The sequence below is a fragment of the Oreochromis niloticus genome, linkage group LG7, assembly GCF_001858045.2.
Source record: "Oreochromis niloticus isolate F11D_XX linkage group LG7, O_niloticus_UMD_NMBU, whole genome shotgun sequence".
Classification (NCBI taxonomy): Eukaryota; Metazoa; Chordata; class Actinopteri; order Cichliformes; family Cichlidae; genus Oreochromis; species Oreochromis niloticus.
In genome coordinates this window covers 4,478,038-4,600,847 of record NC_031972.2, presented here as the reverse complement: position 1 = coordinate 4,600,847, position 122,810 = coordinate 4,478,038, and the positions used below count along the sequence as shown (strand labels likewise).

Genomic DNA, 122,810 nt, shown 5'->3' with positions numbered 1-122,810 from the left:
TCCCTGTTAAATCCAGAATTCAAAATCCTGCTCCTCACATACAAGGTCTTAAATAATCAGGCCCCATCTTAACTTAATGACCTTGTAGTACCATATCACCCTATTAGAGCACTTCGCTCTCACACTGCAGGCCTACTTGTTGTTCCTAGAGTATTTAAAAGTAGAATGGGAGGCAGAGCCTTCAGTTTTCAGGCCCCTCTTCTGTGGAACCAGCTTCCAGTTTGGATTCGGGAGACAGACACTATCTCTACTTTCAAGATTAGGCTTCAAACTTTCCTTTTTGCTAAAGCATATAGTTAGGGCTGGACCAGGTGACCTTAAGCCTGCCTTAGTTATGCTGCAGTAGGTGTAGGCTGCTGGGAGATTCCCATGATGCATTGAGTATTTCTTCTTCAGTCACTTTGCTCAGTCGTTATGTGTTAACAGACCTCTCTACATTGAATCATACTTGTTATTAATCTCTGTCTCTCTTCCACAGCATGTTTTTTATCCTGTTTTCCTTCTCTCACCCCAACCGGTCATAGCAGATGGCCCCGCCCCTCCCTGAGCCTGGTTCTGCCGGAGGTTTCTTCCTGTTAAAACTGAGTTTTTCCTTCCCACTGTCGCCAAAGTGCTTGCTCATAGGGGGTCATATGATTGTTAAATTTTTCTCTGCATGTATTATTGTAGAGTCTACCTTACAATATAAAGCGCCTTGAGGGGACTGTTGTTGTGATTTGGCGCTATATAAATAAATGAAATTGAAACTGATAAGTGTTTCTACTAATCACCACAGACCTGGGTGCTGGTCAGTTTTCAGAGGTCCACCACAGTATCTGTCATCATACTGCATCACAGCATGGCACACTAGTTGTACCTCTTTGAACAGGAGAGCTCTCCAGCATAGAAACACCTGGCGACCAAACTGGGTGAAATCTATCTCAGGTGGAGCCTTAAAAGCCAAGAACACCATCAGAGATCCAGCCTAGCCTGGACTCATTCGCTGTCCCTATGCCATCCAGAAAGGCCTGTAGGACCTTTAACCTTAAACTTGCCTTTGTAATGTGGAGGAAGGGAATCATATTATTAACATGATTCTGCTGTGCTCTAAAACATCATCTGATTAGATGTCATTTTGATGGATTGGTGATAACTGTTCCAAGCAGGTCCTTGGACGACTCAAGCAGGTGGTTTTAGCCACAAAAAGCTTTTACACTGTTGACAATAGCAAAATGGTTAATGCTGCATTTCTTCATCATGAATAATCCTGTTAAGAATCTATTTTTCAACATCCTTTTAAAACTTTTGGGACATTTCTTCTGATTCTGTGAAATGAAAGGAAAATAAAATCTTGGTCTGTAATTAGGTGGACTGGGAGCAGACACAGTCTTTATGGGGATGGGTTGTTGGGGGATGACAGAAGGAGAGAAGCTGCAGAGGCATCTTGCATCATGCCTCTTGTCAAAACTCTGGATACTCATGTGGAATTCAATCGATTGAGCTCACAAAGTCTCTAACTTAAGGTTTCTAATAACAGAATCACCAGTATGTGATGAGGCAGGGACATGAAGAAAGCAGACAGTAGTACAGGAGAAGAGAAGGACAGAGAAGGAGTTGCACCGTGTCTTTGTGAATCTAGACAAACCATATGATCGGATGCTAAGAGATGAGTTGTGGTGCTGTGTGAGGAAGTCCGTAGTGGCAGAGAAGTATGTGAGGGTGGCGCAGGACACGTATGACGAAAGCGAGAGAGTGGTGAGGTGTGCGGTAGGAGGGACGGACCGGTTCAGGGCGGGGGCGGGATTACATCACGGATCAACTCTGAGCCTCTTCTTGTTTTCAGTGGTGACGGTGAAAAGAAGAGAGAGAGGTGATGGATAGAGTTAATAGCCTGCGTGCAGATGTGCATGACAAATGTCACCTGTTACACAACATTGTGAGGGTGATGCACATTGTCCCTGCTGCTTTTCTACACATGTTAAAAATTCAGCACAGACAGTTTTTAGTACTAGTTTATCCACAGACTGTATATTAAACAAATGTAACAGGTGGGCACAGGCACCCAGACACCACCCAGTGATAGTTCTGTATGTGTGAAGCATGAAGCTGAGACTTTTGTCAGTTTTCAGCATTTTTAAACCAGACAAGGTAAGCCCACCATAAAACACACCTGGCTTTATGATCCTTGTTACACTAGTGGGAACCACAACGTACAAAATGAACTTCATGTGATATTTAGGGGGACTTGAAAATATCAGCTGAGACCATCAAACCACCTGGAAACTTTTTACCGAGGTCACACAACAAAGAAACTACAGTGACGTTTATAGCAGACGTCTTTCTGAAACCACAGGAGTGGCTCCACCTGTCGGTTATTAGAAAAAAATGCAGTTTTAAGGCCGTTAAATTCAACTTTATTTATATAGTGTTAAATCACAACAACAGTTGTTTCGAGGCGCTTTATTTTATAAGGTAAAGACCTTACAATAATACAAAGTAAACAGAGAAATTCCCCACAGTCACATGACCTCCTATGAGCAAGCGCTTTGGTGATTTCAGGACTTTTCACTCCTGAAATCTCCTGAAGTCCATCTTCAACCTATTTCATCTTCTTCTATTAACTGATGATCTGGATGTTCACCAGACTGTGTTTCAGCCACATCACAAGAAAAAAGTTGAAATCTGAGGAACATTTGTTTCTGTTCTTCTTCATATACAGTTGCCCTATGAGAGCACTCCATACTGTAAAACAAGTATCACCTTATGTTGCTGTAGCTGTTACAGTTTCTGCAGTGTCAGTGTGAGAGAGAGGCGTAGTGAAAAGGGAAATTGAACAGTTCCCTTTTTTAGTGAAACTCGACACGTCACAAATTTTTCCAAGATGCACAACAGGATCTCCCCCGCTTCTTCTTCTAACTGTATAAATGTGAAGCAGGTGGACAGCAGTGACACAGCACAGAGAACAAGCCGACAGAGCTCAGCTGAGACTTTAATCCACTGCTGCAACACGAAGCCGACAAACAAACTTCAGGATGGCCGCTCCTCGTCTCGCTCTGTCTGTGGTTGTGCTCATGCTGGCTGTCATCGCTGTGACTGAGGGTAAGGCTCGTTTTAATGATCTGACCTTTACACTGTGTGATGAATGGCAATTTCTTTCTGCTTGAAATTTAATATTAATTCATATTCAAAGTGTATATAACAAAACAAAAAACAAAAGTCAGACCCACACAAGTCTCAGGACATTCAAATGTGCAATGTGAAAATAATAACTCAAATTGATGATTATATATCTAAATGTTGCCAATGAATAAATGATACTTTGTAATGAAAACAACAAAGGTGAACAAATCTGAAAGTAAAATAATTAATGTTAATGCAGCATTAAACTTAATATTAACACATACAAATACAGTAAACAGAGGACAGGTCACATGACAAATCTGACCAGTTCATAACTCAGCGGAACAAATGAGCAGTTGCACAGTGTCGTCAACTAAAAATACAGTATCAGATGTGGCCTCACACCAGCCAACAGGAAACTGAATAGGAACAAAAACCCAGAAGCAGATGATGTGGTGCTGTGTCAGTGGCTCAGTTGTTAACTTGTTCCTGTTTGTTTGCAGGTATGCGCGGTGCTGGCCCAAAAAAGTGCTGCTTCCGCTTCAATGACCAGGAAGTGCCCAAAGGAAGAGTGGTCGGCTACATCAAGACCAGCCAGCGCTGCTCCAAGCCCGCCATCCTGTAAGTACACAACCTCACAAACATACATCACCACCATCACCGAACCTGCCCCTCAATCCTCTGACTCTCCTCTTTCTGTGAACCTTCAGGCTGAACACAGTGGCAGGCCGACAGCTGTGTGTCAGACCTTCGGCCCCCTGGGTGAAGCAGCTCATCAGCTACCTGGATGCCAAAGCCGTCCCAGGACAGGCATCAAACCTGTAACCATGGAAACTACTGAGGAAGAGCCTTCATGGACAAAACCTGACAGTTTATATGTTTAAATGCTGGAAGTTTGTATAAGCAAACAGCAGCTCTTCTCTCTACATGCTGAATCTGTATCAGATATTCTTAAAGACATAATTATGAGATTCATTTGCAAATAGGAATAATTTCCTGCAATCCAAACATTTCTTTGTTTGTTTACTCTGTCGTTCTTTTAATACTGATATTTAATATTTTTACATTTCTGACTTTGAATATTTATCTCATTATACTGAATAACGAGTGTTTTTGCTTAATGCAACACTTAATACAAGTCTGACCGTAAGCACTGTGAGACTTTGAAGTGTGATCTGAAATGACTTGAGAAGCTGTTCTTTGTGAAAGAGCAGTGCCTCCCACCTCCACATGGTGTCATCAGTAAACAGCAGAGTATAAGCTATGGGCTGCAGCACTGTTCCTGCACTGTGGGCAGTTTGCTTGGTTTTTATGTAAAACTTAAGTATTTGTGTTTTTTATCATTGTGCTGATAACTTCACTTTAAAATAAAGGATAAAGGATCAGTGAAACTTTGTCATTGTGTGTCTTCTTACTGTGTGATGGCATGCCACACCACCAGTTGATTCACTTTAGTTTACTTTGCAGTCACTATTTTAATTATATTCTACTTATTGTCCAATATTGTTTATTAATTAAATTTATTTATGTTTTTTACAAATATACAAATTTCTTTGTTTGAGTTACCTGGGGTTTGTCTTCTCCTTCCTGTCTGGCAAAAGGTGCGGCAAAGGGCCTGGAGCTGACAGCCTTATTGGATGATACCACATGCCTCATTGCCTGGGGGGTGTTTCAAGTTTGTTTAATTGTTTTGTATTAGTTGGTTATATGGCAGCCATTTTGTTTTCCCCCTTGTGTGTCATTTGGTTTAGCTAAACCAAGTCCAGACCGGGAGTACGGACTTGTGATTTGTACATCTGAACACCAGCGTACTTGATAATGTCACAGGTTCGGAGTTTTTACTGGCGTCCCCTCTTAATTTACCTGTGATTAATATCTTATGAAGCTTAACTTTAATCCCAGCAAAACCGATTTACTCAGGAACAAATAAAACACTGAAATAAACCAAACATTAAGATTTAGAAGTTTTCTGAGTGACTTATATATCATGTAAAACCTGAGGAGCGAAATCTCTCTATTAATAAAAATAGTGTACATGCATGCCTGAATAAAAACAAACAGGTGAGATGTTAGAACGCTTTTATTTTAGTAGACACTCAAAAATGACAACAGACAACTGCTGGGGTTTGGAAGAGAATTGAACAAATATTTGAAATATAATCTGATCATTTTTGGAGCAGCCTTCAGAATCTCCTTGTTTTAACATGCTGTTTTTGTTCCCGGTGAAAATGTTAGATTTAAATCTGAGTCAGCTAATCTCAGCGAAACCGATTTACTCAGGAACAAATAAAACGCTGAAATAAACCAAACATTAACATTTAGAAGTTATCTAAGAGACTTATATATCATGTTTAACCTGAGTAGTGAAAGACCGCGGGGGGTTTGAAAACGATGTGCTGGGAGTCCGCTGTTTTCGCCAGCTCTACTGAGCCTTGACCTCCCGGTCTGCTATCGAGCTGGTGGGTGACAGACGTCTCTGAAAACATCGGAGCACTTTTGCGAATATGTCTTGATGATCGAGCAGATATTTGAAGCTTACACAGCTACATTCCTGCCTGAAAATAACCTAAAAGTTTATTTTGTGACCCAGAAAGAGTAATATTTCAAAGTTTTTAGTCGCGCTTCTCCACCGATGTGGCGTTTGAGTTTTGGATGAAATGCATTCTGGGATATTTAGCTGTACCAAGTCCAAACACAACACGTGCTCATTCCCAAAGTGTAACATTTTACCCTACGTGACAAATCGTCTGTATATTACGCTTCCCTGCACCCAACACGCCGCTATATTACGAGATCGGAAAAATGAGGAAACATGAGAACTGCTTGGAATGAATCTTCGCCTGTACGTTCGTTTTACTTAAATTGTTTTGGAAAACACTATCTAACATCATTAAAGTCCTGGTTAAGGTGAGATAGGTTAGATAAGATTATGGTTAAGGTTAGGGATAAGGTTAGGCTTAGGGCTGGAATACATGGCTGGGACGTGGATTACCGCAGGAGCGTCATTCTACTGGATTGCATCCATAACCCGGCATGTGGCATAACAACGCGGAAGGTCACCTTTCACGTGCCTCAGGAACGCCTTGGGACTTGACAAACTGTCACTATGTTACCCCTCGGGAGTGTGAAAGGGCTGCAGCACAAGTCACCACCAATGCATGCCTGATAAAACAGGCGAAGCGAGAACACATCAGGGAATTTTTTGTGTTCTCGGCTTGATGCGTACTTTGGGGGTGTCCAAATTCATAGGCTGCATCCTCCTGAGGATTGTAGGCCAATTATGTCACAGCGATGCGATGAAGGCTGTCCAAATTTGTAGACTCCTCCAAATGCAGGTCACAAATGCATCCTTCTTTTCCTCAGATTTGAAGGGTGGGTCGGGTGTATCCTTCGTGGCCCACCATATCCCAGAATTCATAGCGCGGCCCAGCCGATTTCAGTTTCCAACAATGGTGGCAGCTACTTAGTTTTTGTATTTCTCTTTTTACTCTTTCTGGGTCACAAAATAAACTTTTAAGATATTTTCAGGCGAGAATGTAGCTGTGTGAACTTCAAATATCTGCTCGGTTTATCAAGACATCACATATTTGCAAAAGTGCTCCGACATTTTCAGAGACCCACCAGCTCGATAGCTAGCCGGGACAAGAACAGCGAACTCCCGGCACATCATTTTCAACCCCCCGCGGTCTTTTGCTACTCAGGTTAAACATGATATATGAGTCACTTAGATAACTTTAAAATGTTATTGTTTGGCTTTTTCAGTGTTTTATTTGTTTGTGAGTAAATCGGTTTGGCTGAGATTAAAGTTATAGTTTTCACACAGCTGAATAAACAGAAAAGTGATTAAACAGAAGTGTGAGATAATTGAGAATTTACACCAGTGTCCTGTTATATTTTAGATAGCAAGGAGCAGACGGCTGAGTTTATTAAACTCCACCGAGACAGCTGTTGACGCAAATCTGAAGGCTGGACCGTCCCATTTCACAGCCTCTCACTTCCGGCCTACCCGGCCTTCAGAGGACCTGGCCCACGTAGACTGCGATGGTCGGGTCCTCAGGAGGATGCAGCCTGTGAATTTGGGCACCTCCTTTGAATTGGAACAGTACTTGGTCTCCGACTGATGACGTATCACCAGTCCACGAGACCGCAAGTATGCGCAAGTATGCACAAGTACGCATATTGAGGCAGGCCCTTACAGTACTAATCAGGTGGAACCAGATAATCTGCCACAGCACACCTGATCATTTCTCACAGCACACCTACCCACATAGCAAGTAGGTCTGGCCCGGCTCTGGTATCAAGCCGGCACTGCTGGCTGACTTCTGGCATGATAAGATGTATGTCATCCAGATATGGGCCAGGCCTGGCATAGATGGCACTGTCTATGTGATGGCATGCCACATCTGGCTTGATTGTGGTTTGGTTTATGTGTCCCAGCCTAATAGAAAACAGGTCTGGCCCAGATCTGGCATCAAGCTGGCACTTCTGACTGACTGGTGTCATGGCAGAGTGTATGTCAACCAGATGTGTGCCAGGTCTGGCAATGAGGCAATATTCATGTTCCTATTTTCCTATTGTAGTTAGAAGACCCAAATGCCATGTTGCAATACTATACTGCTATGGTAGCCAACGTTTCAAATACAGGTTTGACAGGTTTGTGCGTGTACACTTTATCCAAACCCTAGTGAGGGTTTACTCATCTGTGCCAGTGGGTGGCTGTAGCTCAAGCGGTAGAGCAGGTCACCTATTGATCAGAAGGTTAGTGGTTCGATCCCTGGCTTCTCCAGTCTGCATGTCGTCAGTGTGAATGTGTATGAATGTAGTTAAGAGAAAGTGTGTGTTTGGGTGAATGTGGCATGTTCTATAGAGCACTTTGAATAAGTTGAAAAATACAATATAAGAATCAGTCCATTCACTGTCTGAGCAGAGTTTTGTCATGTTACTTTTGCACTATTATGCACATGTTGTTATTACATGGCTTAATTAAGGTACACATTAGGTTGACATCTGGGGCCAGAGCTGAAACTGTTCTGGGGCGGAGCTGAAACTGTTCTGGGCCAGCAGTGTGTCTGCAACTGGCCCGTGGCTGCACACAACTTACACATGGCCCATATACCGCAAAGAATGACGGCCCTTTGGTGGCCCAGACCAGGTTTGCCAGAGGTAATCCACACATGGGCAACCAAACGACCACCAGTGTGTCTGCAACTGGCCTTGTGCTGGCCCATGTGTGGGCCACCTTTGGCAAACCAGATTTGGGCCACCAAAGGGCCGTCATTCTTTGCAGTATGTGGGCCATGTGTAAGCACATTGTGTGGGCCAGATCCCGACCATACCAATTTTGCTATGTGGGTATGTGCCGCGGCACAGTGGTTGGGAAACACTGCACTATAGGACCCACTGGAGGGCTGCAACAACACTTAACACAAATCCATCAACGTGATCTCCAACCAGAGGATATCATATTATCAGTACTATCATAAGTTGCTCTGGTGTCTATTTAAGTGACATGAGTTGTTGTAGTATGCAACAAAACACAGGATGACAAAGAAAACTTTAGTTGATCCTTTAACTTTAATTTAAAGAGTACACTTAGTAGCATAAGCATGCGAAACAAAAATGTTTACTCAGACTTTACATAAAAACCACAGTGCAGGAACAGTGCTGCAGCCCATAGCTTATACTCTGCTGTTTACTGATGACACCATGTGGAGGTGGGAGGCACTGCTCTTTCACAAAGAACAGCTTCTCAAGTCATTTCAGATCACACTTCAAAGTATCACAGTGCTTACGGTCAGACTTTCAGTGTTGTATTAAGCAAAAACACACTTTTTCTGTAAAACATCATAAAACATTCATAGTCAGAAATGTTAAATATCAGTATTAAAAGAATGGCAGTGTAAACAAGCACACACACAAAATCTTTGGACGGCAGAAAGATCATTCCTACATTTTTTGACCCAGTGGAAACCTGTATTCAGGATGTAACTATAACATTATGAGGTAAAGATTTAGCATTTAGATAGAAGAGCTGCTGTTTGGTTATAGCTTAAAAACTTCCAGCATTTAAACATATAAACTGTCAGGTTTTGTCCATGAAGGCTCTTCCTCAGTAGTTTCCATGGTTACAGGTTTGATGTCTCTCCTGGGACGGCTTTGGCATCCAGGTAGCTGATGAGCTGCTTCACCCAGGGGGCCGAAGGTCTGACACACAGCTGTCGGCCTGCCACTGTGTTCAGCCTGAAGGTTCACAGAAAGAGGAGAGTCAGAGGATTGAGGGGCAGGTTCGGTGATGGTGGTGATGTATGTTTGTGAGGTTGTGTACTTACAGGATGGCGGGCTTGGAGCAGCGCTGGCTGGTCTTGATGTAGCTGACCACTTTTCCTTTGGGCACTTCCTGGTCATTGAAGCGGAAGCAGCACTTTTTTGGGCCAGCACCGCGCATACCTGCAAACAAACAGGAACAAGTTAACAACTGAGCCACTGACACAGCACCACATCATCTGCTTCTGGGTTTTTGTTCCTATTCAGTTTCCTGTTGGCTGGTGTGAGGCCACATCTGATACTGTATTTTTAGTTGACGACACTGTGCAACTGCTCATTTGTTCCACTGAGTTATGAACTGGTCAGATTTGTCATGTGACCTGTCCTCTGTTTACTGTATCTATGAAGTAATGTGTTAATATTATTTGCTGCATTAATTCTGTGTGTATGTGTGTGTTTTAATATTTATGGAAAAATAGGGACTACTTATCTCCACTAATACAGGAAATCAAACTGATGAGTTACTATGCGTATGTCTTTGCATTTTTAATGCATTTATATGCAGGACTAGATCTCAATATTTAATATTTGTTTTGGCTTCCATACCCACAATGCAAAACTCTCATAATTAAAACGAGCCTTACCCTCAGTCACAGCGATGACAGCCAGCATGAGCACAACCACAGACAGAGCGAGACGAGGAGCGGCCATCCTGAAGTTTGTTTGTCGGCTTCGTGTTGCAGCAGTGGATTAAAGTCTCAGCTGAGCTCTGTTGGCTTGTTCTCTGTGCTGTGTCACTGCTGTCCACCTGCTTCACATTTATACAGTTGGAAGGACTGGGGAGACCCCACTTTGTATCTTGGGAATATCCATGACGTGGCTGTGACATTTGCCATTTTACTACAAAGGGTATTTTTTTTGTGGGCTTTTTTTTCTCTGTGCTTTCGGTTCTCTATATAAACTGTTTCACTGTTAAACTAAAATGAGGAACCGGTTTTTCACATCGAGTTTCCTTATTAATTACGTCTCACTTGAGCGAGGATGTGACCAAAACTACACAAATCTGATCTCTCTCTCATCTGCATAATCTACTCTTTATGATTACACTTTTTATTGTTGGGGCAGTGTGAAACACAGGACAGCAACCACAGTTTAATGATGATACAGGGCATATGAGTAATCAGACAATATAACGAGTCCAATGGGTAGCTTAATAAATAGACTGAGCACAGATAGAACAGGAATCTCCAACTGAGCAACAAACTTCCAGCCGGTAATTATGTAAATAAACAAGGACACAGCAAAAGGTAGCGGGAGAATGACTTGAATGAGTGGAATGTAGTAAAACACGTTTGGATTTTTTGACTCCTATGACTGCTGGGATGAAAGTTTAATTGTGGGTTTGGAATATATCAAAGGTTCCCATGAGAATCATGACCTGTGGTGAGTGCCATAGTGCTGGCTGTCTGACAGACAAGCTGTGGAATCACATGGGAGACGTCTCTCAGTAATAACCGTTGAAAGTACAAGAGACACCACATGGATGTTATGCGTCCATGTGGTGTCACGGTGATTGAGCATTTCGCCAGCAACAGTCACATGAACTTGGAAAGTTTGAGCAAAATTTAGCACTCATGTCTCACTGACTCGTGTGTTTCTTAAACAATAAAATGTAAATCCGACGAGGACAACAAATTCACGAGAAGCATCAGGAATCAGGTCACATGACTGGGGGAAAAAGCGACAAAGCTGCAGGTGTGGTCCCAAAATCCACCTGAAGGTCAGAAGAAGTCAGATTTGTGACAAATTAGTAATAAATGTTGTAATTTCTGTTTATTTCAAAATAGCCCTATGGTTTTTACAATAATTAAAGTCATTATTATATTATAGTACAGTAACGTTTTTCTCCTCTCACCCCCAACCAGTTGCAGCAGGCCCCTCCCTGAGCCTGGTTCTGCTTCAGGTTTCTTCCTATTAAAAGGGAGTTTTTCCTTCCCACTGTCACCAAGTGCTTGCTCATAGTTTTGATTGCTGGGGTTTTCTTCATTATTATAAGTTCTTTACTGTACAATGCAAAGTGACTTGAGCCGACTGTATGTGCTATATAAATCAAACTGATATGAACTGAATGGAAATGTCAGCACTAAGTATTATACAGTTTTTAGGATGTATTTCATTCAACATACAATGAGCTGGAATCTGAGCCAACCCTGTAAATACAGGTTTACACGTTGGTTATGTTTAGAGTCAACATATCAAGCAGTTTGTAATATTCTTCCAGCTGCAGACACGGTGGTATTTTGAAATAAGTTGCACTCAGACTTAAAAAGAGAATTTAAACCAGTAAGCTAGCTTAATCTAATGTAATCTAATGTAATATACCTTTATTATGAGTCACAGCCTGTGTCTGAGTCTGAGTAAACTCCTACACAAACAGAAGATGGTATTTTTAGAGTATTGGAGTACTGTAGTAGGGCCAGAACAAAACACATTTTCCTCAAATTCTAGCTTTTTTCTTGTGATGTGGCTCAAACACAGTCCTGTGAACATGTGAAGGTTAAATGGGTTGAAGATGGATGTAGCTTTCAGGGCTGAAAAGTGCCTTAAACCTGCATTTCTCCTAATGACCAGCGGGGGGTTGACTGCTGTGGTTTCAGAACAAAGTCAGGCTGTGTAGAAATCTATGGGGAAACAGCACTGTAGCTTCTTTGTTCTGTGACCTCAATGAAAGCTTTCCTGCTGGTGTTATGGTCTTGGCTGTTTCAGTTTCACATCCACCTGAACGCCACATAATGTTCATATTGTAACTTTTGTTTCCCACTAGTGTAACAAGGATCATAAAGCTGCGCGTGTTTTAGGGTGGGCCTACCTTGTGATTATCATGTGTCCCTCAGTTTCTGATGTCCTTGGTCTTGATGTCCAGTTAAAATGGCGACAATTGACAAAATGCTCAGCTTCATCCTTTGTACTGATGTTTGGGTTGCTACTTTTTGTATACAGTCTATGGATAAAATGCTCAAACATTGTGCAATAACTTGGCATGCAGATTCATTTGAAGTCAAAATTACTGTCTGGATTGAATTTATAGCATGTAGAAAACTAGCAGGGACAATATGTAACACCTTTGCAATGTTCTGTAACCAGTGACATTTCATGCACATCTGTTCGCATGCTTACTGTATGTTTCATATCATGTTTGTTTTCTACATAATATACTCATAGCAGGGCCAGGTATGAGTCAGGTATGTGAAGTGACCTTGCATAATGTCATAAAATCATTCTAGATAGATAAGATGATAAGACATCACCAGGATCACTTCCTTTTACTTCAATATTTTACAAGTTTAGACTTCCTGTATTCAGTTAAAGTATTATTATAAAATAGGTTTTTTCAAATGTAACAGAAAAAAAAGAGAAACAATGCGACATGAGACAGCGGGCAGATACGAGCAGACCAAGCAGAGCATGGCTCTGGCAGTGGCAAAGACTCAGGTGTGGGAGTTCAAAGAGGTGAGTTTAGCAAACCATCAATTATATGGTTTTGCCCTGAGTTCTTTAAAGCTCTGCTCACTCTGGGTCAGGAACGTGTTGCCTCACGTGAAGACATTTAGGTATCACTGGGATTTGTTCGTGAGTGAGGAAAAAATAGTGCTGATTGACAGATTGATATGAAGTTTGCGGTGATGCTGATTCTGTTCCGATGTGTTGTGGTGAAAAAAGAACTGTGTGGAAGCAAAGCAGTTGGTTATGGTCCTAACCTCAGTTGTGGTCCAGTTATTGCCACTGAAGCAATGAGGCTGTGGATACAAGCAGCGGAACTGCAAGGATTCATTCACTCAATAAATTTCTGCAATAATCAAAATGAATTAGCACACAGGACAATTTAGAAATGAAAAACAATGTTTAAAACTTAATTTTGATATAATATTCGGCATGCTAAATAACATAATATGATATGGTGTGATAGATTGAGCCACACATGTTTTATATTTGATTAAATGTAACAATAAAGTCAATCATTGTCTCTACTTTAAAGTCTAAATAATGTAAACTGTTCTCTGTTATAGAAATGAAATTGATTACCTCACAACCTTTTGCTAAATGTGTAATGTACAAATAATAATGGATTGCATTTATATAGAACTGGGGATCAAACCGGCAACCTTCCGGTTACAAGATGAGCTTCCCACGGTCGCCCTGTGGTTCAAATGATGCACATAGTTAAATAAAAAATAAAATGGTTTTTGGAATGAACTTTATTACTGAAGCACAACAGATGCACTAGCACACATCTACTTTCACAGTGATGATTTCGTGAGTTGTATGATAGTGTCTCATTTTGTCATGTTTGTAGATGCTAGCATCCACACACCATGAGGTCTCTCTGATATCCTCGTGTTGGTGTTGTTCCTGGGTCAAAATAATAAAGTTTGTACTGGATCAGCATTGAATTTAACCAATTACATTGCTATGATGTCATAGCTTTGTGACTTGGAAAACAAACCTGCTGATGTCCACCCAGGAAAAAATCTATAAACAGGGTAATTTACGGTAAGTGTTCGGGTTGGGGGTTAGGATGTGTTCATGGTTAGGGTTACAGGGCTATAGTTAGAGTTAGGGTTACGGTTTGCTGTGTGGTGTGACCATGTTTCCACATTATAAATGTATGTTGAACATGGACCAACATTAGTTTTGTTGGTCCAGGAACAACACCAACACAACGCTAACACATCAACTCACACCATGAGGTGCTGCAGAAAGTCACATTTCTGTCCATTTGATGAAGTACGGAACTCTTCCTCATCATTCTCCAGGTGTTTTTGTCTCATGTAGTCCCTTCTGAATGCTTCTGTTTGTGCAAAACATTCAGGGAATTTGTCAGAGTTTTTTTTTCACTGTGTGAATCAGAGACTGAAACTAATGACAAAAAACAAAAAACAAGCTTCACTGATTAAAGTTGATAAGAGATAACCTGCGGAGTTTTAATACTCTGTTGGTTAATCACAAAATATTAATGTTTCATGTATATTATATGATTGATAAAAACACTGCAAACACTTCTTTGAGGAGCTTTTATTATTCGCAAAAAAATTTAAAATGGGAATGTCCCATCGTGTTCACGTTCAAGCATGTCTGAAGGGTCTGTAATGTTACACCCTGTCATAGCCTGCCCACCACAAGAAAATCTATTCAGTTCTGTTTAAAAAAAAAAAACTATTTTAGTTATATAACATCAAATCACAACAGCAGTCATCTGAAGGCAAATCTTAGCTGATTCTTCAGTTCTTTAAATCTCATCTTTGACCTTTTGTTTAATCTTTAGGAAGTTAATTTTTTGTTATCTTTGTTCATTTTGAATTTACTTTAAGAAGTTTGCAGTGCAGTAAAAATAGGACTGATTCATATATAGCGCTTTTCTACTCTCTGGGAGTATACGTTGTATACAACATGCCTCATTCACCCATTCATACAAGCACTTCTAAACTCAAATGGAAACTAACCAACATTCACACATTCACACTCTGATGAACACATTGGAGGGCAAATTGGGGTTAGTATCTTGCCCAAGGATATTCGGCATGCAGACTGGGGAAGCCAAGGATCGAACCACCAACCTTCCAATCAGTAGCTGATCTGCCCTGACAGCCACAGCCACCCTGAGAGCCACAGCCACCCTGAGAGCCACAGCCACCCTGAGAGCCACAGCCACCCTGAGAGCCACAGCCACCCTGACAGCCACAGCCACCCTGAGAGCCACAGCCACCCTGACAGCCACAGCCACCCTGAGAGCCACAGCCACCCTGAGAGCCGTGGCTCAGATGGTAGAGCAGCAATGAAATAAGTGCAGGCTTTTGTTATTTTCCCTGTGGAGACATTTGTACATTGACATAACTGGCATAACTGAAATGTAGGCCGAAGGTCAATGTGACATGACATTTAAATACAAAACTACAATGTGATCTGTAATGTTTAAAATCCACCCAAAATCCATCCATTTAAAAAAAAGTTTTTTGCCAACACACAAAGGCAGCAGAATTTTAAGCACAGATTTAAATATAGAAGACATTTTATGAACATTTAATCTTATTTGACCTTCAAGAAGGTCTGAAGTTCTTTGATATTTAGAAGTCATATCATTCCTATATGCCAATATCTTGTCAGTACAAACATTGGCAATAAGAAACATAGTTTTACGTAGCATTATGTATCATTATTACTTTGACCTTCAAGCAAATCTATTGACCTTGAAGGGGAGGTCAGAGATCAAATGTGACATGATCTTTTAAATAGTTTGGTATCTTTCTATATGTTGACAACACAAACCAAACCTGTCCAAATCGTAGTTTTGTAATCATAGTTTCTATGCTTTTTGTCAATTTTTGACCAATAAATCATTAAGTTGACTTTGAAGGTGTATGTAAGGCAAATTTTAATGGACTGTTAACCCCACTTTACACCCCTTCTGTCATGAACCGAAGGAATGGATTCAAATGCAGACACCAATACAGTGTAGTATAACTATTTTCAGAAGTGTTTATTTAAAAACAGAAAATGTATAGAAGAGTGTGATTCAAGTTAATAATGGCAACGAGGAAATGGGGACGGAAGCAGGGAAGGAAGTCACGGCAGGAGACGGAGAAACGAGAGAAGGAGTTATTACATGGGTAAGGAGCAGGAGCTAAGAGATGTTAGCTGGTGAGTTCATTTTTTTTCACTTTGCTGGTTTCGGGCTTTGCGAGCTCTGAGGAGGGAGGTCTGTGGGAATTTCCACTGTCCGAGTAGTAATGGGAGGCTAGAGGGCAAGCAGGCAGGCAGACAAAGCAGATGTGCAGGTGAGAAAAAAGGTTGCTCAGGTTTAAGAAACTCTCCCGCTGATTGCTTGCAGATGGATTGCAGGTGAGGTGCTGGAGGCCCCACCCTAAAGGGGAGGGCCAACTGCCACAGGTGGAGGAACTCCCAGACACTCCCACGGACCTTGACACCTACAAAGCTTTATTAACATTAATTCAAAACGTTTCCAATTATCATGTTTACATAAAGAATGACACACATGCAAACACTACCAAAAGCTCCTTGGTGGAGGTTATGTCTGTTATTGTTAATACGTATGTGTGGAGGACTGCATTGACAGCATAGGTCGGATAGGTCAGCTGGTCATAGTTGGATATTCTTAAAGGTTACTGGCAGGTTTCCTTGACTCCAAGAGGCTCTGGCATTTCTGCATTTGTCACTCCTGATCATTTTATGCAGTACGATGTCGTGGCATTTGGACTGAAAAACACTCCTGCTACATTTCAGCATTTGATGCATGCGCTGTTGGGGATGTGCCCCAATGTAATGTGTATCTGGACAATGTGGTACTATGCACACATGGTCGTTCACAGCGCTCCAGTTCATAGACGGCTTCCTTCTGATTCTCCCTAGTTTGTGTCTGATCTCTTTTACTGTGATGAAAGCCTAGTTGGGATAACCACATGTTTTAAAAGTGTTCTTCACATGTGTGTGTTCCTTCTTTTTCCCTTCTGGCTTAGAGGGAACGTTTTCTGCGCGGTGTTGCAGGATCCTGATTACTCCAAGTTTTTGTTCCAGAGGGTCGTGGGCGTCAAAGAGTAGGCACTGGTCTGTGTTTGTGGGCTTCCAATAAACTTCAATATTGAGGTTTTTATTCTCCTAAATGAGCACAGCACAGTCCAGACTGGCAAACTATTACCCTTTATATCTTCCCTGGTGAACTTTATTTTTCTAGCCACTGAACCATGCTACAATTTGTGACACGGGGGCCCATGGCACATTTATATTTTTGTCTGTAGAAACCCTGATTGTATTTAAAATATGTGGTGGTAAGGCAGAGGTCTAGTGTGCAAATCTAACCTGGGGTTAAGCTGGGTCTGTTTTCTAAGGAGCTGTCTTGCCGTAGTCGTTTTCTGACATTCTCTACTGCCTCAGTTGCAGGTATGGAAGTGAAGACTGAGACAACATCAATGGTTTCATCTTGATCCTGGACCTTGTTGGTGAAGTCAGTGGAGTTTTTGACATGACTGGGTGTGTTCCCCACAATGGGAGCTAGGATGGGGGCTGAGTTTATACTGCAAGCAATGGGTCTGAGTGGGATTCCTTCTTTGTGGATCTTTGGAAGTCCATAAATACAGGGTATAGCATCCCCTGGGTACATACGGTGGTATGTAGTATGGTCAATTACTTTATCCTTTTCAAGTTCTTGTAGGCAACTTATGCAGTTGCTTGTGGGGTCTGGTTTTAAGGTTTCATAGGTACTGATGTAATTGAGGAGTGTAGTAATTTTTGTGTGATAATCTGTTATGTTTGGAACAATATGGAGATGTTTTGGTCTTTTCTCAGCCAGTTGGTCTTAGAACTAAAGACGTTTCTTGGATGAGAGGTGAAACGAGTTCAAGAAACTCAAGAAGTCCAGTTGCTTTTCTTTTCAAGGTCCTTAGATTACCATGACCTGGATGACTGAGAACCTACACAGACATAAAGCGACAGTTACATACTCAGGTAAGCAGGTTGGTTTTGGACAGGATCGTCTTGTGAAGGCCAAAGTCGCTGTAATACTAAACTATCTGGTTCCAACAACTTGGCAGGAACTAAAACGGTTTCTAGGGATGAATGGATGTTGCAGGTGTTTCTGTAGAAACTTTTCTGTAGCTCCTTTGACCAAGTTGTGTAGTTCATCCATTTGAGCTGGCAAAGTCCCTCCTCTGTAGTGCCCCTGTTCTGTACAGACTGTAGAAAAGGAGACACTGGCCTTGCTTCTATTCCTACAGTATTTTGTAGTCTGTTGGCTCTAAGTGTTCCTCAGTAACAGCGTTCACAGACCACAACGGTCTTGTTTTTATCACTGGATGTTCAATCTGAACCAGCGACTAATGCGCAGGGCATTGTTGGTTCAGAATTACAACCTTGTGATCAAACATAATAAAGGTGTGACAATGTTGTAGCAGATGGACTTTTATGCGTCTAACAGGGTGCCGATGACTACCCGATAGTGCTCCCTCATTACCCGTACCTCCTGGGCCATGAATGTATGTATATGTATATATGTATGTATATTCTTCCTTCCAAAACATAGTTTGGGTATAAGAGGGCTAGCTGGGTATGTCTACATGCTACGTGTGTGGTGCTCCCTTTGAGATTGCCGCTCGTTATCGGCACGTGGGTTCACTCAACAGTTAACTCTGACACTGTAAAGGCTAGTGCAGGGTGAGGACATGGGAGTGGTGTGGATTTTGTTTTGACAGTGAGTAGTGTGAGCCTGTAGGTTGTTCTTGTGGTTTCCATTCCTTTAGATAGGTGAATTTGTGTTGTAGGCTCTCTTTTTGTTTATTGACATAGCGGTGTTGCCGTGTCTTTGTAATTTGATAAGAATAAAGTTAAAAATGTAACTATTTCTGCATTGTTTTGCTTTGACTCACAGTATTGTAATATCTATATAAAGCCCCTTTAAAGAGGCTGCTTTAAATATGTGATGTTTGTCTCTATAAATAAAGATACTTGACTTCTGTCAGGTCACTTTAAGATGGCTTAAGTTTTTTTCTGGCAACATGACGTGTTAACACATCAAAAAAAGAAAAATGTCAAAGCATTTAGAAAGAACACTTATCTTAGTGTCTCTGACTACTACCACAAAAAGTTCAGCGGTTAGTGAATATTTTTTGAACTTCTGCTTTTTGGTGAACTTAGAGTCTCCCTAAAGGAAGCGGCTAACTGCTACTGCAAAAAATGGGAATCATGAAAGGTCATATGGAGGCAGTAAACACGAGTGACAAATTAACACACCGTATGGGGCTATGTTAAAATGCCACATTAGCACTCACTGGAGTCATGCTTCCAACCAGCTACTGTGAAATTCTGGCACAAAAAGCACCCAGTAAACCAGCGCTAAGTTCCTTTTTTTTCCTTTTTTTTGCAGTGCAGCAAGTGTAAAGTCGATAAAAAAAGGCGGAGAAATACTATTGTTTAAAAATAGCTCTGTAGAACTCAGCAACGAAAGACTTCTTTGTTCGTTCACATTTTTCATCCAATCATCAGTTTAAACACAGCGACTCGTGCGAAGCTAAAAGATGGATAGAAGAATTAACATGGAGGCTAGAAAATCTCAGAAAGCATGAATAATCAGAATTAATAGGAAGATAAGCAGCTTTTTGACATGTTTACAGTCCAGTGCTCTTCTGTTGTATGACTAATCTGACTTTTTAGTGCAAGGGGTTTTTTCCACACTTGACAGAGCATTGTATGTAAATTTAAGAGTTAGACTTCTTCCCCCGTTCATCAAAAGCAGAAGGACTCTTTAAGGGCTTCTTTCACTTCTTTAAACTTTGTCCTTTAAGAGCCACAGGGCAGTCTCTATCAAACTTAACCTTAGTGCTAAGCAGTCGTATTGTGATACACTGAAAAGATGAAATAAGCAGAAGCACAAACAACCAATAGCACCTTTTCACTTACATGAACTTTGAGGGTAGTTAGCGTTACTGCTTGCCACAAGCTTGTCATGGCACTTTTGGTTGTTATATCGACCGGTTATTTCCATGAACGTTACGACTGCAGTTCATTGAATGACCTGAAATGAATAATGACACAAAGACACGTGTAGAGAGGAAAGTTCATTTGATTGTTTTTCTTTAGAAAAGCAGAGGAAAATAAGCAGTTTTGTTGAAGAAGCTTAGAAAGAGAAAAGCAATTGATCCCCCGAGCCAAATTACAGAGACCAAGCCAGACAAACCCATCGATAAGCCCCTCCCCCAAAAGACAAGAATCAATTAAAAAACATGGAGACACATGATAGAAAAAAACAAACAAACGAGAAAAGGATTGCAAAGTGAAGCATCACTCCTATGAAGACTACACGCCTAAAGCAATATTACACTACATGCAGCTACAAAAGGTTAGAGCTCAAATCCCCAACTAACTGCTGAACAACTGTCCTGAACTCGACGTGGACACAAGGCAGGCAGTGATTTGTGATCAGAAATGTAGCAAAATTATATCAGACATACAGACATCAACTGGCCTACTGGTTAGCTCCTCTAAGAATACAGACACCAAAAGATGCAGGATGAGTAAATTATTTTTCATGTGTTCAACAAAGTGCGGCGCACATTTTCATCTTCAGTCTTTATAATGGATAACTTTGGTCATCTCCCTGCAGCAGAATAATGGACGCTAAAGTGTCGGGAGCACTACGTTATCTTGGTGTCTACATTCCTGTCACTTAAAAGCCAATCAGCTGACCGTTGTGAAAATCTAATTTTGTCCTAATGTTTGTTTTTAAAGGGCTGAAGTGAGGCAAGTGGCCCTGGATGTCATTACAGTTAAGGTTTGTGTGGCTGTGGTTGAAGCTCCTAACGAGCCTTTGACCATCAGTCAGAAGCTAATTCCAGTTGTTTGATTGTCAGGAGCAGCAGTGCAGTGAGGCAGATTTAAAACAATGTGTTGTGCTCCTATTTACAACAAAAGGTGCTAGACTGCATAACTATAATTACTGAAGGGAAATAATTTCAGCTATATAAATGTTCATAGTCTAGACTGTACTGTTTTTAGGTTGTGAGTAGCAGCACTCGCAGTCAGCTGGGGGGTGATGGCATCATTAATGGCAGAGTGTTTTCCTTAATATAGTGCTGACATGGTCTGTACATAGGAATTAATCAGCCTGGAAAAGCTACAGACCTATTATTTGTTAAAATGGTTACAATCATCAAAAGGATTCAACTCAGCACCAATGTGATGTGTAAGTCAACAACAGCAGTGTCCTTTTTGCTTTTCTCCAAACTTAGGTTTAGGGTTTAGAGCTGATAATGACTTAGACTTCAGAAGGCTAAAGCTATAGGTGATCAATGATAATGAGCAGTCACCGGCCCAGATGTTTAGCTTTTCTTTTACTTTTTAAAAATTTAAAGTGTTTGGTTTTTATAAACTAGATAATTAGTATAGTCTGTTACTACACGGAAGGCATAGAGGTTTTAAGACCTCAGAGCACTAAATATTGCACAAATACAATATTTATCAGGACTAAAATTCCCCAAATTTGCAATAATAATTTTTCTCCTCTACAAACATGTAAATATGAGTGTTATGGTGAATAAGACTCTAGACTTTAGACTTTGAATTGATTCTGAATTTTCTTTTAGACTCACATAATTGTATCTATATGTCAGTCTCAGAATACTGTACCATTTATCCCAGCGGTCCCCAACCTTTTTTGCGCCACGGACCGGTTTATGTCCGACAATATTTTCACGGACCGGCCTTTAAGGTGTCGCGGATAAATACAACAAAATAAAACCAGTACCGGTACCAAAAAAGAAGATTTATTCATAACACATGGGAAAAGACCCAGGGAAACAGAGTTAATGATAAAAAAACGTAACGCTAAAAACCAATAAAAACTCTGAAAACCATAAATTTCACATCTGAGCCTCAACTCTCGCGGCCCGGTACCAAACAACTCACAGACCGCTACCAGTCCATGGCCTCGGGGTTGGAGACCGCAAATTATCCTTTTCATCCTGAGGTAATGAAAAGTAAATGGTCTCCATTTTAATTTCCTATGAAAGTCTGTTAGTGAGATGTACCAAAACAAAAACCATATTTTTAGTTTAGAATATCTGTAGATTTATTTTCTGCACATCACTGTTTCATATTAGCACTTAATCTGGGAAGCATTAACATTGTACAATCTATCCTAATATCAAATGAAATAGGCGCATGAAGTGACTTTAGAAAGTGCTATACTTGTTCAATTTGCTTTTATTAAGGACTTGATCTTTGGTTGTTTCAATTCCCTATTGTAATTATTACTACTCATTTATGTATTTGATGTCTGCTAATTTCCCCATTTTTGGAGTTTCGAGATCATGGGTTTTATCTTCCAGTTAAATTTGTGTTTTTAATGTTCAGGATATTTGATTTGGAAGTAGGACATGGAGTTGGGGGAGAGCAGTTTATTGACTTGTAATAATAATTTTGTGTGATGTTAGAAGGACCGCTCATACTGATGACCCACAAAAAAGGATTTGACTGCCATCGGCTCTACTTGTAGTCACTACAACAGAAATCTTGTCACCAGCACATTTATCTATTTTGGAAGATAAAGTGGACATGTGCTATTTGTCCATCTTTATATACAGTCAACGGTTGCAAGCTATAGTCAGTGTGCCTGCCCAGCACCAAACAGCAGACCAGTTTAAGAGCATTAAAGTGGCCCAGAAACTGAATTTAATGCCACTTAAATGGAACCACACTTGAGCATTTTTCTCTTCACCAGCCTAACACGCTGCTTAGAAAGAGTTCACAGGAATACACAACAGGATGAGTTCATATTTGCCTCCAACTGCTAAGTTTACGCATGAGTGACTGAAAAGTCACCCAACTGCAGACCTGAGGTTTGGTGTAAACCCTCAACACCCACACAAACCCACACTCTCTTTACACCATCTCCTTCGAATTTTAAATCAGAAATATTAAAAATAACACAGAAGAATTAGCAAAACAAACTCCAAATATAAAATCAAAAACCTTCACAGTCCAGCTTTAAAATACGAGGTGTTACACTGTTTGTCTGTCCATTCTTACAAATGAACTGTTCGGCAGTATTCAGATTTTATGCAATAAATACAACAGTTGAAAAATAAAGGTTTATAAATAAATGTTTACATTGGCTAACACAGTACTTCTCCAAAGCCTTGATTTATTTATACCTCATAGCAGGTGCTCACGGTGGCACCTTTCTTTTACTCATATAGTGTATTTACATGACTATTTACCGAGTGCTCTTGGGTGTGTGATGTTACCCTAAGCAAAGCAGTGATTATTCTCAAATTCACCTGACTTTGTCTCAGAAAAATCAAATAAAAAGGAACACGGTGAAGCACAGACTTGGTAAAAAGAAGAACGTGTCAGTCATAATAATACCATGAGTAATATAGAGAGTCAGATGACAGATGGACTCATACTGTATGCAAAACTGTAAGCTGAACATACATAACAGGATGACTGAGACGTCCTGTGCACACACACACACACACACTCACAACAGCAGGATGTAGACTGCTGATACCATGCCTGTAAACATACTATAGCGCACTGGCCACCCTGGGTTATCATTCAGCACAGTTTTTATTCACAGAAATGCCAGCTAGCACTTTTTAACTGGGGGGAAATACCACATGAAGTTGCCCCAACATATTCATATTTGCACTGATGCTGAAAGTGATGCTTGAAGTGAAACGTTTTCTCTGAAGTGATTACGAGACAGGCAGAAAGGTCAAAAAACTGTTGTAAACACTGTTTACCGTGCAGATCATGGTATACAGACAGTATCTGCAAACTTAACTATCACCGTAAAGCATGTTTTGTTCAGAGAGAGAGGTGTTACGGCCCATATTGAGCGATGGCAGTATGGGTGTAGTTCCTGGATTAACAGAACGGTAGAGGATTAATCTGGAGTTTACTGCATTTACAGTTTGCAGGTTAGCATGTGTGGTGCTAAACAACAGGCACTGTGGAGAAAATACGAATCTAGCATTTGGATGCAAACTTGACTTGGCTTGATATGACCATTAGCTTGTGATGGCTAATGTTTGCCCACTTTATATTCAAGGTATTTGCTGTATGAGTGACAGTTGTAGTTTTTCCAAGCATAACTGTTTAATTTGGCAGCATCTCACTTAAGAATACTGATAGTTTAAAAACTGCTTCCTCATTTCTTAAACTTTAGGATAACAAGGTCACTCGCCCACAGCACACTGAGTTCACAGCACCACAGCTGCATGTCTGGGGGTATTTAAGGACAGTTTGAGTAAGCACACATCTCTAAACAAGTTCCAGCTCCTGTTTGATACCATGGTCTGTTTGGCTCTGTTACAGACAGAGAGTTGGTGTAATGGCTTTATAATGATTTAGTATTTCAAAAATTGTCCAGCCAGTTTCTCCACATTGTAACACAGTACAGCAGAAATCTGAAGGTGCATTTAGGCTGAAGGCAAAGCAGTTGGTGGGAATTCGAATGAATTTGCACAAACGGCTAAAGTACTTGGGATTTTTTTTTTTCGTTAAAGAGAAAAAGTCTCAAATGGAGTTACTGGGCTTTCAGTCTGAACACACCTTCAGTCATGTTTTGTTTTTTTCACTTCTACACTTCTCCATTTTAAAAGAAAAATGAAATCCAGGAAATTATAGAACATTTACTGGCAAATCATTCCCAGGAATTTGTGCTGCAATAAAAACAAACAACAACAACAACAACAAAAAACCAGAACATGTCCTGCTTTCTTTCTTTTTTTAAAATATCGGATACATTGTAAAAAACCAGGATAGTTTTTGTTATTTAAAGATATTTGTGAAAAAAGTGAAAAAAGAAGTGTTTGATGCAATAAAATCTGAATTCTGTGTCTTCTTGGGCGGTCTGTGCTAATCTTTGGGACTCTTTGAACTTTATATTGAGTTTACGTGGCATATTGCACAGCCTGTAGGTGTTTAAAATGTTACAGAACAATGAGGTTTTGCAGTTGCGTCGCAATATGGCTGTCAACGTAATAATCCACTGGACAACTTGCTGCGCTAATAACTGGGCTTCATGCTGGACTTTACTGAGTGAACCAAACAGACGTGCTCACAATACAGTGATGGTTTGTCAACCAGATAGCTACTGCGGTTTGTTTGCTAACAAGTTGACAATATCTAGTCTCTCAAAAAGATCGCCATGTCCCGTGTCGGACACGTGAAGAGGTCCAATTTGGCTGCCAGAGGGTTTATTACATCCACTGAAAGCCCTCCTTATGTCATGTGTGTAGCTGTGTGCCTGCATTAGGTAAATCCTCTGTATGTGTGTTATTAGCAGTAGCATGCACAAATGCCACACAGACGCGCAGGTGTGTGTTTGAGAGCCGAAATGCCCCTCGAGGCATCCAGACTCGTATAAGTATGTGTCAAGCCTTTATATGAATGTTGTAAACTAACACCATTTCCCATCATGCATCAGCAAAGCCTCACCAATTGTTTCACCAAACATGGCTGAGAAAACATGCTGTAGGGTCGCATCGCATTCAACCGACAACGCTTTCCCTCCAATTTCATGTCCCTTTATACAATACCTTTTTATAGAAACATACCATATAATATTAAACAGGCATTTCAACTCCTTATAAAAATTGGTGCGGCCACAATAGAAATTGTACATTGATTTCATCCTTTTAGAAAGACTTGTTTTTTTTAGAAAAGAAAAGACACTTGTTGAGGTTCCTGGGACTGACTGTGAGAGCAGTAAGGTGAATAACTGACCAAAAGCCTTTCAGCAAGGAACACGACACAAAGACACAGACGGTCAGTATAAAGGCCAGTCTGTAGCTCCAATAATGTGTTTTCCTTTAATACACAGTCACTAAACAAATGAGGATCCAACTGTCCCTGAAGGTAGAATAATAATAACAATAATTATAATTAAAAAAAGAAATCATACTAACACTACGGCTAAAACAGATCTGATAAAAGGAGTGTGTGTATTGGCTACATGAAACCATTCACTGAAAATAAAACCCTTTGGACTCAGTTCCAGAGGGAGCGTTGGAGGAGAGGCCAGGCGATACTCAACAGTCAAGAAGTCGATCTCTTGTGGGTGGTGCTGTATTTAATGTGTGTGACTGAGTGGGTGATTTACCCAGGAAGATGAAAATCTTTCTGGTTTCCTAAACTGAATTCCCCTGCTTATCTCTCCCGCTCAGAGTCTCTCACTCTCTTCATATCTCCCCTCAGGTGGTCCTCTTCTCTACCTTCATTAATCCTCCTTCGTTCATTCATCCATCTATTTGCTGCCCCATCAATCTTTCCTTGAGCACCTCCTTATCTGTAACATCTTCTTCTCATCCTGGCTGACGGCTGTTCCTCCATGGCAGTATTTAAATAAAAAGCTCAGGTGATGAGTCTAAGGCTCCTCTTCCCCAGTGGAAACAGCCAATCGCATGGCCACAGACAGGTGGTCGGTAAGGCCGGCCAGCTGGGTGACGAAGCTGAACTCCTCGATTTCCTGCAGGATGAAGAGTAGAAGAGAGCATCATCAGATCACGAAGGGCTCACAAAGCTCACAGTTAATTCTGCAGCAACTTTCGACCAAACCTGCCCTAACCTGTCGAGGGTTAGGGCAGGTTCGGCTTTTGTCGTCAGAAAGTAAAAGACGTTTCAAATAAAGTCACATGCATTAATTTGGGCATTGCTGGTCTTCTGTTAAAAGCTTTTCAGTTTAGGAGTGTTGGGAATCAGTGTCTTACAGCCTTGTTTTGACATCAGATGTTATACACAAGAGGATTCACCGCTGCACATGACATCTTCGGGCAGCCCACAATATTACCAAAACTAACATCCTGCACTATAAAGCAAGCATTGGTGTAATCACTGAAATGCTGAAATCTTTAGTTAGATGTTAAATGAGAAATTATTTTACCACAAGCTAATGAGGCAGCTCTCTGCTGCTGCTTTTCAATTTGCTATCGGAGCATTTGTTCCCCTCTGAAGGGGTTTATTCATTAGCTATAATCTCAATAATTCAGAGTCCAAAATATCCCACATTTTTATGTATACATTTTACAGAAATAGGCTGTCTAGAATTATCATTGCTGCTTGGTGCTTTTTGAATATGAGGTGCTCCCTCTCTTACCTGAAACAAATGATTCAGCTCTATGAATGGTGACATTGTCATGTTGGAGCCTTCCTGCTAGCTGCTGTCACTAAATGTCACTGAAACTCTGGGGACTTGTCCAAAACCATGATAAACAACCCTGACCAAAAGTATGTGGACTGTACTGTCAATAGAAGGTACTTTCCACAGACAATGACTGCTAATGTAGCTGCAAGTACTACTAAAACTTTTCTCATGATAATCAGTAAGAGTTCATTTAATAATGTTGATATGTTTTATCAATAGTGCAGTTTTAAGATGAGATGTGACAATTTAGGAACATTTTTTTTTTTCTAATAGTACTTTGTACAATCTAATTTACAGGAAACTTACATTTCAAAATAAAACATTCTTTTTTTATGGTAAATTCTTTTTTATCAAAAAATTAATACATTTTACAAACTATATAAAATTCTATTTTCTTGTTTTTGGTGTAAATATCCTAATATTACTTTTGGTATCTTCCCCAATTAAATAGAAATGCTTGGACTTTTAGAACACATTCCTCTGAAGGCTACTTCTCCAAAATGACTTTTTGATCATACTCTGTGGGGATATTACTCATATACAATGGAGAAGCTGATTTCAAGAAGATTTTATTAATAAAAACACATGAAAGGGGAAAAAAGTATTTTTCTTGGCTGTTGACTATATTTCCTGATTTATAAAGTGGTTAAAAAAAGATATCAACATCTCTACAAATAAAACTTCCCTCTGTACAAAACCCACTCACTGAAACTAGTTATAAGCAATATTTAGTATGTAAATTAGGACATACTTTGATATATCGACTCATTTAAAACTTAATTGTCTTCATTTAGGTAATCCACTAATCTCCTTCCGCTCGTTGTGTCTCCACTAAATAATTATTGCAGGACAATTTAAACCTAAGAGCAGAAACATTTTTATCCAAGTATGTTCTTCAAAAAATAATTTAAAGTAACACGAAGAGATAAACAGAAACAACACAAGATTAAGGTAAACGTGCAAACAAATGAGAACCTTCAAGTGACTGGAGGTTAGCGACATGCTTGATCAGCTCCGCTTAAGGGAAATGATGTTACAGTAACTGTACTATGACAGAAGGTGGCGTCAGGCGGCTGCCTTCAGAGAGCTAATAGAAAGAGTCAGACAGAGAGATGGAAAGAAAGGAGTGAGATGTAAATAGTATGATTTGGTTTTCCAATCCTCTCCAGTCCCTCACACAGACAGCCCTGCCCTTTTCTTCCCTACTTTTTTTGTTGTTGCTGTGTTTCATTGTTCACCTCTCCAGATTTTAGTCAAACATTCTCCCGTGGTGTGACATAATTTCGCTGGCAGCCAGCCCTGCTTCACATGGCTCGGGAAAATGAGCTTTTTAGCTTTGTTGCTAGGAAATTAATCAGAGGAGAATTAAACATATCACCTCCCTGCTGACAAGAAAATGCCACAATTCTGTGCCCCCTGTTAGCAAACTCTTTTGTGTTGGTGTTTTAAGCATGTAATATTTGGAGATGCTTTCACACATCCAACGCAGTAGGAACACTGATTTAAAACATGTGTTGCCTTTTTTTAGTGAGCGACAAACCTTTTGACATGCTAGTGTATCTGAACGAACACTTACCTAAGGAAGGTTTTGCTTTTGTCCACTTAATGGAAGGGTTGCTCTTAGTGTTGTTAATCACACCTGTCCTTTTCGTGCTGTGATAAATCGGAATGTCTGCTGTGATAAACGTGCACTGTGTACTGAGTCTGTGTACCGTGTAAGGCGTCACATTGTTATTCTCAGCTCCTTGTATAATCAAAACTTTATTGATTCCTGCAGGGAAAAAGTGTTGCTCAAGATTATGGAAGTTGTAAAATTATATTAGAAATACAATACTTTGAGATACAAAAAGCACCAGGGGTACACAGTCTGGCATATTACTCTACAGAAAAACTGCACAAACCCCTCCCTACGATATCTAAATGTTCAAATGGTGATCTGTGAAGAGCAACATTTCCTTTCCCTTTATTTCTTTTCCATGTAACACTAACTGTGACGACACTGAAATCTGGGGACACCTTTGTGGTTCTGTACTGGTAAATTTGAATTTCCAGAGTAAAAGTGAAAGACTGGCCTGTGTGTGTGTGCAGAAAGCTAACATGTTTGCAAGCTAAAAAACACAATCAGAAAGGACTTCCACTGGTGACCTCTCCAGGGCATACCCCCACCTCTTGTCTCATGACTGCTGCGATAGGCCCCCACCTCCTGTGACTCCACCTTGGATAAGCGCTTAAGAAAATTGTAGAATGAATGGAATTGGTTTCCCTAGTGCAGCGGTCCCCAACCTGCACCACAGACCAGTTTAATGTCACACAATATTTTCATGGACCATTAAGGTGTCGCGGATAAATAAAACGAACTAAAATGATACGCCCAAGACAAAAACGGTGGTATTTTGTAAATATAATAATACATGTAAATTCACTGTGTAATTGTGTTACTTTATTAGCAGCGTCGTCCTGAAATGCGCCAAGAACATTAAGAGTAATATCCTCCTCTCTGCCCCTTAATGCTCTCTGGTCACTATGGTAACACGTAAATATTTCTTTCAAAATAAAACACACAACTACAACACGGGAAAAGACCCAGGGAAACCGAGTTAATGATAAAAACCCTGAAAACCATAAATTTCAAACTCAAGCCTCAACTCTCGCGGCCCGGAACCAAACGACTCATGGCCCGGTTCCGGTCCATGGCCCGGGGGTTGGGGACTGTTGCCCTACACAGCAGTATGAAAGGTTTTGGGTAGCTGGTTAACATTAGTATGCAGCTGATTAGCTTAAAACAAAGTATTGGCTACAGTAGGTTAGCACTGCTTAGATAGCTAACATCAGTAGGCTAACATGCTGCATAGTTGCATAGAATAAATGACCTAACATGACTATGACTTCCCAAAGCAGTGCTGAGCACCCAAATGAGCTGTTGGATTTTGAATATAGGAAAGGATGAAGTCACTTCATGACAGTGTTAGCTGCGGGGTTTACACCTGTGAGCACAAACTGTCTGAAAGCGCTTGTACACGCGTGATTCAAAGGAATTTCCTGTAGTCTTATCTATATGACATAAATGTGCAGTTGTGAGCACAAAAGTTCACATTTCAGAAACTCACTAATTGACAACACTTTGTCTTGACACCATCTAAAGTCAAACAATGATTTGCCATCTCTTGTCTGGAGTTATGGAAGTCCAGACTTCCATAAAGACTCATAAAACAAATGAAAGGCAGAAAATTAAAATCATATATTTATCTGTTTGTAATATGTTGTTATTACTGTGAATTTGTGGTTGAAGTAATCCCTTCAGAATACAATGAAAATGGCATGTTTTTAATAACGTTTCAATTATGACTTGACCGCTAGTATGACCTCACTTAAATAATGCTTTCAATATAGCCATCTACTTTATGACTGCATTCATACAACGTAATTAAAATTTAAACTGGTTATGGTCAATGGAGCGAATTAGAGGACCTCTTAAAAGCACTTAGATATCCGGTCAAAAGTTTACAATCATCATGGGAATACACTTCTTAGTATAATATTGGACTTAATTCTGGGGCTGACTGAGTAAACAGCATATATCTTTAAGATTAAAAATCAATAAATACTTTGAGGCTTCGTAAATTACTAAGCATATTACAAGGCAATTAGTTCAAACACAAATAAAAGGACAGGCTATTAAGAGGTGTTGCCATTTTTCCATAGTCTAAAAAAGTTTCAAAGTGTCACAGTTAGCTGAGGTGATGTTGGTTGAGATGGTCAGAAGCAACCAGGAAACCAGGTCCAACAGCGTTTGTAGCCATTATCATGGACAAGAATGTGGCTTCTGGATCAAAGTTTTATGGTTTTATGGTCAGTAAAAGCAGAGGTTTGTTGTGAGGAGTAAAGAGACGACAACCGAGCACAGTGTATGTAACATGCTGGGCTATTTTGCCGTGAGTGGCACATTTAAGAGAGCGATTGGAAATTTTTTAAACACATTTACCAATAAAAATATGACACTGAGTACTGAGAGCGTCATCCAGCAAGACAACAAAACCGTACCAGTTTCCAGTCCTGTTGGAGGCCCTCGTCGCTGTAAAGGATGTAGTCAATACGGCGTCCATTGCCCTTCAGCGGGATTTTCCTTCCCTTCTGACTGCTGGCAGGACACTGGCTCTTACTGGGAGGAAACACCAGGTACTCCTTCCTTCCCTCCTCGTTCTCCATAAGTCTGAAAACAACACACAACATACTGAAGTTTAGATGCTCCATGTTGTATCCAAATGCATATAGTGAATTGGAATTCTGTCAGGACCACTATAACCAAAAAGATTATTATTTCAGTCTACAGTCATTTATATTTAGGGATATTGGCTCTGTTCTCCAACCTCTATAAACTTCTGTGTGCATATGTGGAAAGTGAAGACAGTATTAACAAGACTCCAGAGCAGGCATTGAAGATAAGTATGTCAGACATTGAATGATAACGAGCAGTTGGGGTGGAGATGGTTTGCAGGGTATCAGCTGAGCAACCATCAAGTGTGGGTTTGCACTCCCATCATCTAAATTTGCTGAGATTAGGGCTTATCTTGACTTCGTGGCCTGCCTGGTGATGTCATGACGATGCTTCATTGAAACACATGGTTTCCGAAGAAATTATAGTAATTACAGCAAATTGCAAACATGAGCACTGGGTCAATGGTAATTTCAGAGCTTTAAATCTCAGATATGTTTTGGTACACGTATATTATGGGTACACTCCAAAGATTTGGGAACAAAAGTTAGACTGCTGTGATTTATGATCGACATGCGAATATAAGGAGAGATCATTTGATTTTTCAGGGGATGAGACTCACTTTTGTAAACTTTCCGGTGAACTGACATCTTCATCATAAAGGCCACTGGGATCCAGCAGAGTACCTGTTTAAAGACACATTACAATGCATTAAAGTGGAGACGTGCACTTCAGCCCGCATTTCTCTACCACCCCCTCGTTCTCCCTCAACCTTGTAGTATCCGTCGATGGCTCAGTCTTTTAGCTAGCATCATCACATATTTTCATAATGGACTACTTAGCACATCCATTCATTCACACTGATTTGTTTACATTAGCAAATAGGATGTAGAAAATGATTTCTATTGTAACCGTTTTCAATTTGACTGTGGGACAGCTGAGCAGTCTGTCCAGTCGTCCAGTTTAGCTGCGGAGTTTTTAAAGAATGTAGCTTGTTCGGATGAAAATGCTGGGTGAGCATCCCCTGATGGAGGTGCCACCATCACAGACACACACACACACACACACACACACACACACACACACACACACACACACACAGAACTGTGTTTTCATATCTTTGTGGGGACATCTCATTGACATAATGCTTTCCCTAGCCGCCTGACACTAAAACCACATTTTGAGTCTGAAAAATGCCTTCAAACTCGTGGGGACTGGGATTTTGTCCCCAGAAGGGCTGTTGGTCCCCACAAGCATAGTAAACTTCCAATGTGTGGTTCCCACAAAGATATGTAAACACGGTCTCACACACACACACACACACACACACACACACACATATATACCACTTAGAACAAAAGTCATCATATGACCACCAAGAGATTCATTGCTGCTTATTTTTGACTTTGAGACCTTTAGGCCTTTCTGTCTGTTTGGTTAGTTTTAGGCATTAAATAATGTGGCTTAGACACAGAGACTACTTAGATTTAGGGAAAAATAACATACAAACTTTCACAAGATTAAAACATTTTAAAAGGCAAACATCTAATATCTGCATCTAATATCGCCACTATTCTTGGTTTCTATGATTAAATCCTTGACTACAGTTAACACACCAGCAGAGTGCTTCTGCTTGTGCTTATGGTCCAGGTCAGGTGTTAAATCCTATCAGACTAACCTGGTGAAAAATGTCAGTAAAAGAGTGCCCAGTGCATTACAATAGAACACCTACGTGTCCTGATTAAGCATCATTATGTGAGTAGGGAGTGAGAAAAGGTTCAGGTGGTTCATTTCCATGTTTACTTTAGGCGAGAATGAAAAATGATTTATGCAAAAACATTTTTTTGGAAGGCAGCATGGAGCTTGCACTTTCTACCCTGATACTGAAGGTATGGAGGTATGGAGTGATACAAGTTAGCATGACCCACAGATACATACACTGATGGAGGTCAGGTTTAGAAGACAAAAAAAGAGGAAAAATAGGATTACCCTTTAATTGCTGGCTGAGCTTTTTTTCCTTCTCTGAATTCATGAAGCGTCACTTTTGTGAAATGTGTCAGCGGGAGATTATCAGTGATGCTTTTATAAAGTGCACAATGCTCATATGACTCTGCAGGGTTTGCAGAGTCCAAGTTGGAGAGCAACAAAAGCTCTTAATGGAAGGTTAAAATAACACAGTGAATTTAGATGTTTGTCTCAAATCATTAGACTAGAAGAAGTTGCCCATCTCCCAGCGTTTGGACTGGTACTTAAATACTTTTTTCTACTCTGAGAACTCAAAGTGCTTTTTTACGACATTTTTCTATGACTAAGCACATTTAACCTAACAACCACATACTCATACTCTGATGGATGAGTTGAAGCACCAATCTTAAAATGACTAGACAGTCTGCTCTTACTCCTGAGCTGCAGCCTTTGTTCATCTAATTTACCCATTTCAAATGTTATCAGATAATGGGAACCAGCTCAGAAGGTACCCGATAGGCAATTTGGTGGTTTGATCCCTGACTGCTCCAGTCTGCATGCCTAAGTATCCTTGGACAAGATACTGAACCCCAAGTTGCTCTTCTAGATAGAAAAGACTCAGGTGTAGAAAAAAGTGCTGGTATGACTGCGTGTGAATAAAAGTGCTGAAGTGCTTTGAGTATTTAAGTAAAGTGGAAATGTGCTATATAAGAACCAGTCCATTTACCATTCACTGAACAAAAGTTATCACTTCTCTATACATCATCAGCTGGCGCCAATTTCATGTTCACAAAATAATATCCTATTGTAGCTTTAGAAGAAGAATAGTCTCTTTTTATAATCATATCTTGGGGGGGGGGGAGATTACTGTGGTTTGTACCAGTCTTAAACTTTTAATGACAATTTTGTACAAGCTACAGGAGTGTCCATTACTAGATTTTATATAAATTTATTTTTGTTCACTAACTCATTAAAACCAGTGGTGATGACCCTAACTCAAGAACAAAATATATTATAGTATATATAGTTTATTATAGTATATTGTCATGTGAGGGCTGTGTGCAGGCAGGAGTGGTGATATGGAGGACCCGAACTGTAGACACTCGGAGACAAAACCTGAACTCAAAACAACTTCAATGCTGTACTAAAAGTAACAAAACTGAGAAGACAGACAGACAGACAGACAGACAGACAGACAGACAGACAGACAGACAGACAGACAGACAGACAGACAGACGGACGAGGGTAGATCGCAACACAGCCAGATGAAAACACAGGGCTTATATACACAGAGGGAGCACTCAGGGAATGAGAGACAGGAGGGAAACACAGCTGGGACAAATCAGGGCTGATGAGACAAAGGAAGCAAAACCAGACGCATTAACATGAGACACGGATTTTCAAAGTAAAACAGGAAACACAGACTGAACTTACAGACACACAGTCACAAGCAGGCACTGCAACAGAGGGAACAGAGACGTGGGACCAGGGCAGACACAGACACTGACTGGACACAGAATAGAGGGAGTAAGGAAACCAAAACTTGAGAACTAAATAATCACACACCAAGAAGAACTGGGGAAAAACAGAAATGCAAAACCTTCACAAAAATAAACTAAGATGAGAACACAAATAAAAGGTACAAAACTGAAACCACTGGGTCAAGGACCCAGGTACCCTAACAGTATGTATACTATATACTATGTATACTCGTATAGTATATATATTGTAGTATATAGTATTTTATAGTATATATATTATATATAGTTAAGGATGTGTACCGATTAGAATGACTGAACAATTTTCAAAACACTCTAATGGCATAAAATTCAGGTTAGGCTCATCGCTCATGATTTCTTAGTGGATTAATATATTTCTGCTTGTGCTTGTCTTGTGCTTTTCTAGTCTTACTGACCTCTTAAAGGTTTATCTTCCTGTGACCAACGAATTGACATTTATCCTCCTGACAGGCATGTCTTTGGGCACTGGGAGGACATTGGCACAGTTGGAAATGAACTTCTTGCTATTTGGTGAATCTCTGTTTTTCATTGTTTTGCCCTTTTCAGACTGAAACTTGTCAGCACGAATCAAATTATTTCAATTAGCTTAAATAAAGATGAAAACAGCAAAACACCAGCATCTGATTAAATTCTAGCTCGGGAAAAATATTCATACAACTGCACCAATGATTCATCTCCACTCTGTGTATTTCATTTGCAGTGACATACTGCAGACATCATTTCTGCTCACGCTTTATTGATGTATTTTACACTGTACAGTCCTCCCCCTCACTATGTCAAATAACATCTAGCTTCCAGTATAGCTATTCTAAAGGGTCAGAAACCCTCTCCGCCTTTATAATCCTCAGACTACAATCTACTGTCATAAACCAGTGGAATAAACAGCCAGAGAGAGAGAAGCTCTCAGAGATCCTTTTGAGAATGAGGATTCAAGGCTGTGGGCTGGAGAATGCGTTTAAAATGCTCCGTATGACGAGCGCAGCACTCTGAAGTTACTCCAGTCAATTCATGAGTGTTGGGCGCCCTTATGAAGAGTAGGCGTCTGATGCGCGGAGAGTGTTTTTCACAATTCTAAGAGCAGGTTTTAGATCACTGAAAATAAAGATGGCGAGGTGTCCGGTGGGCATACTCCGCTACACTGCTGCCGTTTTTAGCCGACCCATTCTCACTTGGTCAGGACCCGTAGGTGTCGCACACCGGGTACGCCGTTAGCAGCTCGACAAAGTCGGAGGGAGTCCCTCAAAGTCAGAAATAACCACAGAGAGACTTCAAGAAAAAAAGTGCTGCTGATGTCATCAGCACCACGAGACACCATGGTAACCAAGGACGTTAAGCATGGCCGCTCTGTGGTTAGCAATGTAGCCTCACAAAAAGAAGGTCCTTAAGTAGGGCGCTTCTGTGTGGAGTCGGGTTTTTCGCCCTGTGCTGGTGCAGAATTTGTCCAGGAGCTCCAACTCCCCATAAGAAATGTCAAAGTTAATGTAACCTAACCGGGCCAAGTCAAACAAAACAAAACTTCCGTATCTTTTGCTAATCAGTTTTCCTTAACTCAGATGGAAAATGACATGAGGTCAAGGAAAGATGTGAAGGAGAAGTCAGAAAGAGAGGACCGTGGTACTACATATGTATATCTGACAACACTTACACAACGAGGCTGTTGACGTGGATCCTCGAGATACACAAGAAAACACATCATATGTACTAAGGCTACTCCAGGCTGTATACACATGGACTAAAATATAATTTCACTGCCAAGGCTGGAGATGAAAACAGAAGGGTGCAGACAGAAAATGTGCAGAAAATGAAACGTAATCTTGCTAACCCTGCTGTCAACTTACATTTCTTTTTCCTGCTACAGGGATGATCCGCTTTAACTCTTGCTTTTATTATCATCATTCAAGTCAAATAAATTCACAAGACTATACTATACAGTAGTTTAGCAATACAGTCAACAGCAAAATGAGCACATAACCAATGCAAACAGAGTTAGACTACAGCCTTCGCTTCACTTTGATTACTTTAATACAGCTCATAGAAGATTTTAATAAAGCAGCATGAGATTGTTTGCCTGAGGCATTAAAAATTCGCTGAAAGTTCAAAACAAATCATTGTAATAGTGAGTTGTGACATAAGAGGCGAGCAGAACTGATAACTGAACCAACTCTAAATCTCAAGATTTTCACTGCGTAGTAAGATAAAGGTTAAGAAAGCAAGGAAAGGAGAAGTCTGCCTTTCTACTGTGTGTTTGACGTAATGAAAGTCTGCATTTAAGCTAACCATATGGCAACACCAATGGTAAGGTCAAAAACATGAGTTAAATGAATCTGCTTTTGTCTTCTGAGTTAGGCTCAACCCAACCTGGTGACCCAGTTAGACTTAGATTTCATGGTATTTTTGTCCATCCAAATGGAAAAGCTTCTAAATACTACAGGGCCAAATTCCATGCATGTGGCTAAAACACCAACAAGCCTTAACCCTAACCTTAAATTGGTTTCCAGACACCTGTCAAATGCAGGATTTTGTTACTCCTCCTCTTGGAAATCAACACAAATAGGAAAAAATGAAATGGAAAAATACACTAATGTGTTAAAATATAAAAGTAAGGAGTCCCTGAGCATGAGCACGTGTTGGGTTGGGAGTGAGAATGTGTTGCTTCAGCTTGGGAAAGTACAGATATGCACCAGCTTCCCTGTTTTGAGTGGTTAACATGACCTCAGTTTTCTGGTCTCATAAATCTTGAAAACACCAACAAGCTTTGAAGGGAACAAAATAAATATTCTTTCACACCAGCTCTGGCCACAGCTCCAAAAATACACCGAAGACCACAGAGAGTGTACTTGCTGGCTTTGGCGGTTGTTTAATTAGCCCTCTAACACGAACTAAAACGCATCATGAAAAGAGACGTGACATTTATGAGTGGGGGAGATTTTTCGTTTTTTTGCTGAAACTTCAATCGTGTGAACATATTGCCATGGGTTTTTATGCCAAGTTGGTCTCATGCTAGCCTTCTTTTCCACACGATTTAAAAACAGTATGAAATCCTGCCTTTTGCCACCAGAAGAGTCAGGAAATTGCTGCACACTCTGTCAGTACAACATCTGACAATATCTGGCAGCTTCAACTCTCTAGCTGTGATTTTTGGCTCACTATTGTATCAATTCAGGTCTAATCTTCTTTGGATAAGCTTTATGAAATGGGATAATCTTCCTTCCCTTTCTTTCATTGATTCATTGATCAGTTTTTTCTTGCCCCCCAACCCCCCGCCATGTCTAATAACAGCTAAACAGGCAGTGCCAATCTGTTTCCCTGGCTTGCAGTGGAAAATATGCCTGTCCAAATAAATAAGCCCTTCTCTAAACAAGCCCTTTCACTCGGTCCTGCCTACACTGTCCCTGAAATACCGCTGGCCTAAAAAACGCTTCATATCCAGACCAAAACCCTCCAGTCTTTTGCGTCACTAATGCCCATGTATCAGCCTGCTGTACTGGGTGCATTCTGACTTAGCCAGCCTGAGCCAGATTAATGCCTGCTCCACTCTGCAGGCACTGCATGGATCCTTGGTGCGCACAGCAACACCTGCATTTTACAGTCAGATTGTAACCGAAGCCGGTGGTGTACATTTTACTACAGCGCGTATGACGTGACCCTAGAGGAAGATGTGCGTGGGCATGTGTCGGGATGTGTGTTGTTACCCAGAGCCCATGGTTTGTCCTCCCCTGGCCCCAGGCGACATGGGTCCTTGTATTGAGTAAAAAGTGCGTGCTGCTGCTCCAGCTTGTCCTCTGGAAAAATACAAGCGTGCACACATACACAGTGGAGGGTTATACACACAGTCAGGAAAGTCAGTTTTACTCCAAACACTGCAGAAAAGTCACACATTACTGATTCTTCTTTAGGAGGTCATAGTTGCTAAGCTGCTAGCATGCGGTGGAGGGCAAAAAATGAGTTTAGTATAATAAAATAAATCAGTTTCATTATTATTTATTTCTAAATTAATTTCTATATACTTAAGTTCCTTTTTAACCTCCACAGCTCTACACTTTCCCTTTTTCTCTTCATTCTCTTTACAGATGTTTTCCCCTCCCCGAGCCTGCTTATGTGGACTCTTTCTGTTAAAAAGGGAGTTCTTCCTCCCCACCATTGCCAAGGACTTGACCTTTAGTGCTTTCTATTTCTGATACCAACTGCAGCTGGTTTAGTTATCATGCCTGTGTTTGTGAGATGGCTCTTTTGCATGAATGCTTTTCATTATTGTGGTCTTATATTGATCTCATTTAGTGCAAAAATGAAATGTGGTGAATATTTAGTCTTATATAGTTATTAATTAGCTACTAAAAATAAATTGTTTAAAGATATTCCATTCTTTTACTTTTCATACCTTTTCTCCCACTCTATCCTTTTTAATCCACTGTGTTGCTTTTTATCACTAAGTCTGCTTTACAACACAAACACTTTTTCGCACTGGGATTTGAGGGATAAAGAGACAGCAATGCCTCTTTCTGTCTTTCATGTTGGTGCTGTTGATGGTGGTTATATAAATAACACCAGTGCAGAGCTCTGGCTAAGGCTGTGGGTATACAGGAGGCCTTCAGGTACAGTACTGAGCTGCTATTCAGTCTTACTTAGAAGCATTCAGAGCTTAATTCACATTTTATTTTTGCATGTACAATTGCAGTGTGAAGTACAAAGATCTGTGAGCTGAACCATGAGCTTTATTGACACACTTTCATAGAGGTTCACTGTTTCAAGGCTGTTTTGATTAATTCTAACATGCATCGTGGTCACATTCAATGTCTCATTAGGGAAAGCGTTCAAAGAAGAATTTAACAATATGACTAATAAGAACAATCAAATTTGTCTTTTAACATATTAAAATGTTCATTGTCTATTTGACAGCAGGAGCCTATTGAGTTAGTACAGCCAGTCAGTTAAACAATGGTTTTCTTTTGGATTTAAAAATTGTAGCTTTGCTCTTTACACACTATTATTACAAAGCAAAGAACTAAAGCTGCAGTTTTTGGTAATTAGTCGAACCTCAGATTGTTTATAAGTGAATCATAAGGTCAATGCATTTTAAAACACAAAGTGCATGATTTTCAGAATTTTCCGGGTGCTAAATGGGAGACTCGATGTTAACAGCAAGTTAGAGAACACTTTGACATTTTGAGAAATGACCTATTTCAAGGTCTGCATCAGTGCATATCCAAAATTCAACCCCACTGTACAGTTTTTCTCCAGTTCAGCATGCAATCAAATTTTGAGGTGGGTGGAGAACATCCCAGCTACCTCTGTGTTGATCCTGGCACTATCGATTTAAGATAAGATAAGATAAGATGAGATAAGATAAGATAAGATAAGATAAGATAAGATAAGATGAGATAAGATATACCTTTATTAGTCCCACAAGGGGAAATTTCATGTTAAGGCTGCCGACCTAGGTCAGACAGGTTAGACATACCTGAAGAGCAGTTGTCAAAGTTGAGGTCTCCCAGGATGACGTCAAAGGCCACCAGGTCTTCCAGCACCTTCTCTCCTTCTGGTGGTATGGATGATGACTGGCGAAACTCTGCCCCCCACTGAAGTAACAGGTCCAGCTGCTCACACCGTACTGATGCATCACCTGGTGTAATGCAGTAAAATGAGTAGCAATTATTACTGAAAATCACTATAATATACAGAAATGGGTACAATCACAGCATAACCTCACAGATTAATTCAGCATTAGTACTGTGGGTTAGAGGTGAGCTACAATTGGTAAGCTAATGAAGCTGTAAAAGGTTATCCTGAACCTATAGGTTAATTTGGGGGCTGCCCCCTCTGGTGATTACCTTCAACTATTTACATTGCTTCAGCCTGCCTGCAGTTTCTTCCGCCTCTGCAAGCCCCTCTGTAACCCACCGCCACCCCAGCTCTTCCATTTCATATTGTTTCTGACTTAATCTGTGCTCTGTGAGAAGGTCTTGCTTTTGCCATCTGTCACCCACTGTGTCTAATACTGTAACTACAGAACAATTATTACAATCCTGCTTAAAAAAAGTCCAGCCTAACCCTTTAAGTAATTTCTGGTGCTGTTTGGCTTTGGCAGCATTTGTGTCTGTCCGCTGCTGCCAGTACATCTGATAAATTGGCGTTAGTTATGGATCGGAGGGAGGAGGTGAATAGAAGGAGGCGGTGGGTGAAAGCATGCGATAGAAATATCAGCTGAATAGTGGAGAGTGCGAGAAACAAAGAGGTGTCAAGATATTGGTGGGTGAGTAGGTGGCTTTGGCTTTGATTACTCTCGGCTGCAGCTCAAGTACATGTGAAATGCTATTTCTTTTCTTTTTGTGTGACTGCATCTCTTAGAGATGGATGGACCCGGGAGGGGGGACGTGGGGGAGCGTTTGCCTGTGTATGTGCATGAAAACCAAATGTTTCTTCAGATCAAAACAATATAATGATTTGTATGCTTTTATCAGAAAAAAAGGAACAATCATGTAAATAGTCTCACTCTGAAAGGGCCATACATACACGGAGAAATTAGCAGGATCTAGTGGATGTCCACTAGTGAACAACCATCAGGTTTAAGGTGATGGAACAAACAAATCCTTTGATGTGTGGACAAAGTTTAACCTTTTAAAAACCAGGCGACTCAAAAAGAGTAAAGTTTGAGTTTGGCTAATATTAAGACGTGCTTATTTAGCATGTGTCTAAAACTAAACCAAACTTATCCCTGCTCATAACTAGATGGGTCAGTGCGGACCTGGTGGATATAGAGGTGTTTAATCCAGGTGAGTAAAGCAGCCGTTTATGGGGGATGCACCACCCTGCTAAGTTTCCAGGTACTGTCAGAGCTTTAAAATGTGGTCTTTGTGAAGCCTACGAGCAGGAAGTAATGATGGTAATTACCAGCGGGGAATTTGGAACTTCAACTGAACTGTACCTCAGGATAGTTCAGAGTAATTGAATCTCTGTTAATTTGCAAACAGATTAGTTTTGTTCTGAGTTGGGTAAGGGACTGAAACTAACAACACAAGTATATTTGAGCCTCTCAAAGGGGTTTTATTTTAGGTAGGTGGTCCAGGTCTCTGTAGCAACCTCAGTTGCACCTACTTCTTTCATACAATTGTATTGATGCTTTTCAGAAATATGGTTGAAATAGATATTTTTGTTTAACGGTTAAAAATATAAATGTCAGGGGTAAATGAAAAAGATATCATTATTATCAGTTTTAAACAATCTGTAAGCTCTGTGGTGCTGTGAACTCTGCAAAGATGCTTTCTTTGTCCAGCGCAATCAGTGTTTTACCAAAAATATTAATGCTGAGATCAAATTATTTTTATCCTTGAAATGGAAACAGAACTAAAACAGGACAGAGATGTCCATGTAAAAACTAAGGCTTGTGACACCGGCTGTGATACAGCAATATTAGAGCAGACAACAAATCAGTGAATTAAGGTCTCAACAGTTTGGCTGCTGGCTGCAATTTCTCTTTCAACAGCAGCGTAAATGCAGCTCTATAAACCATTAAATCTTATTTTTTTGGGTGTGAGTGAAATAGCTACAGCAATAGAAAACTGGTGCCTTTTGTGGTCGTCACTTTACTTCACTCAGTCATAAAGTTAATACATATGTCGCCTCACAGCAAGAAGGTTTTGGGTTTTAATCCAGCAGTTGGCTGGAAGCTCTGTGTTTGAAGTTTACATGTTCACGCTGCTCAGGTGCTCTGGTTTCCTGTCATAGTCCAGGCACATGCATGCTGAGGTAACTGTGTTTGTTCTCTCTGTAACAGACTGGTAACGTGTCCATTGGCTTTTGGCCTAGGACCCCCATCCCCACCACGCTGGCAACAAGTCAAAGAGAGGAACAAAAATAAGGACACATTGAACTGAACTGAAATGGAACAAAGCCAAGAGACGAGGTAGCCACTGGATTACTGAGTTCAGTATGTACTGTATATCTATACTGTGACAGTCCCGCTGCATCATGAATTGAGCACTCAGCCTAGAAAGACTTCTCATATAGTTCTCAGAGAATCAGGTCTCTGCACTCCTCCCTGTTCTCCCTGACTTACCCCACCAGCCCAGCCCCTTTCACCTCCAAAGGCTTTGTGTTTGATGTATCTTTAGAAACAGCCCTGCCACTGCTATATTTAGGTCTGAGAGAAGCGTAGGAGAAGCCCAGAATAGCAGGCGAAAGGAGGTGGGGAGGGTATGTCTTTGGTAAAAAATGAGGGTGGCATCGACCAGGGGCTTTAAATAGGGCTGTGACGCCTTAAACAGCTTGAGGCAGTCACCATGGGAACAGCAGGAGGAGGCATGCTCGGGTTTTGATGTGCCCATTTGTCTAAGTATCTGGACAGAGAAGCGCGCGCGCGCGCGCACACACACACACACATAAAACTGTCTTTGCAGCTCTTCTAGAGAAAGACAATCACATTGGGACCTGACATGTTTTCCATCCTGCTTAAGAAACAACCCTTCAAAAAGAGGACAGCATGGGATCCTTATTAATACACTCATGTGCATGTGCAGAGACAGAAATGACAAAAGAAAGAAAGAGAGAGTTGTAGAACATATAACTGTACCTTCTATGGCGTGGAGATGCGTACATGTGACATATCCCACCACCCTCTGCTCTTGGTGTGAGGTGCCCACGTGAACCTGTTGGGGAGGGGGGCGGGACCAGAGACAAACATGTCACTCCACCGTGTTCAAACAGGCAGCATCAAAGCCCATTTAACGAGTGTGTCTGTGTATGAGGAACAAGCCAGGTAACAACAGCAGCAATTAGATCATACAAGGCAAGGTGAAACTTTATTGATCCCTGTGGGAAAACGGAGTCATTACGCTGTAATTCGATCACTGCACTTAGGGTGTGCAACATAACAGCAGTGGGGCAGAGAGCCCATGAAAACCTAAAGAAGGCGTCGCTGTGTAATGTCATCATGAAATATTGGTGCATGTCATGGATATAACAGAAAGCTGAGATAATAATTCATTGATTATAAGATCTGTAAGCCTATAAAAACAATATGTAACAGTTACGCAATGGAATAATAATGAGCTCTACATCTTTGTAATTAGAAGACCGTTTTTCATCCTGACGTGCTGAAAGAGCCGCAGTTATGATCATATCTTACTTATTTGGCATGTAGTGCACCACTGCCATTTCAATCATTCAGAAAGGAAGAAGAACGACTGCTTCTGACAACCTTAACATCCACTAGGTAACCTGTCTAACGTCAAGGCAATTTTTCAGAAACTATAAGATGTGACATTTCTCAAAAAATGTTGGCATTATAATGGTTTTTTTTATTAAAGCTTCTCCATTTGGATGTTTAAAAACAAGAATAAAAATAAACATCTGGTAGCCGGTGACCCACAGAGTTAGGGTTAGGGTTGGGTGATACATAATAACCTCACAAGGTTAACATGCAACACGTTTTAAATATCATTTGTCCCTATTTGAAAAGCCCCCCCAAAATATATGGATCTACATTTGAAAGGGAACATTTTTTAGCTTCTGAAAATGCATATCTAGCAAACGCAGCCCTAACCCTACTAACCCTAAACACGTCTGGTGGCCTACTGGATGTTAAAAGGTTAGCAATGGTAATCAATGGTGCTAATGATTAGTGCTTGAGCGCACCCTTCTGGTTATTCATGGTTATATTAGACAGTTCATAAGAGAAAGACATGACGTTCACATGAACCTCAGCAGAGGTCTATGGAACAGTTCTGTAATGGAAAAGATTGTTGCTGTTCCACCCCTGGACTCAAAGAGCCAAAGATGCTGTTGCTCTGATATCTGACACAGTTTCACCTGTGTGGTGTTTGAAGCAAGTAGATGTTATTCATTTTATTTCCAGTTTTGTAGGCTTGCCCGATCCATTACATTACATAACCCAAAATAGCTTTTTCATAGTTGTTTTTCGGTTGAGCCAGAAGCCGCAGTAAGATGGGCGCGCAGCATTGAGCCGTTAATGAAGCTGTACAGATTGTTACATAAAAGAAACAAATTTGTATGTTCAATAAGAAGCTCTGTAATCACTCATCTGCCTGCTTTGCTGTGTGTTTAGTCTTCTAGTCTGTTCTTTACATCACTTCCTCTTTCCCATGCTGTCAAACTCAATAGTGACATCATTACTAACGTCCAATCATTTTCTTGCCCGTGTTCTGTGAGCCAATCAGCCTCTGTTCAATGTGCTTTATTGTGAGCGCTCTCTTCTCATTCTGCCTTTCAGACTCTAATTCTCCTCCCCATCTCTGCCTCATCCTGGTCACTGGAGTCCCATTCAAGCCTCCACCTTCATCATCATCACCAGCATCAGCACCTAGACTCGGGGGGTTCTGTCCTTATTCCTATCACTGCTGGGATAGGAATTAGACTCCACTGTGCTATGATGGTTCTTTAAAGTTTTACCCCCTAACAGCTTATCAGCTGTCTCCAAAAGTTGAATCAGCGGTTGTCCTTCTCTCCTGGATCGGCTGGAGCTTTCTTTAGGTGCCTTCCCAGCTTTGACAAAAGTCCAGCTGGGATAACCACATTTACTCAGGGCCTTCTTGATGTGCTGTTCTTCTGCCTCCCTGGCCGCTGTGTCAGTGGAGATGGTGTTCGCTCTGTGTTGTAGCGTCCTGATGACACCCAGTTTGTGCTCCAGTGGATGATGAGAGTCAAACCTTAGATACTGATCCGTATGTGTAGGTTTACGGTACACGTCAGCTTTTAGATGTCCCTCATTACTGATGGAAATCTCACAGTCTAAGAAGGCTAACCTGCCACTTTTCATATCCTCCCTGGTGAATTTGATGTGTTGGTCCACCGAGTTAATGTGATCTGTGAAGTGTGGTACGTCCTGAGATTTGATTTTCACCCAGGTGTCATCCACATATCTGAACCAATGGCTTGGTGGTGTTCCAGGGTAGGATAGCAACGCCCTCTTTTCCACTTCTTCCATGTACAAATTGGCCACGATGGGTGAAACTGGGGAGCCCATGGCACACCCATGTTTCTGCCTGTAGAACTGACCCTTGTATGTGAAGTAGGTGGAATGAAGACACAGTTTCAAAAGCAAACACACTTGGTCGATGCTGAGAGTGGTCCTGTTGCTGAGGTTGGTGTCATCCTGTAATCTCTTACGGACTACCTCCAACGCTTCCGTGACTGGGATGCAAGTGAAGAGAGATGTAACGTCGTACGAGACCATGGTTTCATCTACCTCCATAATGACATCTCTCACCTTCTCAACAAAATCCAGGGTGTTCTGGATGTGGTGTTCAGAGCTGCCCACCAGCGGGTTGAGGATCGAAGCCAGAAACTTGGAGACGTTATAGGTGACCGAGTTAATCATGCAGACAATTACATCTTTCGCCATCTTACAATGCTGTGATTGCAGCCATTCCCCAACTCTCTGTGAATGGGACTCATGGCCATTGATCAGTGTTCTTTGATCAGTGGGTTTTGGTCAGTGATTGTTGATCAATGGTCATGGAATTTGCATAATTATGATTAAGGAACTGACCTCACAGCCCATTGTTCCCTCAGTGGGCTGGTTTCAGTCATTATGCAAATGTACTGTTTATAAGGTTTGGGGAAACCTGCAGTCAGCTGAGACTGAAGAAGTCACTTGGATGAGTGACGAGACGTTTCTCCCACAAAACGCTACGTCCAGATGAACAGATTCAACTTTTGGAGATTTACTTTCCTGGATGATTGAGAATGCATCAAGAAGCTTATCAGCTGAATTCTGCATCTCAATAAATCATTTTCCAAATTAGCTCTCATTATTCAATTATGAACGTCTGTAGTAATATGTAACCAGCAGTTTAACTAATAAGCTAACTTTGCTCTATTGACAACCATCCCAATGTTTGTAAAAGGATTTCATTTGAAAACATCATTATTTCTTTCATAAAGGTTAGCGAGTAATTTTATTGCCTAAACTTACCCAAAGAGTGAATGTAAATTATATTTAAAAATGGTCCCACACCTGTGGACTTTATGATGGATGAGCTAGGATGGAGGATATAATAGTTTAGAGCGGGGACTTGTTGCTTATGAGTGTGGAGAAAATGATATGTATATGTAGCATACAAATACTCATAATATAATTGTGTACATGACTAAAAACTAACTGGACTGCAAAGTGAGCCTGTTTTAAAGCGCTCCTCTTTCTGTGCAGAGGTTATGCTCTGATAGCTGATCTAATTGCAGGCTTCTGCAGTTGGAGCTTTAGCATGTATTTCTCTGCAGTTGACTGATGTTGCTAAAAAAAGCTGAGACTCAATGAGCATTGCTTGAAACCCGCTGTCTACTGTGAGTCTTGTTGGCTTGACTACATCCGGATCCACTATTTATCTCTTGTGTTCAGTTTCAGACTTAGAGCGTTGCAAACATGAGGGGGTTGGATCATAAATATACTGTAGGTTCAACTGACGCAGCGTTTTGTCTCAGTATACGTCAGAAAAACCTAAGAAAAGAAATATGCTTTTAAGGAACCGTGGAGCCTTACGTCCTAAATTTAATCTAAAGTTTTGATTCATTTAGCAGCCAAACAACATGTGGCATTCGGTCTACAATGGAAATGAATCATTGTTTGGAAAGTTCTTTACAACACTGTTGCAGACGCTGCCACAAATGTGTTGCACTTGTTAGATGCTTTGTTTTCACCCGTCTGTTCAGTTCATCTTGGAATACAGTTTAAGCCTGAAGACTGTGTGGCTATCTACCATAACCTTCTCCAATCATTTGATCCCTTTTTGTTTTTGTTTTGATATCCCTATAGACTGCTACATCGCACAGTACAGTGTTATCCTAATAGTAGACCATAGATTGCAGTTAGTGTAGTTACTGTCTTTAACTTCCATCGCTGCAGGAAGACTAAGTTCAATTCTTGCATATTTCCTGAAAAAGGCCTGTTTTCTATTATATCTAAATGCCTTTTTACTTTTTGGTGACCTTTGGTTTATAATTGCACTTCCATTTTCTGCAGTAAGTGCACACTCCTGTGGTTTTTCTATCTTGCACAGATATTTTAAGATGTTTTGCTTAAACACTCCTGTCTAGACACACTGTTATGATCAACCACTAATACCCAGTTCTTCTTGTGCATGTGGATGAAATACAAGCTCATCATTTGGAGGGATGGCAATGTTCCACTGTAAGCTTTTCATGTAAGCTTCTAAGAATAATATGAATATGTCTTAAAGTGTGGTGTGGTATAAGATATGGCATGGCATACATGTTACAGATTTAGCGTTATGACCATTGGCATCCTTATTTTTGGAGCCAGAAGTGAACATTTCAGAACAAATGGACTCAGCTAATGTTAGAAAGCTGGATCCATAAAGTGCATGGGTGCACACACTGCTAATCACTGAAGTATATACTTATTGGGTGCTCTGTACCACAAAGCTGGCAGATTATTCCATTTTAAATATTTTACTGACAGGAGAAAGTTGCTCAAATTAGCAAACATACGTTATTGGCTCCATCTTTTTATCCATTTTTGTTCTCCAGTGAGTCCTAAAGCAATTCTGAGAGGCATTTTAAATTCTGAATGCTTTATAAAACTCAACAGCTACAGCAGTTCTGACCCCAACTCTAATTATGATCCTAACAGTAACCTTGGGAAATCAGAAAATGCAATGTCTGCCTTTGAAGTACACCTGTTGATCAAAACTGCCAGTCCTATAACCAAACATACAAGTTAGAAAATAGTACAGATGTTAAGAAGAGGGCAAGAGGTGGGGCTACAGACTCACCAGAGTGGAAAACACAAGGAACGATAACGAACGTTGCGACAAAGAGGAAGGAGAGAACCGAGGCTATAAATACACAACGGCTAATTGAGGGAATGTGGAACAGGTGGGTAAACAAACAGATGCAAACATTTAAAAGATAACAAGATAAAGGAAGTAAAACTAAATGCAAGGCACTGAGAGCTGGAAGGATATGGTGAACACTGCAGGGTCAGATGAAACTTAAGAACTGAGACAACCGGAAAGTAACCGACCCACAATAATTCAACAACAATTCAAAACACCATGAATACAATTTAACTAAAAATAAACACATAATTCAAAACCCAGGGCCCTAACAGGAGAATCTGCAAACTCCACCTGCAGTGTCCCCAGGCTGGACTAACCCCTAACCCAGGACCTTCTTGCTGTCAGGCAATAGTACTAACTTTTGCAACACTGTGCATTATCTAAATATTAGGAAATTAGGTAATAAGCAACAAACTTGGTGCTGTTCTATATTTGAAAAGGTTTTTGCCCTCCCCCACCCCACCCCAGCAACAGCAGTCCTGACATTGTGCAGCATTATGAATGGTCTGTCATGTCCCAGGAGGAGAAAACATTTATTATCAGAAGGAAAAACACATCAGCTATTGATCACTGTAAACACATTAGAAGATGGAGAAACCAGACTTCTTCACTTGTACAGAAAATAATATTTTTTGTCACTATTACAAATTTCCGTACAGTGTTACAGGCACAGAATCTAAGATTTTCCACGTGGGTTGGAGTTACGTTAGAGCATTTTCATCAAGAGAATCAAGCTCGACTACGAGTGAGCGATGTTCTGTTCAAGAGGTAGGCTTATGCGATCAATGTGAAGCCTAAAACAGTGCTGAGGATATTATTTTTTCAGCATGTCTTCATATGCTTCATACATATTTTACTACTTCTTACTTCAATTTCTCCGTTCCTGAAGCATGAGACAGAGAGCAGAGCAGCAATAACAAAAGCTCACTTGAGATTTAATAAGACACCTTTAACATCAGTGCTGAAGGAGTCCTCCAGCAGCACAGAAACGAGGCACGGAGAGAGGTGGACGCTGGCAGCTCTGAAGAGTTGGTGGGTGGATGCAGACTGATGAGGAGGAGGATGAATAAAGGGTTGCAGAGAAGGAGGATGGTGATTGTGAGGTGGTTAGTTTGAAGTGGGAATGAATATGGGTGGAGTAGATCTATAACGAGACAAACACCCCTGCTAGGGGCCAGATAAGAGATAGTCCAAGGCTGGAGTGGTACATAAAACGTTCTCCAGCCTCAGAATGATATTTATAGCACTGCTTGTTAGTACACAACTTAGATTAAACAGCCATACACAATGTAGTTATTTTTAATATAGATATAAACTAATGTGACTGTTGTCACATAATAGTGAATCAGCATGCTGCCAGTTCTGTTAATAACAGCTTCTACTTTTGCCCTTCTAAAAGCTCAGTCTGGCTCGGTTTTCATTGGAATAATCCAGGGAAATGGCACTTTCACCACTCGGTTATTTATTTAGTTATTTCCTTTTGAACATGGTATGATGTCACTGCGCCTGCATTGGACGTCTGTTTTGCTTCCAAGCAGTTCAGCAGGGTTTGGAAGTGTGGTGGGTTCCTTCAGGTGACCCAGTCCGTGTGACCTTAAATAATGTTGTATGAATAACATCTGGTAAATGCAGGTTATCAAAACTACAAAGAGGTGATGACTGTCAAGCTTCCAGCTTGTTGCTAATGAACCTATTCTGCCCTTTTGATCACATGTTGTGTTCATGTATTTTGAACTATTCCGCTATTCCGGCTTTGGGATTTTGTCCAATTTAGGAATCTCTTTCAAGTATTTGATTTTAGCTCCATTTTGTTCTCCACCATGTCTTGAGTCAACTCCTCAGAGGCCTAAATGTTTCATAATATTCAACAACTAGAGCAGCTTCAATTTGATACCCAATGCTGACCCTTCACCTTTTGAGATCGATGTCATCATCAGTGACGACCCCAGCACTAACTGTTGTCTTAAGTTTTGCATCATATCGCTGTCACTGTGTGACTGCGACAGTTCCACGTTATTTTAGCAACTTTCAGTTTTTATACAATCAAAGACTGTCCACAGTATAATCATTAAAACATAAATACAGTGTTAATACATCTGAACTCATCATAAATGGCTGTAGAGATAAAAATCAGGAACTATAAAGGAACAAAGTAGGATAAATGTCTCTCTCTAGTATGACTTAAACACCCCGTTAGCTGCTTCTGATGTTTTTACTCCTGGACTCAAAAACAGAATTGCTACATGACCTTTCCTTCAACTAAGATGTGTGTTGCTTATACGAAATAATGCTGTAATCCAGAAAGAAAAAAGCATTTTCCCCTTGTGCCAAATAAACAGCGTTAGAGCACCCAACCAAGGAGCGACAGACTAGAATGGATATGAACGGCCAATAAAGTGATGGCTGTTTTGGCTTGGTATCCGTGCAGAGCCAATAATAAGACATCCTAAAAGCCACAATAAAGCATTAGCCTGATTAGCCTGACTTTAATACCAAACACAAAGCTCACGTTGTAGGCTGAAATACAGTAAATACACTTCACAGCAAGGGCCGTAGATTTCCCTCTGAATATTCGAGGCACTAATTGAATTACTCTTAATGGAATGAGTGTTTTGTGCAAGCGGGAGAGTTAGAGAAACAGAAAAAACTGGTCCAATTTTGCTAAATGCACTATCTGACGGTACATTAACTTTTCTAATAATGTTGCATAAGCTGTGCATCAGTGAACATTTGGGAGGTTGTATTGGTTTTCTAAGGACTACCACCTGATCCAGGAATGCACCTGAATTCCAATTTGCCAATTTTAACTCTTTCTGCTAATTTAGTGATCCTCAGTTAAAGGCGATAGTTCAACAGCTTTAGGTTTTTCTTGAGAGTTAATTTGGATGATTGATATCACTCATATTAGTCTGCTAACTTAACTCACTTTAGCCCAGCTGAGCTTAATGTAAAGTAATGTAAACTTAACGTGTCTCCAAAAGTTGAATCTGTTCATCTGGACGTAGCGTTTTGTGGGAGAAACGTTTCGTCACTCATCCAAGTGACTTCTTCAGTCTCAGCTGACTGCAGGTTTCCCCAAACCTTATAAACAGTACATTTGCATAATGACTGAAACCAGCCCACTGAGGGAACAATGGGCTGTGAGGTCAGTTCCTTAATCATAATTATGCAAATTCCCATGACCATTGATCAACAATCACTGACCAAAACCCACTGATCAAAGAACACTGATCAATGTCCATGAGTACCATTCACAGAGAGTTGGGGAATGGCTGCAATCACAGCATTGTAAGATGGCGAAAGATGTACCCTTAGGCCCCCTCCTCGATTCAGAGATGGTCTTTCCCTTTTCACGTAAATGGCCTCCTTGACTCCGCGCTCAAACCAGCGTTCTTCCCTGTCCAGGATGTGTACATCCTCATCGTTGAAAGAGTGTCCACTGGCCTGTAGGTGTAAATAAACTGCAGAGTCCTGGCCTGATGAGGTTGCTCTTCTGTGTTGTGCCATCCGCTTCGCTAGAGGTTGTTTGGTTTCCCTGATGTATAAATCCTGGCAATCCTCCTGGTGACTGAGTCTTAAATACTGTGGTAGGAACTTAAGAGAGCTGTGCATAAACCGGTGCACACAAACCTCAATGAAGTGAAGAAATGCTGCAAAGAACAGTGGGTCCAAATTCCTCCACAACAATGTGAGAGACTGATAGAGTCATACAGGAAGCCATTACTTCAAGTTATTACTGTTAAAAGTGGTTCTACAAGCTACTGATTAATGGGATGGACTGGATATACCACATCCGGGCTTGAAATACACATCTGCCACTGACATTTTACTCAGTGTGCCCTAACAGGTTGCTATAAAAATAACACTTCTGTTGTTACTAACATGTTACTAATGCAATTACATGATAAAAAAAATCTCCACTTTATTAATTAACACAATTACTTGCTTTGCAGGTTTTACCTATCCTCACATCTGTCAGAAATTCAAAAAAACTTTTTTTTATATAGGAAAAAGATTTAACATCTAATTTCTGATATCTTAAAACCACATTATTGCTCTCAAAACTGGCTTAAACTAAGTGTGTGTATGTGAGGGGAGGTCTCGTTATTGCCCATGAAATCAAGCTTTCATGTCAGTAGGAGCTCATTTGGGATCTTGTTAATTCAAAGAAACTGGGCAGTTTCATTAATGGAACATTTCTCAGTCTTCCAAAATAAATTACCTTGTAAATTTAGAAAATGAGAAAAGAATTCTAGATACTCTGAAAAACGTTTTAGCAATCACCAAGTCACCAGCGACCTCAAAGTATTCTTCTGCTGAAAGCTTTTTTAGATGCTTCTAAGCAGGAGAACAGTCTATAAACAGGGGGTGTAAATAAACTGAACCCAAAGCACACCCCCATATAAGTCTACTATGAACCTGAATTATAGCTCCAAAAATCGCACAACAGAGTTACAGAGCATCAACTTGTTTTGTATGTAGATTTTCCAAAAAATGAAATTGGAGCAGATTCAATGACCAGAGCACATCTGTAATGTTCAACTCGGACAATAGCTTGAATATGTTAATATGCTATATAATCCTGTCAGCTTCGACATTTTAAACTCAGTTTTTAATGCAGAATATCTCCAAAGAGCAGCTGATGAATTGTGATATTTATTTTAATATTATATTGTAGCAACCAGTGCAGCAACTGGTGGTTATAGTGGTTCTATAAATGAAAGGCAAAAATCTGCAAATGACCACTTCTAAGGTTCATTAATCATGTTTCTAATCTGCACAAATACTTCAAGTTCTTTTAATGGAGCCCATAACTTCTTAAAAAGCACATAAAAGCAGAACTTAACATAATTGCACTTTTTTTTGCCATAGCAGGGTCTTTCACAAATGAGAACTTCATCAGCAACTGAACAACAATTTCACATTTTTAATCACTTGAGTTTTGACATTATTGCCTTCATTAACAAATGAAAATAAAAGCAATTTAGTGAAAAATGACCTGTGATTTTCCATGCAAATAAAAAAAAGAAATGATCTTCTTCTGCTGTAGCATGCATCCATGTCTTGCCATAGACCCAAAGGTACCTGCTGTAATAAACACATAAATGTTAATAACTAGAACCTAATCAGCTTAATCCACCGTATTAACATTTGTAAAAGTGGGACTAATTATTTTTGCAACTATTACCTTTTTGTTGCTCGAATGAATTTTACCACCGGGATCGATAAACTTTTAATCCAGATAGCTCATCTGTCCTCCTTTCCTTTATTTGTGTCTCCTTCTGTTTTCCACTCTGCTCTATCTCTGTGCCACACTGTGTATTAATATTTCAGGGGCTTATGTATGCTTCAATAGGTGTGTGCACACCCTGAAACTGACAGGAGACCTGAGGGGAGTCTAGTGTATGTGTGCACACTCGTGCATATAAGAAAGACTGGACTTTTAACGTGTTTCCACAGACCTCAGATGATGCCAGCGCAAGCTGGAGTCTCTGCAGAGCAGGAGGAAAACCTTGACTAGAAGAAATTTATGCTCAAATGAGCCCCCCCCCCCCCCCCCTTTGTGCTCTGTGTGAATAAAAATAACATGTAATGAAATTAACTGCATTTCTTTTAAAATTAAAAAACAAATGAGTCAGAACATGCAGGATATGAGATGCTAAAACTTCCCAAGACTTCCCCTCATTACAGAGCATTGAGACAAAACAGAGCGGAAACTGAAACGAGCTGCGAGAGACGATTTCACACTGGGAGCCAACCGAACCAGGCTCGTCTCATTAAGAAGGCTCTGAGGCTGCTGTATCTAATTGTCCTAACTTTAAAATCAGATGAGGAGTGAGCCCACATTTCATCTTGCATTACTCGCATGGGTTTGATTGCTTCACTCAAAGACAACAAGCACAAAGCTGTGGTCTTCTTCCATTTGCCCTACCAGACGAACCAAAACATGCACATTATTTCATATCAGGGTCTTTAATTACAAGTTTGGATGCTTGATGCTCTTTTTAGGAAAAACTGTGTTGTCAAACGGTGTTTGATAAACAACACTCCTATATAAATCTTGAAACAAAACAATGGAAAAAAATATGTATTACATTTGGACTTTGCTATGCCATGAACTACCTGAGTGTACAACATTTCCACAATGCAATAATGCCTACAGTGCAGTGTTGCTTTTTCTCATGCATGATAGTAACAAGTTGACCGATAGACACAACAGACCCTTTGATCTGAGGTATTTTATAGCTATAGTAGAATTGTAAAAAAAGAAAGTCTAATAACATATAACAAAATAACTTTTATAACACAATACTTTTTTCAACTGTAGCTGGTATCTGTGAATTTATAGTCAGTATATTCCTTTGTTGTTAAATGTGCATATGATTATGAACATCATGCTTCATGCTTGAAGTTCCAGTTAAACTCCCCCACTGTCTCTTGTGTGTTTTCACATGTACCCATTTCTGAATCAAGCAACAAAGACAAGGTTTTAGGCAGCTGAGATAAGACTGGGTCAAGAATTAAGCCATCCAGTGTTAAGTAAGTAAAGGCATGTCTTAGTCACATCTCAAAGGCAAAGAGTCACAAATCAATTGAGAGCTTAAGCTAATTCAGGAGTCAGATCAGTTTAAAGTCTTTACAAGTCTACATCATGTCTTGAATCGAGATATGATGTTGAGGAATTCAGACAGAGACAAGCCAGCTGATGATTGCTATCTGGAGTTAAGATAAAACAAATTCTTGAAACTGCTAATCAAGAGACTCGGGTGTGTTATTTATTAAATGGTTAATAAATAAAACACCCACAGGTACAGTGATGTTTTGATGATGTGATGTTTTGAGGGAATTAAAGTCAAGTCTCAAACATTTAAGTCAAGTGCAAGCCAGCTCTCAATGCAGCTATGACAAATAAGAGTCAAACCAGGTGTTAAGAGAACTTAAGTCAAGTTACAAACAAATTTCTATCACATAAAGTCATGTCTGAAGTCAGGTGACTTCAGTCAGTACTATGCTGCTAAGTACAAGGTTTTATTGAATCCGAGCAGGTTTCAGTCATGCTTCCAGTTAATTGTCATAGTTCCTGTAGAATGGACTGCCATTTATGCAAAACATAGAACCCTTTATTACATGCACTTTGTGTGTCTCATATTCATACCTATTCATATTTAATTTATCGCCAATTAACTGCAATTGCATTTTAGATTGTGGGAGTAAGCTGGAGTACCCAAAAAACCTCCCACAGAAACAGAGAGAACATGGAGACTGCATGTAGGAAGCTCACCTAAGATTACAACCAAGCTTTGAGGTGCTAAGACACAGAAGCTAAATCAAGATATACCGATTTCAGTTCTTACAAACAAGAACATTCAGGTCAAATTTAAAAACACTGAGCGAGTCCATTTTGGGTTCTGAGTTAATCAAAACAGATCCATTCTTGTCCTCATGGAGAATTCTACATTCAGACTCTTGGAAACTGAAATCGCTGGTCTTAAAAGTTGAACACTTGCAGCTGAGCACTACATTTAAATGATCTCCCATCAATTCTGTTAATCTCAAAAATAATCAGCAAGTTTGTCAAACTTGCTCATGTCTAAGGCTGTGTAATCTAACTAATATGCTAACTATTGGGTAAGTCTAGTGATTAGCAAGCCCACCGTTAAAGAAATGTATGAATAAAACAAATACAAGCTATATTTTGTGAATCTTGGTCAATTAACAAAGGCACATTGATTGAAATACAAATAATACATATGTCTGGCAAAGATGAGCGGAGCTGAGACCTCTGTCAGCTTCTGTTTGACATGTAGAGATGGGATGAAATCCCTTTGACCTGGATAGGAAAGCATTTTGTGTCAGTCAGTTGAGTTGACCTTCATAGTGACGAGGTTTCCTTTTGGTCATTACAGATCAGGGATGGATTTGGGGAATTCTCCCATTGATCTTCATTCTATTCAATCCAGATTTGAGCAGGTTCCTATTTTAAAGCCTAATCCGTAGTAATGCATTCAGACTGCGTATCTGCACACTCACAAACACACAAACACACTCACAAACACACACACAGACACATGACTTTTCAACCATGCACTTAGCAGCTTGAAATAATTGTAAGAGGGGATAAATGTTGAGACTGAAAAGCTTTAATTATGGAGCCAGCCCTGGCTCTCTCTTTAGGGAAACATTTTTAATTAATATTCTATCTCTTCCTCTCTTCCTCTCTCCCTGGCTTTCTCTCCCGAGTGCATCACTTCTTCACAAGGGATAATTCAGATTTATGTTGCTGACCTGCCGCAGTTTTCCAGGTAAGTATCCATTGGGAAATAACAAGAATAAGTGTGTTCTTCAAGGTACATTTGTCTGAGTCTAAATTTATACAAGAAATAATTGATAATTAATAATCGATGTAATTGAAATAAACGTGTCTGGAAACAATAGCAGAGGATGGCTGGGGATAGATTACTGATATAATGGCCTCATTTTGTACAGAGCAGAAAAACCCCATAAATCACGGGCTTGACAGTTTCACCCAAAGTAAATGGAATTGAAATGATAATAAAAACCAGTCACTGTAATATGTTGCCAGAAAAACAAGACCAACCTGATTGCCAGACTAAAATGCCAGCACGATGATTATGCAAAATCATGAATAATGTTAACTCGGAATTAAAAATTTCCACCTCCTCCACATGTTTGAATGTTATGAAAATGCTAGGCTATGGTAGGTGTTAGCGGTAATGTCGCCTACCTTTAACATCTCTATACGTTTAAACACAAGTATGCCTGTTACTTTGAAATGTAAGTTAACTGAACTTAGATTTAGTAATTAGTCTGAAGTGTGATGGCATGCTTTGTAAATATATTATTGAATTAAGCTTACTGACGCTGAGAAATTACATTAATTCCACTTTTGATTCTAAAATATTTTGAATAAGCTGTTTAATCAGCTGTTGCTTTTACATTTTTTTTTCAAAGAGTTCAGGTTTTTTTTCACAAACATAGTATGAGATAACTCCTGCAAACCAATTATTTGCAATTATTTCTTATTTATCAGCTTTACTTAAAATAAAACTATTAAAAATATCAAAAAACATTATTTCACCTGTAACAACTTGCAATGCAGAACAAAAAAGACATCAGTTTGCTTAAAAGTCAATGTTTGAAACAATCAAAAGGACGTTAAAGTAAACACAGTATTTAGCAGCTGAATATCTTACATTATACATTATTTACATATTCTTTTGCACATTTCTATTGCACTGTCTTGTGTCTGTATCGTTCTGTTCTGTCTGGTCTTGCGCTGTCTTTGTTTTGTTTTGTTGCAGTTTTTGCACATTGCACTTTCGTTGATAGTCTGTTATATGTAGCACCATGGTCTTGGAGGAAGGTTGTCTCGTTTCACTGTGTACTGTACCACTGCACATGGTAGAATGACAATGACTTGACTTAACTTGAGAAGAATAGAAGACAGAAGAACGTGCTTATCTTGCAGCCAATGACATGATGAAAAATAAAGACCATCCAGCTACGAGCAAAGTAGCTGTAGGAAAGACAACACCTACATATGAAAAATAGGGAAACTCGAGCTCTGAATATTTATGGTAGATGTTGTTACTGCACTGCCCACAATGTTTTGACTGACAGAAAATGTGAGGAAAATAAAGTGTAGAAGCCCAAGAATAACAAGAGTGTAGTATCAAGCCTCACAAAATGCAAAAAGCAGAGATGCTAAGAATCACCTGTTTAAGAAAGACTTCAGACTTAGCATCCTGCTTTTTGTTTGATATGAAAGAAACACGGTAATGCGTATGGAGAAACGCAGTGTGAACATCAGGTAGATCAAATGATGTGCGCCTAATGAGATGCGTCCCAGCTGGCGGTGAAATGAGCTGCAGTGTTGAGTAGTAATGAATGAGAATGGCCAAAGGTTCGTGGAGGGGAAGCGAAGGTTGCCAACAAGATTCTGCCTTGGAAAGCTGCCAAGATGTCTGGAGGAAGGAGAAGTGCGAGGATTAAACAGCAGGCACATCAAAGCCTGCAGCAGCCTGAGAGACAGGCAGGCTGCGAGGAAGGGCAACAGCAAAATGTGATTTGGGTACCCAAACTGATTGTAATAACAAGTCCTAATTAGTATGTATTCTGATAAAGCTGATGATAGGAGGGGTTTTAACTGGCAACATATTCTTTATCTTAATATCTACAATTTACAGTTGGAGAGGAAACGAGAAGCCAGAATGGATTTGTGAAAGTCATGTTACAAGTTGGATCCAAACAACAATAAACACTAAAAGAAAACATCTGACTGACGGCGCTATCAAATATTAGCAGGTGTAAAAAGTGGCTCTTACAACAGCTGCAGGGAAACATCTGTGAAACAGAAATGAATGAGCCTTTAAAAATGGACAGCAGCAGCAGTCCACAAGGAAGCGAGTGGATGGCCAAAGAAAGATCAAGGCGGGCGTTCACATGTGACACACCCACTAATTATGACCATGAAATCCAGAAAAAGCAATAGGCAGACTTTGATTTGAGGTTATTCAATCCAGTGTTAGAGAAAAATGTTGATCCACTGCACAAATATGATCGAGTGTCCCAACAGAGGCTCTGAAACCATGAGATGTTTTTGTCCTGTTTTTTACTGATTAAGTTTCTTTCTCACTGCAAACAGGAAAAAAGTAAGGAAGAAGAAGTTTTTAGTTATATTTTAATAATTTTTTTTATGCTTTTCAATTCATTCTTTGGTTGCAGTAGTTTCAAAGCCTATGTTTTGGTTATTTTTTAATTCAATGAAAGTGATTTCCATCCGTTACTCATACATCTGGAGACATATGCTTTCTGGATGCAAAAAATACTGCATGCATCTATGGCACGAATTTCAAAATCCTACATGGCCTCGTGAAAGTTATGGCATTCACAAGATTTTCAGACACTTGACCTTTTGACCTTGAGATCAAGATAACTAAGATTCAAACTCATCTGAGACTTGCACCAATTTGAAACTCCTACGTCGCTTCGTTCTCGAGTTCTCACATTTACAAACTTGGATGTCCCCAAACCCCAAGCAAAAAATGAGCAAGAATATTTCTCATAGACACAACTGTCTAAAGTTAAAGCCTGAATTCACTGGGTAAATAAAACAATCAAAAGGGTTCTCAGGTAAGGAAATTTTCCTGGCATCTTGGGCCAATTATAAATTCACCACTTACTCAGCAAATGTCTTTACTTTTTTTCTTTTTTTAGTCAATATAGAAAGAGGTTACTACAAATTGTGCTTGCAGTTTAAAAGTCGCATTTGGCTTTTGGAGGGTGAAGCAGGAGGTGTATCACAACAATATCCATAAAACTAATCAATAATAATTAAAAAAAACAAACAAAAACAATCCAAGGTAATTTCCCTCCATCGATGTGCTGCTTTTAGTGCAGCTGATATTTTTAGATTGTCTATTTTTAGGTACTTCAGACACGGCACAGTTCCTTAAGTGAGTCCATGGGATTTTCTTAAAGGGAACCGTTGTTGTTTATTATTGTTTGTTTTTTGTCAGCTGGGAGTGTTAGCAGCTTGCAGCCTGCCAGCTGGCTAACAGCCAGCTTGTCGTGAGACCTGGAGTGACCTCCTGTGCACTGAGGTGGTGAAACAGGAATGTGAAGACAGCTTGTAAGCTGCAGCGACAGTCAGCAGGCAGCAGGACTAACAGGATGCGACTGTCAGTATGCAAGCTGTGACAGCGTGTGTCTTTATTAGATCTTGCAGATGTAAGGGCATAGGTGGACATAAACACATACATCCAGGTAGCATCGGGCCACATAAAGCAGACCCGGGATCTGGATCAGATCCAGACTCCTGATAGTTACAGTATGAGGCTGATTAATGAACTCACATACTCACAACACTCATCATCACAAACATGCACACAAAAAATGGCACATATGCACCTGACTGTTGTACTGCCTTTTCTCTCCCAGCAGAATTCTGTGTGTTTGGTTAGGATACAGAATAAAAAAAAAGACTGCAGTCCAAGAAAAATTCATAATGCCCAAACAAAGGAGGAAGGACATCAGCAGCTACTATAGCAACCCGATCGCTCGTCATATGCTCGCATTAGTACATTAGTAACCATGTCATAAACCCATACAACTTCCTGCTCTTGCATGTATGCGTTAAGAGAACACATAGTCATGTAATGTCTTATTAGCTGCTGAAAGTGCCTAATGGACTCTCCAACTTTGCACTTATGGAGTAGAGGAAAGGAGTCGACAGAATCATGGGCGCTCTGTTGGGAGGTGAAACAACTCCCCATAAATAATGTGCAATGCAATAAAGTGCACTAGAGAAACAAATATTAGCAAAGGCAAATGTCCCACTGCAATACAGCCCGTTCACCGCAGTGGTGACACCCCAACAGGCAGCTGAGCAAACCAGTCAACTGCACTCGTTCTGATCATAAACACACCAAAATGTTGTAACAGCTGTGCCAGATATGAAGGTATTTTGCAGGGTTCCATTTGCAGCAGTGTGTTTTGTTTCCAGCTTTTTTATAAATGACTTGAGTAAAGATATTAAAGCAAAACTACGACTTTATGCTGATGATGAAGTTATTCTCACACAGACGTCGTCTATAAACCACAGGGCAACCTACACAGCTGAAAAATGAATTTTTGCAGCAGTGGCAAAAATGCCATCTTAGGCTGGCTCCAAAAGACCTTCAAGTGAGTACCAAATATGTCCAGATTTACAGCATTAGGAAGCCTATTTTCCAGCCTGGGAAAGATACAAGTTTGGCATCTTTTGCATAGTTTCCACCCTCATAAAAACTCTGAGTGGGGTGATTTTGTTTATACCTGAGTTGAAGATGTGGCTGTTTGATTGACAGGTGTGCCATCACAGGAGTCGATCTCAGTGGAACTTTCTGGTAAAATAAAGTAATGAACTAAATTTCTTTTTGATGTGAGAATTTTTTTTGTCACACGTCATCCTCAAAAACTTGTCCTTGTGTTGTGACATATAGATAATTCACAGTGGGAAATTTCATCAGCCATTTTCCATATTTTATACATTCAAATGCAAGTTAATTGGAAATACATTATGCATGTTAACTGAAAATGAGCATAATAATTGTAGTCCTAGTGGAATATAAAATTGTAGAGTGTAATGTTGTTCTTTCTCACATTTTGGCAATAAGTAATCTTAGCAGATGAGGCTTACAGGCTTCGCTGATAGCAAATCCATTATCAGGTCAAAACTAATGATATCAGCCAATAAAACCAAACAAACAAAAAAAATAGAAGAGCAAAGGTTGTATGTTTTCTTTGCTTGCTAGGATGTGGGTTTTAGCATTTGGCCAATTTTCTATTTAGAATTTTTTATATTATCCATATCTGTTTGTTACATTTTATAATTGTTTACAATCAATAAATTTTTGCTTTTTATGTTCTTGATTTCCTACTGACTCAAATGTTTTTGATTTTATATTAACCCCCCCCCCAAAACAAACTATGCAAAACTATGTAAAACTATGCAAAATCAGAATCTGGAAAGACTTGGTAATTGCAAAAGAATTCATACAATTATACAAGTGCAGCCCATAGTGATTGGTAGTTGTATTAAATTACCAACACATGAAACATGTGATTTGGCAGTGTTTAAAAAAAATCAAATTACATTTGTAAACAATGCTTTCTCTCATTAATTACCAAAGCCATATCATTATGCTTTATCATATCTTCACTGAAAAACAAACATTATGATAATTCTTCAACAAACATAAAAAAATAGAAAACAAAGTCTCGAAAGCATGTGACACCTTTTTGTCGACACTATAGTGATAGATGAGGAAAGGCTGTGAGTGATCACTAATTACTGCAGTGCATTCACTCATCACCGTGACAGATGTGTGAAGTGTGAATGAGTGTGGGTGTAAGCAAATGCATTTAGCAAGTACTTTAAATTGTGTTTTCTACCTCAGTGCAAGATTGTTGCAAATGTGTAGAAAACGTGTGTGAGTTGCATCACACATGGGTTATGCAAAGTTTGTTACACGTGGAAGAATAACAGAAGCATTTAAAAAATGTTCCCCATACAATTGCTACGATGCCACAATACCGAGATCTATAATTAATGTACACAGCTGACAGGTCATTTTAGATCTGATTCTCTGGCCTTCTTTCACACTCTCTTTCACAAATATATAATACGTTAATTTAGTTTAAATGGACTTAATGGGCAGATTCAATTACTGCCATGCCAAAGTCCCAGAGCAGCATCAGTGATGACAGGATTAGCTTTCAGTTGAAGTAGCACCAAGCAGTCGTCAGAGCAGAGACACATCTCTGCTGCAAGAAATATTAGGTCTGCAAGTGAATTTTGGTTCAGATGCAAAAGAAATGCTATGTGGGTGGCAAAATGATTCCAGGAAAAGAGGTAGAGAGATTCTAAGTTGTGTCAAAGACTCCCAATCAGAGAAAAAGAGGATTGCTGAGGCACTGTTCAGGATAGAAATATGTATCAAGTTTATTCTTGGAGGAGTTCAGCAAGCAAAACAGACCCTGATGAAGACTTGGAGTCGATATACTTTGGCCTATTTTGCTTGCCGAATTGCTCCAAGAATAAACATGTTACATGATTTTATCCTCAGCTCTTTTTTTAATATTGAGCTTGTGTTTGCTATACTGATGGTGGATAAGCCTTCGGAGCCAGTTCTGATGAAATCCAGATAATACCTTATTAGAATCAAGGACTAATTTATAAAATTGTGACAACAAAATGGTCAGCTGGTGTGTTCTGCTTTTATCCTGATGCATTTAGCCAACTAAAAGAACTCTTAAATGCTGGTGGTAATAATACCTAAAACCAAATGTTCTGCCTCCTGGAAGGAGTCTAAAAGTCCTCAAAGGGAAGTGAAAAGCATTTCAAAAAAGGTCAAATAAATGAAATATTAGAGGATCTCTTGAACAGTAAACCGTCCTCTCTGAAACCAAACCAGTGGTCACGACTCTGAAGCTTAAGATCTGCTACTTCACACAGCACAGCAGACCGACTAAACCTAAACCTGTGCGTAATAACAGTAACAACAAAGCAGAAAAAGAGAGAGATAATGAAGTCAAACCTTGGCAAACAGCGCCCCCTTGGCTGCCAGTGCATCTTCCCCTCTGCCATTGGGGTAGCACTCGTATCGTGCATCCAGGATAGGGTAGCGGCTTGCCAGCATGAGCCCACTGTTCAGGAATTTGAACCTGGAGCAGCAGCCTTTCCAGCCATACCGCCCAACATCACTCAGGATGTAGGGAAAATAGCGATGCAGCTGGCGCCGTAGTCTAGTGGTCGATCCATGGTCAAATACCTCCTGTAGAGCCAGGAAATCCAAGTTGGCAGGGAAAAAGGCAGAGATCTCATGGTCGAACGTTTCATCTCCATGGCGGCGTTTTCGTCCTGGGCGCTTGAATATTGATGTGCGTGGGACATGAGAGAGAGTATTGTTGGAGGATATCCCTATCCCGCCATCACTTCCATGGTAACGAGCAAGGGACTCACGAGAAGCAGTCATGCTGCCCGTGTCTGCCCCTCCGTGCTCTCCGGGCCGGTGGTTCCCTGTCTCCGCCTCCTCTTCCTGGGGGTCCGGCTCTGGAGCACTGATGCTAATTTGAACCCCTGAGATGTGAAGCGGACAGTCTGTTGAGGGTTTTGGCTGGGTCCCATCCCCATGCATGGGACAGTCATGATGACCAGGAGCACTCTGAGCTACTGTGGAATGCACGGGGCAGTCTGCAGCCTCCCCTGAGGTGTGAATGGGACAGTCTGAGCTGCTTTTAGTCCCCCCTTGGTGGAGGGGGCAGTCTGCTGTAGTGTCTGCCCCATCAGGGTGCACAGGGCATTCAGCAGAGCCCTGGTCATTCACAGAGGGGTGAACGGGGCAGTCAGTGGCACCTGAGGGGTGAATCGGGCACTCGGTGGCAGGTTCAGTTTCGGTGTCGGCTGGGCCATTGGTTGTGTGTGTTTGGTCTGGACGTTGGTCCAACGATGAGGTACGACGGAAACCTGTAGCAAGGCTGCTGAAGGACGCCGCACTGATAAACATAACAGAAACAATATGAACATAGAGGCATTTACTGCAGATAAGCGCACAAGGAAGTTTGGATTGATCTGTCCATACCTGATAGAAGTGTTGGTAGGTGAGTCAATGTAGATTTTAATCTGAGGTCGGCTGGCACCATTGCGGATCCTCTTCCCTACCTCCCGTGCTCTCCGGTGGGTGTCTGACAGGTTGTTGAACCTTGCTAGGGAGTCGGGCAGAAGGCAAACATTGGCACTGCAGAAACAGAAGCTTCTGCCCTGTGGCCTCCATTCCCCAATTCCAGCACCTGCTTGACCTTGTTCAGCCTGGTGTTTGTCTGGCCTAGACAAGACAGAAAGAAAGAACAAACACCCTTTAAATACAAATATAACACCAGAAGAAAAATAGGGCATTAAGAGCAAAAGCATTTTTTCAAAAGAAGCAAGGTAATTCTTCCCAGATTTCTTTTTCTAAAAGATATACTTAGAGAACCAAGCAAGCTGTTTTCCATTTATTCTAAGCTTAGCTAATTGCCTCTTGGTTCCAGCTTCATCTTGAGCATACACTCACTGAGAGTAATATCCGACTGGTCATTGAACTCTAAGCAATATTAAAGAAATCAAGATACTTCAAACACAGGATCTTATTGCCATGAGGATGCTAATCAAAAGCAAATACTTTTTATAAGCAGAATCTCTCAAAGCAATTAGCTGCTGAACAGTTTTGGGGTTTCTGCTTATTAACTTTATTATCTCAGTAATGTAGTCTAAAGAAATAGATTACATTTCTGTCACCTTGACTTTTTTGGACTTAAAGAGATGTGTCTACATAGACAGACCCAGGCCTTATGTATTTGGGTATTAAAACAGTTTTTTAAATTTTGTATCTGTGCACAAGCACAGCAAATTTAATAAATAAATAATAAAATAAATAATGCTTCTTTCAGAACCAGAAGCAGTGCATTTCTTTCTTCAATAACTGTAAAGCTGCTCTGTTGGGTTGTGATCAGTTGGCTGACTTGTCATTCAAGAATATCCAATTTCTTTGCCTTGAGAAACTCTTGGGTTTGTGTTGCATAATGTGAGGCACCATCTGATGAGTTTTGCAGCAGTTAGCTGAACCTGAGCAAAGTGTAAAGCTCTCTACACTTCAGAATTTGTTAGAATGAACACCACTGATCCAGTTCCACTTGCAGGCAGAGGCAAAGCTACAAAAATCATCTACTGTCTAAAAACCTATGGTTCTCACTATGTGTGCCACTTAAACACCGCCTGAAGATTTGAAAGCCATCTGAAGAACAAAAATTGAAGAAATTCTTTACTTATGCTTGGGCTGCAGTAGTTGACTCCATGATACTGTGAAATTTTAAAAGTGATCTATTTAACCCAGACCAGGTAGTTTTGGTGCCTAAAGCACAGCTGGTGTCATTAGTTTGTGGGAGCATATCAGTCATGAAGACCTGAATGCAGATGCTAAAAGCAAACTGATTGAGCTACAAACACACCTTTGATTAGGTTGATGCGATGTCCAGAAAATATAAAGATCCACAGGAAAGAAACAGCAGGAAAGGAGCAGACAAGAAGGATAAACAGAGGAGCAAAAGAGACACTAAGAGAAAGACTGAGTGGAAAGATTGGACTGTTTATTCACAGTAAGGGTAACTGGGAGGGTGGAAACCAGAGGGTAATGAGACACAGCTGAAGTTAGTCTAGACAATGGAACAAGGCAAGACAGTGTACCACACAGAGACAAATAACTGCCAAATTAAAGCAATGAAACTGAAACAAGGACACAAATGAACCCTAACCCTATTCTTGAATGTTCATGCAAGACAAAAGTGCCACAGAGGTGCAACCAAAGCTCCATAAACACAAACAGTAACTTAAACTAACAAGAACTGAAGGCTTATAATAAATAATGCTAACTATGAGTAAAACTAAAAACTAAGAAAACCTAAAACAACCAAACAGACCAGAAACAGATCATAAATTTTGGATTCACACCTTCTTCTTAAACAGTCCTTTGTTGCTAATTTTTCAGCAGGTGTTTGTGGGAGTCTGTTAAGTAAAATGATACTGATGTGCTTTTCAGCTTTTAAAAATCCTTTCTATTTGGAATTTATTTCTCCCCAATTCTTGAAAGGTCTCACCAACATCAGAGTGTGAAAGTTTTAGATCTAGGAGTCTTATTAGGCCCTTTAAAGACCAAAACCTAACATCTGCTCTTCCTGGAGAGAAACACTCGTCACATAATAGGAAACTAAGACAAAAAGTTTAGTTACTGTATATATTTCCTCACATTGTGCCAAACTGTTTATTTGTTAATTGGTAGAATAAACTTATAGCATTCTTGGTCATATCTAACTCTGTTAAGGTAGAAAATTAGTGTATCTAAGTTGGATTTAAATAGATTCTTTTTTGTTATTGTATCTTGAAACCCTTTACTGGTGAGATCATATGGGTTTATAATAATACTATAGACACATCTATCCATCCAAACATAAATTGGTGCTGTATACTTTGATGCAATGAAATGTTGAATTGTAAAGCCTGGTCTTTGATGAGTATTATAAAAATACTGTTGAGACAAGCTTATTTTCATGCAGAAATCTTTCAGGAGTTGTCAGTAGTATGAAACACAAATACATGTATTATGTGAGATGCAGCATATCAAGAATAACAAAGCTATACGTAAATTCTATAAGTTCTTAGGATGTCTCGTTATCCAATTTTCTTCATCTTTCAGATAAGAACACAGTGAATTCTGTACTATCACCAAGCAGCTAGGCTGTCCTTGAGACTCTCTGAAGAAAAATAAACTGTAGGTCCAAGGACCTGTTTCTCAAATGATTATTATGTGATGTACACATGCTATGAATACATTTTCTATTTTAACTCTACCATTTCTACTCTACCCGCAATTCATGCTTCTGGCCCTGAACTCTACTGCCATTGGTGCTATTTACCTTTTTAAAGATATTATCCATGAATATACAATAAACTGTTACTAGGCAACTGTACAAACAATACTTAAAATACTAGAAGCTCACATTTTACATTTGCCGTCTTTAAACTGCTAAATTATAGGAAGACAGTGCTGCTGTCCCACAGCAAACAGAGCTAAATACTGTATTTCCCGTTTCGTGGTTATAGCGGGTTGCCACTTGGGTGGGTGTTTGGATCACAAAACACCCACTGAGAGCCGATGGAGTCTTGCAGCTGGAAAGCAGACCCGCGAGCAAACTATTTACACAAGATAATGACTTCATTTTCTCCTTCTTGAAATATCCAACCCCTGTGAACAACTGGCTCTTTAGATAAAAAATGAAGCATGACTCTACAACTGCTCGGCCCATTTTTCCCTTTATATTGATCCAGGGCCTCATTTTCATTCACAGTTTAGTTGAAAGCCAGTCTAAAATGTGTAAACCGGTATAAACTGCGTTCTTCCAGTCATCTTTAAACGGAACCACTGCAAGGACAAAGAAATGCCTAGTTGCATGGTTGGCTGTAGGTCTGCCCTCCTCACCTGTAGAAACCTTAAGCAGGAAAAGTGGTTCTTTCATCTTTAGATGTTATTCAGACTGTGTTACCTTAAAACAGTTAAGTCACTCTACATAATACTGTCTAAAGATGGTCTAAAGTGAAAGACACTACATACATACATAATCAGATATTATGTACAGTGCTGTGAAAAAGTGTTTGCCCCTCTCTGATGTCTTATTTTTTGCAGTTTTGTCACACTTACATGTTTCAGATTAAACAAATTAAATATAAAACACAAGTACATACAAAAGGCAGTTTTTAAATGATGATTTGATTTGTTAATGAAAAAAAAAACTACCCAACCTACCTGGACCATTGTGAAAAGGTAATTCCACCTAAATCTAATAACTGGTTATGCCACCCTTGGCAGCGAGAACTACTATTAAGCATTTGTGATAAGTTCAAAAAAGTCTTTCATATCTCTGTGGACCTGTTTAAGGTCATGGCAAAGCATCTCAATTTGGCCAGGCCACTATGAAACCTTCACTCTTGGAGTAATTTTGCTAGGCTGGCTACTCCTGGGAAAGTTCACCACTATTCCAATTATTATTTTTTTTACCTAGGGCCAGGCAAGGTTGGATAGCATTTTTTCCTTTAATAAATGAAATCATCTAAAAACTGCACTATGTACTTATTTGGGTAACTTTGTTTATTATTAAAATGTGATTATTGATCTGAAACATTTAAATGTTTAAATCAAGTTTGGTAAAAATACTTTTTCAGAGCCCTGTAAATTCACAGAAACAGCAGTAGTAATAAAAAGAAATATAGCCAAGTTAGCACTAACCTGCAGTAGGTGTAAAGGTAGGGCTGGCGGATCGCCTGCAGGGGAGCCCAGATGATGAAGCCCAGCAGAGCAAAGGGCAAGGAGGCGAGGAGGAGGAGCAGGTAAAGGGGTGCGGAGATCAGCACACATAACGTGAGGAAGGAGCAGGGGTCCTGGGAGCGCTGTCGCTTCTCCAGCGAGGTGGCCACACAGGAGGCCAGGAGCCGGTCCAGGAACCAGTAACAGGGAAACACCAGGCTCCACGACAAGCCATCCAAGAAGTGCAGACAGGCACTGGAATACGGGGTGATGTGGAGGACCATCTCTTTCCTTCTTCTCTCTCTTTCTGTCTGTCACTTTCTCCTCACCTTGCACGCCCACATACACTATAATCAATCACAAAATCTCTTCCACTGATTACATAAGCAGAAATAAATGAAAAAAGATCAGACTCAAATGTAGACCCTCCCCCATTCCTTGGAGAAAGGAACACTACATGGTTTGGATGATTTCTATCTTCACAGGAAAGCTTATCTCAGTCTCGCTGCCCCTCCCTCAGTAATTACACCCTCCACAGGAGGGGTCAAGGAGTGCAGTCTCGAGGTAGGCAGTTGCCATGATGAAAGCTATTCCCTTGATGACGGATCTATGATTGCGAGGACTCAAGCCACCTCTGGAGGGGGTATCCACTCAACATCAGCATTTCCTCCAAACCTGAAGAAAGAAGCACATCGATAGAGGAAAGGCGGGAGAGAAGGAAAAAGAAGCAGGCGATCAGTAATTGACTTTATTCCACTGGGAGCGAAACTCATACATGTCAGAATGACTGTAATTACATAATAACTGCACGTCCCCACGGAGGCTTGTAAGCCTGCAGGCAAAATTATTTACTGTAGTTTTTCTCATCTAACAAGAAGAAAGAATAATGTATGACAGCGAGTACGACATACTCCTGACAACACCGGATTATAGGAAGTATTTTTTTTGAAGCTATTTCAGAAGTCAAGCAGTTGATCAGACTGTGGTCATACTACCATACAGATTAAATGGTGGCAACTGCACACGATAGTCAATTGGATGTACAGAAGGAGCAATCAGCTGATGTGGCTTGGCACTAAAATCAGCTGATTTGCATGGATAGCAGCTAAACTTGAGTTTGTAGCCTGCTTACACTTAAGTTGCATCTACACTGGAAGTGGTTTGTTCATCGGACATCGCTTTGAAGCTACCGGCAGGTCGCTTACGGACATTCCAGTTACATAGAAAACAACTTTATGTATTTACTACCAGGTCATGAGCCAATCAATGGCATTTGTCATTCTCATTGGTAGCTGTTTCAGTCACTCGCCTGCAAGTTTAGAAAAGTTTTTCTCGGGTCTGGCCCACTTTTCTTGTTAGCAGTGCTGCAGCAACAGTTCCACTTAAAAGTGTTGTGTTTGATTCTGAAAAGATAACACATTTATATTCCTCATGGAAAAGTCAGTGTATACAAAAAAAGGAGAAAAGGTGACTTGCATTTGAGTATTTCAGAACATAAATATTATATAAACTAAAGAGTTGAAAGATACGATGATATTAACGACTACAAAGCTCCTGAAGGTGAAACAAAGAGCACACACAAATCCACTACCACGGAAATTTTTAGCCCGCAGTGTTTAAATAATTTAAAGTCTATGTTTAAATAGGAGAAGGGCTGCAGAAACAGCTCATCGTGGAATCAGTAATTGTTGTCACAAAAAGGTAACACAATGGAAAGGACATTAACCACGTCGCTCTTCCTGTCTGCAGATGACTTAACCAGAAATTCCAACCCTAAATGCTTTTTAACCAACTTTAATATCAACACAGGCAACAGAGGGAAGAGAATCAATCCCACCGACATGAATAAGTAATGACTAGATTAATTCATTCATGTCAACAGGCGAGTTTAGGAAGACAAAGAGAGTGCTGACCTTGGTGTAACATCATATGCCCAGCAGAGAAGGGCAGTGGAACAACCCATGCTTTTGAATGAACCTTGTCTCATTTGCTGTGCAACAAGAGAATATAAACTTGCTGAAACCCTGGAGAAATGCTGTGTGGATATTATACTCACAATCCATATTAAAGCAGAAAGTAGGTAAAGCAATTCTGACAAAGCTCACCAAATCAATGAAACTTTTCATTCTGTATTTGGACTGTATAATCACACCTCCACAGTGGTCCAAAGACAGCACAGGCTGTCACGTATTCATCTTTCTTTTTGTCACGGGCCTGCTTTTTTTAATCTATTTAGGATAGAAGACTTTCCAGCAAAACATGTCTGTGGGAGCTGTTTGTCACCACCGTCTACTATTTTCTCCCAAAATGAAGCTCTTTTGTCAAACAGGCTCATTCTCTGAATAGGACATCTCTCTCAGAATTACCTCCTCCTCCATCCTTGTAATCTTCTTGTGTACGGTCGATACCTTTGTATACCGTAATGATTCATGTTATGACAGAGGAGCCGCCTGTGCTACTACTTGCTGACTTCCTGCTGCGATGGTTGACCTGAAAAGATATAAAGAGATGACCTGCTGACTCACCAGTGGGCATAAGGGGCAGATGACGGCAGTGTTTTACTGACTGTCTTTAAGTCTAACATCTGGAGGTCCACACTTCAATTCTCACTGGACATATGGAGAAAAGCGGTAGCACTTTTTGGGGTTAACCTTTGCAGCACTTTTTTTTAAATCTTTGGACAGCCATAAACTAAGCATTACATCTTAAAACTGTAAGCTAACCTGTCCATAGGCTGAATGGCACCGGTGAGGCACTGACTGACAGGTGTACTGAGAAAGGCGACTTTAGCCATTATTTGCTAGTCACTGAACAGGACCCATCTTCCTTGGTTTTGTTTTTGATGATTATGTGATAAATAACGTGACCTTCAGTACTGTAGAGCATATTTCTAGTATTTTTGTACTGTTCACTCAAAAACCAGTGGGTGACATCCCTGTGGCATCTTGTATGTCTGGTTAACTATGGTTTAAAGTGAGTTGAAATAACAAGCAAAGTGAAACGATTTATTATGCTCCAAATACTAGATTTCCATATCTATATTTAGTTCACTTACTCAAAAAAGCAAGCAGACAGAAGATAGCACCCTCACCCCTTTTCATCCATCCATCATTCATCCATCTATCATCATCCATCCATCCATCCATTCATTATTTATCCATCTATCATCCACTGACCCATCCTTCATTTATCCATCTTTCTAGCCATTGATCCATCCATCTATCCATGGACTGGTAAATGGTAAATGTTTCTTATGACAAATGATTCTTATATAGCGCTTTTCTACTCTCGTGGAGTACTCAAAGCGCTCTATACAACACGCTGCATTCACCCATACACACAAGCACTGTTGTCTATACTTTTCAGTGCTTTCTAACTAACATTCATACACATTTATACTTCGATGGATGCATCGGAGAGCAAGTGGGGGTTAGTATCTTGCCCAAGGATATTTGGCATGCAGACTGGGGAGCCAGGGATTGAACCACAAACCTTATGATCAGCAGCTGACCTCCTCTACTCCCCGAGCTACAGCCACCCAAACCCATCCATCATGTATCCATCTCTATCCATCCATCCATCCATCATTCATCCATCTGTCATCCATTGAAGATGGATGACAGACTCATTGAAGAGGTATGATTTTAGTCAACCAAACTTTTTAAACCTTGTAATGTTACAGCAAACATTACAACACTGTTTACTGTATTTTTAAGATACATGACAGAAGGTAATAATTTCATTGTTCTCAAGTATTGATGAAACTCTGATATGCATTTAGAACAAGCAGAAGGAAGAGCAAGCAGAGAGTGAATTAACAAAAAGGAAGCAAACAGACAGCTTACCCCCTGCACATAAACTCTAATCCAGACAAATTCACTCATTGCACTGACTCCATGCCGCCTGGCATTTAAGCTGCAATTTGCAGCCGGTGCTCATTAAAATGTGCTATTTATGGCTGCTCGTTTTAGGTTTCAGGAAGAAAAAAATACATGGATAATTCAAAACTCACTCATGCAAGAAAATCCTCTCAGTACTCTGTGCCAGACTTGCTCATGTTCGAATTCAGATTCATCAGCCTCTCACTGGCATAAGCAAGTCAATATTAGCAGGTTTAAGTATCACAACTCAACTCCAAACAATTAAATATTAACAGTTGCATAATAAAACTCAAGCAGCACAGCTAGAACGAGAGGTGCATGTACGACAGTCATACAGAGAAAGTTACAGTCTACAGCAGTTTATATGAAGAGATGCTGGTGTGCCAATACAACGAACACAGAAATCATGACGTTCAAAAACTCCATCAGTAAATTATGATGATAGTGCTGTGTAATGATGATTAGAACAGGTATTTTCTGGCTTTAAGTTTGTATCATAATTATACCTCACACAGATAAAGACAATGTGATTTTATGTAAAAATGGTGTTATTATCACCTGTGGGGAGATTAATGCTCTTTCGATTGGATCCAACAGAGCACCAGGATCTTAAAAAAAAAAAAAGTAAGAGAAAATTAGCAACTAAAAACGCTCATTCATTTCAAAGAAGGAGGTTTTTGTGCCGCATGTTTTCATTTGTTTGTTTCTAATCTTCACATTTTCCTTTTCCTGCTGCAAAATGACCTTGATGGTTGCTTGATGGTGATTACAGCTCACAAAATGTGTGTCTATACGTCTGTATGTACCCTCTATCCTCAAACACTGTCACACATACAGCGATTATCAACATCTACATTTTTTTTTCAAGCATTTATTAGAAATTCCAATCATTTTGATTTTCCTTCATATTATGCTCATTTCATTCCCTTTAAATGCAATTTTAAAATCTCTGGTTGCATTTTCTTCCTACGTCACTTAATGAGCACCAAAATTTGAACCAGCAACACAATTTTATTCAACGAATTATATAATGACTTGAAAAAGTGCTGGAAGTCTGGAAAAGACTCCCATAAGGTGGGTTTGAGATTGATAAGTAAAGACTTAAATGAACACCATAGGAATTAGTTTTAGTTGATAACTAAAGTATCCGCACTGGCTCGATTAGTCAACCTGGAAGTCAACCTTTAACTCCACTGCAGTCTTTGGTCATTGTATTCTTCTTTTTTGCCCCTTTAAGCGTTAGAACCCTCAATCCCACGGCCTTTAAAAGCTTCCACTTCCCTCAGCTTCTGTGTGGAGTTTACCTTTTGAAAGCTGCATCGACGACCACACCCAGAAAAACAAACCTCAGTCACAGCTGATAGATCAACGAGCACAAACCGTCACATTTGGCCTTATCAGGGGAAGCTCAGCGGTGCATAATTTATAGCCAAATACGTCGCCTTGCAGGAAGAGACAGAAATACAGCGACGGAAAAACAACAGCGACAACGTCAGCAGACACACACACGTAGGAAACACACACGTTAAGGCACAGGCACACAATATAAAAAAAAGGTATACATATGGAGTTAGATATTCTGTACATGTAGTAAGTCAGCTTGTACTGCAGATAAATCCTTTGTTAGGGGAGCTGATGTCTGCTAATTAGCACTTCTGTTTGTTTCTAAAATCCTGCTGCCGCCAAGATTTCACCAGAGGATCAATGTCGACTAATGAGGACAAATATTATATCTGTATTTTTATCTCTCGCTCAGGAAAGCTTGAATTTACACAACCCCCCTTGTGTTTAATGACACTGCTCAACTCTCACTTAAATAAAATCTAGAAAATCAATTTTTGCTCCATTACAGGCTGCAGAGGCAGGTGGCAGAGGTCAGGTGGCCAAGCAGCTGAATCATTTTAATTGATCAGCGTTGCATGAATGTTTTTGTGCTATGGGCCAGAACAATATGAAATAAACCAGGGATCAGTAATAAAGCCTTCAGTTCAGCTTTGTTTTAGAGGTGCTTCATATGAGATGCTGTCTGTAAGGGGGAAACCAGGGACAGCAGAAAGAGATGCAAGCCGCTGATGACAGATCATTTCCTGTTCCCCTTCAGACTCTGAATTTTAAACTGTGCTTGAAGGAACAGAAAACGCATTCAAATCATAACTTATGTTTATATTTTCACCATACTGCTGCCTTTCACAGACCTGTACATGACTTTCATGATACAGGCTCTGAAATTATGAGCTTGTGGCTTTTTTTTCTGAGCTGCTCGATGGTCAGGTTTCTTTCTATATGCATTTTGAATAAAGCCACATTATTAGGTGAACTGGTTGTATTTTCAACCACTATTTAGTTGGTTTAAGTAACTGTGGGTTACCATTATCTGCACAGATTATTATTTTTGCAACAAGTGGAGAATATGGGTTCGTTGAAATGCGACTGACAAAGTATAAATGATGATTTTTTGTTTCTCTTTGTGAATTCAATCAGTAGGAGGCAGCTGAAGTAGAATCAATATGTTTTTACATAAGGCCAAAGTCGACCATTATAAACTGAAAGTCGAGCAATCTGCATGTTATTAAACTGCACTTTGTTCGTGGTGCTATTTTTTGTGCTCATTCTGTTTGCAATGTGAGTCAAACACAGGAATTTGATCCGCAGCCAGGTGTGACCAGCAAACGAACAGCTTCTGCACAGTTGTTTTTGTTTTTAGACGTTATAATAGACACTTTAACAACATTAAACATGCTGCACTTTAAAAAGCTAATTCCCCGTTTGGCTAGGTTACCAAAATATTTTAGTTTTATGATGTTGTTTGTAAAAATCGAATGTTTTGCACTGTGGAGTTGCTCCGCTATTAAACATGTCACTGTGGCAGCGATCTGCTTTCTGTCATTCAGTATCGGGTTTATATGAGGTACACATACGCGTTTATGATGGCACCTGAATTTGTGGGTCAGAGAACCAAAACAAGCACTAAAAAATTCTAACAAACAGTTGATCATTACTGTTGACGTCTTTTGTGTTAAAATAGTCGTTTAACCTGCTGTTTAATGTAAAAAATGTGGACTAATGCACCTTTCAAATCTGGCTGTAAAAAAAAAGGGGAAGGTACATCTTGACCCTGACCGCAATATCCAGCTGAAAATATGAACTGTCGTACCAAACACACAACAGTTATGGTTATTTTCATAACCATAACCATTTAAAATGACTTTATTAATTTCTGTGCCAAAGGATAAACTATGTGACCTCGATTATTTTTTTACTAAAGTGGCTTTTTAAACTATTTTGCGCCTCTTGCCATTAATGAATCATCGGCGAGTGCCCTGTTTTACATTAGAGAGATGAAAACTTGCAGCAAGAGTGCAATGTCAACACAACGCGATGAGTGGTGCTTTAATCAGAGAGCAGTGTGGGAGTTTATCCCTTAATGAGACAAAAACAATGACACTTCAAAATTACCTTCATTCATTTACATACATAATCATCCATGCCATTAAAATAAGGCAAAATACCATTTATGACGCAATGTGGGGGATACTTGGAATAATATCAGGACTAAATTTTGATATTTTCTTTGTTGTTTTCTTCTCCCTGGCTTCACGAAGCCAATATGATGCAGGAAAAGCGACACTGTAAAGTAATGTAGCTTTAGAGTACAGCTACAGCTAACAATTTCTCCAATCACACCCTCAAACAATCACCTAATAGGATGTGCAGCTCGCTGTACTGTGAGCTCATTAGGACGCTCTGATTGACAGCCAGGATGTCAGTGATAAATGAATATGTCAGCTTGGGAACTGCAGTTTGCTAAAGTTCACTCAGAGAGCTTCATTTCAGAGAATTCCCCCCTCAGCCCCGATCAATATCGTCTGTCTGGATAAACAGGAGAAAAACTGTGTGCGAGCGCCAGCAGTCGGCGTGGACAATATGGGAGGTCAATAATGTCGTGTTCACTTGTGATTGCTCAAACTCATCAGCAGTATGTGTGCGTGACGTGTCGGTGCATGTGTAGTCTGTGTGAGGCGCAACCCACTGTGCTTTTGTTGTTTGAGTGAATACTGATGTGTCGGATGATTACAAACTGGTACTGAATCACAGGTCTGGGGATTCAAGGAAATATGAGCAAACCCCCTTAAAGAGGCTAAAAAACAACCAAAATGAGACCCATAAGAGACATAAATATAGAAAATCAGCAGGAACATTGGCAACAGGGATTCAAATCACCAAAATAAGCCAGCAGTTCCAATAAAGAATAAATCAAACAAGTAAATATTTTTAAAGGAGGTAAATAACAGATGAAAACGTGTAAAATTCCAATTAAATGACTTAAAAATCTACATGATCACATTAAAGTGTATGTTTAAGCATTTCTTATGTGATACCCGGCAGCAATAATAATTATTTGTAGTCATTTCTGCAGTGTTTGGATTAGAATACCAAATATAGTCCCTCCTTAGTTTGGAGATTATATCCTCTGAAATCTAGGAACTATTCAGGATTCAATTCCCAATCCACCTTTATATACTGTAACACCAATTCATTACAAAAATCTTGTCATTCATCTTTATATTACAAGGTGATGAGAGAAAATCTTCAACAATGAGATGACCCACAAAGCAACCACATTACCCGCCTTCACAACATTAACCCTGGATGATGAAAAGTGATGCTTGCATTTCCAGGTGACCCTCAGTGATGCTTTTTCCATAAACTTGTTACTTGAATCTAAAGGGTGCATGCCTGAGACATGACCAACCTTGACAGAACCTTGTCAGCATTTGACATCCGGGGTGTCAGACCGGGCTGACACAAAAGAAGATGCCACTTACTGCCATGGACAGTATAGATGAAGGGGGCTACTATGATCCCAGGTTGTAAGACCAGCCTACCCTGTTGCTAGAATTCTCCCTTGTGAAACATATGGCCAAGATTTACAAAATGAAACTTGGTATGACCCAAAATGAGTGACTGAGACCATAAACTCAGCAGCAAAGTGTTTACATATGTAAAGTCAGAGCCATTTTCTCAAACTTCTATAAGAAATCATTTTGGAACCACAGCTGTTGCCCCTGCTGGCCATTAAATTAGATTAATTAGGTTTAACAGACTTTTCAGATCCAGAAACTACGTGCAACTTTTATTCTATCTATGATTACTGCAAAGACACAAAAAGGAGACACAAAATATTGACAAATGGGGACAATATGACCTATATTTTACCCAAAGTGACCTAAATTGACACACGAAGCATCAAAAACAGATGTAAAACACACAGTCAGAAAGATATACAATATGAGCAGCAAAAAGAAAAAAGACAAATGACAAATGAATAAAATGAGAAAAAATGTGACAAAAAGATGTAAAACAGTCCAAAGTTTTGCCCTCAAACCCACCGTAATGACCTAAAATATTAAATCAAACCAAAATCTGAACAAACTGAAGCAAAACCTCTGAAAAACAAACCGTTTATGACACGCACAGGTACAAAAAGACATCATTGGTCTGTGTGCTGTGCAGGTCTTGCAATCAGGACTGTGTTTTTACACATCTGTGCTCATTTGGGACGGTTATTTTCTAATCCATCTGTGATTGTTGGGCAGCACGGTGTGGTGCAGCAGCTGAATGGAGCCTATCAGTGATAAATGCCCTTTTGATATTTAGGAGAAAGAATAGAGCTCTGAGTGACACACAAGGACAACACACACGCACATCCACTACACAAACAGCTCAGAGGTCTGTGGTGAAGAAATAGTGATAGGAGAAATAAAGCCATCTGGCAGAAACTAAAATAGTGTTGGAGTGCACATCAGAGCGATTACACCCTTCGTACATCTACGCATCTTTTAATTTTCCTCGCTGTCACTCGTTTGTCTCATCTTTGTCTTCTGTGCTCATTTCCTGCTTCTGGTTCTCACACACAGCAGCCTGTGCAGGACCAGCACTCGATTCAGCGAGTGCCACACAAACGCAGACACACAGGAGCATGCAAAGGCCAGTGACGTCGCTCTGCTCACAGCATGCTCCAGGGAGTGCTGTTGTCATGGTGACCTAGTCACATGCACTTAGTAACTGTACTACTGTGGCTGCCTGTCACTGTACAGGGAGCACAGATATGACACAGCTTCCACTCTCACATACATGCTGAAGCCTCTTATATAATGCGGGGGGGGCAGTTTATTTGCTCGTGTTTCATGGCCCATCAGACACTATAATAGAGGCAAGTAATACCCGAGTCACACGTTTTGCCCTGGATGATGGTTTTCCAATCAATTAAGAACTGCGGCTACATGTTTCTATCAACAGCAAAGCAATCTAGGCTGAAATCGGGCCTTTGGGAAGAGTTGGGCAGAACAACAACTCCCATGAGCGCCCTGACTTTTCTTCTGGACTCGATAAACCGTCAAATTATTTATAATCAGCGGGAGGAGAGCCTGCAGCTGATAACCTCAATAATTCACAGCAGCATTACAGTATAGCTGATCTTAGGAACTTCACATGTGTGCCTTTGTGTGACACATTTATGTAGAGAACAGTGAAAAAAGCTTTTACTTCTGGAAGTTAAGTGTTTTCAAAATAAGGCAGTGAATATAAGATTGCAATACTATGAATGTGGGACTTGTGTTGGACTTATGTTCAGGCATAGTTTGGGGAAGGATTTTAGAGTACTTTAAAGCTCACTTTTACCTTCTTTCTCGCAAATTTAGAACCATTTGAAACTAGTTCGGGATGATTTTTACTGTTTTACTAGTTTGGGGTTTTTAACCCCTGATTTTGCTTTCAAGACATCGACATCAACATTAGGAATGGACTCTTGTTAAAGTGGTTTGGGAGTTGATTTCTGACTGGATTTGAACTGTTTTGATTGAGTTTTGGACTTGATTTGCACCACTTTTAGGCTGGATTTGGAGGTGGTTTCAGAATGAATTTAATTGATTGTCCCATCACGTTTAGACTGGCTTTGGACATAAAATGTGGGTATTTCAGAAAGTTTGACTTAAGACTTAAGAATTACTGCACTTGATTTTGGAGAACATTTTGCACTTTTACACTTGTTTTTGATAAAATTGAAACTGATATTAGATCTTGTTTTCGATTGATCTGAGGCCTTTATTGAACCTGAACTTGGTCAGTTGCAGACTTGCAACAGTATTTTCATGGCTTTTAACTTCATTGTTGTTTAATGTAAATCTCAGCCTGATTTCATGATCTTCAGATCAGGTCACTGTGGGAACCAGACCACCCTTGTTCGCTAGTGGCTGATGACAGTTTTTGATGACTGTGGTTTGGACCACTGGATTTTGCCCTACGGCAGAATGAAGTCAGAGGTCTTGTTGGTACTGCATGATTATGCAGTTTCATTTAAACAGCGTCCCATCACTGTTTTCCACAGCAGGTTTTCGGAGTTTCACTCTTTCCCTGAAAATGTTTTCAACAATGCTTTGAGACACAGAAAAGGTGAAAAGAAAAGATCTAAGAGAGAAAGAAAAAGAACAAAAAAAGGAACCAAGATCTGTGAAGACATAATGCCAAGATTCCTCAGTTTATCTCAGTTTATCTTGTAGCCCAACTGCCAGGTACTATCACACTATCACAGGTATTGCACTTTGTCCCTTGACTGCCTGTTGCACAGATATTAGTGATGAGTGTTAAAGGTTTAATTTTCCCACTTTCTGTCTTGTCAAATTGAAACCGTCTCCTGCACTTCACAAATTTATGATTATCTTAAGCTATCAAGAGATCTCCCCGTTGTCATTCCGTTGTTGTGTCTCTTTTCTCAGTGCAATTGTGCTGCTGTAACATGGTTAGTTGGAGACATATAATACCATCACTATGAGGTACACTAGAATCAGCAGGGTAATTTGATCAGGGCCCGCTGCCACCTGCTCTTGAGCAACATTTCAGCTCTCATGATAGCAAATGAACTGGGCAAGGCTGGCTCAGATCAGCAGGTTTGTTTTTTGATTTGTAATTCTGAACATTCAGCTCCTGGCATTGGAAACGCTGCAAACATGAGATATGAGGAGGACAGTAACCGTTCAGGTGCATACAAAAGCTTCTGAAAGCACCACTGCAGACAGCCAACGGTCCACGCTTTCAACAACAGCTTGGACCAAAAATGAAAGCAAACAGAATATTCATAACAGTTGCATAAAAAAGTCTGCTTTTGGAAACACTCAGCAGTAACATAAACATATATCATTTGGAGTAAATGGGTTGGAACATCACCACGATGGTCCTTCGGCAGAGTGACACTATAGCTTTTATTTTAACCCGTGACCTTTTGTTTCATGTCGTCCTCTCCTTCATGTCTGGCTCTCCCACATTTACCATCTCTCTTTTCAGTAGATGATCTAATAAATCGCTGTGCAGAGCAGCGCACACTCACCTCTGGACTTTTACATAACACAAAGGCTGCTATTAGAGCCTCTCTGCCATTAACCTGCCTTTGATTTAGGGCCCACATCAGTGTGTCATCAACTGTGTATGACGGCAACTGTGACTTTTAAGCACAGCAGAATACTATGCAGTGAAGTACAGTGATATTTTTACTTACTACAAACTGCATCCACATTGTAAAATTTGTTTTCAATGCTAAAGTTTAAAAATGCATTTTTATGAGGATTATAAAAATGGCAAAAATGTTTAATGTTAATCCCATGTTAACATTTTATGATTGCTACACAATCACAACTCTTTTAATGTTTTAAGCACTGCCAAAACGAATGAGCAAACAACAAAAATGTACAGAAGGATGAAAGTTCGTAGAGCGATCATTATTCTAACTGACATCTAACACATACAGTGTAGGTAAGGTCGAATCCAGTCAGCCACAACAATGATTAGCAGTAACGTTTTTGCTATAACATCACTGATCAGTTTCTGTGGTTTTGCAGGAATTTCCGTTCCTCACAGCTCGTGTACTGACAGAGTAGTTGGTCTGCCCTTTATTGAGGCATTCAGAGAATTATTGGCCCACTTTTTAATGTCCCAGCTGCCAGTGTCCATCTCTGTGCATGGCAAAAAGTTTATTTTCATTTCAGCCTCTTTTAAATTAGTTCCAGTACGTCATAAGCTTGACCTGATCAGGCTGCAGGGTTCCTGAACTTCAGCATCATAAACTGGCAGGTTTATTATACAACAGTGTGCTCACATGTCATGCATTTCCATTCACACCTTTTGTATGTGGGCTTTGTTACACAAATCTGACTGGGGTTTGTCTTTGTTTCACCAGCTAAATGTAGAACAGGGCCGCTATCCACCAAAAAGCAGGTAAAGTGCACCTGACGCAGTTTTAACTGACATTACCAAGAACAGGAGAATGACGTAGTTTTAAAATTGCAATTAAATACATACAATAAATAAAATATTGACTACAATTTACTCTTCTCAACCATATAATCCATTTGCCAATGACGCAATGTGCTGAAAAAATATAACCAAGTAGTCAGTGGTGTCTGGCTAACTGCAGCTATCTCAGGCCTTAGCTTAAACTAGTTTCTCTGCATATTTCCAGATTTATTATCTTTAAAGTTTTCATGACTAAAAACTAGAAACAACTTTGTTGACTTTTTGTAAACAAATAAAAGGAGAATCAATTTGTTTTAGAGATAAAAATTAGTGCTAAACGATCGCTAGCTACGCTTAACAGCAAATCATCTGGAAATGTATGTGTTTATCCTTATTTAAGTTAAAATCCTTAATTTAAATTGATTAAAACAATTATTTACACTGATACTTGACACATTAGCTTTAATAAATATTAATAATATAAGTTAAAAAGAAACTATTATATATTTGTTATACATATGTTATATATTTTGGTCAAGATTTATGAAACTACAATCTTACATACGAGGTCAAATACTGTAGATGTAAATGTTCTTGGGAGCTATTTTGAACAGTTCTTTTTAGAGCATCTTTTAGATGCTCCTGAAATGTAATAATCATACAGATGCATACATGCAAATATAAATACACGGTGTTTGACAGGTTTGCAGGAAGTGAAGTAAGCTAATGTTAGCTTAAGCTAAAGTAAGAAGTAAGCTAGTACTAGCAGGTTAACATCCACTTGCCTGTGCACAATGTATTGTTTAAATGCCAAACACAGTCAATATACAGTCATTCACTTTCTAGATCAGTTTTAAGAAGCACTGCATCATCTATGTCCACATAGCTTTTTATGTCTTCCATCAGAGAGAGAAGGTGCGGTGGAGCGCCGCCGTCTGCATAACCAGCTAGTATTTCTGGTGCTGACAATGTTGATGTGTTTAGTAGTTATGTACATCCCCAATTATAACCTTAACACATGAATGAATAAATGAAAAGCTTTATGGTCCTCACACGCTGCTCACTCACTAAAAAACAAAATTTCCCACTTTGGACTTCAGTTCATTTGAGATCTTAGATACGATCCATGTAAAAGAGGCTCCAGTTCTCACACTCATAATCTTCATGATCTTTTTTGTTTTTACTTCCCCCAACTGTCTCTTTTAGAAACAAAGTTTTTCATAAAGATGGACGTGCTTGTGAGGATGAGGAGAAAAGCTCAGACAATGATTTTCTTTGCTTTATGTTTGGTCTGTTCTTAACCAACTGTTTAACAGTAATTGGCAATGCCAAGTAGCCTAAGTACAGTAAGGTACACAGTTAAGCCACTCAGCTACTCCAATGACTTACTAATGTCTTCCTTTCTTGCTTTCTGCAAATCATCTCTCACCTCAGTCACAGCTGGACTTTCATCTGACAGCCATTGTAAGGCAATTCATTCAGACCTATACACTGAGAAACGTGGGTCTATTAGCTACATTCAGATTTGGTGGATTACAGTCATGACTCGCAATTACCCAGCAGCCCTCTGGGCACTCATCCATGTGGGTTCAGGGTAGGAGGCAATGGAGCTCGGTCCAAAAATGTGCGTGCGCGTTTTCTGCGCATGCCTATGTGTACATTTGCATGCATGAGCTGCTGCTGGGTGTGCTCGCTCTCTAATCCAGGGCAGCCAGTTTGTAGTGGATCGATACCTCAGTCTGATGGAGGTGAGTGTAGCAGTCTACTCAGTATAACAGGAGGCATAAGGCAGCCCTCCCCACTGCAAAAACTCCCTTACTAAAAACATCAGAAAATACTATGTTAATAATATGTATATGTGCTAACTTCAAATAAAACAAACAAACAAACAATGCTATGCTAGTAAATAAAATAAAATAAAAACAAACATCCATAATTACGGCTGAACCAGGGCCAAAAACTGCAGTTCCTCTAATGGCCATTAGAGGCTGGTTCTACAAATGGGTCATTCCCTATAGACTCCACTGTAAAATAGGTTTTGTAGCATTAAAAAGCAAGTTTAATGCCTTTACAGCTAATTTTTAAATTCAGAACAATCATACAGTGGGTCAATTTGACTGACGGGTGTGCGGACACAGCCAAATTTAAGCTGGTCGCCGTCACCTCCGCTAAATGAAGTCACTGAAGTGGACCTCTCCACCATGTTTGCTTTAGAGCATTTTAATGGAATTATGTGACAAACAGGCTGTCAGAGCAGTTCATGCTTTACTTCTGAAGCAGTGACTTTCTTATATTTTATTAGCAGGTCTGTTTTGAACCTTTATGGTTTATGGATGCAGATTCTTAGCCAGGCTTTCTAGAATTAGCTGATTACTCTCATTCCACAATCTCATCCTAATAAAGAAACTTGTTACCTCAAAAAACAAACCAAAATACTCACACTGAAGTCCACTGAGCACAGAAACCAATGGGTGATGTATGTATAGAAATGAATGATACCAGCAGAAAAACAGCTCCAGCCACACAAAGTGCTCCTTGTCTCATATTTTTTTAATCTTACTCACCCTTTCTCTGCATTCACTCCTCTCCTCCCATCTCTGTTTCCTTCCACCCACATCACAGCAAACAGTATAGACTCTTTCACATAATGCTATCGCAGACATGGAGGCAGACACACAAGAGCTTTCATGTTCGGTACATTAAGTCATCAATACATAACCGGGACACTGAGAAGCATATTAAACACTCACATGTGCATCCAACACAAACACACACTGTGCTTTCCCCTTTGGACCTGCAGCAGACAAAGCGGCACGGCTTACTCAGCTGTGTGCTGATCCACCGTCAACACACAATCATGTAAAAAGAGTTTCACTCCCTTTAAACCACCAAAGTACATCTAATGTTAGGACTGCTGCACTCTCTCCCGAACACATTGTGGTGTTTCTGATGATCTAAGACTTTAATTATGTTTGGGTTCCTGCCCAAAGCAGCCTGTGGTCATCTCCCCACCACGCTCCCAGTAGCAAGGTCATATTTTCTGATCCCTCTCAAAAACCCAGTAGAAAAGATCAACTTTGCCACGCTTTAGAAACACTGTGGGAAATTCACACAGAAAAGCACGGTCCTGACTTCTACAACAGGTTGCTGAAAGCATTCACACGGACACACGAAGCTGAAAATAAGTTTCAGCGTGGCCTCGGCTGCGCTTTGAGGGGGAATGTATGTTTGCTTAAGCCGAGCAGCTAGAAAAATGAATGTCTTTGAACTCAAATTAGAACAGCGGACAGCCTCGAATGGAAGAGGAACAAGAAGAGAAGAAGGGGAAATGTGCTAGCACCCTAAAGGAGCTGATGTGTATTAGCAGAAATTCACAGTCAGTTTCCACAAGCAGATCAGATTACTGGCTCCGAAAACAGTTTAGTGTCTGTGCTTTAGTCAGTCGGTCGGCCACACTACATCCATTGTAATTTGGCTGACTATCCTCCTAATGGACATGTGTGAAGGACATGCAAGCAAGTCAGTCACTTATAACGAGTGAAAATGAAACTGCGTGCTCTCACGTGCCATCTCAATGCACAACATTTTTAGCGAGACAAAACCTGCCAGAAGACAAAGGGGGTGTGTACACAGACGCGTTTTTTCCCCCCAGCTGAAAACACTGGACGCTCTTTTGTAAATGCCCAGCTGGGAGTGTTTGAGAGCGCTTCGAAAGCACAGCATTTTTTTTTCTTCAGCTGCGATGCTTCGGTTGCTATGATACGGAATATTCATGGAAAAAATGTATTGCAAGCTCAGTGGTTTTCAAACTGTGGGGTGTGTTCTACTGGTGGGATACAGACAACCAGTGGAAAAGTATGACGTGAAATCAGTTTGAATGATTATGATTTTTATCATTAGTTGTTATTCTTCACTTAACTGGTACACCAACAGTAAACGAAATGTTTCTTCAAGCAATACTTTTCATATCAGTTTTGGTTGTTTGGGCGATTTGATTTGGTAAAGACACGAATACTTGGATAGCAGCAGAATTAAACTCAACTCTGTTGTTTTTCAGCACTTGGTTGGTCTTCCACTTTGTATCCTCTTACACTGTAATTGGATGGCCGGGTAAACAGCAGCCACACTGTTGGCATTTGCGGTAAAATTGTGGTGCTGCTACTGAAAATGACTTAAAAAATAACAACGATGCTTTGGTCTGCAAACCCACAACCTCTTGTAAAGGTGCCGGCTACACATGAAGCTAACATGCAATGGTGTGCCTGCAGTGATATACCACCAAAACCCTGGTTGGTGTGAGGTTTTTATACACGTGAACATGTGAATAATAGATGATCTATTTTTGCAAAAGAGAAATAAAACAAAAGTTAAACTCTTTTTTTGTAACCGCAGGACCACATGTGGATACACATTAAAGGCAACGACATTAGTAACAAAGTCAAGTTGATGATTTTATACCCAAGATGTCTGTAGCAGGGAGCTATTTTAATCTGGCAGTAGTCTATTGGAGCTAAAGTGCCTGAATTTCAGGAGCGGGACCACGCCTCCAAACACGCTCCTTCCGGTTCTCACCCATATATGTTCCCCCAGCTCTACAAGCTGTTCATTCTCGTTTATGTGCCCCTCCCTCCCCTTTTCAATTCTTTAACTTATTCACTTCTATTACATGGGTACATGGGGATCCGCCAGGCCCGGGAGCCGCCTCCAGTCCCCTTCAAGGCCTTCCCCAAACCACAGCTCAATTCATGTCCAAGCCATTCTCCTTTATTTACTAAAATGCTGTCAAACCTAAAATGAGGACGTGGGGCCAGTGAGTGAACAATCTATTAAACCCTCTTTGCCTAACACCAAGAAACAAAAGAGTGCAGAGGAAGTTTTAGACAAATCTGAAGAAAAGTAACATGAAAATTATTGGTTTGGGGAGATAAAAAGCAAGTAGCATGAATTCACATTGAAATTAAACCATTAGAGAGAAGATAAGAAAGGAATCAGAATAATAGAAACTCTGTTAAAAAGCTTCAGCAGACATTTAAGTAACTGCTAAGAGCAACATATAATGATCCTTTTCCCATTTTACTTTGTTGCTCTTTTACTTTTATTGATATGCCAACTTTTCTATCTGAGCAGGATACAAAGGCTGTTCTTCATTACTTCTCATTTGCTTCCATTTGTGTTAATTATGTTTCTCTTTTCAAGCCATCCCGCGCCTTTGTGGTTTTTCTGAATCTCCATGTGTGGCCTCTTCCTGACAGTCTGTGATCTTCTGCAGTTACTTGATTCGATTCACTTTTGGACAAAAGCACAGTTATCACAGCTGCCTCAGAAAATGGGTTTGAATTCCCTCCAGGCCTATGGGGGATGTGCAGTGTGAGGTTCTCTGCATGTCTTTGTGGGTTTTGTTCATATCTCAAAAACATGTATTAAGAAATATCCCTGCCATTGCCGCTGAGCAAGAACTTGAGGACAGGAACCATGTTGTTGCCTCCCTGCATGCTGGTACTGCCTGCGCAGATGTCTCCCTTGACAACCAGACCTTTTCCTGTTCCAGGCTTGTGCATAATTTCTGCCTAAGTCATGTCACATCATATTCTGTTTTTGTGTTTGCATCCTCGTGGAGAGCAGTGCAAAGGCATCAGCTGCAACTCTGGGTCTGAATAATCTCCCTGGTGATTTTTTTTTCTTCTCCTCAACTTTCAGGGTGAGCTTGGTGAGAACCACTAACCCGTTACAAATAAACCTGAGGTGGGTAGACGCTCTCATCCGGTCTAACCGTATAGATCTCAGGGGGAGGAAGTTGGAAAGGAAGGAGAGGCGGCGAATGCTGAAAAATGACACAAGGAAATGACCGCAGCTGGCTGTCACCATCATTAAGTGCGATGAATGTTGCTATGGAAACAGCCCAAAGTTCAGGCCCCGGCAAACACAGGTGAGCGTCTGTGTGAGAGAGAAAGAGTAAGACTTCAAATGAGATGACCTTTTGAATTTTCGTCTTGGGCTGAACATTTGAAGAAGCTTTTTTCTTAATTAACAAAAACTGAGGCTCCAATACTTTTTCTTTGAAAGCCGAGTAGATACACTATGCTAATAACATGAAGGGTGGATGCTGTGGTGGCATGCTTATGAAGAAGGAAACCCATATTAACTTTTACTTTAATAAATGAAAACATGATTTAAAAACTGCATTTTTTATTCACTTGGGGTTTTCTTGTCAAGTATTAAAATTTGTTTTAAGATCTCAATTGTGACAAATATGCAAAAAACTGGGAAATCTGGAAGTTGATGAATATTTGTTCACAGCACTAAACATGAAGTACTTTGAATACATGATAAGCATAATAGAAAGATGACATTCATAGCACTTTGTGTTCCACTGGCATTGCTTTTAACATGCACCACACTGTAAAAAAAAAATCCTAATATAAAAGTATTTTACAGTTTTGTTCTGTTCTTCTGGAATATCATTAAATTTACATAAATAGACTGATTTCACATTTCAAATGTAAATGAACATAAAATCACTGTAATGTAATAAAAGATAATTTTCTTGTTTTTAAATGTATTTGTCTGTACATATGCATATTTAGATTGTTAAAATACATTCACAAATGTGTCATGATTTCACAAATATGTGTCTGTTATTTGAAAGATTGAACTGTTAAATTCAAATGTAATGCTATGGAAAAATATATAAAATGATTCTCATAAACTATTTTTACATCAAATAATTATTATTATTATTGCTATTTAGGGCGATCGTGGCTCGAGAGTTGGCAGTTCGCCTTGTAATCAGTTGCCAGTTCGAGTCCCGGCTCGGACACTCTCGGTCGTTGTGTCTGTGGTCAAGACTCTTCACCTACCGCCTACTGGTGACGGCCAGAGGGGCCGATGGTGCGATACGGCAGCCTCGCCTCTGTCAGTCTGTCCCAGGGCATGCAATCCATTATTATTATTTAAACCAACTGTTAACTGTATATTTCTTTACATTTAAGTATTATTATTCATATTGCCACATTCATTGACCTTGTTTATAGGTAATTTCATTGTTTAATCACATTAACATGTTCCTAAGTTAATGTTTAAAAGCACTTGAAAAAGGCAGAATCCCATGTGAAATTAGGGCAACAAACTGTATTGTCATTACTGAAAATAACCATATTTTTATGAGAAAGTTATTTTCTGTTATTTTCTGGTATTATTTTGGCGCCCCAGCTGCCGGAATATTACTGTTTTTCTAGGATTTTTTTTAACAGTGCATGGTTTTATGTTCAGTATTCCTTCAGCTTTAATTACACAGCACAAATTCATAAGAATTGTAATCTCAAAGCACTTTCTACGGCACTTTAAGGAGCTATATGACAGACAGAAATTTAGCAATCCAATAATCCGGTTCCCTGTGCTTGAACGGATGCTCTGGCTTCCTCCCACAGTCCAAAGGCACGCATGTGAGGTTAAGAGGTGCTTCTAAATTAGCTGTAGGTGTGAATGTGAGTGTAAATGGTTCCCTGTCTCTATGTGTTAATGCTGTGATGGACCTGTGACCTGGATAAGTACATACTACACACAGAAAGCACAGTTATTTCACAAATGTTGAAAGAAGTTACTCCTCTAACACAGACACAATAAAAAATGCAGTTTTGATTTCGACTGTGTGACTCCACATTGTACCGATCCTGCTCAGGCACTAAAGCTGTTTAATTTTATGTGCTTACTTTATTTCCAATACAAATTTCCCTGTTGGTCTCATAAAGTGATCTTAAGTTATGAATCTTGGGGCGCTTTGTTATCCTTGCTTTCAAAGGAAATTGCAGTGATGTTAACGGGGACCTATTTCTGATATTTTCTGTCATGTATCTGGCGGAGCACTGAGATCACCGGTCAGTATTCTGTGTTTCACAGCTGGAACTCTGGGTGAGAGTTTCTTAATAATTCAAAGCTCTATTGCTTTATTTATTTGTAGAGGTGGTATCAGATGTAGGCTATGAGAGCACTGCCACATGGGAATAATCTGTGAGTCAGTTTTTAACAGAAAGCTGTGATTCATTAAATCATCAGTACATTTAAAATTCATCGTATCCTAAAGCACACACGTAGTACTATTACTTGTTCTGCCTGGGTCATTGTTTAATGATTGAAAGCTTGATTTAATTATGAGTGACAGATTACTACTTGGCTTCAGGTCAAGATGGAGCTCTCACTATAAATCACTGCAGGCTTTGCAATATGATCCTCTTTATGTTTGGAGGCGAAGGTAGAAAATGTAAAATGTCAAGCACAGAAAATAAACTAATTTAAATATCGCGTGTTTATGTGTGAGTATATGAAATGACCATTTTTGAGATCCTAGCACTTAACAGCATTTAGTTTTTGAACTGTGGCTCTTTCAGGCTTGTGCTTTGGAGAAGATGGATGTGTTACTGTGGCTTAACATGTGTTTTGGTTTTGCTGACTTGAGTTCAATGGTTTGGATAGAAGGCTGAAATTGTCAGAGTTTATGTAACATATAATCCTCTTGGTTCTGCTGGTGATTTACTGGTAGGTGCCCTGTATTTTTCCTGGTCCCACATGATTGTTTACATATGTGTGATATTAGGTGCTGTCTTAGAACAAGGCTGGGAGATGGAGCTCAGTAGCTCTAGCAACTTCTTCTGGTTTGTAACATAAATGTTTTGAGTTTTCATGGTCTTCTGCCCTGAATTTGCCCTTGACTATTTAACCAGTAAAACCAATCCAACAGCTATATTTTGATTTTAAATCCTAGTGAGGTTCAGTATTGGCCTGAGCACCAGAGTGTTGGACAAATATAGTTTAATTTGGAAGCAAATAATCAGTGGAAAAAGCTATTTAAGAGACACAATCAGTTTGTTTCTAGTTCACTTGTTTTTATTTTATACCCTGCTAGAGTAGCTTTGCATGATACATAGTTAAACAAAATGATATATTTCTCTTGCTGGAGCTTGGTGCAGCCCCTCAGTTCATAAACTGTTTGAAACAAGCTCCCTTTCCTCTCTCTTTAAGAAAGCTTTTTCTTGATTGGCAGCCTGTCGTAAACAAACCAACCAGTTGAAGCTTGAGCTTATGACTCATGACTCTGTACTTACACAAAGAACTTCTGGTTACATTCAGCTCTTATTATCTGCCAACACCAGACAGAATAATTGGGAATTTAATTTGATTCCACCGTTTGTTGATGATAATAACCTCTATCTTTCATCAGACATTATAAACCTCTATAAAACCTTTATAAAAGTGACTGTCTGCTAATTTGCATCCAGTCCTCCTTTGGTCCTTTGTCATGCTATTCAATACTAACCTTGCTTTGGAGAAATATGCAAACAATGCTGCACACTCCTGCTACAACCATGTAAGGATATTTGAAAGGACATCATCAATGTTGAGTTTCAGCAACATTCAGACAATCGATCATGGTTTAATTTCCTCTTGGTTATATTATTGTAAGGTCTTTTAAACAGGTATCAATCAGTCAATTAACATACTGATTAAAAATCCAACAGAAAGACGTTTTATGGGACTGGTGTCTTTTTAAGGCTGGAGCTGCTAACGGACAGACGGTGTGCTGGGACGGCCCCATGGACAACTTCTAGTGAAGCTTCTTTGTCAACGTCTTCATCTGCATCTTACATAAGTAAATATTTAAAAGTAGCTTAAAAGGTAAAAACGCTTTAAAAGACTTATTTTTTTCTTATAACGTTCTTATAATTATTATTATGAAATTCTAAAACTCCCATCCAAGCTTTACAACCATCTGGGATGAACCTCCTATAGAACCCTGGTTCCTTTAAGTTCCTAATGCCTGAGGAAAGTGTAAAGTTTAAGTTCACATTGTGAGCGACCTCTCCAGCATCAGCCACTTGCAGGTTGAGGCCAAAGACAGCAGGTCTAGCTCCCGTCCGTCTCTGCTCCTTCCGCTACAGAATCTGCTTGCAGCAACTGATGCTGCCAGATGCACTGGTTCGTCTTTAATGCTGCATTTAGAATCTACTCAGCCAAACTAACTCTTAGAATTTACCACATGGCAGGCTGAAAATAGAAGGAGAATTAGGAGGAAGTTGGAAATCAGGTTAGCATGCAGCACAGAGCCACAGCCCACCCAACCTCAATGTCATCTTTAACCTCAGGTCCTTGCTAATTACCGTACATGGCTGCCTCTCATCCTCTCCCCACCCCACCCCTTCCAACGTCACACGCACACACACACACACACACACACACTCTCTCATCGAGGTTAGAATGTGGCCTGTAGTCCCTGCAGGTAATGAGAGGCCGTTGTGCGTAGCTGCCTCACATGCACTTGTTTGTTTGAGTTGGTTCCCTCTGTTATCAGCATGTGGCCGCTTTTTCATGAATCGCTAAAGCCACATGGTTTGACTGCATCAACCACATCTGACACACACACGCAGCTCCACCCAAAGCACCTCTTTCCATTCTCACACAAGAAGTAGATTAAGGCCTTTGGGCACAGTGGGGCACCTCTCGGGCAGACAGAGTGGCAGCACAGCCACAGCTGCAGCTAACATGATTGCTTGTGTTTAAGAATACATAAAGCTCTATCAGCACAGCTAAACGTCTGAATGATGTGGGTGTGATTTTATCAGTTAACCGCCTGGATGACTGACAGCACACACTCACGTGGTTTCCAAATATAAACCTCAGACTAAAAGATTAACTGAACCAAACCCAAATCCGGCTCTGTGCTACCTCTCAGCAGAGGTAACCAGCGGTGGAAACATAATCTCTCTGTGTTCACCCAGTTTGTTCACAATGACCTGCCAACAGCAGCAGGCAGGCGACCAACCCCCTCCTCAGCCCCAAACACACACTCACTAGTCACTGCACAGCTGTCCACTCTAAATGTTGCTTTAGAGAGATGCAAATATTCCAACCAAATGAGTGTAATCCAGAGTAAATGTCGTCCAGCCAATCTCATTCAGATGGATTACAAAGAGGAACCATTCCCTTTCCTCAATCTTTCACCTAAAAAACTCAACTTGACCACGCTGATGCTATTTATAACCTTTTGGGAAGTTCAGTTTAGAGTACCAAATGTCACTTACAAAGCCTGGGTAAAGGCTGACTATAATTGAACATAAAAATTAAAATAATGCAAGAAGCTCTTCATAACCATCTGTGTGGCTTTTAAATAATAGTTCTAATTTTTTATTTCCCTGCTGAGTCAACAGACACACAGTCTTTTCTGCATTTGCTTCGAGTTTTTGTGGTTATGATGCTCAGCACTTTCAGCTTTCATACAGAAAACATCCACGTCACGTGTGTCTGGACCTGGACCTGCAAACCATGACCTCCTCCTGACCCAAAAGTACCCTCACATGGTCTCTGGTGTCAGAGTGAAAGGTTTATGCATTTATATTTGTGGCCCGGTTCCCTAAATACTGGTTCAGTGGTACAGATCTGTGTGTGGAAGAACAGGTGGTAGCTGTCAGAGGCAGGCAGCATATTTAAACATTTTAAAACAGATAAAGGAAACAGTATGAGTTGGCAACCCGGTGGCAACTTCTGGTCACTATGGGGAAAAGTATGCTACTAGAGTTTGCTGGCTGCTGCTCAGAGAATTCAGGTGCAAATAGGATACTGCAACGAATCCTCAATGCTGCAGCATTGAATAATACTTCAGAATAAACTGCCAGCAACCTCCAGCAACCACCAGGTAAGGGTCCCTGTAGCTCAGGAAGTAGAGCAGGCCATCTACTTATTGGACAGTTGGAGCTTTGCCACTGGCTTCTCAAGTCTGCAGGCAAGACACTGAGTCCCAACCTGCTCTCTGATGCATCCATTGGCGTGTGAATGTTAGATAGAAAGCACTTAGGTAGAAAAAGCATAGCATCGGGGATCGAGGCATGTTGTATAAAGCTTTGTGTGCTAAGTTGGAATAGAGCAATATAAGAACCAGCTCATTTACTTATCAACTATTGGTGAAATATACATTTTTCCCTGGTGAACGATGGTTACTCTGGGGTCACTCAGCACCCTGCATGAACCTGGGCTTGGCCTGAGCGATCGATGTCACAGCAACTGAAATGCTGTTCAAAAACCACTTAGGGAAAAGTCATTTTGACCACTGGTTGCCAGATTGGTCAGTCATCGGTATCTAGGCCTGTGTGACCTGGGGCTTATTTGATAAAATAGCTCGACCACTCTAGGGTTAAAGTATGGACAAATATCGGCTTCATTTTTTAAATAGTTTTGTCTTGTAAGCCTGTTCACAACAACAAAATACTTTAGAATTTATCTCATTTGACACTGATGTCTCCCCGGAGGACATCTGGACTAAGTAGCAGACAATAGATGAATTCCATTCATTTCCATTCATGTAAATAGGAAACTATAGTAATTTATAGAGAACGATGTTCAACAAAAAATAATCCATCCTCCTCATGTTGTGAGGCAGGTGCAGAGCTGAAAACATGGGAGATGCCCATCCTTCTTTGCCCACCAAAGAAGGATTATGTCTGTGGGTGAAATTGAATCAGCGTCTATTTGCATGCTAAGCAAATGTGTGAACCACTAAACTACTATATTACATCTTTTAAGTTGTCAATAAAGACAAATCAAATCCCCTTCTTTAAGTAATACCTGAATAAAATATGAAATATAAATGGTAACACTAACATGGTAACAATAATGTTTTTACAGTCCGTAAAATGTCCAACAACCTGTGAGACACTCAGTCGCTGCTGTGGTGGATTTTAGTTCTGTACAGTCAGTCCCACTGATCTGTCTTGTATTTTAATCCTGCCTCTGTTTTTTATCAGCAAATGTTGGAAATCTTTCATCACAAGCGCGCTGATCCACACAGGTGTGCACCCAGGTGTTCACTGTTCGTAGACATAATCTGCACCTTTCTTGGCTGCTACTTCAAAGCACATTGTGCGCTGTCGGTCCTGCGTGCTGCACAGCAACATTCAATATTTAGTATTTACTGCTGTTTACACTTAGCTAGATTAATGCGATGGTGTTGTGTTTAGTATGTTGCTTTGGTTTTTTTTTGCTTGTTTTCTCTTCTTTTTCTCTCAACAGGCGATCCAGGAGACTTTTTTTCTTTCTCTTTGTAAGTGCCCTTTCTGTCCCTTTTCCCTTCTGTTTTTCTTTTCCTTCATCTTTCTTTCTCCCTTTCCTATCCCCCAGTCATGTTTGTCCCGTCTGTAACGACTGAAAATAAAATAAATAATAACAACAAAGGTCGATCAAATGGACCAATACGGCAATGCCATGATGATCCATTTGGCAAAGTAAATCCATTGGGTATCCTTGTTGGTCTTCAGACAACAATTCTGACGACTAAAGAACCAAATGGGACAGGCAAAAAAAAAAAAAGGAAATCTTTCATCACCTGTGAACAAGAATGACGGTTGATTTACAAACATTTTCTGTGACAATATGATCAAACTTTTTGGATATCTTCCAAAGAGCTTTCTAGTCTCAGCAATCCATCAAAGAGTCGTCATGTTTCAGTACACAAGACTCAGAGTCGTCAAAACATTCAGAGAAGTGCGGTGTAAAATAATGCTGAAGATACACAGGAGCAACAGGAAGAAAATTGAAAGGTAACAAGGTAACAAGGAAGGAGGGACGCGATTTCAACCAGTAGTTGTAGTAACATCTCTCCTTTCCTCTCTGCTCCTCAATTACATTTCAGATTAGAACAACAGAACGATTTATAATACAGGCTAAGGAGAAGAGAGAGCAGTGTGTGTGTGTGCTACTATTTATGACGCACAAGATGATTTATATAATCTCCTTTGTGTGTCACAGAGCACAAGTGAGGTTAATGTGTATCTGAGCTCTGAGTGTGTGCTAAGTCATCGTCCCTGCAGCCGATCTCGGGTCTGTTCTTTCTCTTTCGCTCTTCTGCGACCCTTCGTGTTACCCCAAATTCCCACCGACAGTATTTCCACCTGAACTCCAAATCTGCTGTGATGATGGCCGTTTAAGATGCTTGGTAGAGTAACGCGAATATTCACATGACCTGTTTAGTGTGATGAGCTGTGTTGCAGCTACCGCCCACCGTCATGCTGGACGTCTGTTGACCTATGTCATGTTTATTTTCTCAAACAGGAGGGAAAGATAAGAGAGCCACAAACCAGTGATGACCTGAGCGAGATGATTCAGGTATGATGGTTCTGTGCCAGCAGCTTGAGTCACTGAAAGTACGATTTTTATACTGCAGCATGCGAAAGCACCCACCGGTGATATGCATGGCATTTTAGAGTCATCAGAGCTTTTCAGTGGATATTTTAAAAACCTCTAGTATGTCTTTGGTTTTGGGATGCTTGAAAATATTTGTTTTGTCTTAGCCTGCTTGATGTACCGAAGCTTAAGAATGGCTAAATCCCAGAAAACACCACAAAATGAATGTTTCTAAAAAATCTGGTTGGTGTTAAAGCTTGGAGTCTCTTTCCAGTCATTTTAATGTCTTAACCTTCTGAGGTCTAAGTAAAGGTCATCAAAATGTAACTCTTTTGGGAAAAAATCTAAGTTTGGCATTGTTGCCAGTGATGACTCAGTCAGGCCTGAGGAAACCATGAAAGAGCAGGGTTAGGGTTCAATTTTGTTTTGGCCTCTTGCTAAAAAGGCTAGCTTTAAAAATGCTAACGATGTTGCATTTTATATGCAGTCCCATCATTTTGTCAGTAAGGGTTTTCTAAACATGTTAACCACACACGTTACATGATCACCAATGATGTGGTGTTTCTTTAGGAGGCTAAATCCCTGCAATTGCAAGAAGTGATGGGAGTCTCCTGATTCTCCACAATCTGCCACCATTCTGAAATAAATCCATCCATCCATCCATCCATCTTCTTCTGCTTGTCCAATACAGAGTTGTGGTTGGGCTGGAATCAGTCCCAGATGTCACTTGGTAAGAGGCAGGGTACAACCTGGTCAGGATGCCAGTCTTGATAGGCAATCATTCATACTCACATTCACACATAAGGCCAATTTAGAATCACCAGTTAACCTAACATGCATCCTCCAACAGTCCAATTGGACTGTTGGAGGATGCTAGCGTGCCTGGAGTGAACCCACGCAGGCACACAGAACCTGCAAATTCTGCACGAAAAGGCACAGCCCGCTGATGCACTGGCACCCAGGACCTTCCTGCAGTCAGGTAACACTGCTGTTCGCCACGCTCTGTGCCACCCCACATCTGTATAGATCACAGTGTTTTTAAAAAACAACACTGAGCAATTACAGAAGATGAAAGTAAATCTACCAGCAAAGGAGTGTGCTGAACGAGTGCCACCTGACAGACTCAGTTAGTTTTTCTTGAATCTCCAAGCGCTCTAACAGTGACATTTTAATTTCTTAACCGCCCACTATCCAGATGGATATTGTAAAGCCAAAGCTTATTATCATATATTATTACATAAACAGTATATCCTGAAATAAAGTAACTTGCTGAGTGGGGATTTGTCGTGTCTTTGTAATAGGGATGCTTTCCTGTTTCAGATTCCTGCTACAATGGACTGGAGGGTTTGCTTCAAAGCTTACATGCGACCATGAATTTTCTGAGACATCAAATTTAAAATATCACGAGAACAGGGCTTCAAGCTGGGTTCCTTTTAGCATTATCCTTTTCCTTTTTGGACAGTGCATAACCAAAAGCAGTAGAGTTTAGCAGACATCCCACCCGTGCTGGCATGCTGGCATACAAACCTGCCAGCATGGATGTAGGGAAGGAGATAGACAGATGGAGGATACAGAGAAGACGGGAGGATGGCAGACATACAAGAGTGAAGGGGGGAGAGAGAGAGCGATGTAAAGGACACACGGCCACATGAAGGCAGGACGAAAACATGAAGCCCAATCAGTCTGGGCAGAAATGAAAGAGAGGAGAGTTGAGAGGGTGGAGGAAAGATTGGTGAGTGAACGTTCATACATGGTCTGGTCTCTAATCAGCTTTGCAGGGTCTAATTACTGCAGTAATCATATAGTTTACCTATACTACAAAATAGTGCCTGTTAAACACAGTCTACATCTTCTGGTTCAGGGCGGATACACTCCCTGACCCTCAACTCTATCTAAGTAAAGCCTTAAGGTTTAGGCTGAATTTTGAAGCTTTCACCTGGAAAACCCCGCAAACTGTAACAAATATTTAGTAGGACTTTGAAATACCACAAACCTCCACGTTGCATTCAACAGGTCAGAGTGAGTTTTGAAAAACTCCACCAAAAGTTGTATTTTACTTCTGTATAAGGATCAAAGAGTAAATATTTGCCTCATAAAGCTTAGTCAGTGTTATTGAAACTGTTCCAAACATCACCAAATATAGCTTTACTAAATTGGATACAAGAAATATGAAGCACAACAAATTCCCACATCAATTTCAATTATAGTACCATGGGTCAGGGGCACATGTTTTTTTTATCCATTACAATACAAAGATAAGACATAATCCAGTATCACTAATGCATTTTCCAGTGTTTCCCATCCATTTAGATTTAGATCACTGCCTGCTGCTGCAGATTCTGCTTGGAGTCACTAAAACAGTGAATCTCCAGAGCAGGAGACAGAGTACCATCGCTAGCTGCAGTCCTGGACCATCAGGTATGGATGTGTCCAACTGTGGACAAGGCTGAGGAAGCAGCTAATTTATATGGAGGACCACTACAGCAGCAACTTGGCCTGCGAGCCAGCTGGTAGGGAAAGTAGGAGAGGGACATTAGCAACTGAACTTTCACAAGAAGAGCGAGAAGATTGTCACTAGTAAATAAATGTCAGATGGTGTCGTTCTAACAGATGAAGAAGAAGAAGCTACTTCGGCAGAGTCACCAAGTATACCTTAATTTTCCTTGGTCATTAAAATACTTTAATAAACCAGTACTTTGCAACAAATAAATAAGTTATTTTTTTGATCATTTTTCTTTCCACTGAGTTTCTCACCCAAATGATGGAGTCTTAGACTTTAGCTGCACATGACCAATGGGAGGAGTGCTCGCTCTGGGTTCATGAACCTGGTCTCCACCTGCTGCATGTTCCAAGTTCGGTCAGCAAGCTCACGGGTGATTTCCAGGCACAAAAAAGGGCCCTAAAGGACATTCACACAAGTGAGCAATCCAGTGAGCCGAACTCTGTGAAGAGCCAGGGCAGCTAGCTGGCTGCTACTGGACTTTCAACATAAAAGCAAGGAGACTGTCAGCTAGTGAAACAATAGTTGACGTTTTTGTTCTGACAAAATAAAACTAAAAAATGAGTCGCCAAATATACCTGGTGGCAATTAAAATACTTGGATGTTTTCTTCAGATGAAGCTTGGAAAACATTCTAGTGTTCTAGCAATATGTCAGACAATATTTAAGGTGTCGCGGATAAATACAACAAAATAAAATGATACGACCAAGACAAAAACTGTTTTGTAAGTAATAATAATGAACGCAAAATTCACTGTGTAATCGTATAACTTTATTAGCAGCGTCCTCCTGAAATGCGCCAACAACACTGAGAGTAACATCCTCCTCTCTGCCCCTTAATGCCCTCTTGTCGCTATGGTAACATGTAAATATTTCTTTCAAAATAAGACACACAACAGTCGTGTCCAAATTCATGGGCTGCATCCTCCTGAGGACCCGGCCTTCGCGGTCTACGTGGGCCGGGTCCTCAGAAGGTCGAGTAGGCCGGAAGTAAACGGCTGTGAAATGGGACGGTCTAGCCTTCAGATTAACGTCACCGCTGTCTCGGTGGAGTTTAATAAACTCGGCCGTCTGCTCTTTGCTATCTAAAATATAACAGGACACTGGAGTAAATTCTCGACCATCTCACACTTCTGTTTAATCAGTTTTCTGTTTGACGTTTATTCAGCTGTGTCAAAACCAAGGAGGAACCCACCCGAGGGATTAATAAAGTTTTATTTTATCTAATCTTATCCAATAACTTTAATCTCAGCCAAACCGATTAACTCACAAACAAATAAAACACTGAAAAAAGCCAAACAATAACATTTCTGGTTGTCTAAGTGACTTATATATTACGTTTAACCCGAGTAGCGAAAGACTGCGGTGATCTGAAAATGATGTGCCGGGAGTTCGCCATTCTCACCGGCTTCAGTGACCCTCGACCTGCCGGTTAGCTATCGAGCGGGTGGGTAACAGACGTCTCCGAAAACATTGGAGCACTTTTGCAAATATGCGATATCTTGATAAACCGAGCAGATATTTGAAGTTTACACATCCACATTCTCACCTGAAAATATGTTAAAAGTTTATTTTGTGACCCAGAAAGATTAATAAGAGTAATTTTAAAAGTTAGTAGCGGCCGCCATTGCCGGAAACTGGAGTTTGGCTGGGCCGCGCTATGAATTCTGGGATATGGTGGGCCACGAAGGACACACATGACCCATCCTTCAAATTCGGGGAAAAGGAGGACGCATTTGTCGGCTGCATTCGGAGGAGTCTATGAATTTGGACAACCTTTGTCGCGTCGCAGTGACGTAATCGGTCTACAAATGCGGCCTCAGGAGGATGCAGGCAATGAATTTGGACACGACCAACTACAACACGGGAAAAGACTCAGGGAAACTGAGTTAACGATAAAAATCCTGAAAACCATCAATTTCACACCTGAGCCTCAACTTTCGTGGCCCGGTACCAAAACGACTCACGTACCGGTCCATGGCCCGGGGGTTGGGGAGCGCTGAATTAAGATATCATTGTGAAAAACCTTCAGAGAAGTTTAATATGCCAAGGCTTGAACTCAGTATTCTGAATTGTTCACTCAGTTGTGCACGAACAAAGGTCGGTGCCAATCTCTTCATCTAACTTTCAGACAGAAAGAAAACGTTCCTCAAGCTCGACACAGTTTCGCAATCACATTTACCCAGAAGACTTACTATTTATGTCCTGCTATGAATAATGAATTATTTTAACTGCATTATCTGGATGTTGTGCAGGTTCAAAAAGATTCAAGTAAAATTCAGCTGCTCTGTTGTTGTGAAAGAAAAACAGGCCATTGGACTAAGGGAAGGAAACGATGGCTGTAGCGTAGCTTTATTTGGAACCTTGTCCTGACCACATAGACCTCATGTTATATAGGTTAAACAGCTTTTTTAGCACTCCTGCATAGCATCACACTGACCAGATGTGGTCTTTAAGTAGGCCATGCTAACAAAACATTAGAGGATCAGGGTGACAATCCTGTGAAATAGCTAATCCCACAGGCTTTCAATGAGTGGCTGCCTGTCTGATCTGTTGCAGCGCACAGACGCCACATCACCAATCCATGTGTGCGCTATATTGGCAGGCGGTGAAAAACGGTCCTCTGAGAGTCTGCAACCTGAAAACCTGGCAGGGTTTTTTTAATTGTGCTCACCATAAGGTGCAAGTCTGCTGAAAAATATGTGGTAACCAGTCACACCTGCCTTCAGACACTCACACACTCGAAACTTCTGCTTCTATATATAAATAAGAGGCTCTCAGCTTGGATGATCAAGCTAAAAGACTGGCAGTAAAACATATCTCCATTCTCCTCTGTCCCGTTCAGAAATAAAAGCGTTCGCAGTCCTTTTGTCGGAGTCATGTGTGTGTCTTTGTGCATCTGTGTGTGTATTCGATTGCTGTGCTAAAGGCGCAACAATAGATAATGCTTTTAGCACAACCTAGAACCACAGGTTTGCTGAACAACGTAAATGGCAAAAAATATGTTGATTCTAAATTATTCCACAAAACAAAAATCTCCTGAATCATAATTAAGAATGCCTTTCTTAATTATGTGCTGCAACCCACTCAGGCACAGGGAGAGCATACAAGCACCACACATAAAGGCCCAGTGGATCTGAACCCAGGCACTTCCTACTGTGCAGCAACGCTAACCACTGCATCCAAAACACTCTCTCTTATTTAGACAAATTATGATTAATTGCTGTGTTTAATAAACAAACAAAAGCTAAATGAATAAACCTGCTATACTGCAAAAATAATAGTCTCCAATGGAGCTGCTAATGTAAAGACGTTGATCCTCTCACCTTAGTTTTGCACCTTATGATCAAATCATCAACATACATTGTACTTTAGAGTACGATATACTGTGCTACCGGTGCCAGTGAGGTCTGCTGTAATAGAGAGTGAGCCATGGCAGCCACGTTTCACACCACGATTCCATCCTCATGGTTTGAAATTAACAGCATAAGCCCACAGGTATCACACGTCCTACAAGGATCTCAGTGGCTAATTCAAAAGACAGCAGGCCTCCACTTGACTGTCAACAACAAGCCTCTAATCTCTGCTGCAGACCACTCACTGCTGCACAAGGACAGATAAAGATTCCAGTTTTAAAATGAGATTTGGAAAGAAAAGGAAAGTGTATAAGCTGCAGTCGGGGCTTCCTTTGTGTGTTTACTTTGGCTGCTTGCTGGATCTGTCACTGGTGGTTGTGGGGATACGCTGTATTCAGGCTCATATGAGACACATTAAAAACAAAGAGGAAGGACAGCTCAAAATCACGTTTACATCACAATTTTGATCAAAATTGTGCAGGGCGCAGTCGGCTCATGGAGATGTAACGTGCAGCATCTTTTGACCTGGCAAGATGAAAAAATTGGACTTGCATGGAAAAAAAAGCAATTGCATCATCGCTAAAAATAAAGCAGCAAATCTGGCAGCCCAAAAATGACCTGAATGAAAAACTGTAAAGCAAAAGCTAGTTGGGATGAAGCTAGTATGAGAACAGATTAATGAGCAATGGACGGAGGATGGAGATGTTCGACTTTTACCTCTTGTGCCACTACAAGGTTTAATTTTAGTGCAGTTCATGATAAAATACATTTTTACTCTGAGGAAGAGAGAAACACTCGGCAGCACTTTATAAAATGTTGTACGTTTTAAATAAATGGAATTTCAATGTGTTCTATTTGAAATTACAATGTAATTATTTTTACATAAAAATACTTAAAGGTAGATAAAGTAGAATAAGGCGGCAACAAGTCAGGTTATTACAGAATCTACACTGTGTACTTATGTAGTGTTTAAATTCTGACAGATTGTTGCTTCAAAACGTTTTGCACGTTTTACACATTTGGGCTCATGTGAAGCTTTCGAACGTGTAACAAGCTGCTAACGGTTCAGAGATACACTCACAAGGCATTTCTTCTTGTTTCCCCCATAAAGACGACATTTGACACCCTGAATGATGAGTTTATATATCAATAAAGACGCGGTTGGCGAGTATTAGAGCAGTTTCTGGATAGGCAGAAACCCCCCTCTCTAACTTCTGATGCAAAGCCAGTGATTTTGCTCTATAATCAGACCTGAAACCACCCGGTTTAGAAAAGAGCTTCATGCGTTAGTCCTAGTAGGCTTTCAAGGAGTAAAGCGTGAATAGAGCCTCACAACCAGCTGCAGCAGATGAACAGATCAAGTCTTAGCTTCTGTAATGACAAACATCCATCTTAGTCATGTTTTTCACCGAGATGACCTCTGACCTCCTTGAGGCAATTTAGAGCAGGTGGATTGTTCCATTCACTGTGAGAACCAAATATTATTCAACCATCTATTAACGAGTATTTATGATTTCTCTGTACCTGCCTGCAGGGAGAGAAACCGGATCCTGCACTATCAGGTATCTCTGAACTCCCATGAGAGACCCCCACACCTCCCTCTGCTATTGACCAGCCAGGTCCGCTCAATCACCTGCTTTGCCTGTCAGGAACAGATAGCCCAGACTGATGGACACCCAGGGCCATGGCTAGTTGAACTACTTCTCTTCACATTTTCTGCCAGTAACAGAAAGGCCACTGGAAGAGGGGTGAGTCCTAGTTAGGTTTTTCATGGGATTTTTGAACACGCAGCAAATCGGGCCATCAAACTGAGCACAGATCACGCCTCCAGCCTCGTTCTGAGATGTTAATCATCAAAGCTCTCAGCATCCACTGAATTTAATAAAGACATCAGGGCGTTTTTTTGAAAGATTACACATCTAAAACCACAATTAGAAAAAAAAAAACATTAACAGGCACTCACCAAAGAGGGTTATGACTCACAGTTTTCATTTCTAAATATCAAACAGAAGGTGATGATTTAAGCAATCGAACTGGCAAACGCGGAGATGTTGTGCAAGCCAGACTGAAGATGTTAGTCTCGAGATTGTGTTTAAAGATGCAGGCATATTGTGAAGACTTCTGCTGCGCTGGCAACCACGGGCCCCATTAAATATGTGACAGAACTGAAAGCAGACATGGTGTTTTGACTAAAGGCACAGGATTACTCTAATTCTGAGATAACTGGGGAACTACAAAAATAGGCGGGCTACAAGAACAGATCTAAATGCAAAGAGATGCAAAGAGAGGGCTTAAACTGTTTTCTGTGTACGTATATTTACATCCACATGAATGCAGAAGTATTCGTTATACAGCACTCTCATGTTGTCAGCAAATACAAAGAACATTTTCCAAACTTACCTGGCTATGTAGGTCATTTCCCCCCTAACCCTAATAACTGGTTGTGCTCCGCTTGGCAGCAAGAACTGTAATCAAGTGTTTGCGATAATTGGAAATGAATCTTTCATGTGCCGCGGAGGATTTTTGTCCTAGTCTTCTTTGCATGAGAAGCCACATTGGAGAGTTTTCTACCATGAATGGTGCCTTTAAGGTCATGCCAAAGCATCTCAATCTGATTTGAGTCCAGACTTTGACTTGGCCACTCCAAATGTAAAACATATACTTAAAAAATGACAAAAAAAGACAAAAAAAGCAGGAAGGCGGAAAAAATGCTTTTTCACAGCACTGCATGTAGAACCTCAAACATTTGCAGCTCTACAGGAAGAAGAACAAAAACATCTGTACAGTTAGAGGAATCTGTACAGATTAAACACATAATGCGCAATATAAAGCATCACTGTTGAAGCCAGTGTAGAAATGTGTATGTGTGTGTGCATCTAGCTATAGTACAACATCATGCTGTGTCAATGTTTGAATGTGACTTCCGGCAAAGTATTTTGAGTGGTCAGTAAGACTAAACAAACTAATAAAATTAAAATCCTTTTAAAGTCTGGAAGGAAAGAGAAAAGCCATCTGTTTCAGTTAACAGACTTATACGTATCACCACATCATCATCACGAAGCAGGAGGATCTAACATCCATCCTTACCATAGACCTTGAAACGTCCCCACTTAAAATCACCAGTTTACCCAAACATGCCACAGCCAACCAGGACATTTATACCTGGGATCTGCTTCCTGTCAGCACAGCTAACTGTTAAGAAGGTTTACTTATTGCATTGATATAAAGTTAACAAATACAACATTTAGGTGCCCTCTTTTTGGATTATATTCCTATTTTAAGAACAATGAAGTGGCTTTAAAATTGCTGAGGCCAACAAATGTTAGAAAAGAACAAGAAACAAAATTGTTCCCAAGAATCTATACCTCTTGTAGGTACTCCTCAAGGAAAGACAAAGGCTATAGATGGCTGAGAGGGATCTTTGAAGATCATTGATGCTTTTTTTTTTCAGGGAATTGATTGCTTCTTTTTTTCTGAAGCAGGTTAGGTCTGCAGCATAAGTTACCATGGTGATGTGCCCTGGTAAGAAGTGAACCACATTTGTAAGCGTGAAAACCCAGGGTTAAACCTGCCTCATAGCACAAACAGTACAGTAAAGTGACAGAAAAACAGATGGATGAATAAACAGCTACTGTAACCAAATGATTTTCTCACACAGCACCTGTTTCTTTACATTTCATTTTTCCAGCAGCTGCAAAGCACAAGTCCTGATTCCCAGCAGTCATAAAGATTTGAGACACAGCACATCCTCACATCTGTGATGCAAGCAGTGTTTAAAATACATTTTAATGGGCTATATTTCTGTAAACATGAGGTCTTGGTGATTCCTGCGACACCACATGTGTTTATTGAAAGGGAGTGATGCAGTGTGGCAAGTCCTTAAAGGGATCTTTCCAAATTTGGATAAAAAGATGATGTCACAGTGGCGTGATCAGGGTCATTATCTTGATTTAGGAACTAAAAATAAGCACCTCTCAGCATCTGAACTTTCAAATTGGACCCTTTTTGAAAATTATCTTTAAGCTTTAATGAGGAGATACAGAAAATGGGGAAACCAGATGGAAAAATGAGTCCTAATGGGAAAAAAAGGTTTCCGACTTTGATGTCTTCTACGGGGCTGCTGTCACATCGGATGGTGTTTATGCTGCAAGGAGAGCAAAATCAAAAAGACAGTAGAGCTGACTGCCGGTTGCTTTACTTTGGATGTGCATATGTGTGGAGGCTGCACTCCCTTTCACCACATCAGCAACGCCAATAAAAACCGAGAGGAGAGGAGAAGAGCGGAAAGACCAAGCTATAGAAAAAAGATGCGAGAGAAGAGGATGAAAGGAAATATGATGAGATAAGGCGAGACTAGAATAAAAGTTGAGCAGGAGAAAAAGAGAAGAGGTGGGAAGAAAAGTTGCAGGACAACAAAGGAAGAGAAGAAATGGAGAGAAAAAGAAACAATGTGGGGTAAGCTAAGAAAAGAAGAGAAGGAAAGAAAGGCAGGGAGGATGGTAAAACAACAGGAGAGAACAAAAAGTGGGAGATTAGAGCCAAATGGGGGTAAAAGAGGACATGATATTGATTTTAAAAAAAAGAAGGAAACAAAAGATAAAAGTGGACGATAAAGCAATACTTCAGAGGAAATGAAAGATTGAGAAAAAAGAAGGAAGGTGGGAAAGAGAAGAGGAAAGGAAACAATATGAGATAAATGAAAGAAATGCACATGGGACAAAAAAGGAGAGGAGAAAGTGAAGGAAGGAAAGGAGAGAACAAAAAGGGGCAAAGGGTGTAGGCAAGGACAAGTGAGGCAAAATAAGTAAAGGAAGGAGGAAACAAAAGACAATAGGAGATGATAAAATGGTGAGAGATGAAAGGAAGAAATGAATGGGAAAGGATGTGGTGGAAAAAAGTGGGAAGAAAAAAAGAAAGACCAGATTACAAGAAGAAGACAAAAGGGGGTGCAAAAAGGGGGAGGACAGAGGACGTACAAGAAAAGGATAAGATGGATGAGAAGAGAGGAAAGGAGAGGTAAAAAAAAGAAATAAAAATAAGATAAGAGAGAGCTGATGAGGAAGAGGAAATTAAATGTCTGACAACTTAAGACATGGAAAAGACAAGACCAAGAAATATTAAAAGAGGTTGGAAAAAGAAAGGCAAGATGAGACGAGTGAAGGAGAAAAGAAAAGGAAAAGAGGAAGAAACAAAAGACTGAAGATAAAAGAAGCTATAAAAACAATGAGGGCATAAAAAGGAAAAAAGGAAGAAGGAGAAGGAAGAAGCAGGGGGAGGAAACAGAGGGAAGGAGGCGAAAAAGAAGAACCCATAAAAGGAAATGAGGAGAGGAGAGGAGACCGGTCAGGCCACACCTAAATGTATACTCTGGAATTAAAAGACACACACACACGCATACACACACACACACACACACACACACACACAAACCTCACTAACAGAGAGTCTGGTGCACTTTCTGCCACACACTGTGATGCTGTATCAGCTATCAGGAGACACAGCAGCAGGCCTGCCCACTAACACACCAGTCCTCCCAGTAAGATGTCTGCTGGTGTAAACCACTCAAACCACAAAACCACTACATCAGGCGGCAGCCTTATGAAAAAGCACAGTCAGCCAGTGAAGTGAACACCACGTTCAAGTCCGGCTGAAAACATCAGAGTTACCGTTCCAGTCGTGTAGCTCACTGAAACAGCGAGTACGAGGGGGAGACTTTCCATTCACTTCCACTGCATCTCATCCCAGACATCCAGGCAAGGAAAACAGTGTGCATGTGTGAGAGAGCCAGACACACACACACACACACACACACACACACACGGAGGGAGAGAGAGAGAGAGAGAGAGAGAGAGAGAGCATGTCTGACCATTGGTTCATGCAAATGTGAGTCAAATGTTTTACCCCGGGCAGGCACACAGACTAAGATTTAGGCGCGGCTGGAAGACACACACACACACACACACACACACACACACACACGCGCGCGCGCTCGCGTGCTGCTGTTACAAAAGGATCACTGGCGATTTACTAACATCTCTACCCCGGTATAAAAGTATCAGTCCCTGCTACTGCTGCTGCGGAGGAAAGAGCCGACTTACTTGTTGGAAATCGCTCCCACATGGGCTTCTCCTCCTTCTCTGTCCTCCTGCACCGAGCGCTAATGAACGCTCTTCAAGGCGGTGAAATCCAGCGTCCCCGGACCAGCTGCTGTCCGCGGAACAACCGACCCAGAGCCGAGCGAGCGAACGAGCGTGCGGGCGTCTGGCTGCCTGAATGAGCGGCCGGGAGAGTTGTCTCTTCAGCACCACACCACTTTGAACAGCTCCCGCTGACGTCACTGCCTGGTTACGACGCCACGCCCACTTCCCTAGCGACTGAGAGAGAGAGAGAGAGAGAGAGAGTATCCATAGGTGTTTGATTTATTGATCCATTAACATCTATTAAAGTACAGTGGAGTCGGTTTTTGGGTTACTCCAAGCATTTTAACATCTGGTTGGGTCATGCATCGCATTTTTTTTAGGGAACATAGTTTCTATGGAAGACGGTGCATGTAAAAATGTATTTTTTGAAAAGAGACTTTACCTTATTGCTGTTTTATTACAGGAGCAAATTACAGTCAAGGTGAGGTTGCACAGTTTCTGAAGTGAAATCTATGTTAGAATTCTGTAACAGCAAAGACGGTGGTACAACCGCAATATTCAAATATGTTTATATTATATTTTGGCACAAAGTCAGCAATTTTTGAAAGATTTTACTTGTTGAATCTATGCATGTATATTTTGGCATGTATATTCTGCACCAGTAAAAGGACTTTGTGCCTCAAACCTGATTACTGCCACACCTGCTGAATACAAGAAATCGCTTATATGCAACCTTTCTCACTAAGTGAAGCAGTAAAATCTCAAAAAGCAACAGCTCATGCCACGATCTAAAGAAATACCTGAAAAGTCACTGATATCTATCTGGAAAGGGGTACAACACTATTTCTAAGGCTTTAGGAGTCCACTGCACCGCGGTGAGAGCCGTTATCCACAAATGAAGAAAGCTTGGAAAAGTGGTGAATCTTCCCAGCAGTAGCCAGTCTACCAAAATTCCTCAAAAAGCACACAGACGACTCATCCAGGTCACAAAAGAACCCAGTGTGATATTTAGGAATGTAACAAAAGTGAGAATCCAAATGCAGGATTGTGGGAGATAGAAATCAGGAGCAACAGAAGAAAGGAGGTGTTTATTCTTGTTTATAAAAAGGTCTGTAAAAGTAAATCCACACAGGAAGAAAATCACTGGAACAACACTGGAGAGCAGACAGGCTTAAAAAGTGTACGACACAACAAGGAGCACAAAAGCAAACCAAGGCTACTTACACACACAATAATGAGGGATGTGGAGACATCTGGAGCAAACTAACACAGGTGTGGACAATCAGCAGAGTGAGGCAGTGGAGGAAGTAAAACTAAACTAATGCACAAGAGACATGAGACTATCAAAATAAAACAAGAAAACCAGAACCTGGAAACACCTGTTACAAAGATTGAGGCTTACCTGGACATCATAGGGAACACGGGTGAGAAAGGACAAATAAAAGAAAGAATGCATCACTAAACAGAAACTAGATGGCAAAACTAATAAACTCAAATACAGGATTACTAAAAATAATAAACCCAACATAAAAATAAACCCTGGGAAGCAAAATTTGAGTTCATGATTCAACAATAAGTAAGAGACGGGGCTAAAATGACATTAACGGGAGAGTTCAGGGAGAAAAACACTGCTGACAAAAATAACTCAGCGGCTCGTCTCACATTTGCACAAAACATCTTCATAATCACCAACACTTTTGAGAAGATATTTTTTTGGATGACAAGACAAAGGTTGCACTTTTTGGAAGGTCTGATTCCTGATATGTCCACCGTAAAACTAACAAGACATTTCATTACAAGAACATCAGACCAGCAGTCAAACATGGTGGTGGTAGTGTGATGGTCTCAGTCCTGAAGCTTTGCTGCTTCAGGACTGGGATGACTTGCCTCAATTGGTGGAACCACGAATTTTCTCAGTTCTCAGCATGAAATCCTGGCTGGAGGCAGTACATGCAGCTCTACAGCTCTGGATCGGTTGTATCCAAATCACAAACCTGTGCTTCAGACACATGATTTGGACATTTAACCTCGAAGAAGTATCTGAAGACCAAAGAGGGTCAAGAAGTGTTGATTGTCATTAACTTTGTCCCTCATTCACTTGACCACAACCCCACTGAACATTTACAGAGTCAACTGAAGACTGAGAAAGCCAAAGATTTTTGATTTTCTAAGACGCTTCTTGTCTGTCATTGTTTTAAGATTAAATATCAGAGACTTTGTGGACTCTCAGTGTCTTATTGAACCAACTCCCCTGCTGCATCGTTTAGCTGTTTTGATACAAAGTGAGGCTGACTTATCAGAGAGATGGATAAAATCACAAGACAGACACTGCAACTGATACTTGCCTGTTAATATATAATTTTCTGTATTCAAACAGTTGTTTTGAGGCAACGTGTGTCAGGAAGAGATACAAGTCTCGTCAGTCATAGGCTGCTACTTCATTTTGCATCTCAAATGTGGTCTGTTCACTGGATGCCAGAGGATTTACAGAGTTTGGTTGCAAATCAAATGGAATATAGAAATTGTGTCACTTGCTCTCAGGTGTAAAATATAAATCCTACAAATGTTGGCTGTGAAACTTTCTGGAAAAACATGATGCAGCAGAAATGTTGCCTCAGCAGAGACACGAATCACAGTAACAAAGAGAAAATGTTAGCAGTCAGAGCCGGGAGGCAGATGATTGGTACTGAAAGAGAGAGAAAAAACTCAGAATATATTCTTCTTTAACAGGGCCTGTAAAATTATATATTTATAACACAAGTCAAAAAGACTGCTTGACATCGCTCACATTTTATTGTGTTATGCAGTTGGCCCTCTGTAAATACACCACACTTGGCATCCCAGCAGGGTTTCAACATCACTCGCACTTTAAAACATCAAGAAAGTTTGTGCAAAAGACACAAATCGATCCAAAATCTGATGCAAATACATGCAAGCTGAAAACCAAGGGCGTAGATTTGGCATGGACGGAAGGGACATGTCCCCACCAATATCCAGTGATTATTGAATTGTCCCCACCAATAATTTGATCTCTTCGAGTAAAGAAAAACAAAACCGATAGAAAGAAAAAAACGATCTGTCAACATCTCATTCACCCAGCGGTGCAGAAAGAGTTAAATTACGTTCTCTACTGGAGTCCTACCTCATGTGACAAATATGGCCAATGTGATTGGCTGTGCCTTTCAGGGAGCTCTGTTTAGTTTTAGCAGCGGCGAGCCTGCGCTGCGAGGACCTGCAAGGAGGAGAGGAGGATGGCAGCAAAAAGGAAGAACCTGGATATAAGAAAGTATTTTTCAAAGAAACCTGTAAGTCACTTAAAGTCAAGTTCACTCATAAAATGTGTCCGTCATAATAACGTTACAGGCTATGCTAGGCTTTGGTCTAAAATTGTATGTAACCATGAACAACGTGTTTTGGAAACTAACTGCACAACATGCAGCACTATTACTTATCTCAGTCTCCCAGAGTAGCATTTCTGATTTTGATTGAAAGTGTCAGAGAAAACGGAGCCTCGAGCAAGCCAGGATATTAGTTTACAGAGGCTGTTAAAATTATATGTCTAACGTTAAAATGTTGGTGACACAATAATTTCATCCTAGTGGTACTGACATATTCATAGGGTTAATATTTGAGACAAAATATCATGAGCTAGTCATGATTTTGCAAATATTCCACCTTGTAGTGCAGTTTGCACAAATTGTTTTAAAAATGCACTCACCCTACAAACATTACTGATCAGTCAAGATCTGCACAAATCGACAGAAACACTGAAGCACCGACCCATTTTATTGTTATTGTCGTGTATGTCCTATTTGTCAGGTGACAGAAGAAGCAACACAAAGCTCAGAGAGTAATGGTGACACAAGATCACAGGTGAAATTGGATGATGACTTGTTGGTTCATGTAGGCAAATATATTTCTCCTTTTTTTTATCAAGAAGCAAAGACAAAAAGGGGGGAAAAAAAAGAAGCGGGCAGGGTTCGGTGGTTGAATCATCCGTCCCCACCAATGCCAAAACCAAATCTACGCCCTTGCTGAAAACACACTTTTCCACAGTTTTTGGAAAACACTGGTATTTGTGCAAGAAATGCAGAGCTGAACTTTTTGGTCTTCTAACACAGCACTCCACAGGCTTCGTACACCTGCAGTAATTTATTATCACTCTAAGTCTATCAGCATAGACAGTTGGCATATTAAAGTTTCACCAGATGTTCCAGATGAGGTTTAAATGTAGCCGACCAAGTAAACACCAGTGAGCAACACAACTGTTGTCTGTTCGCATTTGGTCACAGGAAACCTTCATCCCGGTCTCAAGACGGCCTTTATTCACTTACCTCTGTATTCTTCCTTTCTTTGGTTTTACTAAAAAGCAAACAATTATTTTTAAACACAGACATAAATGTTTTATTCTTGATTAACAGGGTCATATATATGTGAGTAATGTCACCACATTTATACTTCATTAATGATGAATTCACTGTGTCTAAATACATTATTTCACCAAGAACAAGCAAGTTATTCAGGAACTGTTCATAATATCATCATCATCCAAGAGTTACTTACAGAAGCACATAATACGAGATATTTCACATCAAAATGCAAAACTTTACAAAATATTGTTGTTTGTTTTTTTACTTTAAATGGTATTTTCCTATTTTAGTCAGTTACATGTACAGAATCTTTACTCGAAACAAAATCCTCACCATGAGCTTATACATTATATAAAAACACAGATATCAAAAAAGGAGAAGCATTTCTTGGACAGAATCGTGCACTTCTGTGAAAATATATTTGTGGAGTTCACATTTATCTGTTGGAGTCTAAAAACAGCAGCAATGAGAACTGACTAATCAGAAAGAAAAATACTCAAAAACCATCATAAAAAGTGCCTGATGGTGGGTTTTTTTGTACTACATCAGTTATGTGTTGTCTTTCATTTTGTTCAGCTTGATTTTCTTTCTTGTTTCGCTGAACTTTATTCTGTTTTTCTCATCTCGTTCATTTTATGCCAAAAAAAGGAACCTCTGAAACAAGCTGTGAGATGCAGGTGAGGATAACAGGGAAGGAGGGAGAAGCCCAAAAGCAGATCTTTGTGTTGTGTTGTTTTCCACTCCAGTGGCAGCAGGAATGGGTGTGTGAGCCTCCTACACACTGTCGGGTTCATGAGATGCAGCTGCTGCCAGTAAATTCACTGCCCATCAGGCAGCATTAGATACTTCCACAGGTGCCTTCATTTCCCCTTACTGAATGTTGTCACATGTTTAAAATGTCATGAATGACATTTTTTAAGGACAGAAAGACATCAGCAGGGGAGAACAAATCAAAACAAATACCTTAGTTGTTTAAAGCCCAATGTATTTCTGGACTGTTCCTTTTTCTCAAGGCCAGACTAACTGCTATAGATAACAAATGTTAGCTTCCAGGTTTAACACATAAAAGTACAACAACAAAAATCAGCAGTTTTATTGTGTGCCAGGAAAAGGCTGAGTGTAGAGTCGCTGCTACTCCAATGAAAAGAGCCAGCTGGGGTGGTTCAGGCATTTATTAAGGAAGCATCCTGCATGCTACTGAGGTAAAGTGTTTCAGGGATGTCCACCTCGGAGCAGACCACCTTGGAGAGATTGTGGATCTTAGCTACCTTGGGAATCCTTCAGCGTTCTCACAGAAGAGCTGGGCTCAGATGAGGAGCAGGGGTGGATGGATAAATGGAATTTTATTGTGCTGACACGTTTCATCTGACTCTTAAAAAACAAACAGTTTGACCCCTCTTTGTGGAAAAGTGCACGATGAATAAAGATTTTAATAAAGAGCCAGCCCAAATTCTTTTGACACATTTGTTGACACCAAGATCAGGACAGACCAGTTTTGAAAGAAGCCCACTGACTCCTTTCCTATTGGGTATTTGCCTTTTTGTGTGTTTTCTTTTTTCCACTTTCATTTTATATACTGTAGCTTACCACTTACTGCACTGGAAACATGATAAAAATGAACATCTCTATTTTGTTTTCATGCTTACATCATTGCAAATTGGCACTGGAGCCAGTGACCGGTGTAGTCACTGAGTCATTTAACCTGGGAATGAACGATGACTGTACCCTTTCCCACTGAGGCAGAAGCCTAGCGATGTTAGCATGTGCTGGTGGCCTTTTTTGTTGAGTATCAAAGGGGCTTAAGAGACCCTCCACAGCTGCAAGTGTAGCTCCACAATGAGTAAAGGGGCGTATAGGCCATATTGGAATTGGGCCTGAGTGTGTTGTGGTACTCGGCTCTTTGAGTGTCCTCAGTCTACCACCAGGCTCATCTTATTTGCACATTCATATATAACCAGTCCATCTGAGGATCCACCACGAGCATGCTAACTAGATTAGCATGCACTTGTTGGTCGTGAGTGGCGTGCTTGATTTGGGTTACTCAATGTGCTCATTGTGATGAGAGGATGACACCTTTTTTTCAATTAGTGCTATAGTAATGCTCACCATAACTACTGGCACCATGCCATCCTTTCTTTTTGCCCTTTGTACTGAACACAGGATTTGCAGGGCTGTTCGTGGGGAGTCACCTCTCTGCCAATAACGTTACTGAAACTATCGAAGTAAGTAAATTCAATAATAATAATAATCTTTTATACAGTATAGTTAATCATTCTGTTATTTTTTGTACCTCAGTGTTAAAAGCTTTATTGTAATAAAGGCTACTTTCTCTTATTAATGTATCACAATTGCCCGTCGTTACAATTTATGTGACAACAAAGTAATTAAACTGAAATTCTTGACTGAAAGTTTTTATTTAATGCACCAAATCTTTGCATCAGTTCATGGTTGGAGTTTATGAACGTTTTTTAAAATCTGAAACACAATGCTAGAAAGGAAAAAAGAAAAAAAGAGCTTTGTAAAAGCATGTTTTTGTGCTTCACATAAAATGCTCTCTTTGTATGATTCACAATTTTTCAACTTTGATAACATGCAGGTTTAAAAAGCACCATTATTCATTGTTTTATAATAATAAATTCAATAATCCTGATGTGGTGTTGTTTATGCTTCAGATCCAATAGTTGAAAAAAGGATAGTTAATCATGAATAACTGTTTAAAAACATGGATTTATTACACTCAATAAGAAATTGCTTTTGTTTTAATGCATCTGCATCTCCAAAAGTATAACAAACTGTTAATTTGACTACAGTTGAATCCTAAAAGTAGTTAAAAGTGAAAGTATTAATAGATTTATTAGTGAAGCATAATTAACTGTTAATAAATGAATAGACGGCTTCTAATAAAGTGTGTATTCATCTCAATAAAGAAACAACAGAAATCTCAGTGAAGATTTAACAACTTTATATATCAGATGAAGCACAAACGTTATTGCTCAGCTTTTTCAAGTAACGCTCATTAATGTGAGTTCACCGTCAATGTGTAGTCAGTGATATATTTAAAACTCATTGGCTTTTCAGTAAATCTAATGTGGCATGAATGGGACATAATTACTTCCCCATGCGATCTGGCAATGAAAATGAACACGTTAATCAAAATGTTCTGACTGGTTGGCTTTCCAGAACATCTCACATTTATTTCAAACCTAAACGATCTCTGTCTTAACTTGGGATGGAGCGTCTTCGCTTGAGAGGTTAGACCGGCCCGGCTCTGACGTCTGAATGAAGTGAAGATTTATTGGTTACATACAGAGAGGAGAAGACAGAAGCCTTAAGACTTTGTTGCTACGTGATATTTGAGCTGTGAGCTCAGAGTGTGACCTCTAGAGTCCTCAGCAGGCCTGCAGAGACAGAAGCAAGGGAGATTAGAGAAGGCTGAGGAAGAGAGCTGTAACAATGAATTTGGGACATGGGGGATTGTGGGAGCTTACATCAGGGTGCTTGGGCGATCTGTGAGTCAGATAGCATCTAAAGTGATTTGCCATGCCGTATGTGAGACGCACCTGGCTTCAGTCAATGGCGGAGGGCACGATAATCCTTTGCAACAGAATTTATTTTGCGAGTGAAAATCATTTTGCTAGAAATTACTAAGCAAGGAAAAAATGTTACACATGATCAAACATTCAACTTTTAGGACACCACAGTATTTTATTTCTTGACAGAGTGAAGCACATGAAAATCACATTTGTTCCAATGAAGAATTCAGTTTATTTTCCTCCAAAATTTGAGGTTATTGTTACTTCTCATCAACCCTGATGGCTTAGATCCCAAAGGGTTTAGTGGGATCTCAGACACCTGTTTGAGTACTGCCTCCCCATAGGGGTCAAAACTCTTTAAGAATAGTGTTGAGGGGTCACCAGAATGTTTTGGTTTCTAAGTCGATATAACTTGATCATTAGTCAGTTTTAGGTTATACATAGGTTCCTGAACAGGAATAATAAAATATGACATTTTTAAGAGTGATCCTGAAATTTCTCTTAGTCTCTATCTTCATGATAGAGAGGAGACATTAAATTTGGTTTAATGACACAGGCAGCGGAACAGGTGCAGTTATCACTTATTAGTGTCACGTGGCTGTGTGCAGGCAGGCAGTATGGGGGACCCAAAGTGCAGACACTCAGAGGCAAAATGTGAACAGCTTTAATGGTGAACTCAAAAGTAAAACTGAAAATACAAAATCAATTTACACAAGCAGGCAGACAGAACACACAGGATAGGATGAGGGAGATCGCAACACAGACCAAAGAAAACACAGGGCTTAAATACACAGAGGGAGCGATCGGGGAATATGAGACAGGAGGGGAACACAGCTGGGACGAATCAGGGCTAACGAGACAAGGGGAGGCAAAACCAGACACTTTAACATGAGACACAGATCCTCGAGAAATCATGTGGTTAACCAAATCTGCAAAGTTCAAACAGCTGTTCTGACAGGTGTTGTTTTTAAACGTCTTCCACCACTCTCCGTTTCCAATTAACAGTAAATAAAAAGAAGAAGCCAAACGATAATACAGCACAAAGAAAAAGAACCAGAATGGCAAAGACGTCTGTGCAGAGTGCAGCAAGCTGTGGAAAGCTGTGAGAATACTTAAGAGAACAAATGACAAACAATGTTTTCATGTTGTCCACGTCCACTTGATGTTGCTGTTCAGGGGACTAAAAATTATTCTTCACCATAAACCTCGGCAGGTATTGATGCCAACAGGTTTTATTTAAATTTTCTATAGTGGTCGTCTCACTTTATTGATGGTGACCACCCAGCACAGAACTTTCCTCAACCATTCAGTTTTTCCCTGTTTGTCAGTCGTGCACAGCGAGGGCCTAAAGCAGGATTTGCTGAGGTAACTGTAAGGCCAGATGGAGCAAAAATTTATCCTATGAAGTTCAGTGGAAAGACTGTGATCAGCTGATACTGTTTTTTGTGGATTTAATGAAACGAATTAAACTACATACCCGTGGAGTTAGATGGGCTACGAGCGAATATCTCCATCACATCAGCTGGAAAGAACATCAGCCTGCAGCATATGGAAAATGAGCTGCCTTGATATTATTATGTGTTGAATTGTTTGTCAGATTTAATTACTCATTAGCTGAAGGTCCCAGAAAGCCATTCTGTTTACTGATGTAAACATGATAACGGAAAAGAGGAACGATGTTGCTGGTGCGGCCAGGCAGAACTGTGAAAATGAGCACAGTTAGAATTATATATACGCTGCTTTGTTTGCTGTGTACATTGACCTGATGGTAGTTACATCACTGCTCCTGGTTTTGACCTGAGAATCAAATGCTACATTTTTACAGACAAACCTACTCAGTATATAACATATATATAGCAATAATATACAATATACTATATAGCAGTATATAAATAATTAAATTCATCTCCACCTGCTGCATTAAAGCTGAACATGTAACGATGCTCAGCAATAACTATAATCCAATAATAATTTTCTGTGTTTAGGCTCTTCAAGTGTATTTTAATCCAAAATTTACTTAATCTAGGATTACGTCATGTTTCACCAGTTTGCACTTATCTGATATAAAATGATCTTTGAATACTAGTAGCACAAATACTTTTCAGGTAATATCATGAAATTCAAAATAATCCATTTTTAAAAATAGATTTTTTAAAATCAGATATTTTTCTTGATCCAGCCTATTTTTTTAAAAAAGTCCTGGACCCGAGTCGCTAACACGCTGCATTTCATAAATGCATCTGTTACCGTTTCAGCCAAACAGATTACTTTCACCAATATCAGATGCTTACATACTTTAGCAGACTCACTTGTGTCAGTGAGTCTAATTAGAATCTTTTTTTCAGGCTAACAGCGTAACAGCATCTCCTTCGCTCCGTGTCGTCCTGCTCCTGTCTCTGGCATGAGACACAACCTGCTGCGTGCAGCTTTCTGTACGGGAACATTTGCAGCAGCCAGAGATTAAAGTCTGAAAATAAACCCACTGCTAAAACAAGAAACACTATTAGATGTGACGACAAAACAACGCTGGGGAGTCACCTGAGTGACCTGGCAATGATGCACGCTGGGTACTTCATTCAGCATGCGTAGTGCAAAGTTCAACATAATTTGTGGGGGTGGGAGGATTTGTAAATGTCAGACTATGTGCAACAGGATGATGACTGGGAGCTCTTTATTTTTATGTGTTAAGAGGTTACAGTTCAACATCAGTCACCTGCCCACTCCTGCTCAGCTCTGGCCAGTGAGAGTGTAGGTATTGTCTGATAGGAAGCTCTTTACAGTTTAAAGCATCCATCTGGCTCAGAATCAAACTGACACTTCCAGTTAATTTCCAAATCCTCCACTCAGCATGACGTCTAGCTCAAAACAGTATTTTGCAGCTGTGTTCATGTGGCGTTCCAACTGGGGGAGCACCACAGAGTGCTTTTAGATGATTTTATGATTGTCTTTTAAATGCAAATACTCTTTGAACAGACTGGACAGAGGCACAGGTACGAGCCGAATGACGATGAACTCCAGTTACAGGCGTTCAGATGAATTACGTAAAGTAGTCCAAAAGCCGCCTCTTGTCCCGTGAGCCCATTATCCATGACAGTAATTCCTGCTCCTGCCAAGACCAGCTCCTTGGTGTGTCTGAGTGGGGATAAAGTTGGCAAGCACATATTTGCTGAGTAGCTCATATTCAGGACACCAAATACAGGCCTGTTACTCTCTGACTGATGATCAGAACAAGAGCAGCTCAGAATCAAAATGAGAGAATCAAATTTAACTGCTTGGAGACTCTGCTTTGTTTTGTATGTGTGTGCTCACACAGTCCTGTATAGCTGGCATCGTGAGAACCAGCTTGACTTTTAAAGAATGAGGAGTGCAGCTTGTCAGCCTATCAACAAGGGCAAAATGGTAGAATTAGAAGTGAATGCTGCAGAGGCAGAAATAAAACTGGACATCAAGTACTGTACATCACTGTAAATCACAGGGTTGAGCCAATGCCTCAAGTATAGCACATTTTTTACTACACCCCCAAACCACAAGAACTCCAGATACTCTTTTTAATCTATTGTAGATAGATAATAACTTTTTTGTCCAACAATATCATCAGAGCATGTAAATGTACTCCAGTGCTTTCCTTTGCAGCATCCAAGGCTTGACAAGATTACTAACAGGTTTGAAAAACACACAAAGTAGATTAAAGAAGCAAATTAAACAAAGTTGGAATAACAAAAGAAAAAGTAAGATGAACTAAAACAGTGACTGAGAAAAGAAATGTATCCATGGATCATTTGGAAAAGACAAACCACTCGTTGCTGGAACAGATGTTTTTGGTCACTGTCAGTTTTTGCAAAATAATCAGATGTTAATGTATTCAGATGAAAGTGTGGCGTGGTAAGTTATTCTCTAACGTTAGCAAACTCGGTTGTCAAACTGCGTTTAACTGTACAGGTGCAGTGCACAGATACAAATACAGTGCTTCACAAATTTATTACACCATGATCCAATGCAAGTTTTATCCCAAAGCTGCCCTAAATTAAAAGTATTAAAAGTACTGGTACTGATCAAAATAACTGTTTCATGTTTCTGCTTAATCCACCAGCATGTACAAGCTCTTTAATTTAAAAGATATTTTTAATGCAAAAATACAATTATTGTTGGTATCGATGAATTTCCAAATGTATAGTTTTACAAATAAGGTATATAAACATAATAAAGTACATTGTAATATTTTAAAATAACAAATTATAGTTATTTACTTTTTCTGCTTATTTTCTCATTTGAATGATATGCTTCACTAATTTCTGATTCCTCAAAGAAGGGCAGTGTGCCGATCAAATGTATATATGAAAATGTAAATTATTTCAAACAAGTTTTTGTTTTAACAGATTTTTAAAACAAGAAAAGGATCAAAACTGTGTTACTGTGTTTTTTTAATGACAGGAGATCTAATAAACTTAATATGCATTGTATAAGTTAACCACATATTAACATATTCAGATGAGAGAGCAAAGTGCTAAGTAATTTACTATTGTTAGGAGCTTGGCATTCAAGCTGCAGCCATAAACCACACAGATGCAGTGCACAGATACAAATATCTGTTATATAAAGGTAAATAAGAAGATAATATATATGCAAGAATTTTACTCATTAAAATGTCTTGGACTGCCATGTTCATATTCATCGAGCCATACATCAGCTGTTACATAATTCTGTAAAAATGCTTCAAAGGTAACCAAATATAAAGATTCGGTTCAGCTGCTTAGCAGTAAGCTCAATATAATGAACTAAAACAGCAAGTAAAATATTAGGCTAAGAAATGAATAGCTAGAATTAAAAGGCTGCTTATACAACAGCTATACCAGCCAGATAATTTGATTATATAACAGGTGTTCCAGTAGTGCTTGCATTGGGTATGACCTAATTTTGCCTTCCAAATGTGCAGATATTAATCTGCCAAACGTGTTTTCACTAGTTGGTGGAGGAATATTCATTGTATCAACTCCAACATTTTGGAAAAGTGTCTTACAGCATGATCCAGGGAAGTAAATCCCAAAAAGTTGAAATTTGGGGATTTCAGAAAAGTGTGCATGATATCAGTATTGCTTTACTAAAAGAGAAACAATGAATGACATTAGTGGTTCTTCATAATGTGATTGTCGTATTTCCTCTTTGATGTTCTCCTAAGAACATGAAGCGAGTCTGTGCTACATGGTGATAGGTGGATGGTTCATCCAATCACCAGCCAGGTGTAATTTTTTTAAATTTCCTGCCTTTTTCCAAACAGTTCCAAGCGTGACTCACACATGGTTCTTATGACAAACCATCTGGCATGGTAATAACCATCAGGTTATTCCACTTGGTCTCAGACTGTCATTAGTCCTTCATTGTTCATTACTGCTATGACTTTCCTGAGAGATGCAAACATAAAGACATGCCTGTGAAGAACAGAAACACACAAGCTTGCACAAACAGTATCACCTTGTCTTGTCTCGTGTGCTATGTGAGCTGACTGGAGCCAAAACTACACTTACTGTATTGTCTATCTCACGTCACTTCTCATTACTGGTAATAGCAGTGCCTCTGGTTTCCTTTGTCTGTATCTATTTCTCTTCTTCCCATAAACACTCAGCTTTACTTTGCTTCACTCCATCATTTCTTCCGCCCTTCTTTCCATTTCCCCTTCTTCTATTGAGAAACTTTGGCCTAACTCTTTGGGAGCTTTCATATTCTCCTCCAGTTACGACCCAAAGCAGAAGCCGTGAGTCCTCCCTAGCTTCTGTTCAAATGCCTTCTCTAAGCCAATGTAATATTTCATCATCTCAAGATCTCTTTCATTACAAGTGTTCAAATGTTTTAGAGTGTTTAGAAACCTTCAGTCGAACCACAGTTTGACGGTGAGACTGATAATAAACTCCAATGTCACATTTTCCCACTGTTACAGTGATTCAGCTTTAGCTAAAAGTCAATTGGGCTGCCATGAAATTCTGTCTCTGTGTGAGGAGTAAGAGGATTTGATGGATGATTTCAGAATTTTTGAGCAACAGGTCAATAAAAATGTGATGCTCCTTTGCACCTCTCAGCATACTAAGCTCCAACTCAGCAGGAATGAAAGGCAGTTATCCCCTCAGCACCATTTCAGCAGTTCAGACTTACATCAGCTCTCAGCTGTTAAGAACAGAAGTGTGTTTGTCGGCAGAAAAGCCTGAGCTGCCGTTATGCAGGAGTTTGTCTCGGTGAAGTCCGTCTACCTGATGTGCTCTTATCTCTCCAGGCAGTCATTTGGTCCACAAAGCTGCTGTCAGTGCCCGACTGCTGGCTGCTCTCCTTAATGAGGCCCATTGATCCTCTTATACACAAACTCGACTACACACACGAGCACCTGTTTTTCCTTCACTTCAGAGGAGACTATAAAGGTTTACATACATACATACAGAGACTTTTTTTAATTTGAGGTACTCAAACACACACTTTCATTAGGAAATATTATATTTAGACTGTGGCCTGCACTACAAAGCAAGTTCAACATACTCGAGTAATCGTTTCCAGATTTGGCTTCTCTGAACCTAACATCAGCAATCAGACTGAGCGATCACACGAAGGTGGTTATCAAC

At 40.2% G+C, this 122,810-nt stretch overlaps 3 protein-coding genes across 4 annotated transcripts; 1 reads left to right on the top strand and 2 right to left on the bottom strand.

The window, feature by feature from the left end:
- Positions 1 to 2,897: 2,897 nt before the first annotated feature.
- On the top strand, positions 2,898 to 4,490 carry LOC109202766 (monocyte chemotactic protein 1B). The gene is made up of 3 exons (XM_019360841.2): positions 2,898 to 3,078; positions 3,603 to 3,720; positions 3,810 to 4,490. Exons 1-3 carry the CDS (start codon positions 3,012 to 3,014, stop codon positions 3,922 to 3,924), a joined length of 300 nt encoding a protein of 99 aa, XP_019216386.1. The 5' UTR covers positions 2,898 to 3,011; the 3' UTR covers positions 3,925 to 4,490.
- A 4,164-nt stretch (positions 4,491 to 8,654) lies between these two features.
- LOC100710115 (monocyte chemotactic protein 1B) lies at positions 8,655 to 10,171 on the bottom strand. The gene is made up of 3 exons (XM_019360842.2): positions 10,008 to 10,171; positions 9,429 to 9,546; positions 8,655 to 9,339 (listed from the first exon to the last, which is right to left on the bottom strand). Exons 1-3 carry the CDS (start codon positions 10,072 to 10,074, stop codon positions 9,225 to 9,227), a joined length of 300 nt encoding a protein of 99 aa, XP_019216387.1. The 5' UTR covers positions 10,075 to 10,171; the 3' UTR covers positions 8,655 to 9,224.
- A 14,257-nt stretch (positions 10,172 to 24,428) lies between these two features.
- smpd3 (sphingomyelin phosphodiesterase 3) lies at positions 24,429 to 108,493 on the bottom strand. 2 transcript variants are annotated; one of them, XM_025909204.1, is made up of 11 exons: positions 108,264 to 108,493; positions 73,421 to 73,470; positions 68,964 to 69,656; positions 64,731 to 64,973; positions 63,687 to 64,644; positions 43,341 to 43,416; positions 40,233 to 40,394; positions 38,467 to 38,556; positions 31,912 to 31,975; positions 31,118 to 31,286; positions 24,429 to 26,401 (listed from the first exon to the last, which is right to left on the bottom strand). In XM_025909204.1, exons 3-11 carry the CDS (start codon positions 69,263 to 69,265, stop codon positions 26,300 to 26,302), a joined length of 2,166 nt encoding a protein of 721 aa, XP_025764989.1. In that variant the 5' UTR covers positions 69,266 to 69,656; positions 73,421 to 73,470; positions 108,264 to 108,493; the 3' UTR covers positions 24,429 to 26,299. The 2 variants fall into 2 exon arrangements, with proteins under 2 accessions (XP_025764989.1, XP_005449339.1); XM_005449282.4 differs by lacking the exon at positions 73,421 to 73,470.
- Positions 108,494 to 122,810: the final 14,317 nt, after the last annotated feature.

Coding starts and splice junctions, on each gene's coding strand:
- LOC100710115 (XM_019360842.2), bottom strand. CDS start 10,074: ATGGCCGCTCCTCGTCTCGCTCTGTCTGTGGTTGTGCTCATGCTGGCT. Junction 9,547..10,007: donor TGTCATCGCTGTGACTGAGG/GTAAGGCTCGTT, acceptor GTTTGTTTGCAG/GTATGCGCGGTGCTGGCCCA. Junction 9,340..9,428: donor TGCTCCAAGCCCGCCATCCT/GTAAGTACACAA, acceptor GTGAACCTTCAG/GCTGAACACAGTGGCAGGCC.
- LOC109202766 (XM_019360841.2), top strand. CDS start 3,012: ATGGCCGCTCCTCGTCTCGCTCTGTCTGTGGTTGTGCTCATGCTGGCT. Junction 3,079..3,602: donor TGTCATCGCTGTGACTGAGG/GTAAGGCTCGTT, acceptor GTTTGTTTGCAG/GTATGCGCGGTGCTGGCCCA. Junction 3,721..3,809: donor TGCTCCAAGCCCGCCATCCT/GTAAGTACACAA, acceptor GTGAACCTTCAG/GCTGAACACAGTGGCAGGCC.
- smpd3 (XM_025909204.1), bottom strand. CDS start 69,265: ATGGTCCTCCACATCACCCCGTATTCCAGTGCCTGTCTGCACTTCTTG. Junction 64,974..68,963: donor TACCTTTACACCTACTGCAG/GTTAGTGCTAAC, acceptor TGTCTTGTCTAG/GCCAGACAAACACCAGGCTG. Junction 31,287..31,911: donor TCACCGGAAAGTTTACAAAA/GTGAGTCTCATC, acceptor TGTTGTTTTCAG/ACTTATGGAGAACGAGGAGG.